General features: G+C 44.1%; 3 protein-coding genes across 4 annotated transcripts; 2 read left to right on the plus strand and 1 right to left on the minus strand.

The window, feature by feature from the left end:
- Window positions 1–19,906: 19,906 nt before the first annotated feature.
- Window positions 19,907–32,430, minus strand: POFUT3 (protein O-fucosyltransferase 3). Of its 2 annotated transcripts, none has more exons than XM_086629412.1 (5): window positions 32,270–32,430; window positions 29,993–30,196; window positions 27,224–27,509; window positions 22,047–22,882; window positions 19,907–20,153 (listed from the first exon to the last, which is right to left on the minus strand). In XM_086629412.1, exons 2-5 carry the CDS (start codon window positions 30,071–30,073, stop codon window positions 19,929–19,931), a joined length of 1,428 nt encoding a protein of 475 aa, XP_086485538.1. In that variant the 5' UTR covers window positions 30,074–30,196; window positions 32,270–32,430; the 3' UTR covers window positions 19,907–19,928. The 2 variants fall into 2 exon arrangements, with proteins under 2 accessions (XP_086485538.1, XP_086485539.1); XM_086629413.1 differs by having other exon boundaries at window positions 29,993–30,199; window positions 32,270–32,287.
- Window positions 32,431–41,439: 9,009 nt separating this feature from the next.
- Window positions 41,440–53,001, plus strand: FNTA (farnesyltransferase, CAAX box, subunit alpha). Its single transcript, XM_086628912.1, has 9 exons — window positions 41,440–41,570; window positions 42,308–42,393; window positions 43,019–43,133; window positions 43,978–44,082; window positions 44,826–44,952; window positions 45,374–45,522; window positions 47,749–47,811; window positions 48,318–48,489; window positions 50,005–53,001. The coding sequence occupies exons 1-9, from the start codon at window positions 41,440–41,442 to the stop codon at window positions 50,131–50,133; spliced, it is 1,077 nt and encodes a 358-aa protein (XP_086485038.1). The 3' UTR covers window positions 50,134–53,001.
- A 13,082-nt stretch (window positions 53,002–66,083) lies between these two features.
- Window positions 66,084–120,806, plus strand: LOC104383895 (E3 ubiquitin-protein ligase KCMF1). Its single transcript, XM_086628911.1, has 7 exons — window positions 66,084–66,149; window positions 94,164–94,331; window positions 107,148–107,287; window positions 114,376–114,477; window positions 116,298–116,472; window positions 119,048–119,330; window positions 120,179–120,806. Exons 1-7 carry the CDS (start codon window positions 66,134–66,136, stop codon window positions 120,438–120,440), a joined length of 1,146 nt encoding a protein of 381 aa, XP_086485037.1. The 5' UTR covers window positions 66,084–66,133; the 3' UTR covers window positions 120,441–120,806.
- Window positions 120,807–133,656: the final 12,850 nt, after the last annotated feature.

A 133,656-nucleotide genomic window follows, 5' to 3' on the forward strand; every position in this document is an offset into this window, starting at 1 on the left:
AAGTATCTGTTCCTCAACAGGCTCAGGAGCACTCAGACCTCTGCCCATGCCTCCTCGCTACCGGGCAATGATGAAGTTAACGCTACAGTGAAAGAAACATTCCTGTAAAGGGCATTGGTCAGGTTTACTAAAGCCAGCTTATACTAAGTGAAATAGATTACACCACTCTTGGGCTCTGAAAGCAATGCACCACATCCTGGGGCAACTGCCAGCAAGGTGAGCCTGCCAAACCCGGGCATAAAAAGTGCCAGCTGTGGTTGGAAGCATGGGTGCAGCATGCCGGGCCTTGCACTGGGGAGAGGGACAAAGGACCCTCTCTGTTTCCACTCCAGCAGCCTTGGTGCCAAGAAGCGACTCCTTGTACTTGGTGCAGAGGAGGGATGCAAGACGCTGCAGTGACATGAGGCAGCCAGCTGGCTTGCTGAGGGCACGTTCATCTAGTCGAGCTTGGCTCAGCCTTGCGCAGCAGGAAGAAAGACTGACACCATTTCCCAGAAGTTTAGCTGGCAATAGCGGTGATTGCAAATGCTTAGCAAAGTGCCTTTTGTCACATTTTGCTAACAAAGCAGGGGTCAGGTCCCTTCTGCCTGTTGGGATATAAATATCTTAATTAGATCTTTGAAAAAGAGAGAGGAAAAAAATCTAGAAACCTGAGAGATATTTTATTATTTCCTTTTTATTTTTAGTATTAAAAGTATAACTCAAGTAGTCCTGGCACCAGGATGCATAATCCACTTACCAGGGCAGAGAGGGCTCTGGAGCTGCACCACAAATGCATCATTTGATAACAGTAATGAAAAAGACAGCAATCTATATCTGCAAATAGCATTAGAGCAGACTTGGTTTGGGGACCAAAGGAAGCTGATGCTGAATTTATGGGACAGACATCTGAAACATTTGAGACCAGTGCTTTTCCTACTCCTCCGTTTTGTTTTATCCCTCCCTTACTTTTTTCTTTTTTAATAACTTGATCCTTTGTTTGGGTCAGCTCTTAGCCCTATAATCAAAACAATTTAGTCAGGAAAAGTCGTAGAGTGAAGTGGGCCTGCCTTACCTTAGAGGCCAAGCAGGACCAGCCAGCTCCTGCTTGTTTGCCCAGCCCCACACACCTTGCTCTGCAGCAGCATCTCTTCATGTTGCGCATGCTCTGAGATGCACACACCGCAGGGACCCAGGAGCTGGGGCTGGAATAGCTACAGGGACAGATGGGAAAGACCTCATCCACCTAAGCACCAGACAGGGTCCTCTCCAGCAGAGATGTCCCATGTAATCTTTCTCCATCCCATCTCACACTGTCTATCACATGGCTCCTAAAAGGAGCCTACTAAAGGGAAAGCAAGCATGTTGGAGAAAATACGTGAGATCTGAAGGAAACAAGCATGGATAAGAGAGCATAAGAAATGCTCTACTGCCAATGCACAGTGGTCCTCTTGGCCATTATCCTGTCCCCAACCATGGCAGTAGGAAATGCTGCTTAGGAAGAAGACACAAGCCCAACCACTCACATTACTTTCTCCAATTCCTTTGTGAGCCAGTCTGCTGTCGCAACTTCCTAAGCCAGCAAGTTCCAAAAATTCCCTTCCCCTCTGTATAGAAGTGGTTTCTCTCTTTTCTGTTTTAAATCAGTTCCCTTGGCTTCAGTGTGACAAGATTTGATGAGCTACAGTTCCACTTCAAGCTTGTCCTCCACTTTACTGATTTTGTACGTCTTATCTCATAACCTTCAGCCCAGTCCCAGATCAAAAACTCTCAGCTTTTCTAGTGTCATTGAAAGAAGCTTCTCCATCTCCATGGTAATTTTAATAGCTTTTTTCATTCCATTCTCTACATCCAGCATGTCTTTCTCGGAGACAAGAGGGACAAGATCTGCACTGTGCTCAAAATGCAGGTACATCAAGATTTTCCCATGCATGATTTTCCCTTTTTCCAGCTCTTTGATGGACTTGCTGAATAAAACCACTGCCAGTAGTAATCTCCAGGAGGATCTCCTACTCAGCCCCATCAGGCATTAAGGGCAGTATTGCAGCTTTACAAAACCACACTGGTTCTTTCTCTATACACTGTGTTTACCCATGTGCTCTCTGACCTTAGTGTCCACTGCAGATTTTTATCATCTTCTCCAGAGTGTAAGTCATCCACTGGTCAGTAGTTCCAGCAGCCATCTGACACCCTTGCTGTTTGCAATGACAAGTTATGCACCTCAGGCAGCAGATCTGCATGTTCACACCTGAGTTCCCACTCAGCCCTCTGGTGAATGCCATCTGGTCAGAGGAACTTGATGATATTTTATTAACCACAGAGCCAGATGCTTCTCAGGTTTTCAGGCTCCTGGAATTAGCGCACTTGTAAATTTTTGCCCTCACTCTGTCTCCCGGCATGTGTCAAGCAGCCGGAATTGCAGGCGACCTAATTTTCTGTGTGATTGTGCTCTCTATTTCTCTGTTGATCCTTTCTTAGATACACCAACAGTTAGTCAAATCCACCTTGTAGGCCATACCAGTCTGAACAAGGTCCTTCTTCCCAGCTCAGAGCTGACATACTCTTCTACAGCCTTTTTCCTTTCCTGTGCCAGCAGGCAAGCTCTGTTACAAAGAGGGACAGCCAGTTCTTTCTGCACGAGATCCTCTTCTCCTGAAAGGTTTCCCAGATCCTTACTACTTACCTCTTCACACCATCACCTACCTCATCCACAATTCGAGGCTCTGAACTTCTCCTCTGACTCCTCAGCCCCACCCAAGTCAGGGGATTTCAGACAGTGCTGCTGTGGAGATCACAGCCTCTGGTCTCCACTTTTGGCATTGAGACAATAAAGTTCACCTGCCCAGGTGAGAGTGGCTTAGAGAAACAACGGTTCACAGGCAAGGCACATTGCAGTGCTGCAGAGGCATCTGCCTCATGAAGAATGGCTGTTAGTGATGGCTCGGGTACCCAAGGACCTCCTGATAATTCTTAATCTGATCCTGCCACAGATATCCGGCCTCACCTATACTCGCTCCATTCAGTGGTTTGCATCTGCTAGCAGATTTCCTTGATTTCTTCAAGCACATCTCTGAGCCATGGTGTCTGAGACGCTTGCGATAGCAGGTTGAGCTTTTTTATGCCATGTGAAGGCTCTCAGAAGAAAGCTTCTGGCCTCTTCAGCTCCGTAGCTCTTAACATCATGGATGACCAGAACAGGATTGCTAGCAAACCTTAGGTGAAGAGCTGTGATCTGAATGGGCTCAGACAGTGGAGCTGGGCTCAGCTTAATGTCTATCTTTGAATGAACACAGGGTGTGAGCTCACACAGGACCCTCAAAAGTATGAGGACTGGGAGAAGGCAATTTTTTAAAAAACACACCTAAATTGTATTTATCTCTGTGAGTTCTACCTCACAGTCTCATGATAACCTCCAGGAGGAAATTGCATCTCTGGGAAGTTGTCTGAGCTGTGCATGCTGCTCAGTGCAGCTGAGGAACCCCTGGGGTTACAGAGAAAAAGCTCCTTCAGCAGACTAATGACACGGAGACATAGGAGAGCTTGCAGGAATAGGAGAAGGGGTGATCCTGGAGAAAGAGGGAAAAAGACAGCCCACAGGACAGCAAGGAAACTGCAGGAGAAGAATTAACTGATCAGCCTTACTCTCCTGCTTTGCTAAGATACTGGCACAAGAAAGGAGCACAGACTTTCATGTTTAATATAATTTAAAGGCTTTTTTTTTTTTAATTCCTGCTCTAGTTTATTTATTCTGACTTATCGATGGAAAGCTTACTTGATTCTTTTCTTTTGCTAAACTGAAACCAGGTTTTCCTGTTAAGCAGCTGCAGAGTCCCTTGCATGCAGGAGGGCTGCCAGTGGTTCTACATGGTCTTGCAGAAGGCACAAGCTGACACAATGCTGACTGTGGAGCTACAGAGCTACAAGCTAGGAGCCACCAGAGAGGAAGAGGAGAGCTGAAGCACCTAGCAGGAACAGCTAGACAAGTGCAAATCCGCTAGATCAAGCAGCAGCATTTACTTGCCCAGGAAGATAGTAAGCAAGTTCTAAGGTGTTACTGATGAGAAAGAAGTGATCTGGTGATTTATTGGCTATGCTAAAAATATATATGCATACACTCTGGAAAAGGAGTGATTGGTCTCTACGCTACCTGGTTTTCTCTGTGCTATCTTTCTCTTTTCTTCCTTTAATAAACTCATGTTTGTTAATTCAAGCTTTTAAAGGGGAAAAGTTAGATCGTAGAGCACTAGCTAATTTAACTTTAACCCTTTTTGTGGTTCAGTCTCATATTCATTTATTATGACCACTAAAATTTAAAACCAGCCATTGCTGCCGCGGTGAAGTCCTGGTGAAACGCTCCCATATGCTCTACTCAAGACCCTCAACTGAAGTAAAGGTTTCTGGTAAAGAAAGTGAAGAGATCATTTTTCTCATCCTCAGATGCTGAAAACAACTCATTGCATTTTTCAAAATGCAGCACGTGTGTTCTCTCTCTGCCTGGGAGAAGGGAAGATCGTAACACAGGGGAGGTCAGGTTTTTGCTCCAGCTTGATGTCCTCAAAACTAGCACTTGGGGAAAAAAAAAAAGACAAAACCTGGTGTTCTCCCATCATCCTGTGACTCCAGGAGCTGGAACACCGGCTCGTATCTTGTGGCAATGCTAAGCTAGATTATGAACTCCCCACCTATCAGCCCAGATGGCAGGCAGTGATTACCACTTCATGTTTCAGTAAAGTTTGGGCCAGGAAGGTGTCATCTCTGTCAGGAAAGCATAGGAAGGCATATTGCTTGTGGCCAGCACATCGAATGCCCAGGCTTTACAGGAATATCGCTACTGTCCTCACCATACTGCTGCTCCACCTTCCCTGCGGATCACCCTCTCTGCACCGGTTCTCACAAGTGCGGCCCACATGGCAGCAGGATTTTTATGTCTGGGAGCATATCTTTAGCTTTGCCATTTGTTAGACTTGCTTCACCTGGAGTTTATTCAGAGCTGTCAGGAATGATGGCATGGAGGTCTCCTCCTGGCTGGGCTGGCTCAGTGCCACATGTCACCATCACCCTCTCAGGCTCCTTCACCTGCTGCATTTATTGCTCAAGTCCCTCAGCGGCTCAAAGGAAAAGCATAGCTGCCTCTCTGGCACAGCTCAGTTAGAGGGAACACCAGTCTTTCCTTCTTTTCACTAGCAGGTAGAAAATAAAATGATTGCTTACCTATTTATGTACATGAAAGCAAGGAGTCATTGTTCTTTATAAAACTAAACGCATTCAAAACTGCTTAAAATCAAATTAGGTGAGTCTAGTTTCAAAAACTAGAGCTGCTGTTTGATGAGAAAGGAAACCCTGAACCAGTGGAAATCCTTACCTGGGACCTGGGGAAGTGGATGTTTTGAAAAGGTGAAGTCAACTTGGGAGAGCAGTCACTTCCAAAGATGCGGAGAGAATATTCTCCTCGTCCTGGAGCACTTATTTGGCCATTCAGAGTTGAGAACTGGGAGGTAAAAGGAAGGGAAGAAAAGTTTAATTTTCCTCTCCTAATCTATGAATATAAACAAGATGTAAAATAAGATTTATTACTGTTAAAATCTTGAAGGTCATTATGATCAGGATCTAGATTCAAATCACTGGCTAAGAATCGTATTACTTTTGTTTAATAAATCACTTAGTTTTAAATGTTGGACATGTTTTGATAAGCCTTCTCTTTTGTTGTTTGCATATAGTACCTCTATGTAATTACAAAGAAAGAAATCAAAAACGAAAAACCCCCGAGAACCCAAACATACAAAATCCTAGCTGAAATGCTGTTTAGGGGCTAACTGAATCCCAGTTCTCTTCCAGAAGCTGTTCAAACCGAGACTACAATGAAGAACCATTAACTAGGAAAAGCAAATGGGTCTTCACCAGCCTCTAGCATCATAAAAAAAAGTAAAAATTGCTACTCTGAATAAACATATTAAACCTTGTAACTGAGTGAAGAACAGCTATTGGTCTTGAATGTATCCCCAGCTCAGCCAAAAGATATATTGGATTTTATCAGCAAATGAGAATCAGGCTTTCTTTGAGGAGAAAAAACCTGAAAGCCTGCACATAGCAAAATGTAAGCAATAATTTAAATCGAAGCTCCCTGCTTTTTGATTTAAATCATGATTAAATATGATGTTTTAAATCATCATGCTAAATTAATTTTCCTTCTTGTCAGGACTCTCCTTATTAACTGACACATCTAAATTCTCTGTCAGAAAGGCACAGCTATTAGTCAACACAGGTCTCCTGGAGGGGGGAAAAATATAATCCTGATTCCCCATTCCCTTTTTTTCATCTAATTCAATTTTCTTCTATTGATTCTGGTTTTATCACAGATACCCGGCTTCTTTGTCATAACGAATGTGTCACCTGCAGTTAAAATCATGGCAAGCAGAACAGAGATTGCCTGGAGCACATGGTAAAGATGTGTATTAAAAAAATGCAGATGAAGTTCATACTTTGTTTTTTAGCATCTGTGTCCATGTGAATGATCCCTCCCACTAAGCCTCGCTTTTCTGGTTGCTGTTTTTTGGTGCTCAGAACAAACCAGATCAAATATACCTGCCCAAGCCAACCATGAGACTTGTGGCAGGTTTCCCCTGCAGCCTCCTTCCTCCCAGCGTTACTCAGCAGGTCCCTGTGTGGCAGGCGAGGATGATCACTTCTCGACTTGTGTCACCACTTCTTTGCACACTCATGTCTTTGTTTGAGCAGATGTTCTTTGTGTGCCAGGGGGCAAGCAGATTTGTTTTCTCCAGCAGCCACTTCTGCAGTCGAGCTTGTCTCAAACACCTCTGCCTGATTTTGGGCATCATGTTGCCTGGGCACAGAGAGCCAGCTTACATCACGGCACAAACAGCCCTCCTGGGGACCCAGATCCAGCTGCACGGCAGCAACGAAACCTGACCTTCTGTGGAAAGGAGGAGGCTGCCAGGGACTGCAGAGGCAGTCCAATAATCTCATGCTGTTGATGTCTCTAGGCGAGTTGCCAAACCTACAGGAATTTTCACGTTACTGCAATATTGCCCTGATCCACGGGGGACCATGACAGAAAGATCTTCCCCACCCCTGAGCCTGGTTTATTCTAATACAGCTCTCTACTGAGAAAGTGCTCGTAAACACCGTTAAGCATGTTTCAGTCATCTCCGGTAATTCTTTTGGACGATTTTATGTATCTCTGTCAGCAACAAAACGAGGAGGCAAATTCTGTAAGTTTTTGCTGAAACATCTTTTCCTTTAGTAATTTTCCTTCCTTTCCAATTGTCCATTTGCTAGTTGCATTTGTCATGCAACTTCTGGTGTTTTCCTTTTTTTGCTCAGGGTCCAGTAAACTGAGTTCTTACTGTTTTAAAGTAACAAATAAAAAAAATCAAATTAGGAAACCGTGGTACACAGCAGGCATCTTTGTCACCCACATGGAGTGTCGACACATGCAGAATGCAGAAGGGTGATTGCCTTCTGAAGGGGAGAACTGCGCACATGACAGTGACAGACAAGCAACCACAGCACCCGATGACTGAATTGGGTGTGGGAGGGCAAAACTTGGGGTTTTGTCAAGAACCAGGACACCATGCAATAATGAGACTGTCCCTCCCTGTAGAGATCCAGGAAGATGAGCCGGACCTTACCAGTTTAACTGCACAATCCTATCTGCTGCCATAGGAAGTACTTTAACTGCAAATTAAACTTCAGAAATGTAGAGCAAGGATCAATCACATTTCAGTTTGATCCTGGGTGCGATACCAATATGAATATCATAACATTAATAACAACCTTGGATTCTTCCTATAAAAAGGGAAGAAAAGTCACATAACATTGAATGCTTGGAAAACGGCACTTACTCATTTCCTTCATTTGCGTAAATGAACTCTAGAATCAAGATACTGATTTGTATTCCTTTAGTACTACAGTATTACTAATGTAAAACTGATTACAGTTTTAATTCATGATTAGTATTACTAATTATTAAGCTGATCAATAACCTGCAGGTAGCTGCTGCTCAGGAGTAAGCCTAGATGTTTGTAAATACAGCCTCTCACAGTGGGGTGTGTTAATAGTGTTGTATGGATTTGACATTTTTCTTTTCCTCCTTTTGTGATTTCCTGCTGTCACTAACATTGTCGTTTTGCAGTTAGCTTACTGTGCAGGCATCCCAAAGAACCTGCAGTGGACCGAAAGCGAATACTACCATTAGTTGCTACTTCTCGGAGCATAGTGGTTTTTAGGATGATAAGGGGAGGGACACATTCAGGGATCTTGGGTTCCATCAGAGCTGTTGAACTTCGTCCCCTGTTGTGACGGGCAATGCAGAGCAGATGTGTATCACAGACAGGACAGCAGGCTGCCTGTGCCACATATCCTCCACATGCCTCAAAAAGCTTCCTCCACAGCCCAAAGGACATACAGGCTGGTTATAGAGTCCCAAGCCCGTGCCCTGGATCCAAGAGAAACAGTAGCTTCGGATGATCCTAAAAGCAGATCACACTCCAACGTACAGAGCAGAACAGAAGGAACATCAGCACCTCTGCACAAATCTATCCTGAAGGGAAAAACCGTCTTTCGAACCCAGACTAAAGATTGGTAGGAAGTCTGGCTGTGTTGCAAGGATGCAGCAGGCACATCCACAGCACCATAAGGCTCATGTCATGTAAGTCCTGCCTTGCCTATGATCAGCTCCAGGAGCAGTGCTGGGGAATGGTAACATACTTTGCATCTTTCTTCTATAATAATCCTAAGGTAAAACACAGTTTGGTGTGAATTTGCAAGCAAACCATGAAATGGTTCATGTGCTAACAATTCAGGGTTTCTTGAATCCGATACAATGGCAGTATCCTCCTTTGCTGCACAAAGAAAATCTTGAAGAGAGAGCAGTCCAGAGACGTAGCACACTAAAAGCCACTCATTCATGCCCACATTTGCCAGGGCTGCTTACTGACAGGGTACCCCTGATGTTCAGCCCCTTCAGTCCAAAAGTCTTAACACTCAATTCATTTCTCATCCTTGTAAGTACTCGGGCACGTCGTTCTCATCACTACATGTCACAGAAAACTAAACCGAGCTTGGAGTGCCTCCTTCAAAGCACATTGGAGGATACTTGCGCTTCCTGCAAAGAAGCATGACGGATTGCCCAGGCTGACCGGGCAGGAACCACAAGCGACCAAGTTCATAAGCCATTTCCCAGATGAAGGATCACGCATTTTAATTCTCCTGCCCAAGTGCTCAGCCGAGATACGCCCAAGCAAGGGCTGGTTCCTCTCTCTTAACAGGTGAACGAGATGCAAAGCTCACACCCTGCTGCAGAGAAGGTTCACCCTTTTCGAGAGTGACGTGAGATACCAAAGCGACCGACACCACAAGGGCAAAAGACCCCGGGGGGCGCGGGGCAGCGGTGCCCTGCCTTGTAGTGGCACCTGGTGGCGCCGGGGGACATGACACCCGCGGCGTGGGTAGTTCCGCTGCCGCCCCCGCACGAGAAGGGCTGATGGGCTCACCGGAGGGCTTTTGCCGGAATGTTTTTTTGATGCGAGGCGGCGAGGGGGGTGCGTGGGTGGGTGGGTTAAATATTGATGTAGGTTCTGAGGATGCGGTTGGCTGAGGCATCATGGATGTGAATCCAGGGTAATCGACACAGGATGTATTGACCGTGAAATGCATCCACAGGGCTGAGTCAGTCCCATCATCTCTCAAGGTTATGGTGCCCCATCTGTTAATGACGATCTGGGACAATTTCACAGGCAGTCCCGCTGCTCTTCGGGGCACTGGGATGCTGATGCACAGAACAGCATTTTGGGTACCCACAGTCACCTCTGCTGCCTCGGCAGATCAAAGGACAGATCCCATATCTCACAAAATTAGGCTACCTCCCCCCATCCACCCTGGGCACCCTTCATGCACTACAGCTGCCATCCGATCTGTGTCAGGGCAGATCTCAGGGTCTCCTCTGAGGACAGTGGGACTGTGATATGAGGGGACACATCTGTCCCCACCCCGCAGCAGGGAGGGAAGCCAAGTACAGGTGTGTAGCCCTATTCCACCACATCACCATTGGCTGTAGCATGGTGCCAGAGCCTGTCCAACACTCAGGAGCTGGGGTGCCGGTATTCACCAAGCAGTGTTCCCACCTCGAGCAAGAAAGGCAAAGTGGGCTGTAATCTTGTGAGGCTTGTCTCCAACTAGAAGGGTTTGAGGTGGGAGCTGAGAGCTGAGTGGGTCAGGTCTCCCAGTCCACCAGCGGCAAGCGGTGCCTAAGAAGAGAGGGAGCATTGACCAGGATCCTGGGATCAGCATTCAGTGCCTTTTCGGGAAGGCACATTTCTGCCTCTCCTTTCCTCTCCTTTCGCAGCCTGGCACTTGATCCTGATTTCTCTGCTTTTCCCCTTGGTAAGCTCGATGTTTACATTCCACAGAGAAATGCTGCAAAATCCCATGTTGGGCTGTGACAGTCTGAGTCACTTCTGTGCAGAGCTACAGGTGACAGAGATAAAGGAGAAGTCATTGTCAGAGGGCTGAGATTTGACCTCACACAGCCAACAGCTCCCTCTGAGGAAATACTGTAACACCTTCGGCCCTGTGAAACATGGGCATATCTGGGCCAGGCAAAAAAAAAAAAAATAAATAAAAAAGCGAAACGAAAAAAATCACATGCAAGAAATCTGTTTGGTCCTTTTACAGAGAAATTCAAGATCTCAGAACTGGACTTTCAAAGTGGCAGAGTATTCAGATGTTTCCATTCCAGGTATTGAATTACTCAGCCTCTTTTCCAAAGAAGATACCCCTAGCAAAGACATCTGTTTGAGTCTGTGAAAAGCCTGGAAAGAAGTGCTGCCAAGTATAATCTCCTCTGGCACCTTGGCAGTAGATTTGTCCAGGGACAGGTGAAACCCCTTCAGGAGGCTGATCCTCTCCATGCAAATGAGAAACATCTTTCTGGTGTTTTTTCCCATGAGTACAGGTATGAGTACCTTTATGCAGCAGCTCATGAAGGGGTATAGAACAGGTGCAGGACAGCCTCCAGCTACTCTCCACTGATGCTGGAGTAGACTTCAAAGGCAAAATACTGCCTACAAGACTGAAGAGACAAGGAGCCATACACACACTTTAGGTTGACTTTACAGCAGCTGTATCTACCTTCTCCATCAGCATGAAAATTTCTATAGCCTTGCAGCTTTCCATAGCACCCAAATCACTGTTGCTGCTCCTATAGAAAAAACTTGGTATCTCTCCCCTTTCCTTGCCAGCACCCCCAGAGCTGGTATACTGTCCAGCAAACTAATTTTTCACTCTAGAGCAAAGCCCTGGTGTCACAAAAGCAGGCATTTCTTTTGCACAGGTGGGAGAGGGGATGCTGGAACAGCTGCAGCATGGGGGCATGGACACACCTCAGTAATCCCGCCTGACAAAACTGATTGGCTCTGCAGTCTTCACCATCCTCCCATTGATGCCACTCAGTATCTGAATTATCTAGTCTTCTGTGTCCTGGTGCTCTCACCAGCTCCCACACTGTGGACTGGTGTTTCAAGCATTAAAGAACCCTTAGGCTGAATTTACATTTATACTATTCTGATGACATACAGCAACTTCTAAGTAGGATTAAATTACATTATACTTACTATAAGTCCCTTTGCAATGCCCTGGCAGTATGTGCAGGGATTTAGGATCCAGTAACTCATGGCTCCTTCACACTTGGTTCTCTGTTACCAGGTTATTGGACAGATTTCCCCATGCTGTTGGATGTTGTTTTAATTAGTTTCGATTAGCAATCCTACCACATATGGCACAACCTGGGTCACAGCTGGACAAGTGAGTTTGGTTGAACAAACCAACATCACTTACATACAGAGGTGGGGACAGTGCGGATGCAGCCTCCCACTCAGTGCGAGGATGGTGTGGCAGTGATTTCCACCACGTCTGGTGAGTTTTGACAGTCTTTCCTGTGGCAGCTGGAAATATTGATCCTTTTCTTAAAAAAGTATTCTTAAAAATCCGGTAATAATAGCAAATTGTGTAGACATCACTTTCCCTTATCTCTGAGCTGGGCAGGCCCTCAAAAAGGTGAGCTCTTGTTCAAGAGTGCTTGTATCTGTTTGTTTCCTTCACACTCTAAACCTGGGTTTATGTGATGTATTTAACAGCATCTCCTACCTTAATGACTGTCACTGACCTCCTTGTGGAGGGTGCAATTGGTCCGTTTTCCCAAGTGTCAGCTGCGAGCCGTATGGTCAAGTGCTGCCAGGGGGGGCTGTGCAAGCATATAACAGAGAGATATAAGAAAGAAATTCTTTACATTGAGGGTAGTGAGGTACTGGAACAGGTTGCCCAGAGAAGTTGTGGATGCCCCATCCCTGGAGGTGTTCAAGGCCAGGTTGGATGAGGCTTTGGGCAACCTGGTGTAGTGGAGGATTTCCCTGCCCATGGCAGGGGGGTTGGAACTAGATGAGGTCCCTTCCAACCCTAACCATTCTATGATTCTATGATTCTAGGTAACCCTGACTGCAGGGAAACTACGCTCTGGTCACAGCAACTCCTTGCCTTCGCTTGCATGTCTCCAGCTTTGTGGAAGCCTGTTTTAGGACTCCTCCCCTTCTGGGGCAGGCTGACCCTGCCACAACAAGAGCAAGCCAATGCTGCATGCCATGGGGCATCTTAAAAACAGCTCTGCGGTGACAACCACTGTCCCTTAAGAAATGGAGCTGGCTCCTCCAACCTCACCTGAAATCCTTTCATCTTCTTTCCCACTCTCTCCAGTGAGTAACTATCCCGTCCCACCAGAAATGCCTTGCTGGACAGGCCGGCCTTCTGCAGGAGTCTGAGGAGGGACAGGGATGGCAGTCTGTCAATGACAGGGTGCCACAGCAAGGGAGCAGAGCCTCCCTTTCCTTTGGACCTGCCCCAGCTGTCCCAGGTGGTATTTCAAGCCTTTGCTTCCTCTTTAAAGAGCGGAGCCCAGAGATCACGAAGCTCTACTCAGCATGGAGAGGAGCCCTCCCCCAGTGACAACGGTGCCAGCAAAGCTGTCTTGCACACCTGTCCCCTGTGCCTCAACAGCACAAGGTCTGGAACCAGCTTCTCTATGGCAGTGACTCATTTGAAGCTGGAGCAAGGCTTTTCAACCACACCAAAAGTGCAGTCCTCCTGTCACACCACCCTCCGAGTGGCCCACAACCTGCAGGGATGGTCAAGATGCTGTCCTTGTGGCCGCTGTCTACTGCCTGGATTTTTGGTCACATTTTGGCTGTGGGCTTTGGCTCTACTCAGTGGGCCAGACAGTCCAATTCTGACCTCTCAGACAGAAGAAGGGTTTTTCTTTCAATTCTAAGATTAAGTCTTTCCAGGCAATGAAGGGGCCTTTTCTGATCAGAGTTTGAAACTACTTTCATTATTAGGGTTTTTTTTCTGTGTACTGCTCCCACCCCTGAAACGGATCTTCTTGGGTTTCAGTGGTCTTTGCACAAAATATACAGCATGGACAGAAAAGATGTGTTTTTGCTGACTCGGGGAAAATGGCAAACAACCAAGTGCATCAGTCAGCAACAGTGAGTAATAGCTTTAAATGCAAACAACTGTTAGCAGCACATTTTAATGCATTAATAATTTACACTCCACAGAAAGTTTAATTTATTCAAAGTGAGAGTTTTGTGGCGTAGCTACAAAAGTCACACACGATCCTGGGACAACGGATCTGTAGCAAGAGGATGAGTCCTCCTGGGGAGACACACCCTGACTGCCAAGTCTCTTGGTTTCAACACGTCTCACTGTACAGTTCGTACTGTGTCTTTCTCAAAGAAACGATGTCTGGAACAGGGGTGCAGTAGGAGAGCATTTCCTCGTACATATAAAGAAAAAAAGGTATTCTGAGGCTGATCCATGCTAAATAAATACCTGAAACTGGAAAGCGTGCACACCAAAACATTCAGAAAGGTTGCCAGCAAAGAGGATAAATATATTACTATCTTCCAAGCCTCATGACCCTGGAAGGCTTGCTGGATCGTTACCAATGCACTGTCTCTTCCATCTCCAGGTTGCAGCTGCTGCACATCAAGCTGCCCCAGACTCTGCCCTGCCCTGAGGACTGCAGCAGCCAGTGTCCACCAGAGGCCCGAGGACACTCCACCACTCAGAAGACACATGCTAGTGGGCCAGAAGGAGCTGGCTTCTCTGCAGGCAACATACAGCATTGAAACGGATGTTGATGAAGCTGCCAAGCAGCCCTGGAACATGCAGCAAAGCCCAGCAAACAGACACGGCTTTGCTTAGCCTTCCCCAAACCAGCTGTGTGCAGCATGCTTCGGTACTCTGAGCCTACTGCCCCACTTACTCCTCCCAGTCAGGAGAGCCGTGGGACCACAGACCTGCACACCCAGGAGATCCAGAGCCCAGGAAGGCTGCTCTCTGGCTAAAGCCATCAGAAAGCAACATGCAGCCTCTTGCCATTTAATGTGGCTGTTTGTGTATAGAAGACTACAGGACTGGCAAGTCAAATGCCCCACAGGTTAGAGATGCCAGATGTTTCCCCTGTGCCTGGGCAGAAGGATGCGGCCTCTGGCTAAGTCTCTTCTGTTGGTGCTTTTCCCAGACTCTCACCTCACTCCAGGTTCAGGATGGACAGCAAAGGAAAAGAAGCAAGAGGAGAAGGTAATTAATTTGTTTATGTGTGTGGTTTTGGGATAGCACTGGGAATGCAAAATGGATTGGGCTTCATGGGATTGGTGGTACTCCAACTTCCCATAATACATCAAGGCAAACCCCCGGTTTTTAAAAAGACCAGTTACACAAATGTTCTTCATTCTGGTTTGATTTGCAACCTTAGCAACCTTCAGGTAAATTTCTCCCTTCAGAAAGTATGTACATATATTAAACAAGATTGCTTTCAAGACATTTGATTGATCAGATGCAAAATAGCTGTCTCTACGCCTGATCTTTATCCAAGGCCAGAGAGTTAAGAGATCAGCAAATAGCTGTACGTTTTTAATAATTAATTCATTAACCCTGACTTTGGGAGACACAATAAAAACAAGGTCTGCACGTGAGGGCTCAATAATGACAGCTTAAAAAACGTTTAGGGAGGGATGTCGGCCAGGAGGACACAGCAGCATATGTCCACCCCACCCCAAACTACCTGTCCTTCTATCCTTCCTGCTGATGGAGAATCTGCTCCTGTGAAGGGTAATTCAGATGAGCTCTCTCTTTCCATTAATCACACAGACAGAGTCTGGCTTTAACTTCAGTCTGTTTTTTGAACAGGCTCCACCAAGCTGTGCAGTATGTGGCTCTACTATGTCTGCTATATGAAACCTCCCCACCATTCACCTCATGCATGCACTTTTCTACAGAAGCACACAGCCACCTTCACTGTATTCCACGTTAGGCTAACGCCACGCTGCTGGCAAAACAGAGCATCACGCACTTTGCAAACGTGTGTTAACTGGCACTGAGATCTTTGGCTTTCTTTAATGCCTGCCACAAGCAAACGTTTGGCTTTGTTTCTCCGTAAAATGCTGAATGAGGGAGGAAAGCTCGGATTTGACCTCTGAAGCCCACAATGCACAGTTGTGCACCCACAGCACAGGATCGAGGCTTGCCTTGCATTGAAATGAACACAGTCAAAGTCCTCCATATATTTCTTTCCTCTAATCACTTCCCCAGTCATTGGCTTGTTGGCTAGCGTCAACACTAAGGAGTTTTCTGAAGAGCATACAAATATGCAAAAATGAACCAATCTGGGGAAAACAGGTCGAGTGGCCAGAGTTCAGAGGAGGAAAGAAACTTTGAACCTGAAGACTGTGTACACTTGGGACCAAAGTGACGTGGCAGGAGAGCCCCTATTACTGGAGTGTTGTGGGTAGGCAAGGAGGAGGCAGAGCATGGTAGGTGAAGGACGGGCCTGACGGCCCAGCACTCTGCTGTGGGACAGGGATGTGGCTGTTTAGAGCTTGTGGGAAACAGTCAGGGGATGGATCAACACGAGGCGTGATGTGGTGGCATCTTCTGCGGACCAGCTTACCAAGAGGTGAAGCAACTCTTAAGACAGAGGAAGCATCATGATGGCAGGACCAGGTATTCCCAGGGGACTTTTCCCACCAGCAATAGCTTCTAGAAGGACCCTTGGCTGGGGCACAAAAAATCCACTGGCAGTGGAGCCAATTGGGCAGCATTCCCACTGACGTGGAGGGGATGCTGCACCATGGGCAGGGTGCACAGGACAGGGGTGATGATGGAGGGAAGGGTCAGCCACAGCCCCACAATCGCCCAGCAGGTCCACAGGGACGAAGCAAGTCAAGATTGAGACAGAAGTCCAGTGTGTTGGTCAGGGTCAGGCATGGCCATGGCACCGCACAGCCTGGATGGGGACTCAAGACCTCAAAAGTAGCTCTGACGTGACAAGGGAGGCCCCAGGTGAGGCTTCTGCCAGCTCCTTCTCATGCTCACCTTAGCTGCTTCCCTGCAGCCTGATCCCAAGTATCAGTGCACTGGGTCAGAGCTGGCCTGGAGCACAGGCAGCCAGACCCCAAGGAGGACAGGGAGGAGGCTCAGGCCTCTGACACAGTGGAAGTCAAGTGGAGAAACGTGAGCAAATGTTTGCAGTGAAAAAACCAACCCTCTTGTGTTTTGTTTCCCTACACGACCTGATGCCACGGAGGACGGGAGGCACAAGGGTGCAGGTACGTTGTGGGGAGCTGATGAAAGGTCAAGGCTGGAGACAGAGAGACCAAGGGAGCGTAACAGAAAGAGCAAAAGCAATTGCTGCTATCATTTGTCCTGATCATCACTCTATCATTTGCCCCAGTCCTGATTTTCCTCAGCAGAGAGGAGGAGGACCATGTCCAAGGCTGACCTCAGCATTGTCTCTTTCTCCCGGCTCTCCCAGCCCTGCTGGGACTGCTGCAGATTCCCAGAGACACCTCTAAGCTGACCACAGGCATCTTCTGAAGGGGCAGCCTGGTCTCTACATTTCAGATGTAAATGCCACTGGAGTGAGGCTCAGAGGCCACTAACATGTATGACTCCCAGGGGAGCTGATGGATATGGTTTCAGGGGAATAAACACAAGCCCAGTAGGAACTCTCTTTGTGTCTTATATCCTGCAGCAGAGGAAATCAGGACAGCTTGCTACCACTATCCAAGAGGTTGGTAAGCATGCACTCATTCATCCAGAATCAGCTCTTGTTGGAAATACAGTTTTTCTCAACTGTTTCGCTATTGCTTTTCTAAGACAAAAAGAAACAAAAAAAGTAAGGTCTATGCCATCTAAGATATATATAAGCCTGGTAAACAAATTGGATTCCTCTGTTGGCTAGAATTACAAGGCTGTACAAGGCAGGAAGACTAGCAAATCACCTAAAAAAAAAAGAAAAAAAAAAGAAAAAAAAGAAAGAAAAAAGAAAAAAAAAAAAAGAGAGGCTGGTCAGCTGCTTCTGCTTATTCCTTCTCAGAGCAGTAGGGGGAGAAAAAAGACCAACTTAAAATTCACAATGGTCAGTCTTTCTTACACTTGATTAGTCTGCACAAATCCTTGCCGCAACTCTCCCAGGGCGATGTTCACTGAGACTTCCCTCCACCTAGCACAGGAAAAAAAGTCCTAGAGCATGATTAAAGAACAAGAGGCCAAATTTAGGTTGCTCTGAACTAGCCTGTGGGAGCCAAAGGCTTAATGCTTATCCTGTAGAAAGGATGCATTGTGAGAGGATCTTGTGAGGCCGAGGGATAATTACCTTATACCACAACACACCTCCAGCCAGCTGCTCAGGAGGACTCATCTTTCTACTATGTACAGCAGTGGATGAAGATGTTACCTCTTCTGAAACACCTGCTGCTGACCACTTGATATTTCAGAATGTTGGTTGCAAACCAGTTACTTCAGTCTTCCTTTCCTTCTCATTCCAACAAAGTAAAATGAGGGATAATAATGCACCATAAACTCTTAGAGATAAATAAGCCTCATATCTTTGGATAACATCTATCTACAGATTGCTCAGGAAACTCAGGATCTGACAGATTCCACCATGGAAACAAATAAAAAAAAATCTTCAGCTGTGCAGCTCCCGAGATCTTTAAACAACATGGCTTGAGATTTTTGGCAAATGAGACAGAAGAACATCACAAACAGGAGAGTTAGTCCTTTATGCTGCAGATATTCAGTGCCATTCTGTGATGAGAAACAGAGATTCACGGCAACGGGTAGGGATTCAGCAGTTCCCTTTGCAGATGTTGTGGGATTTATGTCCAGCTCTCGGTCCTGATTTAGAAAAGCCTCTTAAGTCTGGTGTTAATGCCACTTTCCTGACAGGCTTTGCTTGTGGAGCTTACTTATCATTTGCACTGCAGATCACTGGGCAAAAAGTTTAAGACACGTTCAACAGATGCTTGTGCCACACTGGCAAAACACCAGTGGAGAGAAATTTCAGTGGGACTGTTTTGCTTAATCGAAATTAAGTACATGCTCATAGAAACGACAACTAATGCTATATGGTTTGTGGCCACAAAAATGCTCTTTCTCTTGCCAGATTTCAAAGTAATAACACATTCACCAGCTATTTGGTGAGGAAATTTCTGGTGAGGAAATTTTTCCAAGGTAAGTAAATTTTGCAGCTGAATTTCTTGGTGTAAATGCTATTCACACCCTTCCCCATGGCTACCCATTCATAAAACAGCCAGATGCTTGACAGCAATCTTAAAATAGCCTGCTACAAGGAACAATTGCATGGAAATTATCAGACAGGTGAAAATCTGCCTTTCCAGCAATGTGAAGAACTTTATATTAGTAATTACATTTGCCTGTGTCATCGTACACGGGCATATGTCTGCATGTATGTCCCTCATCTGAATGGCTCCACCCAAATAATGCCATTTTGCAGATCCTGGGGAAGTTGATTCCTCCCATGGAGTGAGGCTGGAAGAACTTGGGATGAAAACTGCAACAGTCTGCATACCAGGCAAAGGTGTGTCCTTTGGCGAGTGATGACCAAGTTTTTTTCTTGTCAGATAAAGCGATTTGGGGTTTTCTGTGTTGAAACAGGTAGGCTGCTTGCCTACTTCTCGTGCCTAACGAACTTCTCAGCACCAATCCACTCTCAGTTTTATCCCTGACCTTTCGAGCACATAATTCCATGTTTATAGATGATACAAATACTAGTTCATTAGCAGAAAGGCAAGAAGGTAAGTCAGATTGAGGCCAGCCCTATTTTTGGTGAGTGGAGATATTCATGTGTTCTGCTTATTTTTAGCAGAAGATGGCGGGTAAATCTGAGCCAGCATGTTTTTCATTCAATCTGTCCCTGGACACTAACAGATGGTGCTTCCTTGTGCCAAGCACTAATGCACTTTACATTGGCACTCAGTGTCAGGACACAAAGCCAGCCAAGTCCCTGCTAAATCTGCTGATGCCAGGAAAATGGATAATAAACAGCTAGCCAGCGACGCAGTCCCAAGTTTTTTCTCCACCTCCGAAGCAGCACACAAGCTGTACCAGCGCAATGGTGTCAGCTGCTCTCCAGGTAATGGCTGTCAATGCAGCAAAGGAGGGTTCTGGACCAGGGAAAAAGGGGTCCTGAGGCCATGAACACAGATATGTATCTAAAGATGGAGGGAGATCCATCTGCTTCATGGGATTTCGCTTTGTGCTTAAAACTGGGCTTTGAGAACCTTGACAACTTGTGCCTTAATGCTCACACATCTGAACTAATGACAATTAATATAAATATAAATCATTCTAAACATATATATATATATACATATATATACACACACGTACCACCTGGCTGGGTAATTCTATTGTTTAGCGCTCCTCAGCACCCCTTGAGCACCGAACATATTAAATTCAGTCTTACAGCCTACTTCCTATGGGTACCAATCCTATGTATGATAAGGTCACCTACAAAAGAAAATTCCACAGAATCCTCTGAGGGGCTCACTCTGTTCTACAGGTCGTTGTGTTTATTCTTTGAATACAAGCATCCAAAATTCTTGAGCTGTAAAATTCCTGTTCCTTTCCACCAAGTGCCTCAGTGCCCAGGCTTCTTTCTTGGATTGTTCAAAGCTCGGTATCCACATCTCTTGGAGGGAAGTCCAGCCAGGGTTTGAAGATGAGAACCAGAATGCCTGTGGTTTGGGGCAGCTCAGATGATTAACCTGAGCCTTCCACCTCTGGGGCAGCCATCCCTGGCAATGGAGAGAAATAAAAGGGGTTATTCAAGGACCCTGGCAGACAGAGAAGAAAAGTGGTATGCCATTAGTAAACTACCAAAGCACGTCAGTGATGTTTTCCTTTCCACTGCAGGATCTAGCCATGTCCCTATGGATGTCAGAGGGGAAGGTGTCCCCAAAGTGTCCAGGAAGAGGCCAGTCATGCTGACAAGAGCCAGAGTCTCAGATCAAGTCTGGCTGCAAATGAGCGGCACGAGCCCACTCAAACTGAAATTCTAAGGCAAGGAGTTCTATTTTCATCATTATGTTCTGTTTTCATCTTAAATATGCATACACTTAATGAGGTTTTTTTAAAGGAGAAAAAACAAGCCATGAATCTGACCAGGAGAGCAAACTGGTCTTCACAGTCTTCTTGACTAGAGAGCTACAAAAGCATGGGGAAGGAGTTATCTGTATCTAACCTATTACGCACCTTTCCATGGTTGTATTCCTAACTCAAAGAGAGGACATCTGCCCGGATTTGCACCAGCTTCAAACAGGAAAGCCTGGTTAAATGTAATGTTTACTAGTTTGCACTCTCCATCACTCAGCTCACCTTAGTAACTTTAAATGCTTTCTTCACCTTCCTTCTACTGGCTGACCACATAGTGTACTGCACAGACTGTGACCAGCTAACATACAGTCTAATGGATATAGGACAAGCTGTAGGATAGTAGAGCCATTGGCAGTTCCATTACTGGACTCAGAAAGGGTTTTTTTGATCCGTGCTGATAACTGAGCTCATGGAGAGTTTAAAAAATGGCTACTGACTCTTGATATGTAAACCTGGAAACCTTAAAGGAATATGGCCATTAAAATCAATATCTACCAACTTGGAAATGTACGTGGTGAGAGTTTTTAGCTTCAGCCTAATTCCAAGTAATGCTCTGTTTATACCAGCCAAATCTACCACAGCTAGTAGCCTCAGGAGACTGAACAGCTCATGGTGCCTTTGAAACGGCCTTTTGGTGTCATTGCTGGCACCCTTGCAAGACTGCTGGGCCATTAGTGCCAGGCTTCATCGCAGGACAACCCTTTCTAGCTGGTCTCTATCATCCTAATTCCAAGAGGCTTAGGCCGGGAGGAACAGTTCCTCTCACAGATGCACAACCTGGCTTAAACATCAATGTTTCAATGTTTAGCCACCAAATGTGGCAACAGTCAACGGCATGTTGTCACTACAATTTTGCATGTACCCACACATTCACAGACTCAGAAGGTCATAAAGTATTTAAGTCATGAGGGACCTCCAGTGATCATCTAGTTCAGTCTCCTCTTCCAAACAGCTCTAATCATATCTAATTGCCTAGGGCACCATTGAGTTGAATCTTAAAACACCTCCAAGGACAGAGATTCCACAATCTCTCTGGACAACCTGTTTCCAAATGTTGTAGGTCATCTAAAGCAAGTCAACAAGTTAGGATACTTTTTGTAATCTGTTAAAAACCTCCTCCCTGAACAATTCAAGCCTTCACCACCATGCCTGGAAGTGTTCAAAAAACATGTAGATGTAGCACTTCAGGATATGGTTTACTGGGCATGGTGGTATTGGGTCGACGGTTGGACTTGATGATCTTAGAGGTCCTTTCCAACCCCAATGATTCTACCATTCTGCTGAAATGAGCATCAGCTCAACGGTCAATGTACTCATAGAGCTCAAGCACTGCAGCAGTATGTGGAACACATGCTCTGGCCATGCACCCACACCTTCTGCCAACACTTTTTGACATGAGGATGAACAGCCCCATGGCACTGCAATACCAATGGTTGTAGACTGGCCAGAAATCTGATAACTAAATTTCCTGGGACAAATCTGAGCCAGTGTCATTTTAGAGCCTCTCTGAGATACAAGGAGAAAGTCACAAGTACCTTTTCTTTCCTTCTGATGTTCTCCCACACTCTGTTACACACCATGCACTCAAAGGTGTCAATGTAACTGTCCTGGGTGATATCTTGCACTCCCCACTTGCGTTTTTTCATTGCGGTAAGCAGCCTTGGGTTGGAAATGTCCCCTTTCAGTTTCCACTGCAAGTAGGACTCATATTCTTGATCGTTTGCATCCAATGTTTTGATATAGTGTGCCAGTTCCCGAGGGTGTGAAAAACTGGATACCAGGATTGCACTCTTGTTACTAGGAAGCCAGTCTACAACGCTGGGAGACCCAAAGTACACTGGTACCACACCCAACTTCAGCGGCCGCCAGAGTTTTTCAGTGATGTAATCTTCACAGATGGCATTTTCAAAAGCAAGAATGAACTTGTACTGTGCCAGTATCTTATAGAAGTTCCCATCATCCATGGCAGTTGGATTTCTGAGATGCTGAGGAAGGTCTCTGTTATGCAGACATTCCCCATAAGAGTCTACTTCAATATGGCACATCAGCTCATGCACATAGCTGTCCCGGTCAGAAGGAGGGTTGCAGTCAGACTGCACATATACAAGTGGTGCAAGCCTCTTCCTCAGGCTGTTCTTCATCTGCAGTGGGATCATGTACCTTAACGACTTCAGGACCTCTACACCCTCAAGGTACTGAGTGGTCAGCGGTAGGTGAGAATGGCGGCTAAAGGTTGCAGTGTGGTTGAATAAGGTGATGGTCGGTTCGTGGAAGAGTTTGTAGTTGTTTTTTGGAGACTCTTCATGCAAAAGGGCCCAATCATGATAGCCTTTACGAGGGAGGGGTAGGCTGTCTATAGCAAAGTCTGTACCTAAACAAAAGCAAACAGTGTTTAGTCTGCCCCTATTTATCATGCCACACTAACTACAATGACACAAGTCTAGTTTTAATTTAATATCAGGCCTACAGCCATTGCATTTATGACATTATAAGGCAGTATTGCAAAAAGAGCAATTCATGCAAAGATAGAGGAGTGTTATGACAGATTAAACTGACTTTGGCAGCAGAAGAATCTAGAGAAAGGGGATCAGTAGTTAATATTAGAAATGGTTTCCTTTCAGGTCATATTAGTTTAAAGGCCTCTCATTTCAAAGGCTCACTAGGAATTTTATATTTTGATGCACAGAAATTAGACGAGTGAGATGCTTAATAATCGCCTGGTTCTGTAAACAGGCGAACAGATGGTACTGCCTCTATCTATCATGTAAGGGAGATGGTTACTACAGGGCTCAATTTGATTCTAGCAGCAAAACAACAAAAAGGATGCTAAAATATTGGGCAGGGTTAAGGAGAAAAACTACAGGAATTACTTAAAGTCTTGGAAAGACATTGCACTATAGAGATTTTGGAAGCCAATCTATTTAGTTTATCAAAGAGAGAATTAAGAAGAGATGTATCACAGCTGCCTACCAGATACATAAAGAAGTAGCCTCTGGCAGAAGATGGCTCCTCAAACTAATGCCAATAGTAGAAGAAGAACGATGTCTAAACTCTAAAAACAGACCACTGCAGTTGCTTGCACCTCCCTGTGAGGACAGGGAGTCTATCAAACTAGTTAGGAAAGCTGTGGTGGAAGCTTTAGGACAAACCTAGAAGCCTTTTCTCAAAGGCTGGTCTGTGCAAAATTGAATTCAAAATACCAGCTCATGAATCTGACCCTTGCTCTCCCTTCACTACCACTGTATTACACTCATAAGACTACCATTATTGCAGATTAATGCAAAGCTGATGAATCCCTGTCAAGAAATGTCTCACTGTCTTAGAAATGTATCTGGTTTTCACTTAAATACAAGCACTGAATATACAAAACCTTTAAGTGGTATTGTCAAGCAAGGGAGATCCATAAACTGGAACAAACAGTGAACAGCTGGTTTACAAAACAACACAAATCCTTCCTCTTTGTATAAGCTGTTCTACCATCCCAGTTTCACTCCTAACTTTTCACTCTCTCTTCTATCCCTGACCTCAAAACACTGATGGGAAAAAAAGAGGGGGCCAGCAAAAGTCTGATACAGAATTCTGATCTAAAAACTAATATATAAAGAAGAGAAAAAAATGCACGCTGGTCTTTGCGGCTGCATGAGCCTGCCAAGATGACCCGATAAAACCAATGTAAGACTTCACTACCGCAGTGGAGTGTTAGCTGCCAGTAACATAAAAACCTCCTATAAAACAAGATCCTTCAAGAGCACGAGGCGGGTTTTTTTAAGGCCATTAAGTATTTGACCTTCTGTCTTCCAAGGAAGGGTGATCCCAAGCCCTCAACACTAAAAGGATGAAGCTCTGTGCCACTAACTGAAAAAAGCTGTTTGCTGCCTCTGGATTTGATGTGTTACAGTGATAGCAGAAGGTGAGGAAAATTTTAAGTGAATCAAATTCTCACAGGGAAGCTTGTAAGGCCTATCTGGTTTTGAAAACACTTTGCTCTAAGCGATGCCTAGAAGAGAAGCAGCAGTGCATACAGACAATAATGAAATGCTGTGGATTGAAACTATAGCACTTCAGCTCTGTCTCTCACAAAGGTGCTTCTCTTTAAGGTACTATTGCATGGAAGAGGGAAGGAAAGCGCAGAAAAGAATGAGAAAAGGAAATGGATGAGAGAGAGAGGGAAAAATGCAAGATGTGAAACTTACTAAGCAAGGAGAGAATCAGGCAAAGAGGAACTTTAAGAAAAATGCACTATAAATCAGAGCACATCAAAATGACTGATTCTAATACAACACTTAATCAATCTCAGTCCATCAAGAAAGACACAAAGCTTTTAAGGATTAAAGGGGAGATAATATCAGCATGTTCCCTACCCCATGAGATGAAGGAAATAACGGAGCTTATGAGGGAATAAGGAAGGCATGACAAGACTACAATTATGAGCAATTTCAACTTCCAAGCTGTTAATTAGGAAATCTTAGATACGTGGCAAAGTGCAGAAGAGACAGACAGATGCTGTCAGAAGCAGTTCTGCATCTTAGGAGACATCTTTCACTCAGGATTCACATTTCAAGGACTCAATGCTCCAGTGTAGAAAAGCTGGCTATCTTCCTCCCTTAGGAGCAACACCCCTGAGGCTCTGACAGCATGACATCAGATCCAGCTCATGCTGACTCAATTGCACTAGTAGTTTACGCTACCTGCAGAACTCTGTGAAGTATGTGACACTGAAAAGGTGGAGTTGGGAATCACTCCCAAAAGCAGAGACAAAATCCAGCAAGTGGCTGCCACATCTCACTTCCAAACAAGAGATGGTGGCACTTGACAAAGTCATCACCTATACCTAGGGGCTTCCCAGGCCAGGCCAGTAAGTCAAGACAAGTTGCAGAAAAGCAGGTGTTCCTAGCAAAGCAGTTCTGCTGGAAAACATCTGTACCCCATATTTTTGCACAATATTTTTCCTAAGCTTTGGATTATTACTCTTCTCTTGACTAGCTCACTGACCAAATATTAGGGGAAAAGTAATGCAGTTTCCTTGGAAGGTGAAACTGTGCCCTGATCCAACCTTAGCACAGAAATGCAGATGTTCAAGTTTTCATTCAGCAGGCTGTTCAGAGTGAAATTCTGGAACACCAAAATCTGCCTATTTGCAGGCCCACAGCTCAGTGCACCAAGGTCAGAGAGAGAGAGAGAGAGAGAGAGGGAGAGGGAAATTCTGGAACACCAAAATCTGCCCATTTGCAGGCCCACAGCTCAGTGCACCAAGGTCGGGGCGGGGGGGGGGTGGGGGGGGGAAGGGGGAGGGGGGGGCAGGGGGGAGGTGGTGTGGGTAATTGGTGGGGCAGTGTGTGAAGCTCTTCTGTATTGATGCCACAATTTTTTTCACCTCCCATACCATCTATGACCTTTGTCTCTTGCAGGTTTTAGCATTGGGAGATCTTTTATTGTGGTTTAAAAATAATTTTTGCGTATGTTGACATTTGTCTTTACACAGTTCATAGACAGCATCACCAGAAAAACAAAAAACTACAGGAAGAGTCTTTTGCCCAGTATAAACAGTCTTTTAAAAACAAGTAAGTAATCCATGTCCACAAACCTGCTAAAAATGAACAGCAATAGCCCTTCCAATGCTGAAACAGACAATCAGAATTACTACCAGAGACCAAAACCACCAGACTTTACAGCTTTCGTGTGATGCAAACCCAGCTTTCCTTGTCTTGAGTTGGGCCACCTTCTCATTCCTTTGCTGTTATTCCTTCTCTTTCACGCTCGACCACTCAAAATTATCACTGGACAAAGCTGACCTACTTGGAGCTCTGAAAAGCCTAGTGGTGGGAAGTTTTTGGTTCACTGTTAACAACCAAGCTAAAAGCATTTCTTTCCTATATTTCCAGTTCACCTGTATCCTGACTGAGTGAATGTCCATCAAGACTTTTGTGTTATTTTGTTTTATTTCCAGACAAATGAGCTGAACCTACCAGCTACAGAAAAGCATTTGGCTTTATTTTTCCACCTCAAATTCACTTTTTCTCTGAAAATCAAGTGTGGGAGTAAAAAAGAACAAAATTAACAAAATAACACCTACTTTTAAAAAATGCATCTTTTGTGTTTTGTAGACTCACTTTACCGTACAACTAGCAGGAAGTTTCTGAGGCAGCAGAGGCCAAGCAACTCAGAAGGTTGCACTAGCTGCTGCTCCCTGTGCAGAATCAATAGGTTTCTTTCACTACTTTACATTTACAGTCTGCTAACAATCTCTCAGCGCATGAGGCAGGCGAGCGGCACAGTTACCAGCGAGGGCATTGTTTGAAGACAAAAGACTAGCACAAGTGCAACAAAGGCCTTGCAGAACCTCTGCTAGGAGTAGCAAAGTAGAAGACTGGAAGAAGCTGGCTTGATCTTTTTCACTGCCTTTTCGTGACTTGGCAGCTACAGGAAATGACCTTTTTTCCAATAAACAGAGAGCACATGTGACTGGAAAGCAGCATGAGAGAAGGCAACAGTCATCCCACAGACATCCACAGCCAATTTTCAGAGCACTTTTACAGAGAAAAGTGCGTCTCTAGATCTCTGCTGATGGCATTCAGCACCAGGCAGAGTTTAACACAATGAGCTGCATTAAGTTTCATGCTCTCAATGACTACCACCTGGAATATTTAACTTCTAAAGGAAAATAACTGGGCAGGAGGGAAAGTTACTCTTTCAAAAAGAAACAGATTCTTACCATAGAACAGAAATGCTTTTGTCATCTGGTTGTGTTGGTAGGTCCTGTTGATAGTAAAGAAGCAAACATCCTCTCCACACTGACCCAATCTCCCTGTCTCTCCAGTCAGGGGAGACCACCAGAGCAGGATGGGGTAGTGATTTATGTCAGATTCTGTCTTCAAGCTGCTGTGAAGTTCCTGCTTCTTAAACTGAAAAGCGTGTCTCTCCACAGGCTTTAATGGGCCACTGTGTAAACTGGAGATTACTGCCACGTTATTCTCTGAATTGCCGAGTTCAGTGACAACCTTCAGGGAAACAAACATACATACCATAGCGCATCACTGTTATTAGCCAGGACATCTGCTAGAGAAATCAGAGTTTGAGCATTGAGCTCTAAGCCTGCATGTGAAGTCTTTGTCAATCAAAGTGGACACATTTCACTGACCGCAGCCACTGTCCAGGAGATCTCATGTCAGAATAGCAAAAGCTTTAATTTGAATTTGTAAGGAGGAGGCAGGATATACATTTCTGAACTGAGATACAGCCGCATCACTTATGATTTAACAACACAACTTCTGCTTTCTCCCAAGAAAAAGCACAAAACAGCCAGGTTTCTTCTGGAAATTAGCCGAAAAAAAAAACAAACATGGGGTTTTCAGGCCTCTATGTGGCCATCTGTACTCACCCCTATCAATTTTTAAACCACTGACTGAATAAACCAAGTGCAGACAGGTCTTAAAGACAAAGTAACTACAATTTCATAGCTAGGTCGAGGAGGAAGTCCCATCTGTATGCAGAGAAGTGAAAGCCCTACCAGTACAAACCGTCATTTACAGATCTGAAATCCTCTGAGAAACCTTAAAAACTCTCCACCCATAGGAGAAGCCTCTAACCATCAGCCATGAGACAGAAGTTCCCAGGAAATCTTGGGATTTCTGGTGTCCACTCTTTTCTACAGGTAGTACCTGCCATAAAAGTGTCCTGGGGCTGAGAAGTCTGTTGAGCCAAATGACAGAAATGGTGCCAGCAGGTATTGCCACAGGATACACAGCTCCTGCTCTTAGCTTTACCGGGGCAAAGACCTTCCTGCTACCATGCAAACAGCTTTTTGTGCATGCACCTCCACGGGCAGTGCATAATGCCACCCCAGGAACATCTGCAAAAATTATGGGGGAACTCAAACCCGACAGACAGCTCTGGCCACAGCACGTCCGCTCATCAGATGGCTCTGAAGGAAGGTACTGGAAAGCAGGAGAGTGTTGTTTATATTAAGTTGTTTGAAAACATTTATCTTCCCAGACAGATTTACGGCTTGCATTCATTTTGCTGTTTGCTGTGTCACTGGCTCTCACTGTGTAGCAAAATACACTGATTGTAGCTAGACTAAATAGCCTCTGTGCAACAAGGGATCCTGGGACTGCACACACAGGAGGCTGTGCAAAGTGCAGCTGTACAGGGAAATACAGAATACACTCCCGCACTAGCGAGTGGACAGCATACTAGCTGAGGAAAAGTCATCTAATACATCTAAAACACGTCTAATAGTTTGACAAGATATAACTGGAGCAATATAATTGAAGTAAGTCTATAACTACCTCATGTCCAGGTTTCTTCATGAACATGTTCCTTCTTTGCTTTTAAATTTTGGCCTGACTGAATTTAAGGAGTCTCTATTTTTGCATGGAATTTCTAGTAGCTCTCTCTGAACTCCTTGGTGTTGACACAGCCCAACTATATTGACAGCCCGTGTGCTACAGCAGTCCCAGCACCAGGGCACCAAGCAGCACCATGCAGTGAATCCTCCCAGATAAAAGTCCTAGCTAGGCATAGGGAAGCTCTAACCAGCTCCAAACCTGCTTAGCTGTGGAAGTGCAGCAGAGTCACAAATTCTCACAATAAAGGTCCTAAAGACTTGCTAGCATTGCTCCTATGCTAGGCAGCCACACCACCTTCGGACGCCTTGTTCAGGGGAACAGAACTGAAAGCAACCATTGAGTGTCAGTGACTGCCCCCAAGAAATGGCTCTAATTCAGAGTAAGCAGCCGGCCTGGGAGAGCTTCAGAGGTCCTCCTGCTACCTCCACTGGGAGTTACCTGAGGTATTGGTCTGAACCACAGCCTCAGTTCAGAGCACAGCCCAAGCAGAAAGACATCTCTGGGGCAGATCCTGGCCTTCTCGTGACTGAAGTCTCCTGGAGTCCCATGACTGCCAGCCAAGTCTGATTGAATTTGCCTAAAAGTTGTTCTCTTCTAACGAAAATCTAGGGTAACCTGCACCAGTCACCAATTAATATGCCTTCTTTTTTTTTTTTTCTCTTATGCATTTTTTTACTGACCAGCTACTGGACTTTCCAATACTAAGGGCCTTTGAGTCAAGACTGATGGACAGATTTCCATCATCACTTACTGATGTGCTCAGATTTCCCTTGTCCATCTGCCACATTAGAAATGGGTCCAGCCTTGCCTCCCTGCCTAATGAGTTTGAACATGTGAACAGAGGAGGCAATGCTGAATGGAGGCAACACAACATGGCACAGTACACCACTCCCGACAAACTCTTTTAGGAGCTGAGGAGCCATGCAAGAAAGGTGTTCTGCATGTAATGTCACTTCTGGTGTCAGCTATTACCACCAGGCCAATGCTGCTGACAGAGTTTCTTTAAACACTCCTCTTAAAGCACAGACTTGGACAGAAAATGTCTGTCACCTTCAATGCTCTCTCTCACCTGCCAGAATTGTGTCATACTTTGAGAGAGATTTCATGCATGCTTCCCCCCTTTGCCCCTGTACCTGGAGGGTCACCACAAGGAAAAAGGCAGCTGCAAAGCAGAAGCAAGATGCCCACAGTTTCTTCCTCCTCACTCTGATCATGATGCACGGCCAGGTCTGCCAGAGCAGTCAGAGGTAGGCACCAGGAAGGCCAGCTTGTCTAAAGTCTTCAGACTTTGCTGCAGGGCTTTCCCACTCCATCCTTAGTCCTCTTTAGGGTAACCACTGCTGAAAATGGGTACAGCATCAACAAAGACCACTCCTCAATCTCAATGGTTAACTTCACATCTACCCTTAGCATTCTGTAGGTGCCAGAGTCACATCTGGAGCCATGTACCCAGACAGCAGCCTGCAAAAAACTGCACTGTCATGCACAGCCCCAGGCTGTGGACTTGCCCCAGGCATCTGGACTTGGCAGACTCTGTAAGCAGAATCACACATCCTCTCATCCTTGCAGTCTGATAGGCCTGGCTCAGTCCCACGTGGGAAGGGCAGCTGTTTTCCTGAGTTTCAGATGGCAAACTGCGCTGCTTTTCAGCATTCTCACAGGTGAGCAATGAAAGACTTTCCTTCCCTGGGCAAACCCTGAAAATGCTCCTGGAGGAAGCACAAAACTATCCGGCCTTGGGACTTACTACATTGCAGTACTCTGGGACTCCACCAGCATATCTAGTCCAATGCATAGAGAAAGTAATCATCAGTACACACAGACTCTCTCCACACTTAAAAATATTTAAATTTAACAAGTTCCTCTTCCCTTGTAATCCAAATCTGTGCTGGTTTGCCTCTCCTCAAATAACTCTTCTCCTTCCCGAACGTTTTTTTTTAGCTTTCACAGAGCCCCTACTGTTTTGCTGCATGCTGGATGTTACCGTATGAAAATTCCAACTCCTGACAACAGAACTGGGTGCAAATTCCAGCTTTGTCTTAAAAAAAAAAAAAAAAAAAAAAAAAAAAGAGGATGGGAGAAAGATAAGACTTTCTCTCTCAATGCACAAGAGTAAAGTTTGAAAATGTAGGTATTCTGAAAGCTCAGAAAGTAGAAACACATACCAAAAAATGTTTAATAAATTGCTGTTTTAATATTTATCTCTTTCAGAGATAGTTTTCTATGCTGGTTTCAGGCTGTTTTTCTATGAAAAGAAGGTGTGTGTACTTTATCGTCTCCATGTGCGCGCACCCACTAGCTTTCCTCCCACCCTAATCCACTCACAAAGTTCCAAAAACCTGATAAAGAGGGATGGGCCCCAGAACTACTGCCTACCATAGAAATATCTCTATGGTGCTGGCAGCTAGAGACAAAAAAAAGGATCCTGTTTCTGCTTCCACTGCAACATGAGTTTATCCCTTCCCATTGACCATCGGAAAAGCCTTTTTAGTAAAATCTCACACGAAACCATGCTGTGTGAGTTCTGCTCTGCATGGGACAGCTGTTTCTGAGGGTTTTGTGTGGGCATAAAAGTGCACGGCTGCCAGTTGAGTGCTTCTCAAATCAGGCAGGATCTTTCACAGAGCCTCTGCATCTTCTGTGCCTCCTGTATTACAGCCAAAATGAGGCACCAGGAGGGGAAGGGGCTGAATTCTGCCCACAACTGTGTTGGTGAAAATCTACTCAAGACACATCCTACTGCAGAACAGTAGGTATCTTTAATACCACACATCTTAATCTGTGCAGGGCAAAAAGTAAGACTCTGAGGACCCACTGAACGGTCTCCTATCCCCTGCCCTGGTAAAAGAGTAGTAGTCTCCGCACTTTTAGGTATTCTTCCACAGGGTAAACTGCCCACACCATGGCTGTGCTGTACCAATCGCCCCAGGGTACTGCATTGGGTTATAGCTCCATTATTGCATTAGCAGCGCCCAATACCCGGTACTTTTACCCAGCGGAGCGGTGTGCACTTGGGAGTGGGCCGCACAAGACTCTGTCTTGTCCCAACACGGCTGGCAAAGACGACCTTGGAGCGCTTTCCCACCTCGGTCAGACCGAGCGGAGGCCCTGAGGACTCGAGGGAAGAAGGACAGATCGGCAGCCGCGGCTGTCCTGCGGGAGCAGCAGCTCCCCTGCAAATCCTTCCAAACTTCCTACCAGCTCTCCCCACCGCCTCTCCTTCCAGCTCTGCCTCGCTGCATTTCCCCGGCGTCAGCATCCCAAAAGGGACTGCGCCTGACCCCCAACGCCGCCCCTTCCCACCCCGAGGCTCAGCCAGTCCCGCAGCTCCGGCGGGGACTACGGCTCCGGCCCTGCTCAGCGCCCCTGGCTCGGGCATCCATCGGCCGGGCGCTCGCCGCTGTACTCACCCCGAGAAAGTCGCTCCCGCCTTACCGCCGCCGTCCCCTCTGGTTGGGTCTGAGGGGGTTTCGGGGTGGTTTTTTGGTTTAGTTTTGGTTTGGTTTTTTTTTACTTTCAGTTTGGGCACATACTTGGTGCGCGGAGGGAGGCGGGGGCGGGTGCCGGGCGAGCGCTGCGCCAGGCCCCGTGGCGGGGCGGTGCGGATCCGCGCCTCCCTCCGCCCACCGCCGGCAGAGGGGGGTCGGCTCTTTTCGGGGTCCCCAAGGGCCTGAAGAGGAAGCGCAGAGGGCTAATCAGCCTGAGAGCGGCATCAGTTCCACCCCCCTTCCCCCCCCCCCCGAACTGTCTTCCTGCGAGTCCCACACTGCAAGACCTCACACCCCCCAAAAAATAAGCCCGTCCTTGTCACTGTTTTCTGTGGCTGTTAGCATAACAGCGCTTTTTGCAGTTTTATTTTTGCATAACAGTGCCGTTATTTTAGCCGCTGCTATCTTGACGAGGACTTGGATTGACTGCGTCAAGCCAAAGGGTTATCAGGAAAAAAAAAAAAAAAAAATGCGTTACGGAAGCTGGGAAGCCCCGAATCGCCCGGAGACCTGGCTCCGGCTCCCAAGGATGGAACGCACCCCTAGTCCCTCCGGCGCAGAGCTGCGGCAGGCATCCCGTCTGAGAGCATGCCGTGCTCCCAGCCTTGCCGAGGCGTCCCCACCGGGCCGTGCGCACCCATCAGGAAACACTCCTGGTCTGCCAGCTCCGTGTTTCCAGAGGCTGGTCGCCTCTTGATGCGGTTTTTGACATTTGCTATTTGTAGTGAAAGAAACTTTCTCCGAAAGGCTGGTTCTGCTGGCTCAGGGCAGAGCCCGTATTTATCCACCCAATATGGACACATGAACCGTGCGTGTTTGGACTTACAACACGTCAATCTCTTACACACACCTCTGTCTTAACACAGAGATATCTGATACCTACACGCTTCTTCATGTGTACTTGTATTTATTACACAAACGCTGAGAAGTGCCGTATCTGCTGCTTCTAATCCAGATGTGTCAGGCAGGGAAGGTGTGAGAGAGCAATTACATGGGGCAGTGGAGGGAGGAAGAATCCCGGAGGAGGCAGAGGAAACACCTGATGTGCAACTGAAATGCAAGAGTGATACAAATCGCACAAATGTTATGCACACAGCTCACCTCCTTACTCTAGGGTGGGTGATGCCTGCAGCCTTCCCCAGAGGCTCACAGGGATACCCAGTGGACCACCTGAATCCAGCCCTCTGCAGCAGTTTTAAATGACCCCTGCCATGCTGGCTCTGTCCCCTTTCCTCCATAGCTATGCTTGCCTGCGGCCCATGTGGAGCAGCACTTCTTGCTGCACATACTGCAGCTCTGATTTCTCTCTGAGCTACCAGGCTCCTCCTGAGACAAAGACTAGTAACTGACACTGGAGTGCTGGGACATGACAGATTTATTTATCCTCCACTCTGTTTAGAACTTCATTGCAGCTCTCATCCTATTTGTTGCTTCTTCCCAAAGGTCCTAGCTGCTGCAGTCGCGTTTTTAAGTAGAAGCTTCAGGTGAGGTTTTAATGTCCTCTGTGAAGCATCTTTACAGATACTAGACCTGTAACATGAATAATCTCCACCGACTCTGAGCCAGGAGGCATGCAGCAAGAACCTCCCAAGTACTAGTTTGTAAAGTAGATCCGTACTACAGCAGACTCATTCTTTTGCAGGCCTGACTATGGCTTTTCAAGTGCCCCGAGGCTGAGGGGACTGAAGCTAGTGTAATACAACAACTGTGTCGTTCAGTAAATTAAATTGAGCTGTTGGAGACGGATCAGAAGCCTGGTACAGTTTATGCAAGGATTTGCTGTGATCCTACTGGGTTTTGTTCTGATCCGTCGTTTTAAAACTCAGTTATACTCGAGGCTTTCAAGCCTCCTCAGTGGGAAGACTCCTAAGTTGCTCCGATGAGGACACAACTTGTTTGTAACTGCTTCAGCTTCCTGCAACAGTCTTGCTTTTCTCAGTTACCGCTTTTCAAGACGTTAGAAGCAGTCCACGGACCCAAACAACCCACAGGCTCAGACCAAAAACTCACAAGCTACCCGAGGGCAGTGGGATAGCTACCCTGCCATCTGCTGTCTGCCCATCCCACAAGCAAGATATTCTTGGACCAACTCCAACCAGCTCCATCCAGTGGCTGGCGTCAGAGAGGCTCGCTTTTGTTTCTTGTCCTGCTATGCCACTCTGAGGAAACGAACTCCTACTGCAGGATCTGGCCTGTCTGTAATCCATGTTAAATAGCTGGTAAAGATAACTGCAGAAGCAATGGCAATGGCAGGTCATTACGTGTTAGTTCTGGAGGAAGCAGGACTTAAAAAACCCCAAATTTTTGCTCAAACAGCAGCTAATAAACCAGATTGCTTAAATATCTAAGTCTCAATTGCCCTCTGCCCATGGTGAGATGTTGGTATCTAACGCACTTGCAACTCAACGTTTCCGTCCGCAGGTCACAAACAGCGACTTTCCTTTCTGCTCTGCCTCTTATAAAACAAATGTCCTGGTTTTGGCTGGGATGGAGTTAATTTTCTACCTAGTAGCTAGTATTGTGGTATGTTTTGGAGCTAGCTTGAGAATAACATTGATGACACACTGATGTTTTAGTTGTTGCTGGGCAGTGCTTACACTAAATCAAGGACTTTTCAGCTTCTAATACAGCTCTGCCAGCTGGTAGGCTGGAGGTGCACAAGAAGCTGGGAGCAGAGACAGCCGGGACAGCTGACCCCAACTGGCCAAAGTTCCACATGATGATTCCATAGAATACAATGTCATGCTGAATAAAACTGAGGGGAGCTGGCCAGATGACAGCAGCCACTGCTCAGGGACTGGCTGGGCATAAGTCAACAGGTATCAAGCAATTGTTTGTACATCATTTGTTTTACAAATTATTTTATCATCATAAGATATGACAATATTGGAGAGCAGCCTGTAAGAGGACTTGGGAGTGTTGGATGGCAAGAAGCTTAACATGAGCTGGCAATGTGCACTGGCAGCCCAGAAAGCCAACCATATCCTGAGCTGCATCCAAAGAAGCATGGCCAGCAGGTCGAGGGAGGTGATTCTGCCCCTCGACTCTGCTCTCATGAGACCCCACCTGGAATACTGTGTTCAGTTCTGGAGTCTGCAACACAAGGACATCGAGCTGCTGGAGTGAGTCCAGAGGAGGGCCACAAAGATGATCCGAGGGCTGGAACACCTCTGCTATGACGACAGGCTGAGAGAGTTGGGGCTGTTCAGCCTGGAGAAGAGAAGGCTCCAGGGTGATCTTATTACAGCTTTCCAGTACTATAAGGGGTTCTACAGGAAAGCTGGAGAGGGACTTTTTACAAGGGCATGTAGTGATAGGACAAAGGGCAATGGATTTAAAATGGTAGAGGGTAGATTTTTATTAGACCTAAGGAAGAAATTCTTCCCTCTGAGGGTGGTGAGGCACTGGAACAGGTTGCCCAGAGAAGTTGTAGATGCTCCATCCCTGAAAGTGTTCAAGGCCAGGTTGGATGAGGCTTTGGGCAACCTGGTGTAGTGGAGGGTTTCCCTGCCCATGGCAGGGGGGTTGGAACTACATGATCTTTGAGGTCCCTTCCAACCCTAACCATTCTATGATTCTGTGATTTTTCTTTCAATTTTGCCAATTCAGTGGGACACCAGGAGACTGTTGGCAAAGTGGTGTGAATTTCTTCGTTGTTATCGACAGCAGCTTCGGTCTCGACTAAAGGTCTCAAAGGGAGTGGCTGAGAGTCAGGATCAGGGGTCCCCTTGATTTCACTGTCATCGCTATCACTCCAAAGGTCCCCATCCCAAGTCGCAGTGTCCGTGTTAGTGTACTGACTTAGGGACTTGTTCGGCCGAAACAGAGGATTGTTTTTGCAACAACCGCTTCTCGTTGCTGCAAGCGGAGTTTTAAGATGGTCCACTGCAGTTTTAAGGTGGTCCACTTCACTTCCAAGATGATAATTTTTAGTTACAAGTTTATAATTTTCAGTCATAAGTTTATCATTTTCAATCAAAATTTTATCAACCTGGTTTCCCAGTTTTTCTTTTGTCTCCCTCTCAAAGGCTAGTGATGATTTCAATGTCTCATTTCTGATTTTAAAGCAATACACTCTACATCAGCAATCCGTTTGGAAGAGACAGGGAAATCTTCAGCCTCTTTCTGTGCACAAGACAAACGGGCTCCAAGTACTACACAAAAACCCTTCCCCTCTTTAAATTGCTGCTCAGTCTGACATTTTTCGATGCATTCTATCACTTTCTCCTCATCCTTCCAATACTTCTGAGCCCACTTCTTCCCAGTTGGGGAAGGGGCACATTTCTGTTTTCGCGGCAGTTTATCCATGGCTATCCTGCCGACTACGCCCGTTTTACTGTCACATTATGACTTCTCTCTAGGGAAAACATCTCTTCGTTTAAAGGCATGTGGTGAATTAGGAAGTACAGGCAACTCTATCCAACAGTTGCTAATTTTGGAGAGCTCAGAGCTGGAGCTTTAATCTTGCAGTATGAGATGGGACTTATAGTATATATTAATTTAGATTTTATATTAATAATATAATGTAAGGTTTGCGCGTGCATGCACTTCACATGTTTACATTTAATTTCTTAAGTCTTTAAATAATCAAACTGAAAACCAGAATACTGACACATTTGCATAGTCATCATAGTCATCCAGTCAGTACTGGAGCGTGGGGAGAGCCTGTGGGACTTTGTCCTACAGCCTCCAAGGGAGGTGTGAGGTGTCCTCGTATGAACCTTGTTGCCGAATGTGCCTGGAGACATCTGCCACGGCCAGAGTACACCTGACAGGGTTCTGGGAATACACGGATGAGGCCTTGGGGACCGGTGCGAAACAGCGATGCCGAGCACAGGACAAGAGATGGGGGGATGGAGTGGGCGGCGGAGTTTTTGTGGTAACCCCAGATACGGTTGCCGGGGCCGCAGTGCTGCCAAGCGCCATGGGCCAGGATGGCCTTTTGTGACGTCCCCCAGCGACGCACTGCGACATCACCGAGCGACGGATCGTTACCAGGCATCCCTCGCTGCTTACACTAGGGCGCCGAGTCTCAGCCAGTCACTTTGCGCCCACACTCCAGCTGAGCGAGGTCGCGAGGTTTGGAGTGGGGAGTGAGGCCTTTGGTGCTGGTGTCGTGCTCGGGACGCTGTTTGTTGCAGCTCTCGGTGCTCGACCCCAGAGCCATTTCCCGAGGATTTTCCCTTGCCCTGCCGGCTTCAGGCAGGCGGGACAGGCAGGCGGCACACTCGCAGTGACAGAGGTGAGCAGTGTGGGGCAACCTCATGCCGGGGAGCTGGGAGGGTGTCCTTCTTGAGGGATGTGGGTATTTCTTCCACCTCTGCCCAGGCCAGCCAACGATCGTGACCTCTCTTCCCGTTCTTGTGCAACACCCATTGCTGCAGTGCCGGTGAGAGGGAGCGGCTCGACATCCCCAGCTGCCCCTCCAGCCCACTGTAGCACGTGGAGATCCTGGCCACGGAGCTGGAGAAGCGCCGTCCCACGTCCCTGAACAGCTGGGAGGAGGCCAGCTTTGTGAAGCCGTGCCTTCGCTGGTTCTGCTACCCGTGCGTTCTGCGGTGGGCTGAGAGCAAGCCCCCCCCGTCAGACGTGCTCCATCACTCTGCACTTCTCTCTTGGCAGGAAATAGTGTCGGGCAAGGAGGAAGCCATGGGGGAGAGCGGCTCTGCTGCAAGGGACGGCAGCAGCAGCCAGCAGCCCCAGGCAGGGCCCTCGGAGGAAGCAGCAGTCTCCCGGTGCCCCATCTGCCTGGGAAGCATTCAAAATGCAGTGTACCTGGCCTGCATGCACGTCTTCTGCTTGGTCTGCATCCGGGTGTGGGTCAGGAATTTCCAGGACTGCCCAATCTGCCAGCAGCCTTGCAGAATGCTGCTGCGCTCGGTGCGAGGCAACGGCACCTACGAGGAGCACCAGCTTGGCTCGCCCGCCAGCCTGCGCAGAGGGACAGCCACGGAGAGGGCCCGCAGCCGGTCCCCGCACCGATGCTCCGACCTGCACAGTCGGCCCATGGACGGACACGGACACTCCTTGGCTGGCAGGAGCGGGCCTGAGCAGCCTGACCGCGAAGAGAGGCTGGGCGCAGCTGCGAGGCACAACCGTGCACAGAGGCAGGGAGCAGCTCCCGGGAACAACCATGAAGAGAGGCAGGGAGCAGCTCCGGGGCCTCAGCTTGCACAGAGGCCAGGCGCAGTGCCGCGGGATGCCCCGAGGCAGATGCCGGGCGCAGCTCCGCGGGATGCCCCGAGGCAGATGCCGGGAGCAGCTGTGGGGGATGCCCATGGACAGAGGCCGGGCGCAGCTGCGGCAGATGCCCATATGCAGAGGCTTGTTGCAGCTGCAGGGGATGCCCGCAGACGGTGGCCAGGCGCAGCGGCGGGGGATGCCCAGAGGCGGTGGCCGGGTGCAGCTGCAGGGGATGCCCGCAGACGGTGGCCAGGCGCAGCTGCGGGGGATGCCCAGAGGCGGTGGCTGGGTGCAGCTGCAGGGGATGCCCGCAGACAGTGGCCAGGCGCAGCTGCGGGGGATGCCCAGAGGCGGTGGCCGGGTGCAGCTGCAGGGGATGACCGCAGACGGTGGCCAGGTGCAGCTGCCGGGGATGCCCAGAGGCGGTGGCCGGGCGCAGCTGCGGGGGATGCCCAGAGGCGGTGGCTGGGTGCAGCTGCCGGGGATGCCGGCAGACGGTGGCCAGGCGCAGCTGCAGGAAATGCCCACATGCAGAGGCCGGGCGCAGCTGCGGGAGATGCCCACATGCAGAGGCTGGCTGCAGCTGTGGGGGATGCCCAGAGGCGGTGGCCGGGCGCAGCTCCGGGGCCTGGTCGCCAATAAAGACAGGGAGAAGCTCCAGGGCCTGACTGTGGACTGAGGCCGGACGCAGCTCTGGGGCCCTCCGACACCATCTCCCAGCAAGCTCCCGCACCCAACGCTTCTCTGGAGCCAACACCGTCGGGTGCAGGAGAGCGTGCAGGTGGCCCTGCTGCTGCTCCGGAACCACACAATAGCACGGTGCAGCTGCGTCCCCTCGGCATCCGCCTTTTCTGCATCCAATAAACATCGTCGTGCTTTCCGGGACATGTGTATTTCATGACCAAAGAGCAACCGACCGCGGGGTATACTTTCCATCACTGTCTCGGCAGTGCGGGAAAGCCAAAGGGGAGAATTTCTCCAAGAGCACCATGATTTCCCTTCAGCTAAGGGCTGCAACAGGCAACGTGTCCCTCCTGCTCTCCCAGCCTCCCACTCCCGAGCACCAGGGCAGGGCTGCCCAAGAAGTTCCCTGCCCATGGTAGGAGGGTTGGAACTAGATGATCTTCGAGGTCCCTTCCAACCCAAACCGTTCTATGGTTCTATGATTCTCTGCTGGGTTGCCAGAGCCTCAGCCCAAGCGAGAGCCAGCTCGAGAAAGCTGCAGTCCACTGGTCTAAGAGCCTCGATACTGAGAGGGGGCGAAGACGGACACTTCTCTCTTGGCACAGTCCTTACACGAACACTCATGGTGCACTGAGGGGAGGAGCAGAAACTGGGCTGAGCTCCTTATACTAGCTCTGGGGCGAAACGACTTGCAGAGATCCTGGGAATCAGCATCTCAGGTAGGAAAACCGCTCTGTGCAGGAAAGGCTGAGACCCAATACTTCCATATGGCAACCTGCTTCTCCAAAAGGGCAACAAAGCAGTGATCTGTGCAGTGCAGGGCTGTTTTCGAGCAGGCTGCTGGCCTTCTCTTTAAAAGGAAATGGCAAACTGGTGAAGTTCCCACTGACTGGAAAAGGGAAAACATAGCCCCATCTTTAAAAAGGGGAAAAAAGAAGACCCAGGGAACTACAGGCCAGTCAGTCTCACCTCTGAGCCCAGCAAGATCATGGAGCAGATCCTCCTGGCAACTATGCTAAGGCACATGGAAAACAAGGAGGTGACTGGTGACAGCCAACACGGCTTCACTAAGGACAAATCCTGCCTGACTAATTTGGTGGCCTTCTATGATGAGGTTACAGCATTGATGGATAGGGGAAGAGCAACTTCCCCTCCCCTAAAGCATCTCAGCATGCTCCAGATTACAAACCTGTAACAGTGGGCCAGCTGCTTATCCTAATGACTATCTTCAGCTCACCTACTTATGAAGTACCTACTGATCGATATTACTTTAGAAGATCTCCTGCTTTCCCCAATTTCACCCTCTGATTACAACTGGCTGCTTAGAAGCCTTCTCTAATTCCACTTCTTACAGAGACCAGATTCGTCAGCCTTGCCCTGTCATAAAGTTCACCTCAAAAGTGGTGCTGTTTTGTGAGTTTCCACAGAGGAGGAAATACAGCTTACTGTGCCTGCAACACCTTAGCACCTTATCATCAGTAATGCCAGGGACCTGCTATTGGCAGCTCCGTAACTTTCCGCCTCAGCTGCTACAGCAGCATTTCCCAGAGCCTCTGCTTTCCCGTGTGTTCCCACAGTGCCAGTCTGCTGCTGTTGGTTTCATGGCCTTGCACCCGCAAACCCTGATGCTGGTGTCGGGGTGCGTCCTCACAGGAAATACACTGCTGAGGGTGTAAAGAACGCGTCCCTTTGCTTCTTGTGCCTCAGATTTTCGTTCACAGCAGCAAAAAACAAGTGTAAGTCACAACAGAGCAGACAGCAGCCACTCAAATAACCAATAAGCACTATGCCGTAATGCCAGGGCAGGGACGGGACCACCGGTCGGGGCACGACGCCGGCAGACCCTGCTGGGCCCGCGGTTTTCCTCACGGCGTGGTGGGAGGGCGACGAGTGAACCGAAGAAGTACGGCGGCCCCGGGGCCGGGCCCGGCCTAACCTCCTGTTGCCTCCCCCGGTACGATTCCGACGGTTAATTAGCAGATCCGCGGACTAAAGGAAGCTCCTCAGGGCGCGGCGCAGGCCTCGGCGGGAGGCGGGAGACGGCAAGCGGGAAGCCGGAGGCCGTCGCCCCGCCCAGCGCCTGTAACGGCGGCGGGAAAGGCCCCGGCTCCACAGCCTCCGCCCTCCGAGCCAGGGGAGGCGACGGCGAGTCGCTCGGCCGCTCTGCCCCCACCGCCGCGCCGGCCTCTATGGTTCCGCCAGAACCCGGAAGCGGCAGCTGAGCGATGGCGGCGGAGGGGAGTGCGGCGGCGGAGCTGCAGCCGGAGGGGGAGAGCGGCAGCGAGCCGGAGGGCGGCTTCGGGCAGCTGCTGGAAGAGGAGGAGGAGGGGGAGGACGGCGGCTACGTGCTCTACAGGTAGGGCCGCAGCGGCACAGCCCTCGAGCGAGCGGCCGGGCCGGGGCTCCCTCCGCCGCGGGTGAGAGGGCGGCGGCGGCGGCGCGTCACGTCGTGTCGTGTCGGGGCGTGTTGTGCACGCCCCTCCCCCTCCCCCCCCCCCCCCCGGAAGGGGTTTTCGGGGTTGGGGGCGCGGGATGGCAGGAGCGGGGTTCGGAGGGCGGTAGCGGGTCGTGGCAGCCGCCGCCACTGGGGCGGCGGGAGCAGTGGGGAGCGGGACACGCACACGCGCTCGGCTCCGTGCCGTGCAGGGGCCGGCGGAGGAGGAGAGGCCGGGCGGGAGCCGCCAGGGCCTGCCAGGGGGGTCGTCCGCGCCGCTGCCTCTATCCGCTCGCTGGAGGGGACGGTGTCGCCAGCCGGAGCAGAAAGCCTTAGGATGCAAAACGCTGGAAGCCGCCGACGTCGCACACCGCTCAAAGCCGAGCCGGCGATGCCGCCGTGGCAGTCTGAGGGCGGGGTGATGGACTACCTTCCTCTCTCAGGTTGTCTGACAACTGGATTTCGATGCTGTTGCATACGTCAGCACCTCCTTTGCTTGTTTATGTGCTGGTCTACGTTATGGACAACAGTGTAGCAACGTTTATCGTGGCTGTTGAAAACAAGGATGTGAGGCTGGACATGGATTTGTGTGTGTAGCGGTTTGAGCAGAATTTTGTTCTTTTTGGAAGCATTGTAAAGACAAAACCGTATATTTACAGGGACAGGAAGGAATGGGCAGATATTGAACCTGTGCCTCAAAACGATGGGCCAAGTCCTGTTGTTCAGATCATCTACAGTGAAAAATGTAAGTTTTAAACGTGTTCTGCACTGAAAACTTAAGATGGTTAGATTTATGCCTGTCCTTAGTGTTGTTAAAGCAAGACTTCACCTTTTGAATAACATGTTTCCTAAAGTAATACTGTGAAGAAGTTAATTTAATAGTTATGGTGGTTGCGTGTGATGTTTTCACCAAGCATCTCTGAAGTTGAGTTTTCACCTGAGATGTTAACAGCTGAAGTTTTATTTTAAAATCATATGACTTAAGAGGCAATGCAACAGACAGCCTGATTCACACAATAAGACATTTAAAGCCCACAAATGGAAGAGAAATGTATGGAGCTACTGCATCTGGGGAAGTAGTGTGAGTAAGGAGCAAGGAACTTTTCTGATTGTTTTGAATGTTATTCAGATGGTGTATTTTTAAAATATTTTTTGCAGTTTTTCAGCATGCTAGTATCATTAGAGGTTTCAATCAACAGTACTGTCAATACGTAGCTATCATTTTAGAGCAATATGTAAATTACAAGCAACGTGTAGCTACCATTTTGAAGAAGTGTATTTAAAGTACATGACATACGAAGTAACTTCAATGGTTTATTAACCTTACCCCCTAATCAGGCCGTTGCCTCATAGCCTTGTTATCTGTTTAGTTCGAGATGTCTATGATTATTTCCGGGCTGTTCTGCAGCGGGATGAGAGAAGTGAAAGAGCTTTCAAGCTAACAGCAGATGCCATTGAATTAAACGCTGCAAACTACACAGTATGGTAAGTGATAATATTTGGATTATTTCTATTGTCATTTGATTGCCGACCTCATATGTCTTTAAAAATTTTATTAGTCTAATCAGGGCGTGACTAGTTGAGTTTCCCCAGAGAAGTAGTCTTCTGTGTAACTTTCCAGTGAGCTCCTGAAGAAAGCCTTTGTTCAGTATTTTCCGTGTCTCATTTTGATTTGGTGGTTTTCATTCATTGGCTTTGAGGATATTATCAATCAAGGTCAGGATTATCCACAGAAAGAACTTCGCTGTTTAAAATTAGGTCACTTTCCTGGTAACATGGCCTTAGCAAAATGCTGAAGATGCCCTCAGTTGACTTCAAGAAGAGACATAAAAGCATGATTGCTGCTATTTCCTGGTAAATAATTGTATCCTTACTATATAGTGCGTTTTAGAAGATCTGTCAGCTTAACGTTCAGTTAGGTAATGAAAAAACAGTGATACCCGGCTAGTACTCGGAGTAGGGCCTTTTAACTCTTGAATGCTAACAAGTAGCTCTTGTACGTCTTTATTCCACTAACTTGCATAAAATCAGAAAGTTTACACAGAAGTCATAGTTTCTGTGGTAAGACTAGTGTGGGTAGACAGAGGTTAATTTGAAACAGGATTGCTGTGATCTTAGATAACATGCTGTTGTAACAAGTTGCATTCCAGTTCTCCACTGTTCAATAATTGAATGGCCTTTAAGAGAACTGGACACATGGTTTAGTTTTTTGCACTCGTTTTAACTTGGTATCTATTAGAAGAACTGTGAACAAAGGTTCTTCTGTGTTGTCCTCTGAGAATTTTAGGAAAGCCCTGTTGCGGTGTCCGAATGCTTGATTTTCATACAGGCATTTCCGGAGAGTCCTCTTGCAGTCTTTGGGAAAGGATCTCCATGAGGAACTCAAGTATATTACAGCTATCATTGAAGATCAACCAAAGAACTACCAAGTCTGGTAAAGTCATACTTTCTTTTCAGTTCTTAACATTTTTGCAGATAATTTTTGTTTTGTAAATTGTCCGTGATAAGTTGTGATCGTTGATCCTAAAAGTCGTTAGGAGTTGCCTCCTGCATCTACTCCAGTGGCAGTGGTGGAGGAGTTAAATGGAGGTGCATCAGTATCACTCTTTATCAGCTTGTTCTAAACATATGATTATGACATGCTGAGAAGGTCTTGTTTTCTTTTAATTTCAATTTTTAAACTGTCAAGTCTGACAGATCAAAAAAATTACTTATGAAAAGGCAAACAAAAAGAAAATAGAAATCAGTATTTTTTCTTTTATTGGCTCTTGAGACTTTTGCTTACCTATTGTTAGGTTTTTCCCCAGTGAGTGGGAGTAGGCAAAACAGCAGCATTGATATGCTAGAGAAATTGTGTCGTAATAGAAATTTTTATTCCACCAGAGTCTTTGGCCATGAGTATCAAAAGTGGAAATGTGTTACTTCAAGTAAACATAACTTGTCTAAAAGGAGGTGGTTGGCCAATGTGTGTATGCAGTTACAATTTCTTATAGTATTAGTATGCATCATATATTTCTCAGAGCCAAGTGAAATGTTTTCTTGTATTTAATTTGAAGTATTTAACTAGTGGGTTTCTTCTAAGTAGTACAGTTGCTATATGCTGTTTTAATACAGACCACACATTCACAAAAAAAATTTTAAACTGTTCTAAAAATAGTTTCCTCCTCTTGTCATTAGGCATCACAGACGGGTGTTGGTGGAGTGGCTGCAGGATCCGTCCCAAGAGCTTGAGTTCATAGCTGACATTCTTAACCAAGATGCCAAAAATTACCATGCGTGGCAACACAGACAGTGGGTTATTCAGGTGTTGTATCCACAGAACTCTTGATTTACTACATAACCTGCTCAGGTTGTAGAGTTTTGCTTCTTAAATACAATCTGAATTGTGTTTGGCACTTTGTTTCTTAAGGCTTAAGGGGGAAAAACAATTGCATTTCAATTTGTGGAAGAGGTTAGTGATAAACTTGCCTTTGAAGCAGCAAGTTCAAAAAGGTCTGTTGTTGGCTGCTTACTGTTTCGTGTGTGAATTTAATGATACCACTGTGTGCAACTGAATAGTGTATCATGTTCCTAGCGTACCTTTCTTTATTTTTCTTTGAACTTTGTATTGATTTCTTTAAAAAAGTCTCTGTATCTAATGTTCAGAGGACTTAAGTGCAAGGGGAATATATTTTAAAAATAAGAACTTTTATTTGCGATATTCTCTCCTCCTGATCTTTCCATAGGAGTTCAAATTATGGGGCAATGAACTGGAATACGTAGACCAGCTTTTGAGGGAAGATGTGAGAAACAACTCTGTTTGGAACCAGCGACACTTTGTCATTTTCAACACCACTGGCTACGATGATCCAGCAGTCCTAGACAGAGAAGTCCAGTTAGTAATGCTGTTCATGCTCGCGTTAAGCATTCTCCATTACAGGAAAGCAAAGGAATACTTTACTTTGACAGTCACTGTGGGCTTGTCTTTCCTGTTTTTATTGCAGTTTTTGTGCTCACTCCCATGCATAGCAGATCAAGTGCTAGTGCTTATAGAGATGTGTTCAGTACCACTGATTTGCCAAGTAGTACTGAAACAAGCTATGCTTACCCTGGGCAAGCTGTTCTCGTGAATCCATCTTCGTGCCCAGCTGTGTACTGTGCAAAAAAAACTTTTGGCTTTTTATAGTCAGTTAGTTGTAGTGGAACCAGCCGCAGAAAATTTTATGACGCTGGAACCACATTAAGTTGTGCTGTTCATTAGTATCTTACGTCCTACCTGGAGAAAGCTTGGAAGGAGAGGCACTCTGTGTTGTAGTAACTGCTGCTTTACTAGTACACTAGCCATGGTTATTTAAAGATAACGTGGATGTGGATTGTAGGAAGAGGAATTGCCTTTTGTGAGGAATTTGATGCATATGGAAAAAGAAAGGAGCCTGCAGAGGTATGTGGTCAGCACAAAGACAACTTCCTGTGTCAGTTGGCTAGTTTTGAGGCAGAGGAGGTTTGGAAATTGTTTTGAAGTGATATGTTTGTAAGGGAAGACAAAGTGGTCTTCTAGCCATTTTGTTCTAGGGAGATAATATCAGGCAGGCCCAAGACAAGCTGAGAGCACCCAAAAAGCAGCAGATTCCAGGCAGTAAGTCAGCTCCATCGGTGGCCCAACTTAAATGCCTCTATGCAAATACACGTGGCATGGGAATAATAAACAAGAGGAGTCAGAGATGTGTCTGCACCTGCGGGGCTATGATCTTACTGGCATCACAGAGACGTGGTGGGATGAATTCTGTGACTGGAGTGTCAGAATGGAAGGATACAGGTCTTTAGGAAGCGCAGGCAGGGAAGACGAGGAGGAGGTGTCACCTTCTATGTCAAGGACCAGCTGGAGTGCATGGAGCTCCACCTGGGGATGGATGAGGAGCTGACTGAGGGCTATGGATCAGAATTAAAGGGAGGGCAGGGACAGGTGACATTCTAGTGAGGGTCTGCTACAGGCCACTGACCAGGAAGACCAAGTGGATGAGGTCCTCTATAGACAGATAGGAGCAGCCTCACATTCACAAGCCTTAGTCCTCCTGGGGGACGTGAGCCAGCCTGATACCTGTTGAAGGGAGAACGCAGCAGGGGATAAGCAATCCAGGAGGTTCCTGGAATGCGTTGATGATAACCTCCATCTCAAAGTGATAGAGGAACCAACAAGGAGAGGTTCCGTGCTGGACTTTGCTCTCACCAACAAGGAGGAGCTGGTGGGGAATGCGAAGCTTAAGGGCTTCCATGATTTAGGCTTGCATATTTCCAGCCTTTTATCTCAAGAGGTTAGATCTGACATCTTCCCTTGATCTGTTTATACGTGGTGCTGGGTTCAAGATAATCTTAAGAATGAGACTGTCTAAGGTTAAGACTTTCCACATGTCATGATAGACCTGTAGTTAGCCTGCTTGTTGCTTGATAAAATTGGTCTTTATCATAGTGACTGCAGAAGATTAAAAAAGGTTCAGAGTCGAGGTTTGTTTTTTTTAGTACTGCTTATTGAACTTTTTATCAGTATTTGTTGTCTCTGAAAATAGGCTGAATGCCTGGTTATGCTGGGGAAGGGCAGAAGGTAAAGTATGTTTTGTGAAGATGAAACGTGGCTTTATGACTGTACGACAGGTGCCTCTTGCTCTGCTTTTAGAGGAGTCATTTAATTGCTACTTGAAAAGGACTGGTGAAGAAGGCTATGTGAGCTGAAAGCTCAAGCTCTGCCTTTCTGTGGGTTTGCTCAAGGGCAGCCTCGTGAAAAAAGTTCTGCAAATAGGTACAGAGCATGCCACATGCAGTCATATTAACATAGCTCTCCTTGCTTTGTTATTGCCCATAATTTTGAGAACCGTTTGATTGCTGTATAAAATACAGCAAACGGAACACTTCAGAATTTAAAGTAGTTCTCATAACGTCTGCCTCTCTGAGACTTGCGGTGATTATATTGTGACACATTTTAAATCTGTGACCCAGTTGAAGTGATCTGCAAAAAGACTGTAATACAGGCTAGAGAGATGTATTTGGGAGTATCTGAGCACGTTCAGGTAATTTCTAACTGCATTGTTAGTGGTTGCATTTATCACCTTTTACCTTTTTCTCACAGATACACTCTTGAGATGATCACAGCAGTGCCACATAATGAGAGCGCTTGGAACTATTTAAAAGGGTGAGGCATCTTTCTTTGTGGGGCAAAGAGAGTGTCTGTAGAAGGTGTCTTATGCCTAACTCTTCACTGGAGAGAGCTTGTTGCTGTCCATTCTAGTGCTGTGTGCTTAAGCAGGCCGGCAACAACCTCCACAAGGGGTTAATATATTGGCCTAATTTCTCTGTAACTTTCCACTAAGTTTCTGGACCTGTAGTTCTTGTGGGAGGATTTCGAGTACTTCTCATGCTTTTTAAAAACTTGACCTGTGATGTTACTGGGTTCAAGAGCATAGAGTAGGAAGTAACGAGCATGCTTTCAGTCTAATTTCTGTTCATTTGAGCGTAACTGTACTAGCTTACTACAACATTAAGCTGTATTATTGCTGCGTGCAGCTTACCTTCTGCCTTACATGTGTTTGCACCCTTACTTCAAAACTGATCTCCAAAAAAAGGAGTCATAGCAAAAATGTAATTCTTCACACCAGATTTCCCAGTGCTATGTTTCAAGCCTGTTAACTTCTGTTCTAGGATTCTACAGGATCGTGGTCTTTCTAAGTATCCAAATCTGTTAGAGCAACTGTTGAATTTACAGCCCAGCCACAGTTCACCCTATCTGATTGCCTTTCTTGTGGACATATATGAAGATATGCTTGAAAACCAGTGTGATAACAAGGAAGAAACACTAAATAAGGCATTGGAGGTATGTTTTGAGAGCTTGGCTTTGCTTTTCAGGCATGCCACCTATTGCTCTCTTGTTTTGTATCCCGATAAAATGGGATTGATTTTCATAAATAGAACAGGTTACTTGCTAATCACAGGAGCTCTATGAAGAGTTAAACATGAAAGGCAAATAATCACAAGGGTCTCATGAATTTATCTATAAATAATAACTTGCCAGTTACAAAATCATTGCAAGTTTTCTTCATCTGGTAGTAAAGGAAGGTTTCTAATACTGCCTGCAAAAGGAAGGAGATGTTTGAACAATTAAGGAGTTTCCAATGCTAACATCGTAGCATGAACTCACTTTCTTCTCTGTAGGATAGTGACTCTTGTTCTTAGATCACCTGTATCTAAACAGAATCTCAAGCTCCCTTTGCATGTCTTAGCTCTTTCTAAGAAGGCTGGCAGAATTAGCTTAAAGGCCAGCAGGCACTGGGGACATTGGTAAGGAATCTCAGGCACCGTTTCCTACAGAGAATAAATTACTTCTAGCAATGTTGTGTGTCTCCCTGTGCTTCATATTCGGGGAACTCCTTGCTGTGGTTCGTAGTTTTTACAAGAATTTTCATTCACTGTGGGACAGACTGGAACTCAGTATAATTAGAGCTTCAGTTCTTGCCTGGAGTCTCCGAGTTCCAACATTGTTCTTTCTCAACATTTTTCCTTTGTTGTGTTCCAGAACCGGAGTGTAAATAAGTGCAAGTGTGCCTCCCAGATTCAAGTCCCTTTATACTATTTCACTGATTTTGACTTCTTCAGCTATTTAGGCTTCGAAGCTCGTATGTCTCAGCTCTGGTTCACTGATTAAGGCAATGTCATCTGCATAATAAAAGAGAATTGACTAGAACATTTGCAGACAGTGTTCATACCGTATAATTTTAAAACAGCATGTCCTGTGAGTAGCGTTCACTCTGCTGTGCCTCACTGCTCACCCTATGCTTCTGTATCTGTATAGCACCAGCTCTAACATGTTTTGAGAAGAGGTTACTGACTTGTATGGAGAATCCTTTTTGGGACAGCCCACTAAGAGGAAAACCATAAACAAAATATCTCCTGTCAGTCCTTTGGGAGTCCTGAAGATTCAACAGCAGGATGTTCCCCCACTGTTTTGAATGAAGTGTTTTACAGCCTACTGGATCACTAAAAGACAGTCAAGCTTGTCAGGAAGTCACAAGTATACTCCAGTATACTACAGGCTGAATAGACTGGGGTAGATGACAAGAAGTAGGCACAGAAAGGAGTCACGGGGAAGCAGTTGCAACTGAAATAGGACTGGAGAAATTTCTGTGCAATGTCAGATTGGTTGACTGCCAGTTGGAGTTGACATCAGTTTGAGGTCATTGGACAGTTGCAAATCTGGTGAATAAAACAAGTGTTACGAGGAAAGGTGTTTCTAATAGTGGATGAACCATATATTGTATGCATTTTATAAAGATAATTAAAGATTCCATAAGCTTTTGGTGTAACACTCCGATCTCTCAATTTTTTTTCATAGTTGTGTGAAATTCTGGCTAAAGAAAAAGACACCATCCGAAAGGAGTACTGGAGATACATTGGAAGGTCTCTTAAGAACAAGCACAGCTCGGGCACTGAGCAGAGCACGCTGACAGACAAGCAGCAGTAACTGAACACGGAAGAAAACGTTGCTAAGCTCTCAAGCTGTTCTAACGCAGTACCAAGTAGGGTCACCAACTCGTTTGAAATCCAGTGTAGTATTCCCCTAGTGCAGAGGTATTGCAATGAAAGAGGAGCGCAGAGTGCTGTATAGTCTTGGGTCACTGCTGCCACTGGTGATAGCTCTAGGTGCAGTCAAGGAACGTATTAAGGCTTAATTATTGAAATGTACCAAACACAAAGGGTTTAGTTCCTAATAATAAATACATGAAGCTATACCTACTATTTGTAAGGCACTAAACCAATTTCTCATGCCTTGGCTTATCCACACGTGGTTCCTAACACCACGATGTCAGATGCCGCAGTAGTGACTGCAGGTAACTTAGCTGTAGTGGATGTAGAGTAACCTACTTCTGGTGAGTGCCAGCAGGCAGTGGCCTTCTGTGGGAGCAGCTACGCAGGACTGACAGCACAGGCTATTGTACGCAGCTAACGCTGAGTGTCATTTTGTAACAAAACCAGATAACTTAAAGCATTTGTCTGAAACTGTTTAGTGTGTTTCTTTGGGTCTTTAGATGTGCGTAGTCTGTTCTTCTCAGATCCTATTAGAGATAAATTATCACCTTTTAGGGGTGTTGGATTCTATTACATTGAGGTGTCCGGAGTATTTCGCACTGGAGTATTCTCATCCCAGAAACTCTCAATACACTTGGTGTATTCACTGGAGCCTTGAGTTCTTTTCTACACAGTCAGGAAAAATGCTTTGAGGACCCTAGAAGACGTGTGTAGTTTTTTCTTGGAATTCTGTTCAGACAGTTGAAAATCTGAAATTATTTTTTTAACTCTTTGTAACCAGACCAAATTGAAGTCAGAGGTCAGAAGAGATTATAGCTGACTGGTTAGGTTATGTATCTTCACTGAACTAGAAGGGAAGGAATGGTTTTATTTGGGACCTATTTGCATTAAATGTCTTAACCCTGTTGCTCCTATAGGCTTTTCATATTTTTCCCATGCATATATTCAGCTAAGAAGTATTTTTCTTCCTATTGTGTAAGAGAGAAGGTACCTGCAGTACAGAACTGCAAAGGGTGTGTATATCTGTGCAAGAAAACTGCTTCTGCCTTATTTTCAGTAAATGGCTGTTGTATACTGTGTTCTTAGCATAGACTGCTTGTCTGATATGAAATATTTTCTTGGAGATTATCATAAAGATAACAAAAAAATACTAGTATTTAATCCATAATAGGAAGTCTTTCTGATACTAAGCATTAAAAGCTGCTGCTGTGATTAAACCAAAGTGGAGATGATTTTAAATGCTTGAAATGTGTTAATTCAATACATTTTTGAAATTTAAAACAACTCACAGGGAGTGGAATTAATATAGGAAATTATATAGGAATTAGTATAGGAAAGCTACATAATTTTTTAAATGTTTTTGCCGCTTTCCTAGCAGTAAACATTTTTATAGTGACACATGAACATTTAAAATGGACATGAACTTCAAACTTTAGATTTATGTGCTTTTTTCCCCCCCTTTTTTTTTAACACAGTTAAACCTCCAGCTTAGAACAAAAGGTATATGTTTCTACCCCTGTAAATTGTTGCTAATTGAAACTACACTAAATACGAAGTACTGATCAGTCATGATGTTCAAGATCTTCAGGACAAAGTAATATATTTGCCACTACCAGTCAAGAAAGCTCAGAGAGATACAACAGTCAAATGCCATCCTTGAACATCATCAATTAAGAGGGAACAGAATTTTGCCTCTGCATATGGTGTTACTAAGTTCCCATATCTTTCATAAACAAAACTCAGAGGGGACTTGGAATAAGGCAGAGTATTCTTTATAGACACTGGCATGAATTTCAGGGAAAACAACTCATCCAAAGGTAAGATAATGAACAGTATCCATTGGTAACAGTGTATTTTGGGATGTGACCTCTTAAGTCACTTGTGATCTGAGGAAGATCTTGGATTTAGCCCTGCTGTGCTTCTGTGTCAAGAATGGTGGGACCCTCTGAGAAGACTCTTAGATTATTTTCTTATGGTATGGTCAACTTAAAGCCTTTTCATGCCTGAAGATGATGTCTAGAAGTAATTGGTACAGAGTCATGTACTGAGAAGGTTAATGGCATTTTATACCGGTTATACAAGCATAGCAATACTTGTAAAGACAATGCCACTTCTGAACTAAGTTTGCTAGTGAAGGGATAACCAGATACATACTGTAACAGAAAAATATCTCATCTCATGTAAAACAAATGTGTGACTAAAGAAACCACGCAAATCCTAAGAAAAAAACATGGAGACTAGAGTCCAGGTTTTTTGTGTGTTTTTTTTTTTTAAAGAAGGTCATGTTTTAACAGAAAAGTTCAATTTTTCTTTCAAATGTTTTATGTTTACTGTCATTTGGATTGCGAGGACGCTCTAAATTCTCTTCAAAATCACCTCAGTTCTGCGTAGTCAGCCATGCTTGGAAATACTGAGCTGTCAGAGCTGGGGAAAATGACAGGCTGCCCAGCCAGGTTGCAACTGCAGCTACCAAGCCTTTAATTTTAAGAACGTGTCTGAGATAGGATCTTTATCATGGAAGCCAGAGCTTCACAACAGGTATAGAGGAAAGGTTCTTACAGTAGGAAGTGTTAGATGCCTTTAACCTGTAGGCATTACTACTGACTACCTGTGATCCTAAGGTACACATCTTCATCTGTACAAGAAGTCTTACTGTTGTAACGAATTGTCTGTAGTGATGTGACTCATGTATAATTACTGAAGAGCTGTGCCTAAATGGAAAACTCTGTTGGTACAACTGCCCCTTGTAAATCAGTGTAATTGGAACATTCAGTGGAGTATGCAGAAATTAAAGCATATTAAATAATTCCCATGCATGCTTTCATTGGAGGCTGATGTCCTTCTTACCTTGGTCTAGCTGTGTCTATCTGTCTGTCTAACCTGTTGCTGACCTCCACCTTATTGTCTCTGTAACTCAGCTGACAAAACCGCGTGCAAGTCCATCCTAATCTATTCGGTACAAAACCACCTCAGCTAGCACAGAACACTTCTGTCAGTTGCTGTCTGACTGTACTGAGGCAGATCAGGAGCGTCCTGTTCAGCTGGACCTTCTGTGAGAGCAGTATCCTTCAGCAGGGAAGCAGTGAGGTTTCTAATCGCTCCCACCACGCGAAACACTTTTGCCCAAGTGCTCACAGGCAGTTCCTGCGGCGCAGTGGTGAGAAGGGGAGTATGGGTAGATGGACCCCTTCACGAGCACAAAATGCCTTAAAGCTTCTGTGGCTTTTGGAACAAAGGGGTAAGGGAACAACATTAAGTGATGGGGTGGAGTTATCCCTTATGGCCTTACACGAAGCCTTTGCAAATGCTGGTGGGCTTGCCTATGTGCAAGTTCAAAGGAGGCAGGGGGGAGACTGCAGGTGTGGTTTTTCTTGCCCTGTGCACGTCAATGGAGAGAGAGTATCTTTATTAAACACCTTGAGTCACATGTCTCAGACGTTGTTCCAGATATGGCATGGTGTATGCAATAATACAAAAAAATTGCTCCTCAGCCTAGCTCATGCCATTTTCTGAACACCAGTGCCTTCTGCACATTACTGACATTGTGGAATAAGTTATGTGCTTTGCACTTTCTATTCCAAGTCTGGTTTTAGTTGGTAATTACCCCGTGGCTTTTGGGTTGGAAGCAGGTTTACCTAGTGTATCTTCTGCTTATGGCAGATTGTTTTGGAAAACTTGGGTAAGATGATGTTTGGCTGACTTTTGGCAAGCCTGTTAATGTGGCAGTATGGCGTTTTACTTCTAGTCCACAGGTGTCAATATAAATAACCATCTCTATTAAATATCTCAAGCTGAAAACATTTTCTCTCCCTTTAAAGCTGTACTGTCAGGCTTTTGGTACAATATATTCTATCAGCAAAGTATAAAAAAATTGCGTTTGAATATAAAACCTACATTGTTTTTTTCCTACAAAAGGTCCTTTCCAGAACCCGTGGCAATCTGGACTGCTCTGTATAATTCTGGTAATGAATAACATTGCCCTTTTAATGTACTCTGTGTACATTTACATGAGTGCACTCTGTATGGGTGCCCACTCAATACAGGCGAACGGTGGGTGAAGTCTGAAGCAGAGAATATTAATCTTTAAAGTAGACAATAATTTGTTTTTCTCCACTGTATATTATATAATGTTTAAGTGTTCAGATAGGGATGATCTGTACCTAGCAGAAGTCACAGAGTAAAAGTGACACGGTCATTGTCTCTATTCATCCCTTCTCTGCTCTTAGCATCCTTTTATCTTAATGCATCACTTGGTTTAAGAACATACGCCCTTCAGAAACAAGACTTTGAAAATTGGGAGCCTGTTCCTGGACTGGAAGTGATGCCGTTGACACCGTTCAGAGAGGAACATGTTTACAAGTTCTGGGCCTCCCTGTGCCTGCTTTGTAGAGTAACTTACCTCTGCTGCTAGGGTGGGCCCTGAATTTGCAGAGAATGAAAAAACAAAACAAAACAAAAAAAAAGCATTTTAGTGTGTAAAGAGGCACACAAATGTCTGCATGTGAACATTTAGGACGAGTGCCAAAATCAAGGGTGCATACACTCATTTAGGTTTCTGTATAAGTACTCGGCATGAAGAACTAATAGAAGCTTCACCATATTTAGCTAGGAACCCCGCCTCAGGATGTGTAGATGTCTTTATCATCTGTCCTATTATGTAAGCTCCTTGGGTCTAGGACTCTGTGCTCCGTTACATGTGTCATCCATCACTGTTCCTCAGGAAGCCATGAGATATAATCCTACCTAAGATTTCAGCCTTGGGGAATTGAAATCTTTGCTATATCGTTTTTCTGCTGCTGCGCAGCAAGGAAAGTGGACATTAATCACTAGATGGCAGTGTGAAATTCGCCCTGAGTTCCTGACACTGGCTATGTGCAGGCAAGCAGAGATGTAACTAGGACAACTTTCTCCATGCAAGACCACTAATTTCACACCTGCTAATTAAATATGGAGAAGCAGCTGCTTGGTAAGTCAATACATAACACCACAGAGGGCTCAAGCACAAGTATTCTGGAAGAGGCTAAATGATCACTAAAAATTGTTGGTGCTAATTGGAAAGCAATTTTTCATTAACTGAAGTTATGTCTCTTCTGACACTGGACGCTTTGTACCAGATCTGGACTCTGTTGAGTGCGAGTGTTCTAAAATAACCATGTGACTAAACCCCTCTGCTCAGAGCGTGGGTATTGTGGCTGGTTTCTACCTTTGGAGATGTGCCTCCAGTCAGAGTGCTACACTCATGCGCCTTCACAAGCTGAGAAGTTTTGGTCCACTAAAGCCAGCCTTGTTATGGTAAGTTTCGCTGGTCTCTGCAATAAAGTGCTGGCCATTGCTGGCTGTTTCTGTGAATATCTGTCGAAGGACAAGAGGACCTGCTTCTGCTTCTTAGAAGTCAGGGGAAGACTTGGACCTGTTTCATGAGATCAAGTGCGCTGTTGCAGGTCCAAAAGTGGTTGTATCGCTCATTGGGAAACAGGACCGAGGATTTTGGTGAAGAAGAGCAGAGACAGACCTCTCTTCCTCATCCACTGGTTTGTCAAAACTGATTCTTGTGAGTTGTTACCACAGTGTGGGGATATTAAGTGAATGAAGAGATGCCATGTGTCACTTTAGCCAAGCCAGCTTGAGCCCCCACGGCTACCCAAGTGCAGCTGCTTCCTCTGTGTGTACACATTGAGCTGCCAGGACATACTACCATTACGCCCTCCCACGGGTACAATGCTAGCTCCGGTACCCCTGCCCTTATCTGAAATGGTTGAGTGACAGGTGTAATACTGCCATATCAGTACTGCTCACGAGCAGTGATCTTATCACTGAAGAAGAGTCTTGCTGTGCTTGGGCTTCGCATTCTTTGGGGTTTGGATTGCTTTGTGTATGTGTATTTAGCTAATTACTTCAGTAGTTTCCGGATGTGTCCTGTCTGCTGTCCCAGTCATCTCTCCAACAGACTCAAGACATCTGAATAAATGCCCATGCTGCTACCAAGAATCTTTGGAAGGAGGAAAAGAGAAGGAAAAGGGAGCCATGTTTGTATTGTTGATGTGCACCCTCTGTCCTTCCCCTTCTGCCAAAGCCTGTCACCAAGACAAGAAGGTGGCAGGCAGATAACCTTCTTCTCTTTTCAGAGCCCAGATGCGTACAGACATCTGTCCCTGCTGTTGCTTCCAGCCACACCATTAATGTGAGTTTTATTCCTGGTTTTACTAGAGGACAGTGAGAACACAGTCTCCCTGTACATCATAGCATATGGTGCTCACTGGCTTCACTGGCTGCTTCTTGCACTGACAGTTTCTCTGCTGCAAAATGAGCCAAAATGACCATTTGCAGGTACCCACAGCCCAGGTGCATGGCTGGTGTGGAGGGCTCCCAAGCATATAACCCTTTGCAGCACTGTGCCAGCACTCTCCTACCAGTTGAGTGGTAGTGCAAACCATCTTGCTAAGTTGTTTCCGAGGTCTAGCCTGCAAAGACTCTGAGCTCAGCTGGAGGCTACAATAAAAGAAGAGAGTGTTCGGTATTTTAAACGGGCAAATGAAAACCAGAAACATCTGGTTTTAAAAACACATTTTCAAATGTCAATGTTGACCAATGTTTAACTGAAAAATTAAAAACTTGTAAACTGAGAATAGAAAACTGCTTGGCTTCTGACATTTAGAGGGAAAATGTATGAGAGAGAATAGTTTTAGGCAAGATCTAATATTTTGTTAGAAGGGGATGTCTGGACAAAACCCCAAATGCTGGATGAGTTCTGCCTGTCATCAGCAGTGTTCCAGGCATAGCTAGGTCCCTCTCAGAGCTGAAATTTTCTCTTGTGTCATTGCAGAAGGAAGGGAAGGCGAGGGATGACCAGGTCTGAGGAAATCCAAAATCACTACTCATGCGTCACTAACAACAGCTAAAAATATTACAGCAAATTATTTCAGGAGAGGCGCCTGCTGCTGAACCAGACAGACCCACCTAGCACACCCAGCAGTTCTGTGCATTTGCAGTAAGAGCAGTGCCTCCCTTCCAGGTTAGTCTGTATTGACTCTCTCATTTCTTCTTTTAATTGCTGATACATTGGCGGCTCTGTGCTTCTCTGAGCTAAAATTTATAGGGAGAGAAGAGGAAGGCAAAGATGAGATATAACCCAATTTACTGCAAGATTGCTACTCAGCAGTCGTGGCCAGGACATAACCCTCATCCTGGGCTTTATATCCCATGCTGCCAGCTTTCAGCTGTCCGTTATAGCACGGGCTTTTTACAGCAGAAACCACGTGTCCTCGCATGTTTGAAAACGCCTAGTTTACACAGAGATGACCCCCACTCTAACAAATGCTAGCAATCTCTTTTGTCACCACAGGAGTTTCACCTGCTTTCTGTTCCTCAGCTCCATGCCTGAATAGCAGATACAAGCAGTGCAGGGCAACACTTCCCATGCTTTGCCATGCTGCACTTAGCCTGGGTAGTGCTGGAGTTGATGGGATTTTGCAGTGACTCCTGATGGGGCCCTTTGCTCACAAGGGTCCTCATGGAAAAGGAACGAGCCTTAAAGGCCCCCTGCGACCTCCTGAAGTCTTGGGCCAGTTGCGGAGACCAGGCTATGTGACTCCATTGTACCACCTCATCATAGCACCCCAACCATCACATAATGCCAGCAGGTGAGTTGAGAGGTCTAGGCATGAGGTAGCAGTCAGCTTAGATTTTACTGAAATAGAGGTATATAGATGCAAAGATTAACCACTATGCTTTGAAAAGAGCAGCTTGTCTCCTATATCAGATGGCAGCATCTGCTGTAAGAATAGGCACAGAGAGGCACTCGAAAAGTCAGACAGGGCCACTCAGTGAGTTGAATTCCTAGGGAACCTGCCTAAGTGTTGGTATTGTTTTGAAAGAGGGTGGAGATAGCAGAGCAGAAAAGGGCAGAAAAAAACAGAGGGTAATAAAAACCTAGCTCATAGCCAAAACAGTATTGTAGCATGGCCCTGAGAAACACGTGCATAAAATATATCTGAGCAGCCCAGGAAAGAGTGTTTACAGTGATGAGCAGATATTGTTTTATTTGCTTACTTCTGCTTGCTAAACAGGGCTTTCTAAGTAACAGGATACATCTCTGATATCTCCTCCTTGCTGGAACAGTCCTTGGGATGCTGTGTTTCTGATTAATTCACACAGAACGGAGTCAAAGCAGCCACATTTGTGGTTATCAAGTCGAGGAATATCAGTTGGTTCAGCAGTAATCTCCAAAGAAACAGTAATAATAATTTCAAGAAAGAATAAATCATTTTTAATTTGTCCTCTTCTCACAGAGAACAGAGCTGGAATCCAGAGAATTTTTAAAAGTTGTTTCTGTTTTCTAGTACACTGTCATTTTAGATCCTGTAAGAACTATGTGCCTACTAGAAGTATGTCATTACAAGGGTATTTGGTCAGTCTGGAATATTTTTGTGAGAGAACAGAATGATTTGATAAATTTTCAGTGTTTGTTTTGGCTCAAAGTCTTCACAAAGGTTTGGCCAGAAAAATAAGACAGAAAGAGGTAGCTGGGGCACATTTAGCTTTATATCAACATAAATTGGTTATTTATATTATTGGTTGGTTATTTTAACCAACATAAAAAACTGACAGCTGAGAAGGATGAAAGCTCTCCGTAGTGAAGGACAGATCTGGGGTAACTTCTGAATGCTGACTCTAAGTGGAGTGGTCTGGAAAGATGAGGGGATTAACAAGATAGTTCCTGGTTTTGCTGAAATCCAGATATATTTGCCGATAGAAAGAAAAGAGCAGCAATGTATTAGAACTCTGTGGAGTGCCTGCATGCATATCATAGAATCATAGAATGGTTTGGATTGAAAAGGGCCTTAAAGATCGCCCTCCCCCCCCATGGCAGGGGGATTGTTCTAATCCCCCTGCCATGGGCAAGGACACTTTCCACTAGATCAGGTTGCTCAAAGCCTCATCCAACCTGGCCACGAACACTTCCAGGGATGGGGCATCCACAGCTTCTCTGGGCAACCTGTTCTCGTGCCTCACCACCCTCAGAGGGAAGAATTTCTTCCTTCTATCTAATCTAGATCTCCCCTCTTTCACTTTAAAGCCATTGCCCCTTGTCCTATCACTACATGCCCTGGTAAAAAGTCCTTTTCCAGCTTTCTTGTAGGCCCCCCGTTAGGTACTGGAAGGCTGCTAGAAGGTCTCCTCAGAGCCTTAGCTTCTCCAGGCTGGACAACCCCAACTCTCACAGCCTGTCTTCACAGGAGAGGTGCTCCAGCCTTCGTATCATCTTTGTGGCCCTCCTCTGGACTCGCTCCAGCAGCTCCATGTCCTTCTTGTGTTGGGGACTCCAGAGCTGAATGCAGTATTCCAGGTGGGGTCTCATGAGAGCAGAGTAGAGGGGCAGAATCACCTCCCTTGACCTGCTGGCCACACTCCTTTTGATGCAGCCCAGGATACGATTTGCTTTCTGAGCTGCCAGTGCACATTGCCGGCTCATGTTGAGCCTCTCATCAACCAGCACTCCCAAGTCCTTTTCCTCAGGACTGCTCTCAATCCATTCTCCGCCCAGCCTGTACTTGTGCTTGGGATTGCCCCGACCCATGTGCAGGACCTCTCACGGATTGAGAGCATCCCTGAGGAAAAAGACTTGGGAGTGCTGGTGGATGAGAAGCTCAACATGAGCCGGCAATGTGCGCTGACAGCCCAGAAAGCCAACCGTATCCTGGGCTGTATCAAAAGAAGTGTGGCCAGCAGGTTGAGGGAAGTGATTCTGCCCCTCTACTCAGCTCTCGTGACACCCCACCTGGAATACTGTATTCAGCTCTGGCATCTGCAACACAAGAAGGACATCGAGCTGCTGGAGTGAGTCCAGAAGAGGGCCACAAAGATGATCCGAGGGTTGGAACACCTCTGCTATGAAGACAGGCTGAGAGATTTGGGGCTGTTCAGCCTGGAGAAGAGAAGGCTCCAGGGTGATCTTATAGCAGCTTTCCAGTACTTAAAGGGGGCCTACAGGGAAGCTGGAGAGGGACTTTTTACAAGGGCGTGTAGCAATAGGACAAGGGGAAATGGATTATAAAATGACAGAGGGTGGATTTCGATTAGATATAAGGAAGAAATTTTTTACATTGAGGGTGGTGAGGCAGCGGAACAGGTTGCCCAGAGAAGTTGTAGATGCCTCATCCCTGGAAGTGTTCAAGGCCAGGTTAGATGAGGCTTTGGGCAACCTGGTGTAGTGGAGGATTTCTCTGCCCATGGCAGGGCTGTTGGAACTAGATGATCTTTAAGGTCCCTTCCAATCCTAACCCTTCTATGATTCTATGATTCTCCACCCAGCCTGTACTTGTGCTTGGGATTGCCCTGACCCACGTGCAGCACCTTGCACTTGGCCTTGTTGAACTTCATGAGGTTCTCACAGGCCCACCTCTCAAACCTGTCAGGGTCCCTCTGGATGACATCCCTTCCCTCCAGCATGTCCACAACACCACACAACTTGGTGTCATCAGCGAACTTGCTGAGGGTGCACTCGATCCCACTGTCCATGTCGCCAACAAAGACGTTAAATAGCACCTTCCCCAATTCTGACCCCTGAGGAACACCACTTGTCACTGGCCTCCATTTGGACATCGAGCCGTTGACCGCAGCTCTCTGAGTGCAACCATCCAGCCAATTCCTTATCCACCAAGTGGTCCATGTATGAAATCGGTGTCTCTCCAGTTTAGAGACAAAGATGTCACGTGGGATAGTGTCAAATGCTTTGCACAAGTCCAGGCAGATGATGTCTGTTGCTCATCCCTTATCCACCAATGCTGTATCTCTGTCGTCGAAGGCCACCAAATTTGTCAGACAATTTGCCCTTTGTGATGCCATGTTGGCTGTCACCAGTCACCTCTTTATTTTCCATGTGCCTTAGCATATTTGCCAGGAGGATCTGCTCCATGACCTTGCCAGGCACAGAGGTGAGACTGACTTTTTTCCTTTTTAAAAATGAGAGTTATTTTTTCCCTTTTCCAGTCAGTGAAAACTTTACTGGACAACCATGACTTCTCAAATATGATGGATAGTGGCTTAGCAAGTTCATCTGCCAGTTCCATTGGGACCTGTGGATGCAGCTCACTGGGTCCTATGGACCTGCACACCTTCAGGTTCCTTAGATGGTCTCAAACCTGATCTTCTACAGTGGGAAGTTCTTCATGCTCCCAGTCTCTGCCCCTGCCTTCTGCATATGTCTAACTGAATACAAGTACTGATCAGCTTAACCTCTTCACAGCACCTGTCTGGATCCCAAAAAGATTTTGGGAATGTGCACAAGCTGTTATAGATGGTCCGGGGAGAAGGCAGTAGTTTTAGAGTATGTGCAGGTGAATATGGGGATGCCACGGCTCACGAAAGATGGCAGACATGACATCTACACCTGAACTGCATGTCTGAAAAATGGAACAGCTTCTGCAACTGCTGGTTGCCAGTAAAGTACGGGCATAGCAGTGTAGCATTCACATTGCATATCCTAGCAGGGTCCAGCATTCAAAAGAAGTTCTAATAAAAATTTAAACTGATGATGAGCATTTTATAGCATATTCAGTTGTGCTTAGCTCAGTTTAGCTCCAAGGCCAAACAAAATTCCCACAGGAGGGATGTCTCTGGTGAAAATTCAAGCCTTGCTCTCTTCCAGTGGGATGCTTGCAACTCCATTGCAAAAGCTCTAAATGAGACCTACTAAGCAAAACCATCTGATGTTCCTGACAACTCCAAGTTTGCTTGTGCTGTTCCTTAGTGCTTTGGACACTTCAAGCTGGATTGCAAGACATTGCCAGTAGGCCTGGGAACATGGAAGGATTCCATTCACAAGAAATGTTTATGTGGGAATACCATTTCTATCTAGCACTCAGGCACAGCTGTCCCAGAGCCTTTCTGTTTTCTGGTCCGTTATCGTGGCAGAACAGGAGTCCATGGCACAGACATCAAAACAAAACAGAAGGAGGTAAGTATGCGAAGTTCTTCCAGGTCTTTCTGTCTGTTGCTGCTTTTCTCTGTTTCATTTTAAAAACTTTCTTTACAGACTACACTGAGCACAGCCAGTAAGCAGCTCTATATCACGTTGAATGACTACTGAGCAAGAGCTGGCCGAAAAGCAGCAGCTAGAAAAGAAAGTGTAGTGACGTGTATCAGTGTCCAAATTTAACATTTGAGCATGTGTGCAATCACAGTTTCATATTTATCTTATGGTGACCAGGCTGATCCAAGCAACTGATTTAATTTTTATGCCACTGTGGTGACAGCATATCTTACCTTAAAGCGTGGAGCTGAACCACCAAACTAACGAGGAGCTACTGTCGCACGTGGTGGGGTGCTCAGCCTTGGTGATGAGAAGTTCAAGCAAACTGAAGCAGATACCACTTCCTCAAATGGATGAAGCCTGGTAGTGATAGCACCGAAGCAAGTAAAAATGCTATTTCACTGGGCTTTCAGTAGCCCACAAAGGGGCAAAACATTTCACAATTAATGGACTAAGTGGCTCCTAACACTAACTGCTTTACCAGTTACTCAGGAACTCTACTCTAGGATGTCGCTATTCCGTTTCACATCCGAACTCGTCCTGCTTCACTCGACACTGAACCCTTTTACAGTGGCACAGAGAGGAACTGCACGAGGCCACACAAGCATCTCTTCCCTGTTTCAGAGGATTTTATTACTTCCAGGCACAAATTTTATCATACTATGATTTCAGGTTGGGAAAATCCATTTATTTTTCTGTTTCTCACTGCAGCTTATACAATGGCCTAATTACCTATGAGATCTGGGTCTCTAATCTCTTGCCTGGCTCTGGCCTTGAATGACCTTGCCAAGCAAATTTTTGATCTCAGCTTGCGTTTACCCATCAGGAAAACACTAATGTTGACATTTTTTTTCCTCACAGCTTTATAGGAAGTCTCACCTATGGATTGTTCTGCTGCACGGGAAACAATGAGAAACCTGACCATGGCAGGCTCTTCCCTTAAGGACAGAAGGGGCCATCCACACCAGAACTTTATAAACCTCACTAAAATCTTTCTCATTCTGCCTGCGGAATAACAGCATTTGGGTTTCAGAAACAATATTGTTCAAAAGAAGAACAGTATGGGTTATTAGCGATCAAGTTAATGCTAAAAAGAGAATACTTTCTACTGGCAACCATGACCTTGTAAAGAATCTTCAAATTCTGTTACGCACCTCCTTCCACACTCAACCAGAGTTGCCACATGCTCATCTCTGGGAGTCTGGGTGTTTTACATTTGCAGAGGAGACAATCAGCCAAATTTCCACTGAAGGATATAATGCAGGTGCATTTTACATACTACTGCACATGTAGGCATATTCTAATATGATTCCAAAAGTACCAAGGCTTTTATCTATACTGTCTCATTGGGTATAGATACTGGCCTTGAGGTAGGAAAACAGTATATAACAACAGGATTACAGTTTTAATTTTGGACTTGAGCCTACAAAGATGGAGAAGAGGCCGCAGAATTCTGCTTGGCTGCCACAGGGCACCAGAGGTGTTTCATGTCCTGAGGGACTCAGGAGCATGTGCTGGACTACATGCACTCAAGGGATACCCATGTGAATAACACTTAATAGAGGCAGGAAAGGTTATTAAACCGTTATGCAACTGAAGCATGGAGAGGCGAGATGATTAGCTCAAGGTGTCCCATGACCAAAGACTGAATTTTACTGGTCCCAGTGAAATGTCTGGGCTGCAGTCTGTACTTTACCAGATGCATGAGGAGAAGCTCCTGTGGTAGGCCACCCTGTCATAGAAAGGATAAAACTGAGCACAGGCCAACACGGCATCGTAGTGCTTAGAGAGAGGTGGTTATGTACACAGGGAACCACAGACTCGCAGAGAGACAAGACACTGCTAGCCAGCTGAGTTACCAGCTTGCAAGATATCTTGCTCTTCTAGGGACTGAAAGGTAGCGTTTGGCCAAAAGCACCCGATGGTCTGTATTTTGCATCTGGGTGAGACAATTGTCATTTGCATTTAAATATGCCGCTGCTAAAATACAGTAGGACACACATGACCCACTGCCCCACTCTATGCACACTGTTGCTGTGGAATGCTGGCAAGATAGGCATAGCTTTGCCTCCAGAACTACCATGGAGATGCCGCTTTCATGGTTCGGTAGTGAGTTTTACGACAGTTGCAGATTTCTCTTCAGTTTCTTGTCATCTGTGGTGTGCTTCTTGCAAACTCCTTACATGGTCACTGATTCTTCCCGTTTTCAGAAGCAGTGAAGCCATAGGCTCTCATTGGTCAAAAAGACTCCCAGTTTCTCTTACAGCTTATCCGACACATAGGTATTGCTTCCTGCCAGTGAAAATGCCTACAACCCACTGGACTTTTAGACAGACTGGATCCAGGTTACCCTCCCAGCAGGCACTGTGGTTATGAAACTGCGTGTGGCCAAGGAAAAGATGGAAGTGAAGCAGGTGGCCAGAGTATGGGGGACAGAAGTGCGCACATGCATGAAAGGGGGAGAAGCAGAGGCTATATAATACGATTGGCATGGGAGGGAGGTGGTGCAAGGAATGAGGCCGGCGCTTCCTCCATTCAACACTTACTGATTATTCCCGCCCTTCACTGCAGCTTCACGCTTAGATCACTCTGGTGTGTGGGCCCTCATGGCCTTCAGAACAGAGTAATGAGGCGGTAGTTCACCAACGCAAGTGTACAGGAACTGCAGGGCTGAGGCAGACATATGGGGGCCGTGGCTTAAGATGGTGGAGAAGACGGAGGTTGTGGACTGGCAGAGACGAAAGATGGAGGAATGCCATGAGCAGTAAGACATGAAAACTTAAGAGGAAAGTGAAGGCAGGTGGGAGTAGCATGGACAAAGAAGGTGAGGGGGACAGTGCTGTTCAGGATGAAACCTGGGGGAAGGCGAGCAGGTCACAGTAAGAAAGGCAGCACAGAATCACGGTGCTTGACGTATGTACCCTGTATATCTGAACCAGCGAACGAGCGCAGCCATGTCGCAGATTCTTCACTCATCTCAAGACTAGCCTGCTTTCACGACAGGGCAGGAAGCAACCACGATGGGACAAAAAGTTCTCATGTGCGGAGACCAAGACACTTGTCCAGAGTGTGATAACAGACAGCACGTGGGACCTTCTTCTCCGCAGTGCGCTGGAGCCTGACGGGAGGACACTTCTGGCAGGAGTACTCTGCAGGCTGACAAGCGGGAGAAGGGGAAAGAATAAGAAGCACATCAGCCCTGTGCCTGCCCTAAGCAACGAGCCCTTCCCCGAAGCCGGCAGAATGCGCGACGCGATCGGTGACCGAAAAATCGTTTCGGGGCACGCGCACTGGTCTCCGTTACTCTTTCCCCCGCTCCTTTTACACAGAAAGCTGGTTAACGCGTGTCCCCCGGGTCAGATCGGTCCCGGCGGCGGCCCCGCCGCCGGGCCCCGTTACCTTGGCCGCGTCCTCCCCTGGAGCCAGCCCCGCCGCCCTCTCCGCCGCCGGCCCTCCCGGGGCGCCGCCGCCTCGGCAGGGTACTTCCTCTTCCTCCCGAAGTGCGGCCGAGGTGGGAGGAGAAGGAAGGGGAAGGGAAGGGAAGGGGCCGGGAGAGCTCCAGCGCGGCGGACAGCCCCGCCGCCGCCGTCGCTGCGGCAGCGGGCGGAGCGGAGCGGGAGGCGGCGCCAGCGGCCGGCGCGGCCCAGTCACCGTACCACGGCGCCCGGGAAGCCGCTTCCACCGGATCCGCCCCCCGCAGGGCGAGCGAGGGAGGAGAAGGAGGAGGGAGGGAGGCCGGCCGCTCGCCGCCTCTTGTATTTTTGCCCGCTCCCCAGCCCTGCCCCCAGCCCCTCTCGCATCGGGGTTCTGGGTGTTCGGCGGCGGCGGGGGGCCAGGCCGCAGCGGCGCCCGAGCAGCCCGCGGGAGCCCCGGGACGGGCCTGGGCCGCCGCCGCTGGACTAGGATGTCCCGACATGAAGGTGAGCGGCGCAGGGCGCCAGGCCGCAGCGGCGGGGGCGCGTCCCGGGGCCCGGCCCGGTGGTAGGGCCTGGCGCGGCGCCCTCTCGGGCGGATCATCATGGCGCCGCCGCCGCCGCCGGCGGGAGAAGAGGGGCCCGCGGAGCCGGCGGCGGAAGGAGGCCTCGGCGGCGGAGGGCGGCGGCCGGGCCCCGCTCTGCAGTGTCATGGGAGGGAAGGCGGCCGCGGCTGTTACGGCCCGTCTCCCCGCGCGGCCTGCGGCGGGCCCGGCCGCCTCCCCTGCCGCCCCTCCGGGCGCGGAGCCGAGGCCTGCCGCCGCGCGGGGCCGGGAGCGGGCCGGCGGCGGGGCTCTGTTCGCCCCTCTGCTCCCGCTCCTCCGCCCGAAGGACGGGCGGGCGTGCAGGGCGCCCCCAGCCCCCGGCGGGCCCGGCCGGGGTGGGCGGTGGCGCGGGGCGGCCTGCCGACGTGTCGGCCGCGGCGGCGGGTCAGGCCGGGCACGGCGCCCCCGGCGCCCCAGGGCGGCGGTGCGGCAGGGGCTGCGCCGGGAGGGCGGCCCGGCATCCCGGGGGAGCGGGCTGGGAGCGGCGCCCCGCTTGTTGCCGGGGGTCGCAGCTGGTGGGCGGGGAGAGGGGCCGGGCCCCGGCTCCGGCCCCAGCGCGAGGGTTGGGGGCCGAGCGGCGCGGGCAGCCCGCGTGGTCCTGCCCGGGGGTGGCTTGTGTGGTGGCAGACCCGGGAGCTGCTGGTTTTGCCGTGTGGCGGAGGAGACCGGCGCTGGTGTAGCGGCGTGTTTTGAGGCGTTGGGAGAGGCCGTCAGAGGAACGTGTTGAGTGTGTCCGCGCTAGTCCCGCTGTTTACCGCCGTGGGTGAGTTCAGCGGGTGGTTCAGAATTAGTCAAAAGGAGCAGGATGGGGAGAGAGCTGGAGGCTAAGAAGGGAATTTCTACCGGAAGGTGATGGGAGCGTGAAAACAGGCGAGAAAGTCGCTTGACTTTTCTGTCTTTTCTTACCAGAGGGTAAGGTGCTTGGACTAGTATTAAAATACTCTGTAAAACCAGCGTTTGTCACCTGAAAGGATAACTTTCTGCCGTGTTAGGAACTTAATTCAGCACCTGTCACCATTTTCTCTGTCTTACCTATCTCTCGTTTCTCTGTTTTATGAACTCTTATGGTGTTTCGACAGAAACGTTGTAGGATAATTCATTATTTGTGGCTAATAGTGCTGGCTTCTAGTTGGTAGCTTGGTGCTGTATATATGATGAGTTTTCAGTGTGGCGTCACAGTTTTTTGCAGACTTCTAGTTTGTGCAAGTATGTGTGCTTTTGTATCAAAGAATTGTCTTCCCTGGATCCACTAGTGTCTTGTGGTTTTGCTTTTTTTTCAAGTTAAAATTTAGTGTTCTAAGTTAAAATTTAGTACTTTTAAAGTTAAAATTTAGTTCTTTCTCTCTCTCTCTGCCCCCTCCCCCCCCGCCCTTTTTCTGCTCCCCCTCCCTCCCAATACATGTTTTCCCAAGAGGATGGAGATGCTGGATTTCCCTATAGTCAAACAGTAGTGAATGCAATGAACACTGATCACAAAGTTGTTCTTAGTGATGTTGTGGGTTTATGCAGTCTGTAAGTCTCTGCTGTGATGAATGTATCCATGATGCTCTCTTTAAAGTGCAGCGGTAGAATGGAAGCTTTCCTAGCTTGAACAGATTAAAGTTACAGAAGTGATACTATGTTCTGATCTTTAGTGTTTTTCAGTGCTAAGTGCATGGGCTGTTATAGTATGTGGTGGTGTTTACTAAAAAGACATTTCAGTCCTGGAGCAGCCTTTTTGTTAAGTCAGAGAAAATAATGAAAGTAGGTTTCCTTCTAAGTATGTTTCTGATGAAGGCTGTATCATACATTTTTCTGTTATGTGTTAGGTTCTGTTCGTAGCAGGAAAAATTACATTCCCATGCTTCGATATTTGTTGTTATTTTTAGAAGCAGTGACTGTTAACAAAACCAGGCTCAATGTTTTCTTTCTGAAGCAGATTCATCAGTGTTTGTTCTCTCTAGCCATGCCTAGTTAGAAAAAAAATGATATAATTGTCTTTCTTTTGGGTGAGTGTGAGTTTTGGTAATTTTTTATTGTGGATCTAGACTTCTCAGGGGTGTGTGTGTGCATACAGACACGTGTGTGAGATTAAAAATGACATCTGTCACTGTATCTTTGTCATATATTTTTATTAAAAGTCTTGTCTGTCTCTTAATTTCTTGGGAACTCTTCTCTTACTCAACACTTTAGTTGTATTGTTTTAGTCAACTTTAGTTACAGGGTTAGAGTAACTCATGTTAATACAGGAGGCATGCTTTTCCAACTTCATGGAAAAGAGGTTTGGAGACTTGTTAGAAACCTACAAATTGTTAGAAATGAAATTAAAAAACCAAGTAATTCTAGTTTCAGATCTGTATGGTGTCGTTCACAGCTGACAGTTTTTGATCCAATGTGACTAGTTTGGGAAGTGCTGTCTTGGAAGAATATGGTAAGGGAAAAAGCAAGCTTTAATCACGTTTAATAAGTGATATCTTTTCTGTATGTTTTCTTTAAAATAATCTGTCCTCAAAGTTACGTTGTTTGTTGCTCCTGACAGAATCTGAATGCTTTACCAATTTTATGATGGGAAAGGATGTCTCTGGAAGTGTAGATGCTGGAGAAGTTGGAATTCCAAAGTCTTGGGACTTTAAGTAGGCCATGAAGCATCTGATGAAGATTTAAGCTTACTTTCCATTGGGATTTCTAGACTTGTTTTCTTTGGTGTAATAATCCATAAAATAAATCAGGTTGGTTTTTTGTGGTTTTTTTTAAAGAGATTTTGTTATCCTTCAGAAAAAGTCTGACCAGAGCTTTCTTTTCTGCTGTGCTCTCATTTCACACATTACCTCTGGGCTCACGTTTCTCCCGAATTCAGGAAAATGGGTACAACTAGAACTTGAATTATTGTTGCGCTTTCTTGAACTGTTCATTTAATGTTTAAGAGACTTTGCTGGTAATTCTGTGATGAGTAGCTGTTAGTGTTTGTCCACCTCTTGCTGTTGCTAGTTGCTTCTTATTTTTCAAAACCGTTTTTGTTCTGTGATTTGGTGTTAAGAGACTAGCTATTCTGTGCCTTCGGTTTTCTAGAATGCAATATGAGGTCATCCCCTGGTCTTGGATTTCATGTTGTTCCCTTTATAGGAGTGAACACGCTGTATTTCTCTAAGTTAGCCCCTCTGATGAGGAAAATGTGGTGGTGTAATATTTGCCAGCCTACAAGGAGCAGGTAGGTTTGGGTTTTTTTTTTTTTATACTCTAGAAAGTATACCAGAAGGTATTTTACATATTACAGATATTCTTTCTGTGGACATGCGTCTGGCAATAATTCTCTCATATGACAGTAGCCACCACCCAGAAAAGTAGAGAATCACAACTTCCAGGGATATAGTTAGGAGACCATTTTTTTGCAACTTCTGTTGTTGCAAACTAGGTTGCTGCAGGATTACTGGTTGTACAAGGGCCTGATGTGAGGTTCCCTACACCTGGCAGTTCCAGAGAGCTCCCAGCACCACGCCTTCTGCACCACTTGGTTCTTGGTCGCACACACTCTGAGTCCACTCCCATCCCCAGTTCCATGCTTTGTTTCTTATTTTCACTAAGCGATATATTCTTTAAGCTTCAAAGAGCTAGCAGCAATGTGAGTGGTGGTTATTTTTGACAGTGCCCGTTTTTCAACGTTTCTTATGAATCAGCAAAGCTTTGCAGTTAATAGTAGTCTCACTTGAAGTAAAGTTGTGAATGGGTGGTGGTAACAAAGCTAGGAAGGGAGAGCAGTGACTGTCAGGACTGCGTGGAGTTTCCAAATGTTCTCTGCTGGCTTCAAGCTCCTTATGTTCAAGGGAGCTGAAGTCTCAGTGCTCCTCTTTTTTGTGTGTGTATGTATAAATGTCTTGGCTAGGCAGCTTTAGATCAAGTGCTTATTTGTAGTAGAAGGGTAAATAAGTACGTCTTAAAAAGAAATACTCAGAACTTGGTCTTTGAAATTCAAGCAATCCTAGAGTTAGACTTGAATGCATACCAATCACTTGAAAGCAGCTAATGTAAGAGTAATGTTAGCTCTGGTCGTCTGGGTGTGAAAGGAACAGATTGGGAGTCTGAGCTGATGACATTTTCTGTATGATCATGATACAAACATAAATAATACTTTATCCATAGCAAACTTTTTGAAAACATTAAAAGCAAAAGTAATTTCTACCCCTTGTAATTATGCAACAGCTGTGTCATAGTTGAGCTGCAGAAGGGTACTACGAACTCCTGTCAAGGCAATGGCAGTTCGTGCGTAACTTTTAATATTTCCTGTAGTTAAGTTATAGGATTGCCACTAAATGAAGAATTAATCTATTTTTGCATGTAAAGCTCTTAATTTAGGTAACAAGACTACATATTTTTCATACAAAGTACTCAAGATACAGTGTTGGTGAAGTATTGTGTTTAATAATGAACGTGCGCCTGTGAGCCCAGTTGTAACTTGCTGCCTTCTGATGTGTTTTAATACTTAATGTCTTCTTCAAGCATGGAATTTTGCTATTCCACAATACAAAATAATCACAAATTCTTCCATATGTTGCTGCTACTTAGATCTGTTTTGTAGAAAAGAAATCAAGAATGAGTTTTATGTGTAATTTAAAGTGGTGAAGTTTTTTGAATTTGCACTAATATGTGACTCGGACAAAGTGTTTTCTAACTGTCTATGACGAGGTATTTCATAGTATTGTTAGTCTTGCTCTATGGTAGCAATTAAGGTATATAATTACAGGTATAGTGCAGTATCTGAAAATGAGTTAGCGTGATAATTTAACTAGCAAAAGCTATGTTTAGAATAACTGTTAATGTTAAATGTCAACAGCTGCAAATGTGAATAGAAATATTGGAATGCAGTAATTTGCTTTATTATTAAACTGTTGTTTGCTTTCAGTAGGAAACTGAATCATCATTTAATAATAAAAAGAGCTGGATGCATCAGTGATACTTTAACGGGCAAGACACTGGTTTTGAGGAAGCTAGGTTTTAATTTTAAAAAGTTTCTGGCTCTGATGGTTTAGGAAACACACTCTGTGTGAACCAATATGCTGCTGTCCTTGCAGAGTCTGTGAACATGGTCCTTCAAAAGTAAGTGTAAAGAGAGACAGTTTATTCCTCTCAGGTTTTTGATAAGAAGTAGTGCCGTGGACCAAATACTCTTTGGGAAACAGGAGAGAAAGATTAGATTTAAATGATCAATGTTGAAAGATTGATAGCCAGTATCTTAAGCAGAAGAACTGGAACATAACTGTGATCCTTTTAACATTATTGCATGGAGGTGAAGAGAGAATACAGTGGCAAAGTAACTCTTCCAAATGTTTTTAACTACTGATGACTAGAAGGGATTCAGGGGAAGTTTAGAGAGCCATGCAAGTTCCTTGAGCAGTGCTGGACAAATAAAATTTGTACACGTTAAATAATAAGAAGAAAGCTTTTCAAATACCTTTGTATGTTTACATTACTGATAAAGTTTGAGGAAGAGTTGTGGGTCACTGTTCATAGTTGCGTCTTTATTGTTGTTACTTCAGTTACTGTTAAGAAATACAAAAACGGAATAGTGACTAATACAAAATGTGTTACTATGTTCAAGAAGCTCCTGGGCACAGCAGCAGATTTGAAGAACAGCACTCGAGTTGGCATGTGCCAGAACTTGGTTGCACAGACAGCACTCATTCAACCTGCTTTGAGTATCTACATTGTGTAGTTACACAGATGAATGTTATCTACTCCATGCCACCCCTGCCTCCTTTAGGGTGCGCAGGAGAGTTCTATATGTTAGACCAGTGTCTGGGAGTGTACAGCAAATGGGCAGGTAGAGGCATTACAGAAAGAAAGGATAGTCGAAGTGTTGACAGTGGAGTTTTGTTATGGAAAGTTGGATCTACCCTCCTGTCCTCTGCTGCAGAGTTCATTTAAGCTTCTAGGCAAATCGCTTCAGGAATAATTCACAGGTGTCTGCTAGCTGTTTGTTCCTTATGTTATGAAGACCTGATTTGGGATTTTAGGAACTGAGCAATGAGCTTTGAAAAAACAACTCTCGAAAATCAAAGATTCTGAAAAAGCCATCCTTTGGCAGCTGGATTTGGCAGCTGGATTCAGTGGAGTTGCAGTTTTAATCTTTACATGCCTTGTTTTCCCCCTATTTCAAGAGAAGTGCTGTTAAAGCACTGCTTAGCAGTGCTGTCGAAGTTAATGCATTGATATTTGTGCTGCACTGAAATGCAGCAGAAAAGTGCTTGCAGGGAAAAAAAAAGCAGTGAGAAAATCCATAGTCAATGCAAATTTTTCAAAGTGTGTGACAAATAAAGGCTCAGACTGACCAGCGATAATAAAACAAATACAGAGTTTTCAGTTTGTTTACTCAACACCAAATGCCCTGGTGCACTGAGTAAGGTAGTGTTTTTCTAGAAAGCAATATAATTGTGTTAAATTGCATTTCCCGTGGTTTCTGATCATGGATTGATACTAGGATACATATATTTTAATATGAGCAAGGTTGCGAGTTTTCATGGGTTTTGTTCTTGGAATCACTTGGGCTAAGTCCTCCACATGCAATCCATTCTTTCCCCTATGGTATTAAGAATAGGTGGGTGGGTTTGGTAGCTGTAGGTTCTGAAAATGGAGTTTCAATGGAGAAGAGGTATACAAGCTTAACTATACGCAGCAGTGTTGCTCACTCATACAGAAACAGCATTATGAGGTGCTGTAAGCAGCTCGGGCATGTTGAATTCACAGAACTCAAAAAGAGGGCTGTTAGTGACTCAGGAAACATGTGAGAGGAAATTACTGCATGGATGGAAATTTAAAAGATGTTTACCTCAGAAAGGCTGATACAGGGAGGGAATCTGAAAGAAAGGCATCATCTGCATAAAAGTCTGTAATCTCTCTTTTGAATACAAGAAGGTATGTCATGAATTCAACAGGACGATTAAAACTGAAGTGCTTTTTCATACAGCATGTAGTGAGATTGTGGCAGATTTTTTCATTGAAGGTTCTTGAGGCTACCTAGTATCTAGCTTAAACAATTAGAGCTTTGGATTTTACCTCAAACTGTGTACTCCAGGTCTCATAACTTCGGATTCAAACGTGGCTGTTGAGTATCTCAAATCTTAGGTCCTATTTTATTCCTGCATCTTTCCCTGAAGCATCACCTGAACATCTGATTTTATCTTACTCCTGTCAGTTTCTGTACATATGGTCCTTATGGTTATCCACGTTTTTATCTCTGTGTGACATTATTACAATTAATTTTGACACGATGAATTAAGACCATTTGAGTTCAGTGTGGAGCATAGAGACAAGCTCATTAGTTTCACTGTATTAGGATATACGTGTCAACTCAAGGTTTCAGTGTAGAGCTGTTTAAAAAGTTTTATTTGGCTTGTTGACATTTATTAAGTTGATAAGTGAGGTCTGTTCCAAATTGTGGGGCTTCATCACTGAAGTGTCTTCTGCTTTCATATGATTTTTATCACTCACGTAACTGCCCTTTATTCTTAGGTCTCAGAATTGTATTTCAAAGGTGTATACAGGTGATGGCTTGATTTCTGCCATTTGAAGTAATTTGTGTGAGTTTGGAATTAATTTTCAAGTACAGATAGAAGTCACTGGATCCTCTGACATATTTGGAAATATTTTTTTTCACCCTAGGTTTGTTCTGAGAATGTAGTTTGAATGAGTGTTAGGAGAAGAACGGATTTGTTTAACAGAATTTTTATTTTTTTTCATGTTAAAATATTTAAATATTTGTTTTAGACAGTCTATGATTTGCCTTTGTACAAGAATTCCTCTTTCTGTTGCCCATTTTGTCACCCTGCAGTGAATTTCATGAGTGTATTAATTCTTTCTATTTTGATTGCTTTGTTTGGAGCTTCTAGGAAACCATGTCTAAAAGTAGACCCATTTTCAGCTGGAGACCTGGGTAAAACTTTATTATTACAATTAAACAGCGAACCTGAACACAGGACACCATATGTTTCTCCCATTTGCACATGGGATTTCAGGTAGAGATTTTATGTCTTTCCAGAAGACACTTGGGAAAGTCTCCTAAAGATAAAAATTAGTGGTCTTGTACTCCGTTGCAGTGAGTTTTATAGATGCAAGTTCTTTCTTCCGAATTTTTGACTCACTGGGACATTTCAGAGGCATATGCTATTTGCAGCTATAACTTCATACACCTTCCTTATAGTATTTTAAATTTGTTTTTAATTTCATTATTCACATAGAATTTCCCATTTTTATCAAAATACTGTTGATCCTGTTCTGCATTTGGTTTGCATCATCTTGCTGTCATCACTGATGAAATCCAGCTGAAGAAAAACAATTTTAAAATATCACAGTTTTTTTAAAAAAAAAATTCAAAAGTAAGATGAAGCAACAGACAAAGCTTTAAAAAAATAAATCGTAACTGTTTTTTTTTTTGGTTTTTTTTTTTTTTTTTTTACCTCAGGTCAGATTTGGTCTTCCCTCACTTCTACCACTTCCTGGTGCCTGATTCTTTTTGGGAGGCAATGTTTCTTGTCTTGACTGACAAGAGGTGCTGTCTCTGGTAGGATAAATTATCTTCTTTGCTTTCCTCTTTTGTCTTTGATCTTGTATCTTTCACTCTCTTACTTCCTTGTCACTGTTCTTCATTCCCTTTGCTGTGCTCTCCCTCTGCTACTTTCCTCCTCAGAATGCTCTAGAGTGGGATTTTCAAACACACCTAGGGAAACTGTAGACCCATATTGGGTTCAACTGCAAGTTTAGTACCTGCCTCTGAAAGCCTCTTTGAAAAGCAAAGCCGTAGTGTTCCTTGGTAGCACAACAAGCCCTGGCTTATTTCAGAAGATAGCTGTTGCTGAAAATGTTTTCAGGCAGCAATTTGTCTGACCTGTTACAGAGATGGATTTGTATTTTGGTTTTGTTTGTTAAATGGGATGAGGTGGCTGTAGTAGTGAAAATTTTACTTACTAACCAACCGCGTCCTGGGCTGCATCAAGAGGAGCGTGGCCAGCAGGTCGAGGGAGGTGATTCTCCCCCTGTACTCTGCCCTCGTGAGACCTCACTTGGAGTACTGCGTCCAGTTCTGGAGTCCCCAACATAAGAAGGACATGGACCAGTTGGAGAGGGTCCAGAGGAGGGCCACGAAGATGATAAGAGGGCTGGAGCACCTTTCCTATGAGGACAGGCTGAAAGAGTTGGGGCTGTTCAGCCTGGAGAAGAGGAGGCTCCGGGGTGACCTTATAGCGGTCTTCCAGTACCTCAAGGGGGCCTACAGGAAAGATGGGGAGAGGCTGTTAAGGAGGGCCAGTTATGATAGGACAAGGGGTAATGGTTTTAAAATAGAGGGAGGTAGGTTCAGGTTGGATATTAGGAAAAAATTTTTTACTATGAGAGTGGTAGACTGGCAACTGGAACAGGTTGCCCAGAGAGGTGGTGGATGCTCCATCCCTGGAGACGTTCAAGGCCAGGTTGGACAAGGCCCTGAGCAACCTGATCTAGTTGGAGATATCCCTGTTCCTTGCAGGGGGGTTGGACTAGATGACCTCTGAAGGTCCCTTCCAGCCCTAACCATTCTATGATTCTATGAATTCTTTAATTATTTGTTGAGAGCCATTGTTTACAAAACTTCAGAAACAGTTGATTCCTACTCTAAATGGTATTTTAGGTCTGACTTCTGTTAGCTTATTGATAGTAAAGCAGCCAGTATTCCTGGCTTAAGGGGATTACTATTGGCCAGCTTTCTTAGACTGTATTTAATCTAAAAATTGGAAAATTAGGGTAAGTTTTTATGTATAAACAATTCTTGTACAAATTAGCATGAATTAATGTGACAAATGGGATAAAGCGGTTTGATAATATCAATCTTCATATTAGGATTGTAATTTTAGACTAATTTCTAAACAAATTCTGCACCTCTACAGACCAACGGAGTTGCTCTCCAGGGTGTGATAAGATGGCAGGAGCTTCATGGCAGCTTCTGGAAGTAAACACCTGGGCGTGTGCCTAGGACAACATTAGAATTACTTGGGAGGCTGAATGGAGGTATCCTGGAGGTGGCTGGTTAGAGAGCAGTGCCGTGAGCTGTTAAACAGGTGATATTCTCTGGATACCTTTCTGAAGTGTCCTAGCTCCAGGAGCAGTTGATCATACAAGATTTTCAAGGTCAAAAATGCCTTAGGATGTTGTCATGTAAGAACTTTTTATGTGATTGTGAGTAGCTTCTGACTTTACTTCCAAAGAAATAATTGTGGTAAGAAGCAATGTTCTCTTTTACTGGTAATATATTTTTTTTTGCATAACTTAACAGTTTGTGTGTGTATTAGCTGTACATCCTTAGAAATTGGTGTTCACCCGGAATGAATTTGAAACTGCTGGGAGTCTGACCGTAAACCTTTGTCAGTTGGACTTATTTTTGCGATAGCTAGAATGAAATTAGCGCTGAAGACATCTGTGGTGTGGGCACAAAGGCTTGTCTCTGTTCAGAATGCCATCACCTCACTTTAACTTCAAAAAGCAAATGTTTGCATTATTGCAAATACTTGCATATGCTTTTAATATAGTCAGTAATGATGAGAATGTGCCTGACACAAACTGTGTTTAGTGTACAGGTGTATCACTGTGCAAGCTGAGGTGTGGATTGTCTCTGCAAGTGGAACATTTCTGTAGTGAGAAGCACCTTGTGATTCACCGGTGAAATCAAGACTCTGAAAACAGCTTCACAGAGAGTAAATAGTAGTGGAACATAGGTCACAGCTGGACGTAGTTCTACCACTGCAGTTTCCAAAGTTTCTTCTGACTTTTATCTCTTTACTTTCTAAAAGTAAATAAGGCCGCTAACTTCAGCATCTGAATTATTGTTAGTGTTAATACTTTTTTGCATGTGCAGAGTAGACTCCCTCCCTAAACCTAGCTGTAAGTAAGATTGGGAAAGAGAATTCAGGATGCCCTTGAAGAAAAATACCTAAGCTTTGCAAAAGTAAGATTCAGAGAAGGCAGAGAATGCAAGTATGAGGCTTTGGATGTGGAAGGCCAGACAATGGATCATGTGGATGATGGTCCATCTACAGCAGAGGTGTTGCCAGGATCACAGAGGCCTACCCCCCATACCATGACCACCTCCACGAGGAAGAAAAGATGGATTATAGTTGTAAGTGACTTCCTTCTGAGGGGAACAGAGGGTCCAATATACTGGGCAGACCCACCTTTTAGGGTAGTCTGCTGCCTCTCTGGAGCCCAAGTTAAGGACCTTGATAGGAAACTTCCTAGCCTGGTACAGCCCCAGAATTATTACCCATTACTGCTCTCCCATGTGAGTGGTGAAGAAGCTGCAATGTCAAGTCCAAGGGTGATAAAAAGACACTTCAGGGCTCTGGGACAGTTGGTAAGGGAATCTGGGGCACAGGTTATTTTTTCCTCTTCCAGTTGTGGACAGCAACATTGGAAGAAACACCCACATCCGGTCTATTAATACATGGCTCCGTGGCTGGTGTCACCACCACAGTTTCGGGTTTTTTGACAGTGGGATGGCCTACATGGCACCAGGCTTGCTGGTGCCAGATGGGATTCACCTTTCTTAAAAGAGGAAGAGGGTCTTTGCTCATGAGCTAGTGAGGCTCATTGACCGGGCTTTAAACTAGACTTGAAGAGGGAGGGGGCTAATATCAGGCTTGGCCAAGACAAGCTGAGAGCACCTGAAGAGCAGCAGAGGGGAATTCCAGCCACTTCAGCCAGTAAGTCAGCTCCATCAGTGGCTCAGCGTAAATGCCTCTATGCAAACGCACGCAGCATGGGAATAAACAAGAGAAGTTGGAGATGTGTGCACACCTTATAAGCTTAGTCAGGGGAGATTCAGGTTGGATGTTAGAAAGTATTTCTTCTCTGAAAGGGTTGCCAGCCACTGGAATAGGCTGCCCAGGGAGGTGGTTGAGTCCCCATCCCTGGATGTGTTTTAAGAAAAGGGTGGGTGAACTACTTAAGGATATGGTTTAATGGGAGATTAGGGACGGTTGGACTGGATGATCTCTAAGGTCTTTTCCAACCTAGAAATCTATGAAATCTGTGAAACCTGCAGGGCTATGATCTTATTGGCATCATAGAGACATGGTGAGGTGAATCCTATGACTGGCATGTCAGAGGGGAAGGATACGGGCTGTTTAGGAAGCGCAGGCAGGGAAGACGAGGAGGAGGTGTCACCTTCTATGTCAAGGACTAGCTGGAGTGCATGGAGCTCCACCTGGGGATGGATGAGGAGCTGACTGAGGGCTATGGATCAGAATTAAAGGGAGGGCAGGGACAGGTGACATTCTAGTGAGGGTCTGCTACAGGCCACTGATCAGGAAGACAGAGCGGATGAGGTCCTCTATAGACAGATAGGAACAGCCTCATGTTCATGAGCCTTAGCCCTCTTGGGGAACATCAACCAGCCCGATACCTGTTGGAGGGACAATGTAGCAGGGCATAAGCAAGCCAGGAGGTTCCTGGAATTGATAACTTCCTTCTCCAAGTGATAGAGCATCCGACAAGAAGGGGTGCTATGCTGGACCGTGTTCTCACTGTCAAAGAAGGGCTGGTGGGGAGCGTGAAGCTCAAGGGCAGCCTTGGCTGCACGGACCATGAAATGGTGGAGTTCAGGATCCTTAGGGTGGTGAGGAGAGGACACAGCAAACTCACTACCTTGGCCTTAAAGAGAGCAGACTTTGGTCTCTTCAGGGGATCTGCTTGGTAGAGTATGATGGGATAAAGCCCTGGAGGGAAGAGGGGCTCAAGAAAGCTGGTTAATATTCAGGTATCACCTTGTCCAAGCTCAGGAGCAGCGCATCCCAACAAAGAGGACATCTGGCAAAACTGCCAGGAGGCCTGCATGGATGAACAAGAAGCTCCTGGACAAACTCAAACACAAAAGGGAAGCCTCCAGAGTGTGAAAACAAGGACAGGTAGCCTGGGAGGGAAATTGTCCTAGCATCTAGGGATCAGGTTAGGAAAGCTAAATCTCTGATAGAATTAAATCTGGCCAGCGACATCAAGGTCAACGAGAAAAACTTCTATAGATATGTCAGTGATGAAAGGAGGACTAAGGAAGATGTTGGCCCTCTGGGAGGAAATGGAAGACCTGGTTACCCTGGATATGGAGGAGACTGAGGTACTCAGTGGCTTTTTTTGCCACAGTCTTTACTGACAAGTGCTGTAGCCACACTGCCAGAGTCACAGAGGGCAAAGGCAGGGACTGGGAGAATGAAGAACCACCCACTGTAGGAGAAGATCAAGTTTGAGACCATCTAAGGAACCTGAAGGTGCACAAGTCCATGGAACCTGATGAAATATATCCGTGCGAAAGAAACGTGGCCAGCAGGTTGAGGGATGCAATTCTCCCCCTATACTCTGCTCTCATGAGACCCCACCTGGAGTAATGGATTCAACTCAGGTCTCCGAGAAGGACATGGAGCTGTTGGAACCGGTCCAGAGGAGGGCCCCAAAGGTGATCTGAGGCTGGAGCACCTCTTCTGTGAAGACAGGCTGAGAGAGTTGGGGTTGTTCAGCTTGAAGAAGAGAAGGCTCTGAGGAGACCTAGCAACTTTCCAGTACCTAAAGGGGGCCTACAGGAAAGCTGGAGAGGGACTTTTTAGCAGGGCATGTAGCAATAGGACAAGGGGCAATGGCTTTAAAGTGAAAGAGGGGAGATTTAGATTAGCTGTAAGGAAGAAATTCTTCCCTTTGAGGGTGGTGAGGCAGTGGAACAGGTTGCTGAGAGAAGCTGTAGATGCCCCATCTGTGGAAGTGTTCAAGGCCAGGTTGGATGAGGCTCTGAGCAGCCTGATCTAGTGGCAGGTGTCCCTGCTCATGGCAGGGAAATTGGAATGAGGTGATCTTTAAGGTCCCTTCCAGCCCAAAGCATTCTATGATTCTACGTCATGACTAACCTTATGCACATTTAGATTGAAAAAAGTTATCTCAGATGATCTTAAATCCATACCTGTCCCCTGCCATCGTTTGTACTGCTCTGATAAGATGAAAATGCCAGTAAGTATAGTTTGATCTTTGACTGTACAGATGGAAGTTAGTTACTTCTAGTGTAAAACATGACCAATTTTTTTTACTGTTTAGACTTGCATTTGTTAATTATATTAATTAGATACATTACAGATTTAAGAAGACCTAGTAGAAGCTGTATGGAGTGTTCTGACTCAGGAGGACGTCAGATACATTTTTGAGCTCTCTTCTCCTTTGGTTATCTTCAATTTTGGTGAATATACCTGTTTGCACTCCTGAGAAAAGAGTGGATGCTGTAATCTGCAAGTATTTTCTCCCAGGCTGTTTTGTCATAAGGCCTGTGAATCGCCAAGCAGGATATGACAGCATACCAAGTGTTCCTAATACTGGAAGACTTTTGTGAGGAGCTAAGAAAACAGCTTGAGATTTTGCTATAGAAGAGTGGCTTTATAAGTGAAGATTTGTAAGTGAAGATTTCTTAGAATATGACCTTTGCTTTGTAAGTGAAGATGCCTTAGAATAACTCACTGGTAGTAGTCAAATTTGTAGTAGTAGAGGTTGCTATAGATAACATTGTGTTGTTCCAAACTGCTGTCTGAAGTTTTTTTAGCAGCAGAGCATCTGCAGAATGCAAATTCTCAAGTTTAACTGATGATGTCACATTAAAAAATAATAGAAACGGAGGGGTTTAATAGGTTTTGGGGTTGTTTTATATTCTGTTACTGTATTATCCAGCTCTTAAGTATTGGGTCTGGTTACTGGGAGGTGTCATTCTTATTGTACCTCAAAGCTCAGTTAATATTTTGTTCCTGGAAGCATTAGGAACTGAAGGTAAGTCTCCAGAAAGCTGAAGGAGTGGATTGTTGAGAGTTTCATTCCAGAATACAGTTATCTAGCCAAGAATAAAGTAATAATTCAAGAATTAATTATCTTGAATTAATTATTCAAGATAATTAATTGAGGTGCAGGACTCCAAACTCTAGCTTTGAGGAATAGCGTGGTGTATTTTTTTTGGAGCAAATATTTCATGTCAGCAGATGATGGACACTGTTTGTAGTGCTTGCATTAAACTTTGTGTTGAGCTGCTTCTGAACTTATTTTTCTGTTCTTCTCATGTCCCTATTTGTAAAATAATGCTTTTGAAGAAGTCAGACACTTTCTTGACTTGTACAATACGCCATTGCATTAAATGTCCCTAATCTGTAAGATGACACTGCCTGCATGCTTTCATAGTGCTAACTGTTTGGAGATCTTGGCAGTATATAGCAGTTGTAAAGGTCCATACTGTAGTTTCTTCCGCTTAATCCAGGAACTCCAGAGAAGCTGCTGGGACTCTGAGGAATGACTCAGAAATTACAAACTACAGAATAAGTAATTTGAGTGATCTGATGACGTGTATTCAAGACAAAGCAGACCTTAGGGGTAAAGAAGACTAAAGAAATTGTGTGTAAGTAATGGGATTGTGAATCTTTTTGTCTTCCTCTTGCAGCGATTGTAAGGCATCTTCTAATTGTACACTAGAAAAATGGTCTCACTATCGGCTGTACAGTAGGGTCTAAGTTGCTCCTTGTGAGTCTCTTCCCTGTACTGAAAGATATCTGCAAATTAAAAAGAAAAAAGTTGCAGTGTCATACCTCTTTCTTCCTGAAAAATTAATGTAGAATTGCATACTTTGGGAAGGTAGAAGATACTGACTTGCTTCTGAGTTTCATTGCTCTGCTGAGAGTTGTATAGTGAAGTAAGGTAGCTGCCAGATCTAGCACATGCAGAAGAGTCTGGAAGGAAAATGGTTAATGCTTACTGTTTCCTGTAGGAGCTGGTGTATTTTAACAGTCTATAAAGAGCTCAGAAAACCTGTTACAATAACAGTTGGCATGAAGTTGTACCAGGAATGTGGCTGTTCTGTGCTGCTGAATGGGCTGAAGGTCTGTCTTCATCCCTGTCCCCAGTGACATCGTCTTGAAGACTGCCAAGGTAAACGGATAGAGTTTCATGATCATGCCCCACCTCAGTTATGGGTAACTGTAGACTGGAAGGGTGTGCCGTTTTCATGGTAAAACTTGGTTGTGTGTTTGACATACATTCCCAAATCAGACTTGAGAATCCAACACAGTGTGCAGTGAGGCCGTCTTAAGAATTATTTATGTTTAAAGAAGGTCCTAACTACAGAAGATTCAAATATGAGGGTGAGTGTTTTTGCTTATACACATCTGTGAAGTTAAAACAGCTCAGCAGTTGAGTGGGTGAAAACTGCCTTTCTGTATGGAATTCAAGTGGAGTCCAGTGGGAAACAGAGCAGAGCTTATAAGTTAGTCTGAAAATCTAAGGAAAATGTTGTGGTTTTCAGGGTTATGAATGCACTATGTCTGTGCTTCCAAGAGGCAGAAATTGAGGTGAAACAGTTAAGATATCTCTGGTGTCTCCATCTTCCCCAGCTTCATTATCTAGATTTTCTTCAGTACTAGCTATATGTTACAGCATTCCATTTATTTTTCTGTTAGGCAGATCATTTTAAAACTTCTTTCAGTGAAGATCTATCAGATATGTTTGTACAGTTGACTTTTCCTTTATCCTTAAAATACTGTTTTGTGCATTTGTATAACTACAGCGTAGTAAGGAATAGTGAGACCTAATGGGTTTTGATGCTACCCCTCCTTGTTTCTTAAATTACGAAGTGAGGTATGTTTTATCTGCTCTATTATTAGGGACTTGCCTTATTCTTGTAGTTCAGCAAGTAAAGAAAAACGTCTATAAATTGCTCTCTGTTACTTCATTTAGAAAAATGTCTTTTTTATTAAAGCTTATTTCCAAATTTTTAGAACTCTGGTAAAAGAGGTGTTTTGTGTTTTTTTTTCTTCTTTTCTGTAGTTGTCATTCAGTCATTAAATTAGGTTCTTGTACTATGTATTCCTCTGCAACTGTAAGTTTCAGACTGTTTTTGTCTGGCTGTTGATCCTTTGTGCAAATAGTTTTCCAAATGTTTTTGACGTTTACTTCTGAATGTTTTGTTCTGGAGGAAGGCTGAATGAGTCTGTCTCCTATTCAGGGTAAGGATGAGGGGCTGCAGAAGGCTTTTGCCTGAAGCAAGGTGATGAGAATTGCCGTACCTGTCTGACTCTTGTGGTGCAAGTCAGAGTGCTTGGCAATTTGCTTCATTAAAATTTGACATGAGGATTTAAGAGAGATCTGAGTTTTGGCAGGACAGAACTAAAATTTTGGAGTTTTTGGTCTTTATTTTGCCGTTTAGTGTTTCTACCAGCAACAAAACAGTTATTTTGAAACTGCAGTGATGTTTTGTTCAGAGTTAGTTGGTTTCCCCTCCAGTTGAAAATAGGTGCACTAAATACTGACTTTAATGTATCTTCAGTTTCTATATGGACAAAAATAGCCATTGCTTTATCTCTTTGAAATTGTAGGTGTCTGCTTTCAGTTTAGGAATAAAAATGACCTCTCCTTCATGTCCTTAAATTTCTTAACATGATTGGGATTTTATGGTAAAATAATGCTGAAGCTGATGAACTTGTATTTCATGTCTTCTACAGTAAATTGATCCTTTGTTATCTTGTTTGACAAACTTGCACATTTTTTTTCATACTTGTCCCAAGTGACGCTTTCCTTTTTAGTGTGTTGTATTTTTCCTGAGAATCAAGTTTGCTTTGAGGAAAAGTTTGAACAGCAGTTCTTGTTTTAAGCAGTTTGTTGTTTTTTTTATAAATAAGTCTTGTTTAAGAAATAGAGCTAATTACAGTGAAAAGACTAAGTACTGAAGATTCGTGAGCTGTGATCTGTAAATCAGTGATGGCTTTTAGTGTATAGTGTTGGAAAGTTAGTTAGGAAAATTATCAGACTAATTTTCAAATAGTTAAGGTGGTTAGTAAAGTATTCTGAAAAGTAAGTTGGATATATGTGTAAAGGATGGATGGGACTGTCAGGGAAGTGTTCAGAAGGTAATATTCTGATATTCTTTGGTTCTTCATGCGTATCTGATAGGAGAAGAAAGAAAGTAGAAATAATAAAGGTAAATGAAACTCACTCTAAGGATGAAAGAGAAAGGTAGGCATTTGGTGTGGCTGAGTTGCCAATTGGGGAATTTATAAGCAAATAGCAAGGAAGTATGTATCGTGGTTGGACTCGATGATCTTGAAGGTCTCTTCCAACCAGATGATTCTATGGTTCTGTGGAGAATCAGAAAGAAGGGAAAAAAAGGAACAGAACAAACTCGAAGCCTGATTGAAGTGGGCACAAAACCTTTTTTGCTTTAGGACACTGCATTTCCCACAGCACTTTTCTGGTGTAGCTTTCACATCATAAGCAATTGTAGTTTCTGCAGGCATGTTACCAGCCTGAGAAGCTGTTCGCTGTAACAAGAGTGGGAGTAAAAGTGGTTGCCAAGGCAGTCTGTTTTATGTTCATAGTAAGAAAAATACCTGAGAAAGCCCAGGGTAGAACATGCTACTACTTAAATGAATATACTGTAGGTTTTTAACCTTCTGCTGCCATTTTTAAAAACAAATTTTACTTACTCTGTCTCGTGTTCAGAGAAACTCCATTATTTTTAGAAGTTCCTAGACCTCTTGTGCTGTTGAGGAAAGATAAATTCCTTTTGCGATATTGTGGTGCCATTCAAAATGGTGATTTTGAAAGTAGCCTGTAAGTTTGAAAGGGTTCTTGTGCTCCTGTCTGTAAACTTAGTTGGGTGATAGGCAGGAATCTAGATATGACTGCCTGCAGTGTGTCAGACATCACTGCTTTCTTTAGTGAAGAGGAGAATCACTTGTTCTTCTTTGCCTCCCTCTCCCAGCTGCTTTGTGGATGTGTTTTTCTGACATGAAAAGCCTGTGTATTTCCAGACCACCTTGTGCAAGTCTTTACTGTGAGTCTCAGCTGTCATGCGATATGCTGTAATCACGAGGCATTACTGTGAGAGCTGGAATACTTGCTGCATGAAAACTTTTGCCTTTCACTTCCACCTCTGTGGTGCCCCGGCAGTGCTGCCTGCTTTCTGCATTGCTGCCTGTGCTGAATCTTACCTCTTCTCTGCTGCAGAGGAGAAAAGCTTGTCAGGTTTGCATATTTGGGAAATATTTAAGTGTAAGAGGGTAAGGAGTGAGTCTGATGGTGTGAAAGGAAGTAAACCAGTGTGTATTCCCAACATCAGAGCTATGTACAGGGTATCCCTAAGCAAAGTATTTAATTTTTGCCAAGCTTTTGAAAAGGCAAGTATGTACAAGGAAAACTGATAAATTTTGGCTGTGCCAGGTGTGCTGAGTATTGATGTTTTAGCCTTACATGCCTGAAACAGTGGCTCATAGAAAAAGGAGTCAAGACTGTTGAGTCACTTTAACTTCTCTGCTCAACTGAGCCATACTACTCTGTTCTCTCCCATGCTTGATTGAACATGTGTCTTGTTCTCCTTTTTTGTTTTTCCTTCTTTTTTTGTCACTCTTCTTAAGTAACACTCTAAACCAAACTATGCAAAGGTTTATTTTCTGAGAAGACTACCTCTTAATTCCTGCAGGGCTCAATATGGAAGTAACACTTCTTCTGTTTTGTTTTTTTTTTTTTAGCATTTTTTTCAATGTTTCTTACACCTATAAAACTCATCTTTGCATGATATTCTTCGCCCCAGCCCAATTCTCTTTCAGTTGGTGTTTGCCTGAGATGAATATTTCTGTTGTCTCTTTAGTCCTGAAAGAAAGTCACGAACCTGGTCCTGCCCTATTAAATGAGAAACTTTGCTGTTCATTTTACTAGATATAGGACTTAGCCAGTGCTGTTACTGTTACTTTATTGCACTGGCACTGTTTGCAGCTGTGCCAGTTTAAGTGTTTTTCTGCTAATAGAATTCACATGCTGTTTGCCATTTTCCAGATTAATGGAGTTAAGATCGTGTCTGGTGTGTGTTTCCTTTCCTGCCACATTGCAGATTTTTTCTGTGCTCTGATGAATGTGTTGCAATTTGTTTAATTTTAATGTGTTTACAGTACTTCAGCAGGCTTTCATGTTGTAATGGTTTTTGATGGTCAAATTAAATTATATTAATTGAATAAGAGGCATGTGAGACAGTATCAAATATTAAATTAGAAATTCAAGTCTACTTGATCAAAAATACTTGCAATGTACAGTGTTTCTAGTTCTACCTTAAGAGTCTTAAACATGCCTGGCAAAACTGTTCAGTGTGAATCAGTTCTCATGACAGGTTAAGAATTCTCCTGGTTTCTAAATGTTTAGGTATGTTAAATGTAATACTCTATTCAGAGAAGATGCTTGACTTTTTTTGTTGAAAATACAGAAGTCTGTGGTCTTGCCAGTCTTCACTCCAAGTGCTGTAGCCACACAGTCCAAGTCAATGAAGGCAAAGGCAGGGACTGGGAGAATGAAGAACCACCCACTTTAGGAGAAGATCAGGTTTGAGACCATCTGAGGAACCTGAAGGTGCACGGGTCCATAGGACCCAGTGAGATGCATCCACAGGTCCCAAGGGAACTGGCAGATAAAAGTCGTTAGGCCACTATCGATCATATTTGAGAAGTTATGGCCTTCCAGTGAAGTTCCCACTGACTGGAAAAGGGGAAACGTAACCCTCATTTTTAAAAAAGGGAAAAAAAAGGAAGACGCAGGGAACTGCAGGCCAGTCACTCACCTCTGTGCCCAGCAAGATCATGGAGCAGATCGTCCTGGTGACTACGCTAAGGCACATGAAAAGTAAGGGGGTGATTGGTGACAGCTGGCATGGCTTCCCTACGGGCAAATCCTGCCTTACTAATTTGGTGGCCTTCTAAGCATCTGATGCTGTCCTGCATGACATCCTTGTCTATAAATTGGAGAGACCTGGCTTTGATGTATGGACCACTCAGTGGATAAGGAATTGACTGGATGGCTGCACTCAGAGTTGCGGTCAACAGCTCTATGTCCAAGAGGAGATCAGTGACAAGTGGTATTTCTCAGAGGTCAGTATCGGGGCCGGTGCTGTTTAATATCTTTGTTGGCGACATGGACAGTGGGATTGAGTGCACCCTCAGCAAGTTTGCTGGCAACATCAACTGTATGGTGTGGTTGACATGCTGGAGAGAAGGGATGACATCCAGAGGGACCTTGACAGACTGGAGATCTGGGCCTGTATGAACCTCGTGAAATTCAACAAGGCCAAGTGCAGGGTCCTACACGTGGGTCAGGGCAATCCCAAGCACAAAGCACAGGCTGGGCAGAGAATGGATTGAGAGCAGCCCTGAGGAAAAGGACTTGGGAGTGCTGGTTGATGAGAGGCTCAACATGAGCCGGCAATGTGCTCTGGCAGCCCAGAAAGCCAACCGTATCCTGGGCTGCATCCAAAGAAGTGTGGCCAGCAGGTTGAGGGAGGTGATTCTGCCCCTCTACTCTGCTCTTGTGAGACCCCACCTGGAATACTGCATTCAGCTCTGGGGTCCTCAACACAAGAAGGACATGGAACTGCTGGAGTGAGTACAGAGGAGGGCCACAAAGATGATCCAAGGGCTGGAGCACCTCTCCTGTGAAGACAGGCTGAGAGAATTGGGGCTGTTCAGCCTGGAGAAGAGAAGGCTCTGGGGAGACCTTCTAGCAGCCTTCCAGTACCTAATGGGCACCTACAGGAAAGCTGGAGAGGGACTGTTTACCAGGGCATGTAGTGATAGGACAAGGGGCAATGGCTTTAAACTGAAAGAGGTTAGTTTTTTAATAGAGCTGAGGAAGAAAATCTGTTGAAGCACTGGGACGGGTTGCCCAGAGAAGAGCTGTGAATACTCCATCCCTGGAAGTGTTCAAGGCCAGGTTGGATGAGACTTTGAACAACCTGATCTAGTGGCAGATGTCCCTGCCCTTAGCGGGGGGATTGGAACGAGGTGGTCTTTAAGATCCCTTCCAATTCAAACCATTCTATGATTCTGTTGTATTCTGAGTGAAGACATCTTGATGATGTAGCAGGCTAGGACTTAAAACTGTAATCTGTTTTTCTCTGATTTTAAGGCAGAATTGGTGAAGAATCTAATCAGGATAGGAGACCTAGAAAGCACTATTTAGATTGTCAGTAACTATTTCATAGATTTCATAGATTTCTAGGATGGAAAAGACCTTAGAGATCATCCAGTCCAACTGTCCCTAATCCCCGTTAAACCATATTGCTAAGTAGATCATCCACCCTATTCTTAAACACATCCAGGGATGGGGACTCAACCACCTCCCTGGGCAGCCTATTCCAGTGGCTGACAACCCTTTCAGAGAAGAAATACTTCCTAACATCCAACCTGAACCTCCCCTGACTAAGCTTACACCCATTTCCTCTTGTTCTATCACTCATCACTAATGTAAAGAGCCCTTCCCCCACCTCCCCACCATCCCTTCTCAAGTATTTGTAGGCTGTAATCAGGTTTCCCCTCAGCCTCCTCTTCTCCAGGCTAAACAGCCCCAACTCCCTCAGCCGCTCCTCATAAGTTTTATTTTCCAGCCCCTTGACCAGTTTAGTCGCCCTTCTTTGGACTCGCTCGAGGAGCTCAATATCTCTCTTAAAGCGAGGGGCCCAAAACTGGACACAATATTCCAGGTGCGGCCTCACCAGTGCCGAGTACAGGGGCAGGATCACTTCCCTGTTCCTGCTGGTCACACTATTCTTGATACACGCCAGTATCGCATTGGCCTTTTTGGCCACCTGGGCACACTGCTGGCTCATATCAAGCCGTATTTAATATGCTTTTTTTTTTTTTTTTTTGGCTGATGTATCTGGACAATGTAGTTTGTTTAAGTTTTGTGGGGTTTGCAGTAACTTGCAAAATTACTAAAAAAGAAAACACAGAAGGCATGGCAAATATTATTCTAGGAGGTTTCAGACATATTAACTCTCTTTAATGAAAGGTGGATACCACATTTAGGTTTTGCTGAACGAAATTCCTTACATGGAAACAGGGTAGGCTAGTTAAAAAAATGTGTTTTGAGAATTGGTCTCCTGTAGCTACTTTCTCATCTGAAGGAGTTTACTAGTACTCCTGTGAACTTGTTAAAATCCTTTTTTCATATGGGGATATGCGTTATTTTATGTCTTTTCAACGTAGACAAGTTTGTTCTGTATTGTGGAGGATGAGAAGGCATTCCATCTAGCTTGTCTGCAAAGTAGGTTTTTTTACATGATAGATTGTATAGTGATTCTTGGTAAAATGATGCCTAGATATCAAGTCAAGAGTGTTAGCTGCCTCTAGAGCAATGTCTGGTTTATGTGTGGTGTCCCAGCAGTATATCTGGAGAGATGAAAGAATCTGCAGATTTGTATGTAAAATCTTTATAAAGAAAGTGATCACTCCTTTTATTGTGTAGAGAGAATATATGTTTAATATTGACAAGAACCGAGAGAGGTCGTGTGTGTGTGCTTGTACAGAACCTATTCTGGCCTATTTCAGGTCACAATAATTGAGCAATATTTAAACCTCGTCTTAAAGAACTGGTTGTATAGTGTCTCGTTTTTCAGTGATTTGGTGCTTGGGCAAATGAACTTTACAATGATTTTTGGACAGCCGTCAATAAATCATACAGATTTTTTTGTGTTTGGTTGGAGTTTTTTTGGAAAAGGTGGTATTTAAAACGAAGCAACATGCCCAGAGTTTAGTAGTTGGCTGTTATGTCACCCATCTGAGATTGTAAGGAAACAACTCCCCTCTTTCACCTGATTTCAGCTAAGGTGGTTGTGAAACCACCAGTATTTCTGAGATCTATTTTAAAAAGTGAAAATGTTCACTTGGTGTTTATGTTTGCATTGATATTGGCAAAGTTTTTCTTGATCCTGCTGTATAAATGTCATTTGTGTCATGGAACGCCATCTGCTGGGCAGTGTTATGGGTACATGTGAGAGACATAAAACCTGCCTGTGAGAGTAGTAAATCCTAAAATAAGACTACTTAGGAATTTTTTTATTAAGATGTTGAACTAAAAATACTTTATTAGCATTTCAGTATGTTTTTTCAAAGGAGTGAAAACAACCATACTCATTAACGTTTAAATATTGTGGCCTTACGCTCAAAGCTGGATCTGGAGAAGAGCTGTTGAGTGGGTTTTTTTTTATTTTTTTTTTTTTCCCCAGTGTTAAATAAATTTTTGATCGTATTTTAGGGAAATATAAATGATTGTAATGGTAGTTGTCTTTGGCTGATTTTAACACTATGTTATTAAAATAATTTGTTTAAACAAATAGAAATAGGTGGACTGACTTATAAAGTTTACAAATTCAAGTTAGGAAATGGCAAAATGAAGCTAGCTAGCTAGCACAACTTTATTTCATCCTTTAAGCGTAGGCTTTAAGATAATTTTAATTTCCTGTTCAGATACTAGTTTGTGTCAGGGACACTCCTCCCTGGCTGCCTCAGTGCACAGGATTGACTGATCTGAAGATGAAGCAGACGCACACACGTATATTTTGCTGTGCATCTGAAACAGAGATACGAGGCAGTCTGCTGTGTGAAGTTGTTCTTGCAGCATTAGAATTGGAAGATAATGACGAGTGAATCGAGAAATCAGAGAGAGAATAGGGCAGTTTCATGGGAAAGGCAGGTGACTGTTGAATGTGTTCTGCAGTGCTTGCTAATCACTTGTTCCTCATGCCCTAGATGACTGAAACTGTATAACTTCCACAACTTGGGATGTGAAAGCAAAAATTGAAAAACTCCTTTTGGTAGCAGGATGACTGATGCTTATGTGTTAGGACTAAGGCTGGAGCTCGCTGGGCCAGCCGTACTGCTCAATTTTTTTCTGTTTAAACCAGCTCTAGACAAGTACCAGACACTGTGCAAGTGGGCTTCGTGAAACTTCTTGACGACAGGGAGATGACAAGATTTAGTCTGTTTCTACTTCAGACTCTGGGGAGAGAGGAGGAGTGCTGTTCAGAAGACAAAAGCCTTTTGCCCTCTTATAACGTAGGCCTGATTTCCTTCCTTTCCTCCCCCCTTTCTTTCCAATTTGAAGCCTACATTGTCTCTGCCTGCGGCTTTAATCCTACTTGTTCTTTTTGCGGGCATGCTGATCTGGTTGCTGCTTCTTCCCCTCTGCTATAGGAAGATATTACATGCGCAACCCTGTTGCGCACAGGATGTGTGAGGGGATGGAGCATTTTTAGTTACTTCAGGGGTATGATGTGTGAATTTTCTGTTCAGCACTTGGAGCTGCAAGGGTGATGGAGTATGCTCTGTGTTACAGGTCGTCTTGATATTTTTTTTAACAATCTGTTTCAGTAAACACATGAGAAAAAATAAACAAATCTCTAAGCTCTATGGTTTTACTGAATTTCTGGTGAAATTTTCACAGAAACAATGGAAGTTTCTGTTCCTAGAAATTAACATCTTATATTAGGCAGTAGTCTGTATTAAGAGATGAGGCTATTAAAGTAAGAAACATTTGGTGTTTATTTTTACAATGTTACCAAATGGCATATATTGTCCTATATTCAGTCTTAGAAACAACTGCAGTGCTTAAGTAGAATGCCTTCCTTTAAGACCTGGGTTTGCCACATGGCATGTAGACTACAGATGAGATAGTTGATAGCAAGCAAATTTATTTAAAAAACAAAACAACCACAAAAAACAAACAAAAACAACAAAAAAACACAACCATAGCAACCTAGTGGGAGAGCATCTTTCACTGGAATGTATAATGCATATTAAAAGTAGTGTTACTTATGATCTTCAGAATATAAAAATGAAACCTAGAACAGAGGTTGCAACCTCTGTGGTTTGTACCACAAAAGAGGCAGCACAGCTTCTTAATTTTCACTTGTGTGCTTAAGTTGAGATTTTTTAAAGGTAATTTTGGAAGGTAGAAACGTTAAAGTTTGTGCAGTCCCCGTGAAATTCAGTGGTACTCTTGCATGTAATTCTGTCAATCTTTAAGAAGGGTGAACCCCTTTAGTACTTGATGTGAGCATTTCTTCCTAACCTTAAGTAACTGGCACTTTCATTCTGGAGAAGGAATTATTGACAGGGTGATTTTGTATTTATATTGGACATTAAAGAAATTCAGTGATTCTCGCTCTGAGCAATGATGAGGTAAAAACAGTACCTGAATTACAGGCCAGAAGGTTCATTTTTGGACATTTAGCTGCTAACAGGAATATTAAATGGTGAAACTACCTGTGAACCTAATGTCTTCAGTGCATTGCCTAAACAAAGAAGTCTAATCCTTGTGCTATCTCTGAGAATTAAATACTACTCTCAGGAGCTAAGTGTTGGTGTCTTTGCTGTTTGAATACTTCAGATGGAGGCTTCATATGTGTTTTAAATGTTTTCTAGTGATGAGTGGGTGGCATTTTCTCTGAAATTTAAAACAATACATCCAAAGTATGGATAGAATTTAGCAGCTCACATAGTTTGAGGCAGGAATATATTCCAGTGTGTCTATGTAGCTTATCGTTGACCTTATGTTCTTCACAAGGAAAAAAAACCAACTGCTGAGTTCTCCACAGTTTCTCATATAATTTTTGTCTGGGTCAGATCATTGGGCTTTTAGTATTACTATTCTGATTGACCATAGTATCTGAGGAGGCCATCTGAGGAGGCCAAGTGGGGAAAAAAACCTTTGCTCTGTTAAAGATAGGTGTCTATACAAGGCAGTAATGGCTTGAAGCATTCATGACAGTTTAATTGATATTATACCTTAGCTTTACTTGTAATTGTAGAAACAAATTAATCCTGATGTTTGTGGTACTTGAACCACACATCTGTCCAATGTTATTCTCTCCGTGATGAAATCTGATTATGGGCTCCCTTTGTTCTCTGTTAAACCCAGGATAATTTGCTTTCGTTTTAGTTAATTCCTAGCAAAACCAATCTGTGTCATAAGAGCAAATTATACTTGGCTATCAAGATCAAAACGTGAAAGGTATTGGGGAGGGTGTTAGTTTTGAGTTTTTTTTTTTTCATTTTGATTTTTTTGAAATCACTATTCAGCACACTACATATAAAATGCTTGTGCAATAGTGTAGTTATGGCCTTGATTGGGTGAAGGTGTGGGATAATGACGTAAAAGTAGTAAGAATTTTGTATTGCAGGGGTAAAACATTTTATTAATGGGACTGTTAAATAACTCCTTTTTCATTTAACTCAAAGTGTGAAGGTGGAGAGACTGAGACTGTTGATGTTGTGAGGGAATACTGCTGAAGAAACTTTCAGAACTTGAAGTTTGATAATTAAAGTGAACCAAAACTTCTTAGGCTTTTAGCACAATGCTACCCTCTAGTGGAACAGTGTTGCATTAAAAAAGTCCAGCATTCTTTGTGAGCGGCAAGGTTTTAATTATTATTGTTAATAATGCTATGCAGTATATATGGGTACTTGTATAGCAATAACAAGGTAGAAAAAAATTTGAGGAAGCCACCTCTATCATCTATGATAATGAAAATGTGATCTATAATGAAAATGCATATTTCTTACTCTGATCATTCCAACTCGTTGCTTTTCATAAGGTGAATCAGAATTTGTCATTGAGTAGCAATTCATACGGGGTTAATAGGATTTCATTCCAGTATCCTTTTTTAAGTCAGTAGCGTTTTGTGCGATTCAGAAAGGTATGCTATCTAAATCCTTGTCACACATTGTTCAGGTGCTGCTTTTAGTTGGTTGTTTGCTTTTGTTCCCTCCTTCTAAGTGAACCTCTCCAGAGCATGTTTTCTTCTCAAAACCTGTGATCGAGTGCCTGTTAGGAACATGTGTCCGAAGAGATTTTATAACTTAACCTATTGTTTTTTCAGGTACTTGAGTTTGCCCTTATTTTACTTAAAGAATTCAGTATTCTAATTTTGGGAAAGCAGTGTCTTTTAGAGACATAGATATATTTTAAAAGTGAGTTTTGTGAGAGCTGCACAAGTCAGAGGTGGCTGGCTCCTTTTGGTTGTTGAGAGGCAATAGCAACAAATAAGCCTTTTATATAAAAAAAAGTGCATTTATTGCTGGTTTAAAGCAATTTTATTTATTTACAGGTGTCAGCTGTGATGCATGTTTAAAAGGAAATTTCCGAGGTCGCCGATACAAGTGTTTAATCTGCTACGATTACGATCTGTGTGCAGCTTGTTATGAAAGTGGTGCAACAACAACAAGGCATACAACTGACCACCCAATGCAGTGCATACTAACAAGAGTAGATTTTGGTAAGTGATAACTTCAAACTCTAGTAATTTGCTGTGTGTACAAACATGATACAGATCTTCATGTTTCTTTCTTATTAATCTCTTCTCCTATTGGTATATTGAAAATAAGAACAAGTTCTCATCTTCTAAAAAAACTGGCATGTTTTCTCTGATTTTAGCATACAAGAACTGATGTATATGTATTTTTTTTAATTGGTGCGTATGTATTAATCTTTTTTATGTTGGTCTGTTAACGGCAGATTATCAGACTAATAAATATACTTAATAGCAATGACTACTTCTAATTAATTTACAGTTCAGAAGATGTGACAACCTTCTGCCCATAGTATGCTTTACTTGAGTTCTACAGTGCACAAGAGAAAAAAATCCTGATGAGATTTTGTAGGATTGTTACTCGCTGGTGACTTGTGTGGGGCTATAGGTACTGCAGGGGTGTCCTGGTTCCAGCTGGGACAGAGTTAGCTCTTCTTTTTAGCAGCTAGAAGAGCTCTGTGTTTTGGTTTTAGTCTGAGACTTGCTCTGAGAAGAACGCTGACAGCGCACTGATGTTTGTAGTTGGCACTGAGGTCTCAAGGACTGTTCAGCTGCCGTGTTCTTGCCAGTGTGCAGGAGCACAACAGGATAGGGGGGAGCATAGCCGGGACGGGGGGGTCCACGACTCTCCTTATGATTTGTACTTAGACTTAGGATTGAGGGCCAAACTGGCTGATGAAGTATTCCATATCAGGCAGCGTCATGCCCAGTATAAAAGTGAGGGTCAGCCGGAACGAAGGGCCTTTGCTCTTCCAGGACTCTCACTCCTGGACTCTCGCAGTGCTCGCTCTCTCTCTCTTGCTGTCTTTTTGGGCCTCTCGCTCGTCCGGCGTTGTGGTGTTGGGACTTACCTGTTTTGGGATCGTCAGTCCAGGACAAGACAGGCTTTAGTCAAGGGGTGGTGAGCAATTACACTGTGCATCGCTTGTTTGTGTATATTGTTGCCATTATACATGTATATATTCATATATTATTACTAGTAGTATTAAATTGTTCTTATCTCAGCCCACGAGTGTCTTTCCCTTTTCCCCTTTAGTTCTCTTCCCCATCCCCTGAGGGTGGGAGAGGCGGAGTGAACGGCTGTGTAGAGTTTAGTTGCCGGCCAGGCTAAATCACGACAAGGAATAGTGATGGACTGTACTGAATGTAAAAGATTAGTGTCAAGGACTAGCATGTAGTCTTCTTGGAACTCCTTTGAAGACCTAATAATTTAAGAATTGTTTCTGACTCTAAAGCCACATCAATATCTAAAATAAAAACCAGTTGTTCTTGTCTTCTATCCTTCTTGTTTCTTTGCGTCATGTTTGTAACAAGTTGTAACTCACGAGATAATTCTGTGACAAACCTCTACTCTTAAGATGTTGCTGATGCTGGACATATATTTTGTGTCTATGTTAAGCTCGTGAGGCTATCATTTTATTTTTTTCTTTTTTTTGTGATTCCAGCTGTATTCTTTAAATTTTGAAATCTTTGAATATGATGACTTCTTAAAAGCTCAGTCTTATAAATTGTAAATTACTTCTTTACCTCTTTGATTTAAAGAGATGTAAAATCTACTATTTTATTGCTTTAAAGTTTAGAGAATAGCTGTATATAGAAACATGCAGTTGATTTCTTAAAATGGGCTTTGAATGAAGATGTTTTTAATTTTCCTTTAATTCTCAGGCCTCTGCTTGCCTTAAGACTGCCTGGTCATGACTTCAAAAATCCGAGCCCTGGGAATCTCGGGTTTGGAAGGACGTAATTTAGTCCATTATCAAAAATCCATGCCACTGTTTTAGTTTGCATATGTTTCTTCTTCAGCTTCTTTTTTTTTTTGGTCTTACTAATGAGGTAAAATTTTCTGTGTACAGTATATTATAAATTCAGGATTCTGGTCACTGTTTGAGATGCAGAGTTCAAACTTCTTAGCCCCGTAGCAACAGTTATTCTTTGATGTTACACATGGGCTAAAAGGACAGCATTGCCATAAACCTTAAATGCTTATCCTAGGGGAAAGAGGACTGAAACATGTTTGCTATGAAGCCTTAAGCTAACATTAATTGTCAGAGCTTTCAGCGTGCTGCAATGAGGAAACTTGTTCTAAACACTTCTCTTAAAATTAACGCCTATCTTCAGAACCTAGGAACATTAAGGAAACACGTGTTGATTCTTGCAACTTGGATATTTCTCTTTTGGAAGTTTTTGATAAACGTATCTTTTGGTTTAATACATTTAATTTGGGTATATTGTGGTGGCAGAGAGGGGTGACTTTTTACTATTTAAGTCTGCATAAAGAATAAGATGGCAATGTGGAAGAAGGTTCACAGTGAAGTATTGAGATGAGTAGTAGGATTCCAAGGGCTACATCTGCGTTGTTTGGTGTCTGTGCTGCTGCAGCTTCTTTAAATAAGAAGGATAAGAAAAGGAGCCCTAGAAATGTTGTATGGTTTGATATCTGATCTTTGCTCCCACAAAGCCAGTGCGAGGAAAAAAAAATACTGCAGCTCAGCTCTGCAGCAAGACTCCTGGTTTGATTAACACTGTAGAACAAGAACAGAAAAGGACATATCACCACCAGATTGTGAACCAGGGCAAAGGTGAATGGCACCTGAGTACTAGTGACCTTGTAAGCATATACACTGGAGAATGAATTAGGAAATACTTACAAATAACATATTCCTTAGGGCTCAGGAAGGTCAGATGTGACATCATTCTTAAACGGTTTTATTCTACCATTCTCTGTAGAATGTAAGACATAAAGGAGTGTGCCTTTACGGTATTGTACATACCGTAGAATGGTTTGGTTTGGAAGAGACCTTAAAGATCATCTAGTTCCAACCGCTTTGCATGGGCAGGAGCGCCTTCCACTAGATCAGGAATGCTTACAGAAACTACAATAGCTTTCCAAAGCGCCCTCTATAACTAAGGAGATCATGTGACTTTGAGGAACATCTGAAAAATGGGGAGCTGAGAAATGTTAATTAGAAAATCAGTAATGAATGGTAGAACCAGTCTAGAATGATCTGTTTCAGAGTTGTTGGGATAGCTGTACTAGTAAACAGTAAAAATCACTAAGGAAGCAGGTGTTAACGGATTAAAAGAAAATAATCTCACGGGTAATATTGACAATGTAAAACTAAATGACATCGCTAGGAAGTGACTTCATTACTTCTCTATGGGAAGTCAAATGAACGGAGAATGTTTTCTGATGTATGACAGTATGAGTAGAGAGTTTTCCTAAGTAAAGAAAACTTCAGTAGAAGCAGAGAATTGAAGGCTGTTAGTGTAGGTAGGTATGTGACTTGCAGTTTACCTGGCCATTGACGAACTTCAATACTGTTGTCTGTAATTGGGTTTGATTCGAAGTATGAAAATTGTTTTTAATAGAAGTATGCTTAGAATATTTGCTGATGATGGGGAGGGAAGTGGACAGCTGATAAATGGTGAGTGTTTTACCAAGGAGAAAGAAGCAGAGTGGGGGATCCTTCCGTTGCAAAACCAATGCAAGCACTTCAGAGGAAGTAAGTGGCATTTTTCTGATTGTAAAAGCATGCATGTGGAGTCATGTGCTCAAGGTCCATCTGCAGGTGATGAAAGGATTAGAGGACCCTGTACCTCTAGTTACCATCACCATTCTGGCCAGCACTGTCTATATATATAGGTAACAGTGGACTTCACCTAAGTACTCTGCTTAGAGCTGTGACCAAGCTCAGGTTTGTGGTGGACAGCTAATCGCATGGATGATGATCCTGTGTGTCTCAGATTATTTCAGCGTAGAAAAAGTTAACGATTGTTTACCTTCATGAAAGCTCTGATCAGTTTTTAGGGTTCCTAGGTATTGTAGTAAAATGTTGCAGAATGAAAGAAGATGGACTTCCTCAGGTGCTCTGAAGGAGATTTTGTTGTCATACTGATTTTTTTTTTTCTTTTTTTTCCCTCCTGAGACTCAGATTAGTCTAGGAGCCTGTATGAGAACACTGAAAACGATTAAAAAGCCCTAGTGGTTTCTGGCTACACATGTGTTCGCTCTTGTACCATCTGGTTGACATATTTGTCTTTCAGAAGTCAGTGTATGACCTACTATTAATTCAAAAGCAAGATGGGGTCCAGAACAATGGCAGTGCTGTTGTTCTTCAGTCCCCACAAGAAACATTGGGAAGAATGTTAACTCACACACGCGCACACACCCCCTCCCACCTCCCCCACCCCCAATAGTGATATGCTGCTGTAACAGGGACAGAACTTAAAATAAAATATGAAGTCGCATATGTAATGAAAAGTGGCCTTTAAAGCACAAATCCAATTAGTTTATTTCTGAGTAGTCAAAGAGCAGAATTGCAGTAGGCCTGTGTAAAGAACAGTAGTGTGCTTACCAGGCAGTCAGTGTACTTTTGTGGTTTTTGTAGGACAATTTGTCAGGACAATGGAGAAGTTCAGAACAGATTTCCCAATTTTCTTTCTCCTGAAAAAGAATCCAAAGCTGTTAGGGTGCTTTATGATTTTAAGCATGTGGCATGCACATTACCCCTACCATTTTAAAAGGGTTTTACTGGCAAAGAAAGTAATACAAATTGTTAGTAGAATTCTCTGCTAAAATCATACTGTGTTACTTTGATAAAAGTACAGAACAAGTGCAGCTTTCACTTGTCAGCTCAGGTGCTTAGGTGACAGAAGATCCTGCCACCTTTTGTGCCTCGTTCTTAGGCAAAGGGAGCTGCTTAAATAATGGTTACCTTAATGTGTAGTGTGAGATCTGGCTGGATTCACCAGAATTCATCTTGAGGCTTTTGTAATTTTCAACCGCTAGAACAACATCTGTCTGGTAAATTTGTCTCTCGCTACGTCAGAGCATCATAGAATAGTCTGGTTTGTTTGGAAGGAGACTCTGGAGATCATCTAATCCAACCTTCTGTTGGAAGCAGAGACATAAGTTGGGCTATCCTATCAAGCCAAGTCTTGAATATTTCCCTTACAGAAGGTTTCACCACTTCCGGGCAACCTATTCCAGCATTTATTTCTGATAGTGAGTGTTGGTTTTTTGTTTGTTTTCCTTTATCCGAGTGGAATATCCCCTGAAAGAGCTTGTGTGCCTGCAGCTTGTCAACCGTGCTTCCTTTTGAAGAGCATACCTCTATTTCCTCGGCAACTACTTTTTCAGTATAAGAAGTTGGAAATAAGATCCACCTATACCCTTCTTTAGGGTGGATGAACCCCATTCCTTCAGCCATTTTTATGTCAAGTTCTCCAGCCCTCTGACTGTCTTGGTGGACACAAAGATGTGTGTGCTTACACACAACACACCCAAAAAACCCCTAGATCCTGTGTCACTGGTGTTGCCTAACAAAGGCCAAGTAAGATGGGATAATCACATCCCTTGATTTGACGGCTGCTCTTACTGATTTAGCCCAGCTCATTGTTTGCCTCCAGTGATGCAGGGGCATGCTACTGGCTCATGCGTGGCTTGCTGTGCAGTGGGATCCCGATCCCCTTGTCCCTTTCAGCAGAGCTAGTCCCCAGCTAGTTGACCATGCCTTTGAGCAGCAGCTGCGGTTTTGGTGCTGCTCAGTACTGGCAGACAGGCTGCAAATCTTCTCTCTTTGTTAGCATCTGTGCTCATTTGTGGCTTAAGCCTGTGGTTCTTATTCTTGCGGGGGGGTGCACAGACCAGGGCTATTCCACAAGGAGTAACAAGCCAGGAGCTGAGGGTGACCACAGTACAGGCAGGGACAGTGTCCTCACTGACAGTGTGTGCAGGGCAGGGTGGGTAACAGGAGCAGGTCCCAATGACAGCCCCAGACAAAGCAAGTGTAATGAGTCAGCTGTGGGGTCCATGCAGGAAACCCACCTAAGGCAGGGTGAGGGCTGAGTGCAGGGCAGCAGCACAGTTCAGATGGATAGCTCAGATGATCAGACTTTAGGTGTAGCCCACGGACAGAGGGTGTGTGTGGAGGTGTGCTTTGGGGCTGGTCTAGGTAGTGATGGCCTGTTGGTCACCTCAGGGCCCTGACAGCTGCTGGGGAAGCAAAACACCCAGTTGCTGATGGATGAATAACTGAATACCTGCCATGTAGTCATTGTCAGCCCTGGCAGTGTGTGTCTCACACTCAAGCAGTTAGCCCAGTGCTATCTGGCTGTGAGGTTGAATACCGAGACTGGCAGCTGATGAAACTCCGTGAAGAAGAATGGAGGATGTGCTGTTTCTTCCTGCTAGACATAGCTGCACTGGAAGCTTGCTAAAAGATTGAAATAGTGGTGCTCTGGCTGGAAAGAGTGAGCGACTGTTTCCAGATTCAACTGAGCTGGCATTTTACGCCAGCAAACATGGCTCTTGCACTGCCTTTGTAGTCAAAGGGAAGAGTTCCAAGTGAGGTGAGTAGAGATCCACCCATTGAGAGTAGATCCCTCCAGTCTGTAAAGCAGGACAACATTGGTGATTAACAGAGTATTAGAGTCTAGATGACTATTACAGCTATATCGCTATGTATCTTTTGTTTCATAGGGTCAATCGTAAGATAATTCTGGTTGGAAGGGATCTCTGGAGGTCTCTGGTCCAACCTTCTGCTCCAAGCTGTGAGGTCAGACCAGGTTAGTCAGGGCTTTGCCCACTTGAGCCTTGAAAACCTCCAGGAATGGAGATGGCACATGGGTTGTTTGGTTATCCTATTCTGCTGCCTGTTTACATGGGGGAAAACATTTTTCCTTTTATCATCTTGTTGTCCAGTACTGCAGCACTGTAAAAAGCCTGGCTATGTCTCCTGGATCTCTGAAGGTATGGGGGCAGCTGTTAGGTGACCCGAAGCTGTCTCCTCTAGGCTGAACCAGTGCTGACCTTGCAGCCTCTCCTTGCAGGTGGAGTGCTCCAGCCCTGCCATCTTAACAGCCTTCTGCTGAACTCAATGCAGTTTGATGTCTTCTGTGTACTATGAGGCCCCAACTGAGAGCATTGCCTGGATGAGGCTGATGATGCTGAGCCGAGGGTATCACCCCTACTCACAGTGCTCTAGGCACATGGCTGGCCCCTGCTCAGCTTGCTGTAGCCCCCTGCACCCAGCACCATCCTCTCAGAGCTGCTCCCTGGCCCTGCCAGCATCACTGCCCAGGTCTGCCTGCCTGCTTGGCTGGTGCAGGGCTGGGCTGAATTTCGTTAAGATCCCTGTCGGCCCATTCCTTTATGCAAATGTTTATAACCAGAAGGCAGGTAAGCATTATTTCTTGTAAGTTTATAGCAGAGTATCTAGCAGGTTTTAGAGTGTTTGTTTTTTTTTCGTTCAGAAAATCTGCAGCAAAACAGAACAACAGTTTTAAGGGTAATACTGTTTTGAATAGTATGGCTGCTTGGTCAGTGATACAGGAATATATATAATTTGCAAAAGGCTGTGTGTTGCCACCTTTCAGTTTCTTCAAACACTGAAAAAAAATTCAAGTACACTACAACTTGTATAATACCAACGTTTTTATCTATATATATATATATCAAGTTGAAATTACATTACTTACATGAAGAAAAGTGAAACTAAAATTCCTGACTGCTGTGTACCCATGTAAAGAAATGTCTTTACAGAAAGCAGGGACAAGCTGTCATAAAATGTAGTCCTGAATCATCTCTTTGAAAGATTGATTTTTATCAAAGGAATCCTACTGTACTTCTGTCTCATTACTAACCTCCTGCCAAGTTTAAGAATGCATTAGTTAGATTTAAATGTTAAATACAAGCAGTCTGTAGCTATAGATAGATAATAAAGCAAAACTGCTCATTTTTTTGTTGAGTTTTCACATTAATTTTTTCCTTTTTTTTTTTTGTTCAATAAAAGCTATAATGTCTAAACACTATTGAGCTCAAGATACAATGTTGTAAGCTGTTGTTGAGTCCTCTTTAAACAGTATTCGGATCCTTTTAGTCCTTTGTATTATTCTTCTACTTGATAACCAGCATGGATAATGATCTTCTCCTAGAGGGATGTGATTTAGTCCAGTTTTCTCTCTTATTAAGCAACCATGTCTTCCTAGCTACTTTGAAAAGAGGGCTTTAGACGTCCAGAGGAGTTTGAAGAGTTATGGACTACTGCTTTTGTGTAGGAGGGTACTTGGGAACAACCAAAATTATCTGAAATATTTCTTTGTGGCCGGAAAGGATAATTCTTTGGTCATGGGCCAGTTGCATCGTAACAGTAATACAACTGTAAAGGAAAACAGTAATACAATTGTGGGTTGCCTCTCTTCTGCAGCTGTGGAGGTGTGACCTTTTCATTTTTTCCCCATACTGCCACTACTTGTTAGGGTTTTCCTTAGCAAATGAGCCTTTGATAGTCAATAAAGTGTCTGTGTTCATAATTTTTAGGATTTTTTATGTACTTGTAAAAATGAAGCAGGTGGAGAAATATCCATTCAGTAACTTCAATGCTAAAATTAGACACAAAGATTCATGATATCAATTAATTACCAGCCTTTTTTTTAAGTTATGTTAGAATTTAAAAGAAACTTATCTGGTGACCTGTATTTCAGATTAGAAAAGGGCAAATTTTGATTGTAAGAGGTGGAGAGGTATTAAAGTTGAGGAGGAAAAAATAAAGGAGGTATAAACTTCCAAATGAAAAATGCTGGAATTTGCCAGTAACTAATTTCACTTCTGACAGGTGCATTTTATTTTTTTTTTCCCCCTGGATGAAGGCATGTTTATTTGGCAAGTGCATGTATGTTTGCTGTGTATTAGGAGAAAGATGCAGAAAGAGATGTGAGTGCGAGAACATGCAGGAGTGTAATCAAGAGACTGGAAAGAACTCAAGATTTTAAATATTTTTTTAATTAATAAATGACTAAAAGACAAGGACCAGAAATACAAGATTTTACAGTACTTGTCAAACCTCTCCCCCTCTGTGATAGAACGGTGTCTACTGCTGGAATTCTTGACATTGGACTGAGTTAACAACATATCAAAGGAAAAGATATTTTTACCTGTGTGCTAATCTGCCTACTGCTCTTTCCAGGTTAATTGTGGCCCTGCACTCTTTGCTCAGCTCTTGAGAAGTTGGAGTTGCTACTTCTGCCTTACTTGAAGATACTTGCATTCACAAAGTAGTGACGTTTATAGTTAGAGGTTTTTCGGACCACTTGATAACTTCGAGTGTTTTGTTTTTTTTTTTCTTTTTAGCTAATAGATGCAAAAATTACTTTTATGTGCAAATCTTCTAAAGAATAAGGTGATTTTGCCTCTTTTTTCCTTGGCTTGCCCCTTTGAATCGTCATCATCTTGTTTTATCCAAATCAATATATAACATGCCAGGACTTGGAAAATTCCTAGAAATGAGTCTGCTCAGCTAAAAAGAGTCTTCAAAGAAAAATTTGTCTTGGTGTTTTTGCATACTTTTGCGTATGTTTGCAGTGATGGAGAATTTCAGTTTTCCAATCAGTAAATAGCTATTTAATCATTATCATGAGGATCATACCAAAGCTTGGAAGAAATCAGAGGATCAACTAAACAAACTGTCTTTAGTTTTAGATGCGTTCGTAACTGGCGTTTTCGCTATTCCCACAGGTATGCAGATTTATTTTGCAGATGTTCTTGTTGAATTATTTGGTTTCAGAAAACAATGTAGTGTTTGCATGTGATATTTTGGACAGATTAAATGCAGCTAAATTTGGAAATGTTCTGAAGTTCAAAAGTTTGTCCATCTTACTTGTTTTGTTCCCAGAATCTTTAATTTCAGCTGTTAAGACACTGAAAAAGTGGGAACTGAAGTTTTACATTTCCTCTATGCAATGACACTGTAGAAGTAAAACTGCTTTTAAAGCTTTGCTTTTTGCTATATACTGTGAAAATATGTGTAACGAGCTGCTTTAATTAGAATTTTTCTTCATATGGTTGCAAGGAGGATTCTCTCATCCATCTTCTTTGAAGCATTTTGCATTTATCTGTTCTAGACAACCATAATTTTGAATCCTTTGCCTTACAGATTCATTCTTCTGAAAGATTATCTGTTCCAGAGTCTGTATGGCTGATCATTCAGAGACTGTTGTAGTGGCTGCTTAGAGCTTTGTCCCCTGTAGATCTTGCTCATCCTTTCCTCATTTGAAACCATGACATGTGTAAATTTTTTTGCGTTAGTTTATACTGGAGCACGTTGGTAATTTTTTTACTCCCAGTCAGGTTTTTGGCGACATCAGAATGGAATTCTGAGTGTGATTCTTGGAGAAACTTTCAGAGGAGTATTTAGTGAAATATGTACTTGTTAGGAGCTCTATGTTGTATCTGAACAGCGTCCGTAACACCTCAGACTTGGAGCAGGTTGATTTTCATGTAAGTCTTCATTGCATATCATATAAATAATAAGGAGAATGGAAGACTTGGAAACAAGACTGATCACCACCTGAAAATATGTATGCTGTAACTTTAGACAAGCTATTCAAGTTGAAGGATAGTTGTACATGTAAGTAAATCTATTTGGTTCATCCTGTAGGATGGTGTTGCTTCACACCTGTATGTAGGGACTGTCAAGAGTTCTGAATGCTAATGGTACGATCCTGCCTCAGACTGTGTTTTTCTGGTCACCTGCCAGAGTAATTGTAGTACCAATCTACTCACAGAATAAGCAGAAGCTTCCCGTGAGTAATGGTTAAGAACTACAGATAGTTTCAAAAGCTTTGACGGGGAATTTGCTGCTGTTCCTGTTTTGAGTGTTCAGAACACACTCTAAAGCGGATTGATGCTTAGCTTATAAAACAAACAAGTAGATGTAAGAGTTTGTAAGAGGCTTTCTTCCATCTAAGAGTGGTGTTGTCTTCAGTTGAGTATGGTATATTTAAGCGTTGGCCAGCGACCTCTCCTGCAAATGTGGGAAGGTAGACCTTCCTCTTCATAGCTTCACTGTTTTTTCCCATGGATTTATAGGGGATCAAGTAAGGACAGGTGTTTTGAATTAAGACAGTCCATGTGTTGTCTTGTTAGGATGCCAGCGGAATGCCTGACAGCCTGTAAAGGAAGTGCCCACTGTTCATGTATTGTGCATCTCAGATGCATTCAGAACGGAGTCCTCATGCGTGTTGGGCAAGGACCTTTGGGATTTCCCTCTAATAATGGTTCCAGGCATCTGTTTGTGTCAGTACTATTATACAAATGACTTTCAGGTTGGGGGGTTGGGTGCTAGTCTTTTGGGCATGTCTGCCAACTTGCCTTCATGCCGACTTTCAGTCGGTATAGTTCTCCATTTCGATCATATCTGATATGCAATTCCATTCTTTAATGAAAAGCTACTTCTGTGCCTTATTGTATAAAACATCTACTGGGGCCTCAAATACTGCTTTGGGAGCTAAGACTTAATTGGATGGGAACATTTTTACTTTGGATAGTTGGACATAATGTTTTCCTCATGTGTATGTGAATAAATGAACCTAGATTCACGATGGTACTTAAGCTTAGTGCGATAGTTAATTTGGTGAGCCAGTTAAAATGTTCAGTGTGTTAGGTAGTGTTTCCTCTTTGTCGAGGCTGTCTGTCTACTCGGATGTTTCTTACCATGCCTGTTAAAGGTGATTAAAGGGATATCTTTCTCTCATCCTCCAGCATTTAAATTCTCTGGAAGCAGTTTCCAAATAAGGGAAACAGGGGCTTACTAAACATAAACTTATTCTGCAGTGTATTTAGTCTGTTTCTGTATCTTTAACTCTGCATATTAGCATGTTACTAACAAGTTCATTTCCTGTATTTGTTTTGGAGTGTTAGCTTTCAAAACCTAGTTATAGGTAAAATCCTGTCTGTTAATACAGTGAATTATAGGCATGCGCATTTTTAGCTTAAGCATCGTCTTTTGTAAGGCCGCAGAAACAAAAATGTTACTTTGTCTTCCTGGTCATATCCTAAAGAGAGATGAGTAGCAGATGTCAAAAACCTTAGGAAGCTGCGACTTAAGCTGTCAGAAGGACATATTCCTAATGCATTAGGTGGATGCTGCCTTGTAGAGCAGAATGTGAGTTCCAGTATCTGTTCAGACTTTTCCAATTTTTAAGCAGAATATTCATAATTCTATGAGAACATTTTTCAGTTACTTATCAGTAAGTCCTAGAAAAAATATCATTGAAAAGATTTTAAATTACTTGCTGGAGAAAATCACACATTTAATCTTGATGTGGATGTGAATTTTCTTCATGTGTCCCGTAGAATACATAATATCTGCTGATAACAAGAGAAAAGTGTTCTTTTCTTGCATGGTTTGATAAATTTTCATGTTAAGTTTGGGGAACTTCTACTTAAAAATTTCATCAGTAGTGCAAAAGCACTTAAATTCAACCATTGCGTAACAGATAATCAGATTCCTTTTTCACTGTCAATCTTTTGTATTGTATATTTCAGACACTTCTAAAACTACTTACTGTGAAGCAGTGGTTCAGCTATGGCATAAATATTGACATATGGTATCACTGAGGGCTTCTAAGTTTTAATCTAAATTTTTGAGATATTCTTGAGAGTTCAACTTTTGAAAACGCATCTTGTAATCGAAAAATACCATAGGTGACCCTGTGCATGTGATAAGAAGGATGACGGAAAAGCAAAGGTAGGAGTGTTTGCTCCTACTGAATATTAAGGATGTATGTTATGTTTGCTAATGAAAATGAAATGTAGTTTGTCTGTTTTTTGTCACCAGTAATTGAATACTTCTTGAATATCAGACTATGGCCTTTAACAGTTAAATACTGGATTAATTTTGCAGTGATTACATTGAAGTACGCTTATAAACAGAGGTTTATGTGAGCAAAATAAATGATGATACTGCTTTGAAGTGACCTCCGTTTACATACTTTCTGTTCCAGATTTGTACTATGGTGGAGAAGCTTTCTCTGTAGAGCAGCCACAGTCTTTCACTTGTCCTTATTGTGGGAAAATGGGTTACACGGAAGCATCTCTTCAAGAACATGTTACTTCTGAGCATGCAGAAACATCAACAGAAGTGGTAAGAAGCTTCAGAATTGGTTTTCAATTGTGGTGGAAAATATATTAAAAAGAGTCTTCTGGAAAATTGATAGTCTCATGTTCTTTTTCTTTCTTGAAGTCTGAGTTCATTGAAGTGCTTTGTAAGAAGACATACCTACATTTGACAGTGACATCAAAATGTTTCATGGGTATTGTAGTATAATGAGCTTGCTTTCTATTATGGTTGCGGTTCTGTTGTCCCAATGTACAAACTGCCATGTTTAGGAGTTTATTACCCTGTAAGACAAAGTTTGGGATGTTCTTATGGTTATTCTGTGTGTCCATGTCTCCCTTTTCACAACCAGTATGTCATTGTCCTGGAAGCTCATAGCTATGCCGATCTTGTAACTGTGTGAGAGAGAGAGGAAGATATGCAGTCATTTTGGTGTGTTTTTCAAATAGCTTTTGCAATGGACCTGATATATTAGTGCAGTGGAATTTGTCATTCTTTTGAAATACTGCTATTAAAGCAGGGGTTTTTTCCCCCTTCATCCCTAACCGCTAGGACACTTGACATGGTTAAAAACTCACTTCTTAAGCAAGCATCAGCAGAAATACTTTAGTCTGAGGAGTTGGCTTCTGCTACCCCGGTTGTCCTTGGGAGCAGAATAAACTAGATTAGCAGAACAACACCCAGGGTGCTCTTGTCTGGTTAACTGTTGTACCATAGATTCCTAGAAAAATGTGAATGCTTGAAGTGGATTACTTGTCACTAATACGTTGTGAAGAAATTACTTATAAATAGGTTCTCTATTCTAATCTTCTAGTTTTCTTAACTTCCAAGGAGTTTTGTGGAATAAAATGAAGCTTTCCTCTCCAAGCCTGTTAAGGAGGTTGGCACGAAGGAGTGATAGGGGAGGTGATTCATTCACCTTTTTGAGGCTGAAAGTTGTCCTGATCTTTCTTAAAAACTTAGGAAGTGAAACAGTTTACTTCACAATCAGTTGCGCTGTAGGATCATAGTTCAACTTAGTGACATAGTGCAATTTTTATCATGTCCTTGAGGTTTTTCTTTTAAGTTTGCAACTTTCAGACATGGTGTCAGTCATTGAAAGTTACAAGTTTGGATGAGTTTTAGTGGCTTCATATTGCAGTTCTGACTTGCACCACTTGATGTCAGTGATACGTTCCTGACACCCAATGTTATGATTCCAGGTTTTAAAATTTGACACATCCTTGTTTGCAGCTTGACTTCTAGAACTCAGTACGTAAAGCCTAAATTTGTGATTCTAGACACCTGCTACTCCACTGATTCCTGAAAGTGTGTAAAAAAAAAAAAACCAAACCAAACCAAAAAAAAACCACCAAAAAAAACCCAAACCAAAAAACCCACCAAAAACTCCAAACAAACAGAAAAGAGAGTCTTTCCTTTTTATAAGTCAAACTGCAACATTGTTGTATCTTTATTCCAAACAATGATAAAGGACAATATTTTACTTCTTGAATACGATTATATATGTTTTTGCTAAGTTTCGAATCTAGCCTTTGTGATAAATGTTTACTGTACCTGCATATAAAACTACTTGAGTACCATAGTCTTTCTGTAGATACTACAAAGAATTTTCAAAGAATAAGTAATAGAATTTTTTGTCAATTAAATTTTGCCATTTTTATGTTGAGGGTGGTGCAGATAAGTTTACTTTCTGCTTATTTTTCTCAGGTATTTGACATTGCTATGTACAGCAATGTTAGGTACTTCTGGGCAGGAGGTTGGAAGAGACCTCTGGAGATGCTCTTGTCTGACCTCCTCCTCAACCAGGGCCACCTATAACTGGTTGCCCAGGATCATGTCCAGACAGCTTTTTAATATTGCTGAGGACAGATACTCCACAGCCTCTCTGGGCAACCTATGCCTGTGTTCTCTTGCCCTCCAGTGAAAAAATGTTTCCTAATGTTCATGATGAACCTCCTGTGTTTTGAATTTGTTCTCACTGCCTCTGGTCCTGTCACTGCGCACCACTGAAAAGAACCTGGCTTTGTCCTGCTTTCACCCTCCCTTCAGGTGTATAAATAGACACATAAGATTCCACCCTGAGCCTGCTCTTCTCTGGCTGAACAGTCCCAGCTTTCTCAGCCTTTCCTTATGGAGGAGATGTTCCAGTCCATAATCATCTTTGTAGCCCTTTGCAGGACTCTAGTACTTGCATGTCTCTTGTATGCCCAGAACTGTGCACTGGCCTCACCAGTGCTGGATAAAGGCAAAGGATCACCACCCTTGATCTACTGGCAGTGTTCTTCCTAATGCAGACCAGGGCACTATTAGCTTTTTTGCTGCTCATGGTCCACCAGGACCCCCAGGTCCTTTTCTGCAGAGCTGCTCACCACCTGGGTGGCCTTCAGTGTGTCCTGGTGCCTGGGCTTGTTCCTCCCCAGGTGGAGGACTTTTCACTGCTCCCTGCTGAACTTCATGATGTTCCTGTAGACGCATTTCTCCAGCTTATTGAGGTCTCTCTGAATGGCAGCACAGCTCTCTGGCTTATCAGCTGCTCTTCCCATTTTTGTGTAGTCACCAAAATTCCCACTGGTCACCACCCTCTGAGACAAGCCATTAAGCCAGTTTTCACTCCACCTTAGTCTGCTTATGCAGCCTGGGCATCAGCAGCTTGTCTATGAGGATCCTATGGGAGGTAGTGTCAAAGGCCTTACTAAAGTCCAGGTGGACAATATCCACTACTCTCTAGTCATCTACCAGGTCATTTGCTTCATCATAGAAGTTTATCAAGCTCATCAAGCATTATTTCCCCTCCATGAAGCCATGCTGGCTACTCTTTATGGTTTTCTTGTCTTTAATGTGTCTGGAAGTGGTGTCCAGCATTAGCTGCTCCATCACCTTCCCAGGGATTGAGGTGAGCTTACCAGCCTGTAGTTCCCCAGACTCTCCTTCTTACCTTTCTTTAAGATAGGAGTGACATTTGTATAACTACAGCCCTCCAGCACCTCTCCCAGTCACCATGGTTTTTGAGCAATTATCGAGATTATTGAGAGCAGCTTCACAATGGCATCTGCCAGCTCCCTCAGCACTTGTGGGTGCATCCCATCACAGCCCATGGATTTCAGTATGTCCAGTTCACTTAAGAATTCTCTAACCTAATTCTCTTCTACCAGGGGAATGTCTTCCTTGCTCCAGACTTTCCCTCTGGTCTCTGGGGCCTGGAATTCCTGAAGGCTGGTCTTGCTAGTCAAGGCTGAGGCAACAGAGGCATTCAGTACCTCAGCCTCTTCTGTGTCCTGTGTAACCAGGTCCCCCATCTTTTCGGCAGTGGGTCTACATTTTCCCTTGCTGTCTTTTTGTTGCCTATGTACTTCTAGAAGCCCTTCTTGTTGCCTTTGACACTACTCACCAGATGCAATTCCATTTAGGCTTTAACTTTCCTTACTTTGACCTCGGATGCTCAGATAATGTTTCTATATTCCTCTAAGGTTACCCTAAGAGGGTGACCTTTGTAAGCTTCCTTTTTGTGTTTGAGTTTGGCCAGGAGTGTCCTGCTCATCCACATAGGCCTCCTGGTATTTTTGCCTGACTTCATAGTCACTGGGATGGAGCTTGGAGGGGATGACCCTTGAATATAAGTAAGCTTTCTTGGGACCCTTCTACCTACCAGGGCCTTATCCCATGGGTCTTCCCCAAGCAGATATTTCAAGAGGCCAAAGTTTGCTCTTCTGAAGGCCAGAGTTGTGAGCTTGTTTTTCATCGCCTTCCCTGCCTTCAGGATCCTGAACTCCACCATCTCAAGGTCATTGCAGCCAAGGCTGCCTTTGACATCCCAAATGATCCCCTCCGTGCTGGTGAGTATGAACTCCAGCAGAGCACCTCTCTTCATTGGCTCCTCTGTCGCCTGGAGGAGGATGTTATCATTAGTGCACTCCAGGAACCTGCTGGATTGCTGTCATACTGTGTTGTCCCTCTAGGGAACATCAGGGTGGTTGGAGTGCCCCATGAGGATCAGGGCCTGCAAGTGTGAGGCAGCTCCTGTATGTCTGTAGAGGGCCGGATCCACTTGTTCTTCCTGATCAGGTGGCCTGTAGTAGACACCCACTGTAATGTCACTTCTGCTTGTCCTTTCTTTAATCCCAACCCACAAGATCTCCATCAGCTCTTCTTCCATCCCCAGGCGGAGCTAGACACTCCAGCTGCTCTCTCACATAAAAAGTAAGACCCCCTTCCTCTTCTAAAGAAGTTTCTTCCGCTCCTTTCTAAAGAACCTGCATCCCTCTGTTTCAACACTCCGGTCATGGGAACCATCCCACCATGTCTCCGTGATCCCAAGAAGATCGTAACCCTGCAACTTCATGCAGATCTCTAACTTGTCACGGTTATTCCACATGCTGTGTGCATTAGTATACAGGCACTTTGGAGAGGCACCCCAGCATGTTGAGGTTCTGGAGAGGATCTCCTGGAGGAGAGTTTGGTGATACTTCCTCCAAGGTGATTGTTTTAATTCTGAATGCTTTAATTGAAAATTATACTGGTGTCTTGGGAGTAGTCAGAGGTTTTGTGATTGATTAAGTCTCTATGCTTACACCCTAAAAAGAAGAAATCGTATGATTTTGGTGAGTACTAAAACCTCAGTAATTACCAGTATTTCTTCACTAGTAAGTGTCTGAGGCCAATGGTAAGCATTATAAGGCAAGTGCAAAAGAATCTGGCTGTCGGTATGGTGATTGTTATCGTTGGCGTTGAGTTTCACATCAGTCAGCTGTTCCAAATAAAACGCAGCATTCAACTAGAAGTCTGCTAGCATTGAAAATACAAAAATTTAAGGAAATGTCATTAAATACCGTCTTTGAATCTTATTTCAGAACAGACACACAAATTCTCTACTATTATTGCACTGCAGCAACTTTCTCATGTTTAGCAAGGCAGTAGCTAGGCTCCTTGCATGTGAACTGTAAGACTAGGGTGTTGACACGTTGCTGATAAATTTGAGGAATGCTTTTCTTGCAGTAATGGAATAGACAATCTGAGACAGTCTGAGTGGTTCCTGTTTCATTCTTGAAGATTACAGTGGCTTTTGTTGAGGTTACAGAAATGCTGTTACTTAAAGTGTAAATAGGGAGGTAGTGATAATACAAGCACACTTCTGGAAACACAGGTATTCTGTGAGCGTGGTTGACTTCTGACTTTGCAGTCATCTTCCAGACGTCATTCAGAGTAACATGATAATTTCTTAATACAAATGATTATATCTTCAGCAGAAACTTCTAACAATGTTCTCCTTTCATCTGCACCGTTTGTTCATGCATGATCTATTAATAATAATTTTTAGCTGTGTCACGCTTAATCAGTGATGTTGCAGTCTTTGTTGTGATTTTGCCAGAGCTTGTGCTTAACTAAATTTTTGATTGTGACAATGCTTCAATAACTTCTCCCAGTCAAAGGTTTCTTAGAAGTTTAGTTCACGTTTAGAATTAGGGTTAGGATACTTAGATTCCCTCCTTCCCATTGTTCCTTTTAACTTTTTCATAGCTGATGTTTTTCTGAGGACTGTGTCTCTTCTTTTCAGGCAAATATGTGCGGTTCATAATGCCTTTGTCCTGTTAGCAAAATAACTTTCTTTTACTTTGCTACTTTCAAAAGCGTGGTGTTGTTCTTGCATTGGAGTTCCGCTTTCTCAGAGTAGCTCAAATAAAAAAAGTTTGCTTCGAAGGCATTATTTCCTGTTGGTACAAAACACATTCTTTAAGATAAAGCAGCTTATGAATTAAGTTTACGGACCTTAGAACCATCTACCCAATATGCATCCATTCCTGTGCCCCTGCAGGGTAGCTGTATGTTATGTTGGCGTAGTCGAGTGTTTATCATACTATGCTGTAATAAGATTTATTTGCTCTGTAGTGTGTCTACTTGTATGGCTTCCGTACGAAGGTGGTGAAAAATCTGGGAAGAGGTTGTTCTCCAAAGAGAAATGCTGAACACTGAAAATAAAGGGGAAGGGGTTGTAGCAAAAAGCTTTTAAAATGCCTGATCTTCTGCTGAGAGCTGACTACTAAAATTAAAGTGGCATTAAGAATGTAGTAGCTGCTGTCAAAAGCAGCTGAAATTTTACAGTTAACTTATTTCAAGGCCTCGTTCTCACCTCCGTAAGAGTAAGACAGGCGTGTGTGCTGTTACACAGGTGTTCTAAATGCTCAAGGTCTTCTGAGATCTACCGTTAACAACTTGAGTATATGCATGAAGAACACCGGGAGTTTTTGGTTTTTTTTTTTTTTTTTTGGTGGTTTTTTGTTGCAACCAGAGTTGCTCCATAAAGACAAGACTATTAGACTGTGAGGGACAGAGAGATGAATTCATAGATAGCAGTTGCGTTTAATTTTCCAAGTGCTGTTAATTTGAGCACTTAGCATTTGGGGCAAGAATTTTGTGGAATGGATTTTTTTTGTGTGTGTGTGTACTATCTGTAAAACTTTAAAATCAGTGTGCGAAACTACTGTGAAGGAAAATGTAAGGTGCTTTTCAAGCTGTTTGTAGGGTCATTCAAAAAGCAAGTCATAGTTATGGCAATTTGTAATGGCGCTGCTTGTCTACTTAATGTGTTTTGGTTTAAGAAAAATAAAAGACAGACAACAGTGCCTTCTCCCAAAACACTGTTGTGTAGGGATCTAGAGATCAGCCCTTCTCTGCCAAATCTGTAGTTATTCACTGCCTGGATAGGTGGTCTCAGTTTGATACTTCAGTAAATACTTACCTGGGCTTTCATTCTGATTCCTCTGGTGGGATATGTGTCAAGCAGGCAGATAGTAATCCTGTGTGATCAAACTCTACTGTCTGTGGCAGAACTGGCGTACAAAGACTGATTCTCAAGACATTGCTAGTTGAATTTGAAAATTCTAGCTCTGGTTTTCATAGCATTCTGAAAATAATAAGTAAAAGTTGTCTTAAGTTAATGTCTGTGCTTGAGTATGTTTTCTGGGTTTTTAAAATATGTTACCATCCAGGTGTTTGTGAATACCTAGAATGTGATTTTAAAGCATAAGAATTAATGTCTAATGATTGACACAATAGTACGAGTTCTGTTTTGTGTAAAACTTATAAAGTTGAGGTTTTTTTCTCATTTTTTGTCATTCCAGATTTGTCCAATATGTGCAGCATTACCTGGAGGGGATCCGAACCATGTCACAGATGACTTTGCAGCTCATCTTACACTGGAACACAGAGCTCCTAGAGATTTAATATCCTTTCCAAGTTGAGGCAAAGAGGCTCGACTGTTTCATCTAGTAGCCATGATGACTTGTTTTGATTTTTATAGTCAAAGGATCATACCTCTGATTTTCCTGAAACTTAAGTTGCTGAAGATCTGTGTGTTAAAAATCAAAAGGTTCATTTCCTAGTTTAAAAAAGTATAAATACCAGATTGTGAACAGACTGTAGATACACTTGACAGAGCTTTTTGCTCTAACAGCAAAAACATTTCAAAAACTTTGACACCAAGAGGTTTTTCTGCTTGCAGTGTGTTTTATCCTGCCTGATCATTAGTCTTGATGCTGCTTTTTGTATCCCTGTTCAGCAGAATGCTGTAAGTATTTGTGACGTGAAGATGATGATGAGGATGATTCGAGCTTAGCTTGTTTTGATGAATGATTTTAAACTTGCTACGGTTGTCACGCTACCCTCCCTTTCGAGTGGAGGTGGGATGAGATTAGTGAGGGGAGAGCATCTTTCAGACCGTTGGATCTTTCCTGGCCTTTGGACGGGCTCTGAGATGTTGCTTGATGACTGGTGTGGTGAGTCACTGAGCAATTTTTCTTGTATCAGTTTAGTTCTTCTCTTTCAACCAGTTGTCAGATTTTCATAGCACCTGCCTAATACTTTTTTTCAAACAAAATTTACATCCCCAATAACTGCATAGCAATGTACCAGAGGTCAATCTGTGGCCCTCCAACATGGGCTTAACTGCTCTAGAGGCCAGGAAATTTAAATATTCCTAGTTACAGAGTGAAATTAATTTCCTACTGAAATGAACAAGATCTTTGATTAGAGTTCATGCTTCTGCAGCTTTTTCTCCCCCTTCAGTATCAGAAATACCACCTAATGACTTTTAATTTGGGAGAGTTTGAGCTAGAAAAATCAGTCTTTTCTCATACAGAATAAAGCTTCAATGTCAGTCATCCCAACGTGGACCTTTCTTGGATATGTTTTGGGAGTATGTTTTTTATGATTCAGCATTAAAGACAATACATGTAGAATCTTCTGCTCGTACACTCTGCAGATCAGTATTGTCAAGTCTTCAAAACCTGATTAGAAGTGTATCCTGAAGTGATTGTTGCACGTTGGGCTCTACATCATGTCTAGCAACAGGAAGGTCTAAAGTAGAAGAGAAGGAAGAGAAGATGCCGCTTTTCATCCAGAGTCTGGCAGCATAAGAAAAAATAACTGTCAAAGTCAGGGAGCTGTTAGAACGCTGCTCTCTGATACTGTTATATTGCTGTTCTGAGCATCTTCATATGAAGTTAAAGCTGTACAGAACAACTCTTCGTGCTCTGTAACAACCTTCAGATACAAAAAAGAGAGAGAAGGTTCTTCGCTTCCACTTTTTCTAGAGTGAAGTTAGTTTGAAGTGAGTTTTTATTGTTGGATCTGCTAGAGTTCTGAGGAGTGGCTTCATCTTCCAAGTATTGATTAGGTGTGTGTGGTTTATTTTTTTGTTTGTTTGTTGTGGGGTTTTATTTTTTTTCTGAATTTGTCCCAGAAGGCTGCTTGTGTTTCTTGTTACAAACCTAGAAAAACTAAGACGTTAATCCTGATGTTTCAGAAACATCAGGATTAAAGAAGCTGGAGAAATACAGGGAGTTTGGTGTACTCAGCACTGTCTGTCTTGAGTTCAGACCAGTAAGTCTGACTTGCACCATAGCTACGGTGTACCTTAGCTTTGCTTCAGAAGTTGAATCATTAATTTGTGAAGAACAGTGTGCACTTGAGTATTTCACCCATCAAATGTCCTTGTCATTTAATACTTAATGCCAAACAGTTGTTTTCTTAACTTCTTGGTTATGATGAATCCAGTGGCGTTCGGCATGTACGTAGGATGTTCCACCCAGGCCGGGGTTTGGGAGGCCCCCGTGCACGTAGATCAAACATGCACTTTACTACCAGTTCCCCTGGTGGACTTTCATCTTCTCAGAGTTCGTATTCTCCAAGCAATAGAGAAGCCATGGATCCTATAGCTGGTAAGAGCTGTAACCACGAATTGTACCCCGGTGTTCTTCTTACACAGAGAAAGTAAAATTCAAGACGACGATAGTCACCCTGCTTTCCATGGTTACGAAGTTGCACGTACAGATACGGTCCACAGTGGAAGTGTGGTTGGAGGCTGCTTGCAGGGGGGGAGGGTGCTTAGCCGGGTTGTCACAGGGCCTGTGCATGGAGATGCTGAAGCTGAAACTGCTGCCTGTGGCTGCTGCTTCTAATTCTAGACAGTGTAAGGCTTACTCCCGAACCTAATCTATGCACAGATGAAATTAGCTGAATTTGAGTATTAACGGACATTTGAAATCTGTTCAGTTTGCATTCAAGCTGCTGTTTGAGTGCCAGACTTGCTAATATCATGGATTTTAAGGGCTTTTTTTCAGATGTGCCTTTAAATTCTTATACAATGTTGTGTTGCAAATATTTGCAGTGTATTTTGGTAAAGTTTAGAAAAACTGGGATGAGGGGAAGAAGGGTGTCTCAGTTTCAACACCAGAAAATAATGAAGGTGTGTCTTTAGGATTCCCAGAAATAACTTGTTTGGCATATGCTTAGCTTGGATGTGAAAATAACTTTTTTTACAGGAAATTAAAAATAGAGAATGAAGACAATTCTGAAAACAAACACAACTTTCCCTAAGGGAAAATCTACACTTTTTTATATGGTGGTCTTTGACCATGCCAGCATGTCAGGGAAACCTCAGAACTTCTGCCATAATCCACCTTGGCATCAGATGCCAAGAAGGCATAATGCTTCAACTGGAGCGTTCCTGCTCTCATGTTGTGACTTCTTCAGAGGGAGGTAGCCACCCAGCCAGCTGAATGAGGCATTGCCCCTGAAAGGGAAGCTGTCGTTCTGCTACCTCCTTAGTCATAGTCCCCCTGCCTGCCTTCTGCTGGCCCTGGTGCTCTGCTGGCCTGCGGTGACCTGATTTAACTCATTAAATTGGCTGGGAAGAAGTGTCCCATCAAGAGAAGAAAATAACTGAAGTGAGGTCACAGAGGGATCTGAAAAGGGCTAGAGGTTGTTCAAGCAGGCAGGATGTTTGTGAACCCTCCAGTGCAAGACATCGTCTTTCTCTCACAAGGGCAGCTAGTTCAGCTCAGTTGAACATGGAGTTGCTGCTGAAGTTTGTTTTCAACCTCACAAGGCCTTCTTGAGAAGACTCAGCAGCATTAAATGTGAGATGAAGTGGCATTCTTCTGAACCTTTCACTTTTTTGCTGGAAGCTATGTTCTTGCATTTAGAGTTCAGTTCCACACTGATCTGGGTGTCCTCCTTACGCTGAGACTGTTTCGAGCTCACGTCTGCTTCCAAAACATTGTTTTGCTATAGTCTAAGCTTCAACTTATGCTTTAACTTACAGTGAGAATAAATTCATCTATGTCTTGTCTGGAAGCTTGATATGTCTTCCCTTTTACGGGAGTAATAAATAGGAAAGAGCACCGGAATTTTTCTGTTTAAAATAAATAAAGTTTACAGCATGTTACATTTTTTACTTTTTTTTTTTTTTTTTTTTTTCCTCTCTGGGGTGTTTACTAGAAATTATAATGGAATTCAAACTTATTTAATCTTGGTATTACTCCCAGTCCTGGTAAAAATGACTTGACCATCCTGAGTTCCTGACATGGAAGACAACTGTGTTTTGCTTTATTCCCTCAAGGAAAGCCTTGTTAGAACAATTATATTTTGTTAATGCAATGGAGGGGATATTGTCATGACCTATATAGTAACTTTGTAATGTGGAGGTGAGGGGCAGGAGCAATATTGTCCACTGCTGCCTCTTCCCCTGCATCACCTACAGCAAGCAGGTGATAGAAGAAGCAGTACCTTCTACGCAGAGTGTGGAAGAGGTTCTGCAGTAATGCGCTTAGCAGTAATTTGCTGCTAATATTTGTTTCAAAAAATTCTTTGTGGATGAAACTTGCTGTAAGCATTTCATCCCTCTGAATTGGAAGATTAAGGACAGTTATTTTTTTCATCACTAGGCCTTTTCTGTACTTCTGGCAGAAATAAAAATTCATACAGAAAAACACTTGACCACTTCAGTTTTGATGTGAGGCAATACTTCAATATGTTAACTAAATATTTTTTATTAAATGTTTGAAGCAACAGTATGATATTTCTCTCTTTGCTGCAACCCAGCTTCCTTCTGGGATATTAGGAAGGTGAAGCCTGTGTTTTGCGGGAACACTGGTCGAGAGGAAAATAAGCCAAAATGAAGTAGTTTCTTGGTCAATTGCTATTCTGACTTGAAGTTCCGCAGAACTGCTGCAGAGGACATCATTTGCCAGGCATTCCCTGTAGATTGGCTCTACTCTTCTTTTGAAGGCATTAAACTTTGGCTTCTTATTTGGAATAAATCTGCATAAATCCTTACTCTTTGGGACATGGAATGCTAGGACTTTTTCCAAGAGCTTGGTGGCTCTTCAGCATTGTTTGTTATTTGATTTAATTGATTGAAAAAAGGAGTTGATGCACTGGAATTCAAGGTGTGTTCATTCTGTTATGCTCATTTAAAATCTTTCGTCATAGAAACTTTCTCTTCTCTGGCAGAGCTTTTATCTCAGCTGTCAGGCGTGAGGCGTTCTGCAGGAGGACAGCTCAACTCCTCTGGCCCTTCTGCTTCTCAGTTACAGCAGCTGCAGATGCAACTGCAGTTGGAAAGACAACATGCACAGGCAGCAAGACAACAACTGGAGACTGCACGCAATGCAACTAGGCGCACCAATACGATCAACGTCAACACCACTATGACACAATCTACAACAACAACCAACACATCTAACACAGAAAACAGTCAGCAGACTATCCAGAATTCCCAGTTTCTTCTTACAAGGTAAGTTGTTCTGTGTATTTACTTGTATTTATGTTCTACCGTTTGTGGTACTGTATTTTAAAGAGGAGTCACCCACTCTGTCGTTCAGTTCTTCTAGAAGGTTGGCTATTGACCTGAAATAAAAATGTTTTCCACATCTCCTCTTCCACGATCTCCCCACACATACTCTTGTCTGTTTGGTATTGCGGAGGAGTGTGGGCATTTTAGCAGCTCCGGTGTCAAGAAACCTGGATTTGAGTCAATCTGATATATGTCTTAAGTGCAAAATAATGCCATGTGACTCATTTCAATCAGAAACTCATTATTATTTGAGAAACTTAATCAAAGTACCCGCAAGCGTCACAGATTGTGACTTTCAGAGTTGGAGCAAGTGATTTGCCTGCTGATCAGGGCTTGCACTGTAACGGAGGAGAAGCGATGGAATGAACGTTGTGTTGTGCTTCAGGAATCTCTGGGCTTTGCACGTGCACTAATGCATTTTGTGGCGTATGTGAACTTAGAAGTTGACCTAGAAACAGATCCAGGCACGTAATGAGTGTCTATGAAATCACAGCAGCCCTCCCTAAAAGAGTCCTGAGTAGCAGGAAACCTCACAAATAGTTTTTTATTTTCCTTGAGCTTTCGGCACCACTTGGAATGCTGTTACAGCAACAGGGAAAGGGTGGTTTGTTAAGTGCACGCCTGTTGTGCTGAGTTGTCGGAGGCTGCCAGAGCTGTGCTTATTGAAGGGCAAGCAGGGCTATCCTGAAGGAGTGGTTTTCGAGAGCGTCTCAGTGCCTGCCAGTAGTGTCACCGGTGAAGTGGGCTTTTGCCAACTGCCTGTCTTCTCTTCCCTTGCTGCTGTTCAGGTTGAACGATCTGAAGATGTCGGAAGCAGAGCGCCAGTCCATGGAAAGCGAACGGGCAGACTGCAGCCTGTTTGTTCAGGAGCTCCTACTGTCCACTTTGATGCGGGAAGAAAGTTCCTCCTCAGATGAGGATGAGCGGGGGGAGATTGCAGATTTTGGTGCTATGGGCTGTGTAGATATTATGCCTCTAGATGTTGCTTTAGAAAACCTAAATTTAAAAGAGAGTAATAAAGGAAACGAGCCTCCTCCACCTCCTCTTTGATGACATCCCACTTGGCAGACAATGTCCTCTGTGCTGTATTTGCCAATGAAAGTGGACAACAACTATCTTGGGTTTGTTTTGGTGATTGTAATTTCAGGTCTGTCACTCTTGTTACATTGTGTACATTCAAAAGAAAGAGAGAAAAGATATATATGATAATCATTTCCACTTAACTAATTTTTACTTCTAGCAGGTAAATGTAGGTTGCAGTGCAGAGCAAAAAGCTCTGTGTCCTGTACCTTGACATGCAAAAGGCTCTCCTAATACTCCACGTTCAAACTGAAGACGAAAAAAATGAAAAAATCTCTAATGAAGCTGCTGTGTGTATTTATGAATATTAATGAATAAAAATGCTTGGATGGTTTACCTTAACTACTGCATGACGTTTTTTGCAGCGTGCATGAGTTTTTAGTGACCTTGTCATCTAAAAATTTAAATACAAGGAGTAAAACTATAAAACCCAAAGCTTTCCCATTATTCAAAGGTTATGTGACAAAAAGGTTAGTGCTGACTAGCAGTTTGTGGCCACGAAGTAGCTTTTGAATAATATGCAACAGAATGACATCTTTTGTGCTGTTCCTGCACAGGATGGAAACTCTGCAGTGGGATACGTTGTTGTGACCAGGGTGTGGCATTTTGCTGTTCGTGACCATTATGTTGCCCCGTTAGCCACCACCTCAATGTGGAGTTGAACTTCTTTTTATGCATCTGTAGGAGACACACCAGTAAGGCCACTGCTGGAACTTACTGCAGGGGGCTTTTGTGTGCTCTAAGAATCAAATTATGTTGGCTTTTGTTTAAATTAGTTTTTCCTTTTTGTGGTTGTTAAAATTCTTTAATTGTTAAATATGTTTTATTCAGGTGTAGACAATTCATATATTCACTGTTTTAAAGAAAAAGTTAACCTGGATCATGTTGTCTTAGCTTTCACAGTCTCAATCATATTTTGAGTTATTTATGTATTTGCTTCATAGTTTGCAGAGACGTGTCAGTATCAGGAGAGCTTGAGGACTTGGATTCCCAGATTGTCAGTATATTACAATTGAATTCTTAATGCTAACTTTAGCACCTTTTATTTATTGTTTCCTTTTGTTATTTTTGCTGGTATAAAAAAGTTGAAAAAGCCTTCTAGTTGAATCGTGCCACCTACATGCCTATACTGTTAACTCTACTGGTCTGGGAAAAAAAAAAAAAGAGAGTATGATGTTCTTGTGGGTAGAGGTTTATAATAGCCCCAAGACAAGGACAGAAGGAATATGTTTGTGTTCGGTTTTCTTTCCCTACCTCCCCCCCCCCCCCTTTTTTTTTTCTTTTGGTGTTTTTTTTTTTTGAATGTAAGGTTAGATTATAACAACAAAAGTGCACACAGCTTCTGATGAAAATTTAAACTAGGCTTATATCATAATGGTGTCTTTCCACATCTTTCTCACCTCACCTCCTCTCTCTTTCTCTGTATCCTTCCATCTCTGCAGCATTGCTAGCATCTTAGAGTAAATTTACAGACTTGAACACCAGACGGTGTTCTCAGCAGAACTGTGATGTGTATGCTAATCCAAAATAACAGCAGCGAAAGAAGCAGCCCCATAGACTGAAGTTTAAGTTCCACCGTTTTGTTTTGTTATGTTTTTGGGTTTTTTTGTGTTTGTGGTTTTTTTTTTTAAATCCTCAAATCCTGTTTGTTTCCACATAGAGCAGTACTAGCTTTGCTTTCTCTTAGTCTCTGCAACGGAAAACGTTTCAAGGGAAGCTTCACATGAGGCCTCTGGTTATCCTGAGAGTTACCCCCCGTAGGGACTTTTTTTATTGATTGTTGAGGATTTTAAAAATTTTTTCAAGCTGTAGTCTTTTCAAACACATCTTCTGCACATTACAATAAGACACACGGTTCAATAAAGCATTTTCAAGACTGTTGTCCAGTTGATTTTCTTTGCTATTGATATACTATCCAGACAGCTTCATTCCAGAAATTCCTGCAGCTGTCTTCAATTCCAGCTGTATTACACAGTCAGTTCATGTAGAAATCCTGGGTGATTTACGTAAACATGCTTTAAAACCACATGCTTCAGCAGGGGGTGAAGTATGTAATCCTAAACTCTTCACAGGTAGGTGAATTCGGGTTTCTGTGGAACAGGGTGCATTCAAAACAGGCTTTTCATGGTGTGTTGTTGCTTAGAACTGACATCATGGCTGGTCTCCAGAGGACTCTTGCATTGCGTGACCTAAAAGTGAGTGGAGCAAAGTTCGGAAGAGGACGCAAACCAGTATTATCCATGTTATTTAGCGACTGAATATATGACTACTTAGATTTAAAGGTGTTCTTGGGCATCACCTTAACTCTTACAAATTTTCAGTTGTTTTGGGTTTTTTTTTAGGTTTAGAATCAACATGAAATGGCTACTAGGAAGCTGTTACATTCTAGCATTCCAGCTTTGTTTATTCTAGTATTCCAGCTTTGTCAGGATAGTATTTTTGGGAGTACTGTGAAAACATTTGTGTTTATTTTCAAGGTGCTGTGGGCTACAATGCAAAGCTCCCGCAAGCTATTTTCAGGAGACTCTTGTAAGGGGTGGTTAGTGCCTTTTTTGTGTGAGGGGACAAAAAAAACCCAACACAACAATGAAAAAACACCAAACAAACAAAACCAAACAGCACCAACAACGCAACCCAAACAAAACCCAAACACCCCCACACCCCAACGCACAGCATGAACACCACCCTTTCAGAAGAGGGAGCCTTAGTCCCTGATGTGTACAAAATTCCTGGAGTGCGGTGAAACCTGTATTGGACACCATCAGTCTGTCTTTGTAAACCCTCGGTGCAGCGGGTGGGAGCCCTCGTAGAGGTTTTGGTGCCGAATCCGCACTCCCTTGATGTGCAGGCCCGTCTCTGTGCTCAGACAGGTCCCGCGCTGCTGGTCAGGTGTGTGCCGTGGGGTGGGTGTGCTGCTGCGGCACACGGCATCCCCCAGATGGCTGATGGCACACGAGAGGCTGTGTCATCTACTGCACTGCTGGGTGAGCATGGCACCTTTCCTTCTGGTGTCAGCCTTCAGCCAGGAAGGACTGCCAGAGAGCCTTTTCTGGGAAAGGGGTCAGACAGAAGGGTGTATGTCATTGCCAGTGTTTTATAGCAGCTGAAGGGATGCTTGGGCTTGTTTGAAGGTGTGGGGGACAAGTCCCACCAGGCTGTCCTTGGAAAACTTACATGGAATTGTGCTGTGTTCCATTTGTAAGTTGTGATCTGCTTTAATCTGGGGTCTGGGTTGGTTTTTTTTTTTTTTAGGTCAATATCAAAGACACTTTGTACAGAAAGTAGTGTGATGATAAACAATGAAAATGCATTTTAACTTCCTTCTACCTGGAATTGTGTGGTGGTTATGACTGCATTTATCAATGCTCTGGGATCTTTAGGGCATGGGGGTTGGTTGTGTTTAAGTTTGTGTGGGTTTGTTGTTTTTTTTCTTCCTCCCTCTGTCCTTAACCTTGGGAAGGATTTGTAAGACCTTCCTTCTTGCCACGGAGTTGTGCTCCCAGGTCGCTTGTGGACATTGTAGCTTGGCCTAGAAACCAAACCTCTGGATGTGTGCACGTTTTGCAGTTTTGAGACACTTGTCTATTGGGAAGGAGTAAAGGTGATTCTCTGTTACTGGCCAGAAGTCCCAGGAGGCAGAGATGCTCTTCTGCCTCCTGGGGCTCTCAGAAGACCTGAAAGAGAGATGCAGTGGATACATTCGTGGTGTGAAGATTTTCCCAGTTAGATCACTTAATCTTCCTTTTCTCTTCTCTGCCACTGACCTTCACTTCTGGATCTGCCTGCTTTGGCAAATAAATGGGGCATCTTGCTGTTTTGAGGCCATTTTATTCTTTTTGCTCCTAAGGAAAAGGAACTAAATGAGCGTGCGTGGCTCTGGTGGAAACTTCCCTCTGCTGTGCTGGTTCCTACCCTGAAGGGCGAGGCGACACCACCCTCCTTGGTGGTCCTGCAGTCCCTGCAGCCCGTCTTGCACAGCCTCCCTGTGCTGGCTCCTGCCTGCGGCTATAACTGTGCGGGGCTGTGCTTTGTTGCACAGAGGAGCTCAAAACAGGCCTCTGTGCCCAGAGATTGATTTGCAGCTCTTTCGTGTGCACCAAATAGTGCTTGAAGTTACTTGCAGGCAAAAAACAATGGAAAAGGGGAACACTTCTAGCCTGTGGTCCCACCGCTTGTCCTTGTAACACAGCGGTGGCCGTGGCCTCCTGCAAGAACATTTACAACGGAAGGGTGAACACACTGAGTCAGGATACAGAGGTAAAAGCAGCCCCCCTGCAGCTGTGGGGTATGCAGGAGAGGTACCAGCGGGAGACAGCTGGCAGGGCTGCATCCGCCCTGTTGGGCCAGCGACTGTGGAGGGCAGCGTGAGGGGTGGCGTGGGCCACACTTCCCCCCACCACCATCCCCTGGGGCTTAAAGAAGGGGGTAAATGGTGTAGGGTGGTGACTGTGGCATTGCAGAAGCTGATGTGGAAGAGTCTGAGGGACAGGGAATGGATGGGGGAGGCCAGAACAAGGGATGCTGATGTGGGTCTCAGCACACTGTAGGGGTAGGTTAGTGGGAGCTGGGAAGGCAAAAAAGTACAGCAAAAGGAGAGGTTGGCAGTGGGGCAAGCAACAGGACAGCAGAGAGGATGATGGTCAGAGGCAGAAGATGCTGATGTCATGGCCAACGTGAAGAGGAGTGACTGCGGTGGGACGGAGGGGAGCAGAGGACCAGCGTGCATCACTGATTAGCTGGAGGTGAGGCTCTGGCAGATGACTGTCTCCACCTTGCACTGCCTGTGGCTCAGGAGAGCTCTGGCCATTGCTTCTGGGCCTCTCCCACCCTCCCCAGCCCTCGCCCTCAGCACTCTCCTGTTCCTGCCACAGTGATGCTGCAGCCCCTGGCAGTGCCCAGCTGCAGGAGACTGGGCTGAGCTGGTACTGGGAGATCCCCCTCGTTGTCCCTCTCCTATTCCTTCTACAGACCATCCCTGGAAAGGCTGCGGCAGGGTCTTTCTCAGCCCATCCTTCTCAGCCCCAGCACCCTGCACCACACCGGCAGGCTCAGTCTCTCTTGCTGGCTGTTGCCTTCTCTTTCACAACTAACAACACTCACCCATGCCTGACACCGCCTCCTCCTCCCACCCCAGGTGGCAACGCTCCTGTTGATGTATAACGGAAGGACAATTGTGTCTGTCCCTATTAGCAGTGATTTTTCCCACCACCACCTGGCGCTGGAGCTAAACTTCCATCAGCAAGAGAAGGTTGCATTATTTCAGCTGCTCAGCCATGGCCCTTTGAGAGACAAACCATGCTGGGCAATTCTTGCTGTGATGGGGCAGCCAGATTGGATGCTTTCCAGCAAAAGTCAGGAGTTTTGCCGTTTCTGGTGCACTCCTGCTGTTCACCCTCCTTTGTGCAGCCCCAGGAAACGTGCTTCCAAGGTACCACTTGGATAGCTAAGAATCATACAGACCTGCTGACTCCAAAGCAGCCCAGGTGTAGCTGCGCTTTGTAGAAAGTCCAATTTTTTTTCCCAGCTGTTCCGTACTGACTGATTCTAAAAGTGCATTTAAAGGCAAGGTTGGCACTATCCATATTATTCCCACTCCACTAAGATCCCTGTTAATCACGGGACATCTGCAAAAACCCCCGCCAGCTACCGTCATCTCACAGAGCAGAAGAGCACTCCAGGCTCAAAACAGTGACTTTAGCACGAACTGTCCATCGGTGTCAGTTTACAGCCACATACCAAAGGAAGGAAAAACAAGCTTTTACATTTTATATAAGCGTTTATTTACAACTTGTTTAACAACTGTACACTCTTCTGTCACCTTGGAAGCATTAGTGTATTTGACTGGGAAAAAAATATTAAACCTTTTTTTTTTTCCAATGATCATTACTGATTTTTTTTATTTTTTTCTATATACAGATATGTATATTAATACCGCTACCATGACAATCTGGTAGTTACACAATTTGTAGATGAACTGAAATGGGAAATCAATATTTTAACACTCGGAATCCATTCTTTTACAGAAAATATATCACTAGCAACTTCACAAACAGTTACTTGGATAATTGGTCAACACTTAATTCAGGACTGTCAAACAAGCTGTTATTACGAAAATAAGAGAGTTTCCTACGCAGCACAACCGAAGTTAGTGCATCAGAGACATGCTGGAGATCACCTGTGGGCTGTGAGCTCGCAGTCACTTCATGACGGAGGTGCGAGGCTGATCCAATTACAGCAGCCAGCTCACTTGCTGAAGGTGACTGGCTCCGCCTGGCACCTCTCTGTTGCGTTGGCAAACTCAAACAACTTCAGTCAAGCTAAACACTGACACACGAATAAATGTCTGCAGGCTGAAGAACAACTGATACTTAGTCTCTACTTTGCACAGACCACTTGCAGAAATGAGGTGCTGCCCGGCTTCACCTCGGGACGCTTGTGCGGGCAGGTGCACAAAAACACAGCCATCCCCTCCTGCCCTGCACAGAGCCCCTGATTTTGGGGATCCTGCACCCAGCCTGGCTTGGGGGCCGGGTGTGGTCCCAGCCCGAGCAGTACTTGCAAATGAGAAACAAACCATGCCTTTAACACCCAACACAAAGTGTTTCTAATAACAATTGCCCTGACACATAACAAGGGATCAATGGATAGGACCTGGAAAGACACACAACCTTTAGCTCTCTACTGGACTCAGTAGATGAAAGTGCTGCTGCCTCTGCTGCAGGAATTCCTGACTTGCCACCACCCAACCCCAGATGCCGCCTGCAGGTCACGTCAGACTCCATTGCCCCAGGTCCACAGGACCTGGGATGACATATCCCCTTTTCAGGAGTCTTACGGGACCGCTGGCAGCCAGAGCATCTGGCAGCCACAGGCTCCCCTGTTGGGTACGGCATCCAGAAGGGAACACACCGCACACTTCTCACCGGGATCTTAATGCTTATCCTTGCCTCTCCTGCATAGTCTGCTTGGAGCCTGTTCCTACCCGCCCTTCCCTTTGCTGAGTGGCACAGACCGCCCCCCCCCCCACTTTCGAAACAGAGGTGGGGACACGATCTGTCTTTTCTCCAAGTCACTCCGCAGAATGCTACGGACGCAGCGGGTTTCAGGATCCCTGAGGACTGAACACACGCGGGTGTCTCAGTGCAATGGGCAGCTCTGCCCAGAGGCCTGCTTGACGGGCCAAGGACGAGGCACGTGCTGCATTTTGTAACCGGAAGTGACTGCAGAGACTCGTGGACATGAGGCTTCTCCAGCATGGGAGTGCTGATGCAGAAAACAGCGCTGGTAGTTATGCTATTGCCTGAATAAGCAAAACCATTCTTGGAGTAAGCAGAGTACATACATGTTTATATTTTTGCAGGATTAAGATCCAAGTGAGCAAGAATGAGGTTTCGCTAGAGCTGGACTTAAACCAAACCGCTTATGGTACTGGTCATTCAGGCTCTCTGTACATGTTACAGCAAGTCCTACAGCTTAGAAGCCCCTTCCCCGCTCGTTACATCCCAACTCCTACACAACAAATCTCCTAACTTACAGTGCTACGGCACTCCCTCGTCTTCTGAATCTTGCCAGTACTGGATGACCAATACAAAACAAAGATACAGTAGTACAAATGTGCAGATATTTAAGAATATTAAATAAGCAGCTTTTTAAATTAATATAGGCAGTACAAAGCATTTTGAGTTAGACTGTCTACATACGGCAAATCTTATAGCTAAACTTCATAATACAAAGAAACAGCCAAGCTAGTGCAATTGGAAATAAAACAGCTAAGACTGAGATAAGGAGAAAAAAAAGGAAAAAAATCATACAGGTGGAAAGATAAATGACCCAAGTTATAAACTGGCAAGGACAGTCTGCATAATACTGAAAGTGTAGACGGCTTTCTTACTTATCTCCATTCACGTTCTTTCCTCAGGTTGTTTTAACAATTGTACACAGATTGGAAAAAAAAGTTTCCGAAAGAAAGCGACAACACAGCTACAATGTAGAGAGAAAAATACAACAGCCACAAGCTACTGCGTATATACATAGTAAAGAAGCAGGCAGGGTCTGTGAACAAAACACCGCCCAGAAGTTTGCCTGGCTCCGAGATTATCAGATGAACCTTGCCTGGTTTTCTAAGGAAGATGGGATGGCCAAGCAGCAATTCCTTAGTCGTTTCTCCTGGTAAAACATCCCCTTCACTTTACTTTAGTTATTTAAAGATTCAAAGTGGATCCTTTAAGGGTGCAGGTGCTTTGAAACTTTAACAGTAACCAAAAGGCATTTTTGGGAATTCATTAAGACTAGATTTTTGTAGTTCAGTATATGAAAATGTTGCAGGAAGTCTGTGTGTTAATACTGTTAATCAGAATTAAATAAAGTGGACAGGCAGAAGTAAAATGGAGAGCTGACAGTGCTGTCAGTTTGCAGAATGCCTCCTGTCGAGTTCTGAGTACTGGATTTCCTCTCTTCTAGCCTCATAGGAGACTTTTTGCAAAGAGAAAGACCAAATGGAAGTGGGAAATGGGAAAGCCACTCCCAGGATGACAAGCTTCTCTGCAAGTAGATGTCCCTTTGAAATCAGATGGCCATGAGTCTTAAGTGTAGAACTGGTTAAGTTTTGGTTATGCAGTCTGGACAGAAAAGCAAGTCATGCACTGAACAGTCCCTGTCACAAGAATGCTGCAGGTCATGCAACCACATCACTGCAAATAAAAGAATAAAGAAGAAAGTTAAAAAGCAGATAACATGTTACCATTAAAGAAAAAAAAAAAACAGAGAACAGAACAGGTATTTTTCAGAGCAGTTTAGTAAGGCCGTCTCTTCTTAAGAGTTGTGCAAATTCATGGAAAAAACATCTTTGCCAGAGCAACTCTTCAAAGTAACAGGTTACACGCCCATAATTGGAAAAAGCAACACAACAGCCTTGAACAACATCTAAATTTAGACATAATTCAGATAATTTACACACTTCTGAGTAAAGTCCCTCAGGGCACCACTCTCAGCTAACACAGCTATGGAAACTAAGTTTACACAGCGATGAAAAAGTCTCCGGCATTCCTGCTGTCTGTGAGTACAACAGTTAAAAAACCCAAAGCAATACAAAGTGAAAGGTGCCCGACCAATACTGTGTGTGGTTACATGCTAAAAGGCAATCAGGGCCACAGTGACTCTGTCTGAGCCTTTGAGCTCCGAGCACCACCGAAGGCTTTAAACGCGTATCTTTCATCGAAGCTCACCCTGTGTGTGAGTCTACAACAGCATCACTGCCACACTACACTGGAAAGTTCTATTCATTTCATGCAAATACAGGTTTGAATTACAGGAAAATTGTACGTATTCTTGTTAAAACAGAAGCTGAGTAGGAGCCAGTGAGCAGCCCAAAGAGCACATCACGATGCTGCAGAATTGAATCTAAGTTTGGAAGGGAAGTGGAGAAGTTGGCGTATTTCTCCATCCTTGCCGATGCATCCTCTTTCTTGGCCAGTGTAACTGGATAGGGGGAATGCTTTACTAACACAACTACGGTGCTTTCAGCTTCCCCAAGTAACACAAATATCCCTACACAGCACGGCACAGCACCAACTGCTTGTTCTCATTTTCGCACTGTGCTCACTGTGATGTTACAAAGAGCAAAATAGCTTCACCAGACTGAAATCAAAGCATGCAAACTGTTTCTATCCCCACTTCCTTCTCCCTAGTATTGCACTAGTCAAAAATGATTCCAAGAACAGTTCCTGTGACAGGAAAATCCAAGTTAAATAGATAATGAGGAATATTTATAACTAAACTCAAGGTCTCATCACGAAAAATCTGTCTTCCTGCTACAGCTCCTGCAGCTTGCACATCCCTCTTATTTTTCCCCCTCTCATTCACCAACCAGAATACTAACCATAGTTGAAAAACAAATAGAAACATAAAGACATAAATAAAAATGGAATAAAACCTAAAAAAATTAACACAACACATTTAGAGAGTGTATTTTGAGTGACGGTTGTCTGTTAAGCTTGCTTGGCACTGCTTGGGTGTATAAAGTTACAGAGCTCAGCATTAATACTACGAAAATTACTGTAGTTAGTCTATAAAAAATTAAAAATTCAAGCTACATAAGCATGTACCTATTCTACTAAGTGAACACAGTCTACTCCTTTAGTCTTACCTGGCTATTACTTAGTTCAGACTTATTATTTAGTAGCACTTCAGTGTCCTGTTGCACATCAACAGAAACAACACTGTAGGTTTCTATTTGAGTCAATAGTACTTTTGAGAGGTCTTGTAAACTCAGGACAGCATATTCTCTTCCAAGGATGTAACAAATCCATTTGACAGTGCCATTTCCTCACTAGAAATTCTAATCTTGTTCTAAAAAAATTGTACGCCAACTTCTTTCTCTTGGAGAACTCCTCAAAATTAATCAATATATTTTAAAGTCACCTGTTAAGGCAGCAACACTCCAGAAGAAAACAGAGGTGTGAAATGTGAGGATGAATTTACTCAGCATAACCTGTCATTGCTTCTGCAGCATGTTCAGAAAGAGACAGTTTATGCAGCAGAAGATGTGTCTATAGAGGAGTGGTTCTCTCTTCCTTCCTTCCCTTGCCAGTCCAAAATATTACAGCTGTAAGTGAAGGCTCATTGCCATTTCTTAGTGAGGCATTTCCCTTCAATATTCAGTGCCTCCTCTCATTAGCTCTACTTCATTAACAAGTGGTTATCTGTCCCTTAAAATCTTCCTTAACTTCTCCCGGTTCTCTTGTGGTTTTTCAACACACATAAGTGACTGGGACAACTCCAGCACCTCAAAGCCACCGAAGGGATGGCAGCCTCTTTCAGTTACCTAGCCCGCTCGGGAGGTACCTACCAACACGAGAAATTTTAATCCAGAGCACTGCTCACACAAGTCAAACCTGATGCAAAAACATGCCAAACCAACCCAGCCACATGTCCTCTCTGAGCAGCTACTTTCTACCTGTTCAGTCTGTATTATGTTTGGTGCTAAGATGGACCAGGCTTTCTGTTGCCAACCATCTGCTGTTCGTAAGCTGTACTTTGTAACCATCACCAAAGCCATCACAGCAACACCATCTACTCACTTCAACACTTGACACTCCTCCCAAATACTTCTGCAACGCTTCTGCCTGATGCAAGTGCCTCCAGGTGTCTCTTCCTGCAGGTTTCCTAACTTCATTACTCACTGGCTTCTAGTGCTAAAGTTTGTTTTCACTTCTGCATCTATTCCTTCTACATCTTTCTCCACAGTATTTTCTTTAGGGTTTTTTTAAGGAGCCTTTCAACAAAGCATCTTCCAGAGCAGTATTAACAACACTTTGCATTTTTATAACTCTTACAACCGAAGAACACAAAGACAAATATAAATGCTACGAATTGTGGCCTTATACTGTCATGTTTATAACTACTCCAAGATGTTATTGATAATGCTAAATAAAAGCTTTAAAATCTCTCTCAAAACCATTGATACCTCCAGGAAACAGTTTACTCTCCTGCTTCCTAACCTTTGGTGACAGAAAACTACAATCTCTGCTTTACAAAACTTTGTATTGCATAATGAATGTTATATTCAAATCCAAACCAGAAGTCTGATGGTCTCACTATAACTATTTTATAACTCCATAAATACTACACCATTTGGGATTTTCTCTTAAAATTCTGCTCATTTTCATGATCACGCTAACAGCAGGAGCATGCTAACAAGCTAACAATGGGCCTTTCTCTTTTCTTAAAGCTAGGGGTAATCATTAGGATTCAAGTTCCACTAGCAGAATAAGCTATCCTATACCTGTGGAAATACTTGCTTTTGCAGTATTTCAGATTTGTGCCATGCTACAGTAGGTAACAGCTCTTTAAAGTGCTGACAAATGACCAAATGATTGAAGTAATGATGATGTTCTTTCTGAAATGTGATATTCTAACCTCATCTATAGCACAGGACCTCTCTAAACCTAGTTTCACCAGGAAACATCCTAGCCTGGTACGGCCCTCAGACCATTACCTGTTACTGCTCTTCCACGTAGGTAGTGATGAAGGTGCAACACCAAGTCCAAGGACAATCAAGAGAGACTTCAGGGTCCTGGGTTGGTTGATAAGGGGATCTGGGCACAGGTTATCTTTTCTTCTATCCTTCCAGTTGCAAACACTGACACTGGAAGAAATAGATGTGCCCAGTCTACTAAAAAGTGGTTCTGTGGCTGGTGTCATTGCCACAATTTTGTGGTTTTTTGACAATGAGATGGCCTACATGACACGAGGCTTGCTGGCACCAGATGGGATTCATCTTTCTCAAAGGGGAAGAAGGGTCTTAGCATAAGACCTAGTGGGGCTCATTGACAGGGCTTTAAACTAGATTTGAAGCAGGGGGGAGGATAGTATCAAGCTCAATCAAAACAAGCTGAGAGCACCTGAAGAGCAGCAGAGGAAAATTCCAGCCACTTCAGCCAGCAAGTCAGATTCAGAGGCAACGTAAATGCCTCTATGCAAACGCACGCAGCATGGGGAATAAACAAGAGGAGTTGGAGATGTGTGCACACCTGCAGGGCTATGATCTTATTGGCATCATGGAGATGTAGTGGGATGAATCCTATGACTGGAGTATTGGAATGGAAAGATACAGCTCTTTAGGAAGGACAAGCAGGGGAGACAAGGAGAAAGTGTTGCCCTCTATGTCAAAGACCAGTTGCAGTGCATGGAGCTCTGTCTGGGGATGGATGAGGAGTCGACTGAGAGCCTATGGATCAGGATTAAAGGGAGGGCAGGGACAGGGGACATTCTAGTGAGGGTCTGCTACAGGCCACCTTCCCAGCAAGACCAAGGAGATGAGGCCCTCTATAGACAGATAGGAACAGCCTCATGTTCACGAGCCCTGGTCCTCATGGGGGACTTCAACCACCCTGATATCTGTTGGAGGGACAACACAGCAGGGCACAGGCAATCTAGGAAGTTCCTGGAATGCATTGATGAGAACTTTTCGTCTCCAAGTGACAGAGCAACCAACAAGGTGAGGTGCTCTGCCGGACCTTGTTCTCACCAACACAAAGGAGGTGGTGGGGAACCTGAACCTCAAGGGCAGCCTTGGCTGTAGTGACAATGAAATGGTGGAGTTCAAGATCCTTAGGGTGGCAAGAAGGAAGCACAGCAAGCTCACTACCCTGGATTTCAGGAGAGCAGACTTTGGCCTCTTCAAGGT

The sequence above is a fragment of the Tauraco erythrolophus genome, chromosome Z (genome assembly GCF_009769465.1).
Source record: "Tauraco erythrolophus isolate bTauEry1 chromosome Z, bTauEry1.pri, whole genome shotgun sequence".
NCBI classification, from domain to species: domain Eukaryota; kingdom Metazoa; phylum Chordata; class Aves; order Musophagiformes; family Musophagidae; genus Tauraco; species Tauraco erythrolophus.

Coding starts and splice junctions, on each gene's coding strand:
- FNTA (XM_086628912.1), top strand. CDS start 41,440: ATGGCGGCGGAGGGGAGTGCGGCGGCGGAGCTGCAGCCGGAGGGGGAG. Junction 41,571..42,307: donor GGCGGCTACGTGCTCTACAG/GTAGGGCCGCAG, acceptor GTATATTTACAG/GGACAGGAAGGAATGGGCAG. Junction 48,490..50,004: donor CACTAAATAAGGCATTGGAG/GTATGTTTTGAG, acceptor TTTTTTTCATAG/TTGTGTGAAATTCTGGCTAA.
- POFUT3 (XM_086629412.1), bottom strand. CDS start 30,073: ATGATCAGAGTGAGGAGGAAGAAACTGTGGGCATCTTGCTTCTGCTTT. Junction 22,883..27,223: donor AAAAGCATTTCTGTTCTATG/GTAAGAATCTGT, acceptor GCTTTTGTTTAG/GTACAGACTTTGCTATAGAC. Junction 20,154..22,046: donor ACATCAGAAGGAAAGAAAAG/GTACTTGTGACT, acceptor CTCCATTGCCAG/GGATGGCTGCCCCAGAGGTG.
- LOC104383895 (XM_086628911.1), top strand. Junction 107,288..114,375: donor CAGAAACATCAACAGAAGTG/GTAAGAAGCTTC, acceptor TTGTCATTCCAG/ATTTGTCCAATATGTGCAGC. Junction 114,478..116,297: donor ACAGAGCTCCTAGAGATTTA/ATATCCTTTCCA, acceptor CTTCTTGGTTAT/GATGAATCCAGTGGCGTTCG.